Source organism: Nicotiana tomentosiformis, chromosome 3 (genome assembly GCF_000390325.3).
Source record: "Nicotiana tomentosiformis chromosome 3, ASM39032v3, whole genome shotgun sequence".
NCBI classification, from domain to species: Eukaryota; Viridiplantae; Streptophyta; class Magnoliopsida; order Solanales; family Solanaceae; genus Nicotiana; species Nicotiana tomentosiformis.
In genome coordinates, this window is record NC_090814.1 from 111,910,730 (window position 1) to 112,022,907 (window position 112,178).

Below are 112,178 nucleotides of genomic sequence, written 5' to 3' on the forward strand. Positions count from 1 at the left end.
TCTTTCATTATTCCTTCATGTATATGTTCTTGTCATTTCTTTACATTTTCCAGATCTCTTTCAGTGTTCCTTTTTTCCCTCGTAATTTCTTTTTCTCGTAAGGATTCGAGAGGAACATAACGAAACGAAGCCAAATCAACCTATTCTTTAGCTCTTGCCACTTCATTTGTCCGATCAATCCAAATAATTAAGGACTTGTGCTATCAGCAACTTGCGAGGTGTTTACTCAAGGGTTCTTGGAGCTCTTTCTCCTCTAAATTCCATCTTATGATGTTAACTTCTATTCCCATAAATCAGGATTGCAATTTGCAAAATCTCAAGTACTGCAGTAATTTTTAAATGGGCATTGTTAATTTATTATATCGTGCAAATGCATTTTATGATGGTAAATATAGCTAAAAGAAAGATTAAAAGATTCATAGACAAGCTAGCTTAAAGTAGCTTTAACAGTAACCGTTGGCAGAAGGGGCAAAGAATAGTGTCATATTAAGAGATCTGGTGAAATTTTCTGAACTAAGCTTCACATTGTCTTATTTGCGAAAAAACGAAAAATAGAAAACAAAATCTTGGCACTATTATTGGTAGAGGACAATCGGATCAGGCTTTTTCCCGGTGAAAGCATCTTGTTTTTTGTTGAATATAGTGGGTCCCAGTTATTTATGTATTAAGTATAATTAGTTGTAACCACTAAAATTTAGTTAGTTGTACAAATATAAATAGAGTAGTTTACTAGCTTTTGTACTACTATTTATTTTCTTCCTTGAAGGTCAATACGAGAATGATGTCACGGGCCCAAATCCTTACATTGGGTAGCGGCACCTGCTCGCCCGTGCGGCGCCCGCGGACTCCCCTTCGCCACGGGCCAGCCTTCTTCCTGTCCCAGGATTTCTCAAGTACGATCATGTGCCTGTCGGTGGGACTCGCCCGTAAGCTCGCCCCAACTTGTGCCGCCCGTAGGATGCCTAGGCCCTTGGCCCTAGACATGTCGTGGTGCTCCATCTTAGGATCACAATCCATGCGCGCCCTGGGGGATTGGCTTAGGACATGCCTTGTCCTTAGCCCAAGACTGAGCATCGCTCCCGCGTGCACAGCCCAATCCTCAAGCTTGACACTCGCCTAGTGCATCCGCAACTAGCTCGTGCCTCGCCCGAGTAAGGCAACCTTTAGCCCTTGGCCATTGTCATGCGCCTCTTTCGTGCCATGCCCATACATAGCCCTCTTGCAGCACGCTTCCATTCCGAAGTAGTGCAGTGTCGCCCACACCTGCACCTTTAGGCCAACGGACCCTTGCTTGCATGGCTGAACCAAAGCCATGCTCACAAGTCGACACATGATGCCCCTATGACAGGTGCGTCAAGTATCCAATCGGCGTGGAGGTCTCTTTCCAACACTCGGCAGCCCGCGGGGCTGGCCGTTCCACAATAGCAGCCTCCACTGCCCTTTTGATGCCCAACGCAGGCCCTAAGGCGTTGCGCAGCCCATACGAGTTCCCAAACTCGTATGGATACCTTTGATACTCCCTTGAGTCATCTAGGCAGGCCCTTGGGGTTCGCCCCCAAGGCAGCTCGTTCTATACGGCTCGGTGGCAGCGCGTATGGGGGAGGCAGGTCGGAGCTTTCATCACCTATACCCCCCTTATATATGCTTAAAATTAAAAAGCCCAAGTTACCCGAGTAGACTGCTCTACGTCAGACCATCAGAAGGCCTTTTCTCACCAGTTCTTGGCCGAAATTACAACCCTAAAATGCGGGTTGTAACATCCTCCCACACTCATAATGTCATCGTCCCCGATGACACATTATGGCTTAAGACATCCCGGAGTCTGCCCCCTCAGGTATGCCCATTCAAGCTCCCTTTGTCCTGTGGGTTGGACTTCCTGGAAGTCCTTTCTTAAAAGGAGTCGTGCCCCATGCACTTCTCCCCCAAGTATCTTCCAAGCGTGCCTCTGCACTTCACCTCCATTCGGTGTTCACTTGGAAAGTGCCTCCGCACTTGCACCCTCTGGTGTCTAACTTTGTGATTGACCCACAATAGTCAAATCACACGATGACCCTCACGGCCTTCATGTCCGTCTGAAGCTTTCCTTCATAGGTTAGCACATCATGTGCTCTTTTAACGTCGCTCCCGTAGCCTTTCGCTCACGTAGCCCTAAGATGCCCTTGGCATGGCTCCCGTAGCCTTTCACTCCCGTAGCATTAAGACGCCCTCTTTGGCACGGCCCTAGCAGCTCACTCGCTCACATGGCCTTCAAACGCCTCTGGCATAGCTCACGTAGCATTCTGCTCCCGTAGCTCTCTTTGCCTTCACTACCTTGAAGATGTGTTCGCTTCCAGACCCACGACTTCGCCCTTATGCCTCTTGCATAGGCAGGATCCTCCCACACTCAATGTGGAGGATACATCTTAGCACTGTCGTCCCACTTGGCATTCGGCCAGCACTTGGGACGACCTTTGGTGAGTACTACATTCCCAAAGTCATAGCATCGCCGCCTTTCCGATCAAGGTTCTTTGTTCTCCAGTCGTCACTTCCTCAGCAAGTAGCCAATGCTCCCGGTAGTACTTCAATACTCGCCCTATAAACAGGTACTCTCTTGGTCCTGCAAGCACGGCTTCCCGGTTCAGTGTGCCTCGCACTTGGACACTCTCGGTCCCCGATCATTCGACATACCCCTTTCCAGAATGATGACACCTTCTAACTTGGAAACTCGCCCCATTTCGAAGCTTCGCTATACCCTCGAATCCGTCTCCTCACCTTGGCAATGCCCTCAGGCAACCCAAAGTCTTTTCCCGAAGGAAAGACACTCAACATGATGCGTTGCACGCATCCTTGGCAAGATCTCCTCTATGACCATGCCCAAGTTTATAGTCCATGGCTCCCACTCTTTCGCAATATAGTTGCACGACCTTGCAAACATGGAATTCTCTTGGCCATCCGACTCATCGACATATCACCTCATTCAGTAGCACCTTAGACTCACGAAAGACAATGGAATCACCCATTTCCTTCGTCGACCATTAGTATCGGGTTCTCGATCTTTGGTGGCATATGAACATCAATCTCTGCTTTGATGTGATCTCGGCACTGATATCCAAAATGCACTCACCATATCCACCCTTTGCCTTGACGTTGTGCCATGGCATAGTATGGCCTTAATCGGCTCTAATACTAAGTGTCACGGGCCCAAATCCTTACATTGGGTAGCGGCACCTGCTCGCCCGTACGGCGCCCGCGGACTCCCCTTCGCCGCGGGCCAGCCTTCTTCCTGTCCCAGGATTTCTCAAGCACGATCCTGTGCCTGTCAGTGGGACTCGCCCGTAGGCTTACCCCAACTTGTGCTGCCCGTAAGATGCCTAGGCCCTTGGCCCTAGACATGTCGTGGCGCTCCATCTTAGGATCACAATCCATGCACGCCCTGGGGGATTGGCTTAGGACATGCCTTGTCCTTAGCCGAAGACTGAGCATCGCTCCCGCGTGCACAGCCCAATCCTCAAGCTTGACACTCGCCTAGTGCATCCGCGACTAGCTCGTGCCCCGCCCGAGTAAGGCAACCTTTAGCCCTTGGCCATTGTCATGCGCCTCTTTCGTGCCATGCCCATACATAGCCCTCTTGCAGCACGCTTCCATTCCGAAGTAGTGCAGTGTCGCCCATACCTGCACCTTTAGGCTAACGGAACCTTGCTTGCATGGCTGAACCAAGGCCATGCTCACAAGTCGACACATGATGCCCCTATGATAGGTGCGTCAAGTATCCAATCGGCGTGGAGGTCTCTTTCCAACACTCGGCAGCCCGCGGGGCTGGCCGTTCCACAATAGCAGCCTCCACTGCCCTTTTGATGCCCAACGCAGGCCCTAAGGCATTGCGCAGCCCATACGAGTTCCCAAACTCGTATGGATACCTTTGATACTCCCTTGAGTCATCTAGGCAGGCCCTTGGGGTTCGCCCCAGGCCTATGTTATGATAGTCAATGTGTAAAGCCAGAGAATTGGTGGAAAAGGTGTATATGCTGAAAGTAATGAAGCGGCAATGATGAGTAATAAGGTATATACTTGAGGTTATAATGGTGGAGAACAGTCTAATACCAATTCAAATAACTCAAATGGAGGCTACAAACTTAGAAACTCCTTTGGTAAAGCTGCAATTTGGTGTGATTACTGCAAATACAAGGGTTATACTAGAGAAAACTGCTTCAAGCTTCATGGTTACCCCTCTGACTTTAAGAACAAGAGAAGAGGAGGAGCTCTACATGCTCAAGCCAACAATGCTGTCAATTTTGGTATTCCAGCCTTAGAGCCACAAGGACAGGGACATCAGGTGGCAACTACTCCAGCTCACTTCTTTACTCAGGAACAGTATCAGCAAATTCTGCATATGTTGAACAAAGACAAGGAAGTTGAAATTGTAGCCAATGTTGTTACTGTAGGGCCAACAGGTACTATACATGCATTCATGACAAATTTAGTGCATAGTAACTGGATAATAGACACATGTGCTACAAACCATATGGTTCATAGTTTGAATCTGCTAGAGAAGTATGATGAAATACCAGAGAATGTCAGGAGTAAGGTTAATTTACCAACTGGAGAACATGTGTCTATCACTCATATTGGTATTTGTTCCTTTTTCAAGGATAAGAAAGTTCAGAACATTCTTCACATTCCAGAGTTTAAGTACAATCTCCTTTCAGTGTCTAAACTCACAAAGGAATTGAGATGTTTGATAGTATTTTACCCTGACTTCTATTTCTTTTAGGAACTCTCAAGTGGGAAGATATTGGAGATTGGTAAGGAAGATCTTGGCCTGTATATCCTCAAGGCAGATGGCAGACAAGTATCCAGCCAACAAGCTCCTTCTCAACTAATGTCTCTTTCTACTTCAATTGTAAATACCAGGTCATGTGACTCAATAAATGTTGTAATCTAGCAGATAATAAGTCATGTGCTATATCCTCCTTGTGGCATCAGAGGTTAGGTCATGCCCCTTTAAAGGTTTTGACATTTGTAAATGCTTTGCATAACATGCAGTTTAGGCAGCACTATTATACAGTGTGTCCTATAGCCAAGCAATCAAGAATACCATTCCATGTTAGCTCTTCTTACTCTAAATCTGTATTTGATATTGTGCATGGTGATATTTGGGGGCCCTATAGAGTTCCCACTCATGATGGAAAAAGATATTTTCTAACTCTAGTAGATGATTATTCAAAATATACTTGGCTTTTTCTATTGCACTCTAAGTCAGATACTATTGAAAAACTTTGTAGCACTGGGGGTCCACAAAGTTTGGCAGTAAGTTCAAATGCTTAAGAACAGATAATGGAACAGAGTTTCTCAATGATTAACTACAGGACTTATTGAAGAATCAAAGTATAGTACATCAGACCTCTTGCATATATACCCCTCAACAGAATGGGTTGTTGAGAGAAACAATAGGTCCATATTAGATATGGCTAGAGCTCTCAGATTTCAAGCTTACTTGTCTCTCTGATTCTGGGGAGAGTGTGTCTCTACTGCAGTATATCTCCTGAACATGTTGCCTACTATTTTACTACAAAGCAAATCTCCTTTGAGAAGCTCTTTCAAAGGAATCCATCTGTGCAACATCTGAGGGTATTTGGAAGTCTTTGTTATGCTACTCAGGTGAAGAAAGGAGATAAATTATGTCCCAGATGCAATTCCTATTGTGCACATGGGCTATTCCTCCTCCCAGAAGGGTTATGTTCTCTATAACTTGTGCTCCAAAAGAATTTTTGTCAGCAAGGACATTGTCTTCAAGGAAGAAGTATTCCCATTCAAACATATGTCTCCAAGTGCATCTCCTTTATTTCCTGTACTGGAGTTTGTAGAGCAACCAACTCAATCAGCTGTTATTCCTAGTGATGCTTCCTTACTAGCAATATATCCAAGTCTAAACAATGCTAATATTGTTGACACTACTTTAGCTTCTCACACTCCTGGTCACTCTCATCTGTCCACACCTGTATCTCTTCTTGCATCAGCCTGTGAACCATCTGCCTCCCATGTGACACTCAGGAAGTCTTCCAGACTTACTAAACCACATGTGTGTTTAGCAGACTATGTGGTTCCACCAAAGAAGTTAGCTTGCCCTTATCCTATTTCCAATTATGTGGCCTATGATTATCTGTCTCCTAGCTATAGATCCTCTCTGGTTGCATTCTCAGCCATTGTGGAACCTAGGTCCTTCTCAGAAGCCAGTCAAGATCCTAAGTGGGTTGAGTCTATGCAGGTTGAGATTACTCTTGAAGAAAACAACACTTGGTCCATTGTTTCCCTGCCTCCTAGGAAGGTTCCTTGTCACGACCCCAGCTGATGGGCCGCGACGGGCACCCGGTACCTTACTCAATCGAGTACCAACGTAACGTATCTTTCTTATTATATCATTATATACACGTGACATACGGGCCTAATAGGCCAATATCATCATTTGTAGACTCAAAATATAGGCCGACAAGGCCATACAATCTTTTACGTACACGACATATGTCTACAAGCCTCTAAGAGTATATAAATATCATAAAGGTCGGGATAGGGCCCCGCCATACTAATCAGTATATGTCCTAATCATACTGACCACATAAGTAACTCTGAAACAAATGGAGTGCACCAACATCTTCCGCTGAACTGATCGCCTACTTGGAGGACTCTCGACCTGTCTATCGAGACCTGCAGGCATGAAAGGCAGCGTCCCCAGGAAAAAGAGACGTCAGTACAAATAATGTACCGAGTATGTAAGGAATGAAAATCAGTAAATAATAGACATGAGAGAAATATGGAGTAAAAGACTCGACATGTACGTCTGCATAGCTCTGTGAATCATTTCATTTTTATAATATCATGCATATGCATATAAATGTCATACCATGCATTGGTATATGCGTTCATAACATCATCAAGCCTCTGAGGAAAACCCATCATATCATTTCGGCTACTGTGGGTAAATCATTAACGTATACCAGCTGATCAGGTGGTGGTGCGTATATAATGCCATAACCTTTTCTCATATCCCATATACATATAATATACGCGTATATAACGGCATCTGGTCATGGGTCAATGTACATATATAAATGCATGAAATGCATAAGAATTACGTTCATAAAATTTCTTGGATTGTCATAAAATCAATATACATTTCGGATAAACTTTATCAAATACATATTTTTCTGAGACCCATGAACAGAAGATAAAATAATAATTCACATGGGGAATCAATAACGTAGACACCCCTCATACTTCTCTGAATATAGTCATTTATAAAAATTGTGCGTTTACTCGTTTCGTTTGTATCGTATGGATCATGCCAAAAAGAAAGAAGGGGTAGCCTTAACATACCTGAGCCGATTCTCTTGACAATCTCTTTAACACCCGTTAATTGCGACAACACGTAACGGCGGATCGAAATAGGGGAAAATTCGTATGATGTTCTTGAGAAAGATTATACCGTGCTTCCTTAGAATTGCATCTTTTGCATTATCGAATCTTGTATGAATTTTTCGAAGCAATTTCACGTTTCCATCTCTTGCGTTCTTGGTCACTACTGGATTTGGTCTTGATTACAAGATATCATATTTTGGCTTGGAAGAATCATTAATCCTTGGAGTGTTTTTTGATGCATAACTCACGCATCCAATTCTCAAGATTGGAAAATATACTTACTCCCAATAGTTGGTCCAGCAAAATGAGTCCAATATTCAAGTTTGGTTCATTTTATGCCACCGCCTACTTAATCACTTGATTAAAGGGCAATTTGCTGCCAAGATTTTGACATCCCATGTGGAAGTGTTGTCCCCCTAAGATTTATCCAAATCTTTCTTAGATAATTGTCCACAAATTTAATTTACAAGTTAATCTCCCACTTAAAAATTCATAATTATCCACATAATTTCCTAATTAATTAGGTAATATCCTATTACCCAATAATTAAGAATTATCTCAACTTACTTAAATTACTACGCACTTTTAACATACCTTGTACACCTTACTATCATGGCCATGTGGTACCTTGTATTGTACTAGTCCATAAATACCGGATATTTTAGCTCGGGCCGTATTTTATCCCACACCAATAATCTTCAACGAAACTCATTTTCTTTGATTCGTTCACCCTTTAACCTTCACGACACTTTACTTATCGTGTGTTATAAGTAGCATAAATGCTTATAACCTCAAAAATAATCTCATCCCCGAGTCTACGTCGATTAACTTACGGCGAAGCTTTTACGTATGAAAATGCGGGATGTAATATCTCATTTTCGAGCTTTCATCAATTTACTTATGGTATATTTTTACGTACGAAAATATGGGGTGTAATATTCCTATAGGTTGCATGTGGGTATTTAGAGTCAAATACAAATCCTTTGGTGAGGTGGAAAGGTATAAAGCTAGGTTGGTGGCTAAAGGTTACAACCAACAAGAAGGATTAAATTATACAGAAACCTTTTCCCCAATAGCTAAAATGGTCATTGTCAGAGCTATAGTCGCCTTAGTTGCTGCTTCTTGTTGGTATGTGTTTCTGATGGATGTTCATAATGCTTTTCTTCAAGGAGATCTTCTAGAGGAAGTGTACATGCATACTCCTTATGGATTTTCAAGGTTGGGGAAGTGTCAGCAGGTGTGAAAACTACATAAGTCATTGTATGGATTGAAACAGGCTCCTAGGTAGTGGATTCTGAAGTTAACTGAAGCATCGGTAGATATGGGTTTTGTTCAATCTCGCTATGAGTATTCTCTTTTTACACAGAAAGTAGACTCAGAATTAGTTGTCATCCTAGTCTATGTGGATAATCTCCTAGTAACTGGAGTAGTCTAGCATTGATCAAACAAGTCAGGAAAAGTTTGCAAGAGAGATTTAAGATGAAAGATCTTGGTGAACTCAAATACTTCCTTAGTATTGAGTTTTCTAGGTCTCATGAAGGCATAGTAATGTGTCAAAGGAAATATACTCTAGAACTAGTGTCAGAGCTTGGCCTAGCAGGTAAAAAGCCAGCAGTTATACCTTTAGAATTCAATCATAAGCTTGCATCCATTGAATTTGACAAGAAGATACAGAATGATAATACCACAATGGATAAGGAACTTGAAGACAAAGGAAGCTATCAGAGGCTAGTTGGCAGGCTGCTCTACTTAACCATGACAAGGCCTGACATTATCTTTGTGGTTCAAGTATTCAGCCAATACATGCATGCACCTAAGTTGTCTCACATGGAGGCTGCTTTAAGAGTAGTAAGGTATATCAAGATCGCTCCTGGCCTTCGATTGTTCATGCTTGCTAAGGCATGCAAGCAGTTAGTTGCATATTGTGATTCTGATTGGGGTGCTTGTGTGAAGACCAAGAGATCAGTGACAGGCTATGCAGTAAAATTTTATGAAGCATTGATATCTTGGAAGTCCAAAAAATAAGAAAGTGTTTCTAAAAGCTTTGTTGAAGCAGAATTTTGAAGTATGGCTTCTACTGTAGCAAAGGTGGTGTGGCTAACAGGACTCTTCAAGGAATTGGGGACTGATCTAGTGCAGACTATACAGCTTCATTGTGACAGTAAAGTTGCTATACAAATTGTTGCTCGTCCTATCTTTCATGAAAGAACCAAACACATTGATATTGATTGCCATTTTATGAGAGAAAAAATTGTACAAGGCTTAATTTAAACATGACATATCGGAACAACAGAGCAACTGGCAGATTTGTCAACTAAGGGTCTTTGCACAAGCCACAACATGAGTACCTATTAAGCAAACTGGGTATGAAAGATGTATTTTATCCCTCAGTTTGAGGGGGAGTGTTGAGTATAGTGGGTCCCGGTTATTTATGTATTAAGTATAGTAAGTTGTAACCACTTACAGTTAGTTAGTTGTATAAATATAAATAGAGTAGTTTACTAGCTTTGTACTACTATTCATTTTCTTCCTTGGAGGTCAATAACAGAATGAGCTTCATTTCAGTCTTCCCCTCATTCTCTCACCTTCTAGAACTTACATTTCTTCTATAGCTAAAGCTTATCAATATTTTTTCAGCATGCTTATTATGCCTCGTTTACACTATGTTTAAGTACAGTATCCCCCTATTTCTGGTAAAATTATTTTGATTAATTAAATTCATAGTTCATCTTATTCCATCTTGAAAGGGTTACTAAAAGAAATTCCTAGAAAAGCCTTGTCTCCCAACTTCAATTGAACGGTTGCCTTATGGATAGTACGTTCATGGCAATAACAGGATAGGACATTCCTTCTTTTGTTTTCATTTTAGCAGGAAGGGTAAAATCTTTGCCCTTTCTTCATGAGATTGAAGATAAAATTGAAGCTTACATATAATTCAAAGAATTTTTTGATCGTCGCGACATCGTCATAAGTTATATAAAACTTTCTTATAATGAGTGTATATTTGTTAATTGAATAAGGAAAATAAGTTGTTTGTTACGATAGGTTAAACTGCATCGACCTGCGACAACTAATATAATTTTTCTTTTACTCTAGGTTATATAACTTAAATAAAAAAAAAGCTATTATAAAGTGAATAATTAAGATACGCATCAGGGAATCGGAGTTGTTCAATTGGTTGACTATTTAAACTTTTACTTTGTTGGTGAGGGATCGATTCTCTATCTTAACTCTCATTTTGTTAGTCAGTTTCTCCGGCCCCTACTCCTATATACTCCCTCCGTTTCAATTTATATCAACTTATTTCCTTTTTAGTCTGTGCAAAAAAGAATGACATATTTCCTTAATTGAAAACAATTTAGCTTTATACAATGATTTATAGCCACACAAAATATATGTGACTCGTTTTACACTACAAGTTTAAAAGTCTTCTCTCTTTTCTTAAACTCCGTGCTCAGTCAAATGGATTCACATAATTAAATTGAAGCGAGGGAGTATAATACATAATAAAATAAAAAAGATCAGCTGACCAATTTAACTGTATTGAAATGAGATTTTCAGGAAACAATGAAGTTCCTAATATAGGCCAAGAAAGAGTTTACTTCTCTGTTTATCATATCTAATAAATAGAGACATATTCAGCAAGCAACGAAGGATGATGTGAAACCACTTATAGTCATTAGCTATTTACCCATAATAATGAAGTTTGTTAACAGTGATTTTGACGGAATTGTTGCGTGCGTGAGTGATGTTGGAGTGTTAACGAACTAAGTTCGAATAAAGGGAAAGTAAGAAAACAGAGCTGGGGTTGACTCCGCTTCAAAATTTATACCTATAGAACTTATCTGGTAATCAACATGTTATTTAAAATGTAGGATATTTCCTTCTTTATAGTTTCCCTTGTTGTAAGAGAAAGAGAGTAGAAACTGTAGGACTAATAGATGGAAAGTTACAGCATCAGGATTTCTTTCAATTCTCAAAGGACCTTGCCTTTTCTTTTTATAAACCTTCTCATGTCGTCATTTTAAAAACAAATATAATTAGTAGGATTTACTTTAGATCTAAAATATGCTTCTTATTTTTGGGAAATCTCGACTCAATCAATGGAAGATATTGATATTGAAGAAAGACGACCAAGAAAGCAACGCAGGATAAATTGGTTTTTGAAGGCTCTATCAAAAGAGTGTGAAATTGAAGGTAATATGCAGTATTAAATTATCCACCAAAATTTCTTAGGTTTTATTCGACGGATGATATCAACAGGGTAAGCAACAATCTGCCCTATGGTTCAGTAACATCACCATATCTAAGCTTCGTTGTAACACTCAATTTAGTGTCCACATGCTAAATACAACTATTTCTTCAATGTAATAACTTTTTTGGCATCATCAATTACTATTACTCTAAACTCATTCTTATTCAATTTTATATACACTAAATCTAGTAAAATAAAAAAGATGAGCTGACCAATTTAACTTTATTGACCGCAATCTAGTACTTTTACACACATTGATTGAACATTTTCTTCAAATTGACTAAAGCTTTCATGATTGGTTTTGTTACTGCTTGATCTTATCTTTTTAGTTGATATACGGAAATTAGTTAGCTGGAAAATAGTACTTTGCCTAGGAAACCTGAGACAGACTTCACCTATTGCTATTCGAAACGTCATGCTACAAAACATAAGAATTTTTTTTTTCCTTATTCGCAATCATAAATCGCTTCGCACTTAATGAGTAATGATCTCACTTGATTAAAGTATATGTTTGACCACTTTGTTTTTCTTTATCAATAATTTTTCTTCTCTTTCTCTTAAAAAAAAAAAAAAAAACAGTAACGTAATCATTTACTGGATGAAATAGTCTCGAGGTTTATTTATTCCCGCGGCAATGGTTTCTACAGCACAAAAATACAGTGTCCAACTCTAAAAGTAGCTCTGCATAAACAGTACATATTACTTATCCTGACATATTTATAGGAACAGAATTATATATCTAGAGCAAGGTCTACAGCTAGCGTTGGCAATAGTCATCAAAACTATTTACAAGTGGAGCAATTAAGGAAGGAAAATGAAAATTGGTCCTGTGTGTGTCATTTTATATTTGGATTTAATTTACATACGTTGATTGTATACTTGAATTTTACGTCGTGGATGTTAACATGTCATAACGTATTAACGTATATGATCACTTTTTTTTTTTTTTGTATATGATCACTTTATTTTCTATATTACCAAATTAGGTTTATAATAGAAAGTTGCATGTTGTTGCAAGTCATCTCAGCATAATACTGTAAAAAGGTTATACGTTGTCGGTGCACAAGAATTAAACTTTATTTCAGTTTTGCCATTTTCTTGAGTAAGATAAAAAAAAATTATATTTTATAATTTTACGTATAGATCATATTGAGCGACTAATAGCCTGTTTGGCCAAACTTGTTTTCTGGTCAAAACTGTATTTTTGGGCCAAAAATATTTTTTCAAAGTTACGGTTTGGCCAAATTTTTAGAAGAAAAAAGTGTTTTTGAGTATAAGCAGAAATTATTTGAAAAGTATTTTTTAAAAAATATACTTAGAAGCACCTTTTAAAAGCTTGGTCAAGCACTAATTACTGTTCGAAAGTATTTTTAAATTAATTAACTAAACATAAACTGTTTTTATCAAATGTACTTTTTTTAAATATACTTTTCAAAATAAATTGATTTTAGAAGTTTAGCCAAATAGGCTATAACTGAGGTAATTCTAAGTTAGAACAGTATCTCATGTTCCAACTTCTGTGGTAGGCTTCTATTTGAACAGATTTACCATCTTGGCCCAAATTTATCAATAGGGTCCAAGATCACATTTACTGGCTAGAGACAAGGCCCAGGACCTAATTTTACAGTTATCTCTCTTCTTCATTTTTTTTTTTGGCTGCCACAAATAAACTACTGTAATAGGGAATACCAATATGATAATTAACAATAATTAATACTTCGAAGTATTTAAACGAGCAAAACATGGAAATGGAATGACCTTACTCACTATAACTTATGATCAATAGTTATCTGGTCAGTTTGGAGCTCTAACATAGTAAGTTGCACAAAATTTACTCTATCTCTCTCTGAAACTGTTTGTTGAACTAAATTTTTCTTCTTTGGGAATTATATATAAATAATGAGAATTTAAATTTTGAAATTGTATTTGACTAGCTCTATTCCAACTAACAATTTTTAGTTTTTGGAAGGAGAACTTGATATTATCATGAACATTTAATCAGAATAAATAACTATTGAGAACCACTAGATTTCTTTCTTCACACACACCTAACCACCACAAAAAGAATGAAAAGAAAGGATTTATTTAATGAACTTGTATGCGGTTTGTTTGGTCATGTGGGCACACTACACCGTCCTAATGTCAATTATTTATGGAACAATAATCACTTAGTCGCTATCCTTGACAATAAAGTAGTATTTAGGCCAGGTGTTATTAATTACTTCCACCATATGACCTAACTACTATTTTCTTCATCAATCTTTTAGGTATGCTACATTCTTTATTCCATAACTACTAAAAGAACGTAGTTAATTACTATATCTGATCACAACTTTTGGACGTTACCTAACCTCTTTTTTTAACTTTCTCAAAGTACTTTTAGAATGCAAGGTATCTTTTCTTTAGCCCAAAAAAAACGAAGTGCTGGCCATTATTGAAAAGTTTGCCGGAGGCAAATCTACAAATGTTGGCCATAAATTTTTAAATTTATTTTAAAAAATTTAATTTTGATGAAATTTAGTTTGACGATGAAATTCTGTTTGGACATAATTTTTCAAAACATATTTCACCCTTTTTTTTTTTGAAAAAACATGAAATGTGACTTATACTCATAAGTTTTTAAAACTATCAAAAATATCCAACAATCCTGAAGAAAATTCATACAAAACAAGCAAAACAAATCTGAAGAAAATTCATACAAAACAAGCATCTGGAGAAAATTTATACAAACATTAGCAGATTTTAACAAATTACCTTCAAAATTAGTCTTTGCGTTGCATTGCCACAGATAGACACAACAATTTTGGCGAAGGTTTTCTTCTGTTTATAGAGAAGGACAAAGCCGCGTGAGTTTAATGAGGAAAAAGTTAGTAGATATGGATTAGTTGGGTCATAATAACAGAAAATGGACTTTTTTATAAAATATAAAAGTTTTGAGGCAATTTTAAAAAAAAAATTAATGGAAATAATTTGGAAAAGAATTGGCAAAGTACTTCACTGTTAAGTACATCGTAATTCACTGGTTATACAAAATTTCTTCGGAAGTTACCATTTTGACGGCATGAAAGAAAATGTATTAACCAGATCTAACTCCAATAATTCCCAGTTCCGTTAACAGTGGGAATTTTGTCAGTGAAAATTTACCACTGAGATAGAGACACGTGTTGATAATATCATTTTAATTTATATAAGCTTATTTTTTTTTTAGCCTGTGTCAAAAAAGATTACTCATTTTCTTATTTGGAAATAATTTATCTTTATAGAATAATTTATAGCCACATAAAATTTATATGTCTTAATTTATACTATAAATTAAAAAAAAAATTTAAATTTTATGTTTAGTCAAATGAGTTAACATAAATTGTAACGGAAGTAGGAAGAGGGGGAGTAAGTAGTACTTAGCTTTTGTGTGTCAGAAAAGCTTTCCAAAATCTCTACCCCACCCACCTGTCTCTTTGTATATAAACTTTAAACTTTCCACCGATAAAATACAAAGTAGTACCACACAACATCCCATCATCTAAACATTTTAGTAGAAGCCACACTCCTTTTCCTTTCTTCTTAAATCTTTAGAACCATCTCTGTCTAAATACTTTCTTTGTTTCGGTTTAGGTACTAGGCAAGAATCTGAAAGTACTTTTATTTGCTTGGATTAGAAGAATAATAAGAAGGTGACTTATACTATCGTAATCCAAGAAAAAAGAGAGGAAAAATGGATATGGACTTTTGGGCTGCAAGAATAAATTCAGCTAGGCACCTCTCTGCTGTCCAAACAAACCATCTCAGGAATTCTGGTATCTGTCACATGTTTTTGTCTTAGGAACTGTTCTTGGACTTCTTGCCATAGTTTTTAAGTACAGAGCTAATGATCTTTTGAGTATTTTGGATTAAAGTACTCCATATGTTTATTTTCTATTGGCTTGTTCATTAATTGGTAATTTACACACTTTCATTCCCTTCCTTGCCTAATTTAGGAGTATCATATTGTATCCTACTAAACCTATTTGGATTTATCAGTTATATTTACTTTCTTCTTTAAGGAGGGTATTGTGTGGTGAATGAGGTTTTAGGACCAGAAAGATTCTTTAGAGACTTTATCATATTTGCAGATGCTTAACTCCTTGCTTTTACTCTTCTCTCCCAACTCACTTTTGGTAAGATTTCATGAGTAGCTAGGGGGATCATTTTAAATGAAAAAATGAGTCAGACTTCCAACATCTACCCTTTGGATGGATTCATTTGCCATTTCACCTTTTTGACTTGGAAAAGATTCAGACTTCCAACAAATAACATGACTTGCTATTCCACTTATTTATGCCAGAACTTTTTGCTATCGTAATTTAGTTCCTAAACTTTAAAGCTAATGATGGTTTCTCAAGCAGATAATCTCTCAAATGTGGATAATACAGAAGGAGAAGAGGATGTTCAGGCCTGGTTCCCTTGCCCTTTCTGTTATGTAGAAATTGAAGTCCAGATGCTTTGCAACCATTTGCAAGAAGAGCATTGCTTTGACTTTAGAAACGCGGTAATGCAGACATCTGATAATTGTTCTTATGTTACTTTCTTAAAGAACATATGTATTGGTCAATTGGAAAATGAACAATGAAAAATACTACAATCTGCTGATTTTGGAAAGTATTTCTTCTTGTTGTCTTGAACAGGTTTGTCCCATATGTGCTGGAAATTTAGGTAAAGATCCTCTGGGGCATTTTACAGTGCAGCATGCACAATCAGTAAAGGTAAGTACATTTCAATAAGAAACACATAAATATATGATTATTAGCACCTAATGAATAAGCAAACCTCCCTTTTCCCACCTTGTTTTGCAGAGGAGGAGAAAATACCAGAAGTCAGGCTTCTGGAACAATGCTTCAGCAATAAGTGGCAAGGACCCCCATGAAATAAATTCATTCTTGTGCACAAATTTAATGGTTGGCCGCTACAATGTACAAGAACCTGCTCCTGATCCCCTTCTGCTGCCATTTCTCTGCAGTACGGCTCATTCTGATTCTAAAGATGGTCTACAAGATGAGTCTCCTGGTAGTGTTGCTGCTGCTCCTGATGTAGAAAGGTACCAGTTAAGGAAATATGTTTTGATTTGCCTGCACATTTATTCATTTTCTGTCAGACTTCCTGCAAATCTAGCATAAAATAAACTGGAATTTCTATTGTTAAACGTGAAAGAATATGGAAGTAAACTTGCAATTCCTAGTAAAAGATGTACCTTTCTGTATTAGTTGTCGCTGGAATAAACAAAGAATCTATGTAGGTGGTGCTCCTTCCCTCTTTTGAGAAACCAAAGCAAGCCAACTTCTTGAGAAACCAATGCATGCTATTCAAAGTAGATTCAGCTTCAATTCTGGGGTGTATCTCCTTTAGTGGCCCATCAGGTTGAAGTTTGGACTTATCGTCTTTGGCATACAAGAAGATAACCAGAGCCCGAGGGTACTAGTAGCAAAGAATCCTTAAGTGAGTAAAAGATGATCAACTGTGGTGATGAAAGGGCAGTGATGGACACCTTAAACATGAAACAAAGGTACCATGATTTGAAATGTCTCATGCATTCTACACTCAGGTCTTACACTACATGCTGAGTGATACTAAAATGGACATTCTTGAGCTATCATAGTTATGAAAAATTATTGTTCTGTGATTTGCTTAATTTGAGCAGGCAGGAGACACTCTAGATTTCTCAACTGTTGATGTGCCGAGGTTGTGGGTGTATAATTATATAGATAGCTAAAGAATTTTTCTTTCTCCTCTCGAACCCCTCTGCCAACTACCCTGTAACATCCAAGAAAAGGGGAGTGTCAAGAGGGAACTGGTAGTGTAATTAATGATGGCTTTGACAGTAGGATGACATAAATCTATTTTCTTCTGCAGCAACAAGCTGCCCGTATGTGATCCAGATCTGGAAGAACAGTATGAAGCGAAAAGGCGAAGAGCGGCATTTATTCAAGAGCTTATTGCTTCAACTATCTTCTAAGACATGCATAACCAGAGGGAGGATTCAACCCAACGAAGAGAACAGCTTTAGACCTTATGTATGAGAATAATGCTTCACAGAAACATGTAGGTGCTATATGTATCCCATTACTAGCTAAAGTCTCGGAATATCTAATAGTAACATCATTTATGGCTAGAAGCTATTTACACGAAGACATATGCACTGCATATTATATGTCTTGGATCAATTTTAGTGCAAATTGAAATATTTTTGTGTCTTATCATTTTTACCTCAGGTGCATAACACACCCACATTTGCTACTTACATCCTTCTCGTCCTCTTTAGACATTTTCCTGATATAAAGATTACAGATTAATTTATATTCTTTCTCTTAAAATGTTCTTTTTCAGCAAACATTATAAATTGTCATTGACTGCCAGGCAACTTAACAGAAGTTGGCAAATTGGCTTTGACATATACGCATTGAACAATCTAACATTTCTCTAAGAGGTGCGGGTTATTAACTCCTATATCTGAGTGCAAATTGAACCATTTCCTCTACAGATAGTGGGGTATCCACCCCTATAGCTATGTTCTATTCCGAGGAATAAAATAAAAATAGTCTTTTAGAGAGATGACTGAGCAGCTCAGTTGATATGTTGTAATCTGTTGCACTGAGAGAACAATATTCTGGTTCAGTTGGGCAAACTGGATTGACAGCTTGAACCGCAGCCGAAAGAGTAGACTAAAACAAAATTCTCCTTTAACGTAGTCATCAACTTGTTTAGGAAAATATATACACAAGCACACATTTGTTTAGACATAATATTTTGCGATAAAAGAACTACCAATGAAAAGGGCACTTGTAAGTTGTTTGGACAAACTGTTTTAACAGAGAGAGACCAAGCAATCACTTCCTTTTCATTTTCCAATTTTCAGAGGTGCTTAAATTTCGCATACCATTAAAATTTGAGTTTCTAATTTTCGAATGAGGTACTAGTTTCATAGATCATAGTTTAGGAATAAGCTTGATTGTCTACCAAAAGACCACCTATATTTGCTACTGGTTCTCCTTTCTCCTGTTGCTCCAACATACGTTTCAGTTTTACTATACCTTTCTGACTTTCTCCTTCAAGTTGATACTAAGTCACAAGGAGAGCTGAATCCAGAGCATTTACCTGATTCCATAAGCATACTGATCACCTTTGCTGCAACCCAAAAGCAAAAACACCAGATAAGAAAAGCCCTTTCAACTCGTTAAAACAGCTACATTCTAATCTCATCGAATGAAACTTCTCCAAAGCAATGCTCTTTACCCTTTTATTCTCCAGAACAGCGCATCTTTATACTTTTATGACTTCTTGCAATGAGTCAACTACATTTAAGGAACATCACCTATCAAGATAACCCACTACTTGCTGGTTGTACATATGTTGGCAATCATAAAGGAAGCTGTGAAGGTTAACGGTTTACCAAGAGACCAATGTTTTAAAAAAAAGATACATATAATGATACCAAAATCCAGCTTGGTTAACTGAATTTCAAAAATGAGAAAAACCATTGACTCACCAATTCAGAAAAGATCATATCACTGGCATGGTAAACTGGCAAAGCACCAAACACTGGACAAGGATGGTCCATAGCAATATCACTGGCATGGTCCTTTGCAATACCTACGTGAACTCCATTCTCATTATTTTAAATCTTAATCACTGGAAAATTCAGTAGCATCCCAAATTAACTAGCTCGTTGACAGACCACCGTTCCCAACAGTGAAAAGTATCAAGATTAATGGTATTGGTAGCCCACGTGTATCGACCAATATCATTTGACTGAATACAGACAGAATGGTCCGTTCGGCCACCATTTGCATTATAAACTGAATACCATGCCAAGTAGGGAAATGAAAGATGATGAGCAAAGTGCAGATCCTTGACACTTATCCAAAGCAAGTTATTTTTGTAGCATTTTATGCGCAAAGACAAAGGCCCTGGAAGTAGTCCTATTCCTCTATATCATAGTTCAGCAATAATAGTTATGCTTGAGAAGGATAAAAGAAACTGAGTGCATCTCAGTGATAATAGTTGTGCTTGCATTAGAGACCCCAATTTCAATCAACCAGAGTACAGGCATATTAACTAGCCAAATAACCCTTGGAACAATGAATAACTCATGGATGACATACAAGGGGTGCAGCAGGGAGAAGGAAGAAATATATGGACTTAACGACACTTGCCATCGCAAATGACATCAAACCAAAAGTATTTGAAGAAATGTTGCTCCACCATTCGTGGCAACAGGAGCTGTGCTTGTTTGATTCAGAACAAAAGGACTGCAAAGCTGCAGTTGATAGGGGACCATAGGAAAAAGCTCGGTTAACAGCTTGACTTACACCACTTAAAACAGTAAACATCACATTATTCAAAAAGTTACATGCTATGCCGTTCATCTTCACCAGATGCTACAAAAATCAACTCCACATCAGAGGTTGAAGCCAGAGGCATCAAACACAGAGATATTCATTAGCTCAGCTTAGTAAAACATGCTTCCTAGTATAACAGCCAGCGAGAACATCTTTCAAGCATGCTTACAGAAACAAGTATGAATACAGCAATTGTGAGCATCATTACAGGAACAAGCATGAACAATGACACAATGGACCATCTAACGCCGAGGATAATGACAATTCTCATAATGTAATTCTAAGCAGCTCATGTAAATGAGTAAAGACCATTGTCTGATTTCCAAGACAGAACCAACCAACCATCTCAGATAGTTCTACCCAGGGATTAAAGCCAGAATTGAGAATAACAATTAAGCATCACTAAAACAAAGTCTTATGAGGTTCTATTCCAGAATTTTACTTACAGGGTCAGCTCATGTCCGTCAACTCTAGTTTTTAAACAACATATGCTGGTAAAAGAAATTATCTCAGTTTATCTTCTTTTTTTTGGGTGTTCCTAGCAGCATCAATTCGTCAAAACAAATATCAAATTCACCAAACTTCATTGACATGTTAAACTCGAGTTTCAAACAAAAGTATGAATTTGTTCTGGCAGAAAGTAAGGTGCACAAGAGACAAAATGTTCTCCTTCCTTGCAAACAAATGAAAAAACAAAGCACGAAACTGAAGCAAACTCGCAAATGTCCACTAGGATTGACTTATAACAAGATTTCTCCAACTGAACTAGGATTCTAAAAGATAAGAAAAAAGTAACCAAAAAGCTGCATATATGACAATGGATTAAGAATACTGTGTGACAGGGGCCAGACCATTGGAAGGGAAATTGCTCCGCTGCTGGTTGATCACTCGATAATTTTCTGAATGACACCAGCTCCAACAGTCTTTCCTCCTTCCCTGATGGCAAATCTCATCCCTTGTTCACAAGCGACCGGCATAATGAGCTCAACCACCAAGTTCACACGATCACCGGGCATGACCATCTTAGATTCCTCTCCTTTGTCAGTCGTAATGGAAGTAACCTTTCCAGTCACATCAGTAGTTCTCATGTAAAACTGAGGCCTGTACCCCGAAAAGAAGGGGGAATGCCTACCACCCTCCTCCTTCTTCAACACATACACAATAGCTTCGAACTTGGTGTGAGGGGTAATCGTTCCAGGTTTTGCCAACACCATTCCTCTCTGAATATCAATCTTTTGAATACCTCTCAACAACAACCCCACATTATCTCCAGCCATTGCTTCATCCAAAATCTTCTGAAACATCTCAACCCCGGTCACCGTAGTACTCCTAGTATCCTTCAAACCTACAATATCAACAGTGTCTCCAATCCTAACAGTCCCTCTCTCTACCCTCCCTGTCGCCACAGTACCTCTACCCGTAATGGAAAACACATCTTCAATGGCCATCAAGAAAGGCAATTCAGTTTGCCTTACTGGAATAGGAATATAACTATCAACAGAGTCCATCAACTCATAAATCTTATCAACCCATTGATTTTCACCTCTCTTAATACTAGGATTAGCCATCAAAGCCTCTAAAGCCAAAAGAGCAGAGCCAGAAATAATAGGAATATCATCACCAGGGAACTCATAACTTGACAATAACTCTCTTACCTCCAACTCAACAAGCTGAAGCAGCTCTTCATCATCGACCTGATCTTGTTTATTCAAGAACACAACCATGTTAGGGACACCCACCTGCTTAGCGAGCAAAATGTGTTCCTTAGTCTGTGGCATGGGACCATCAGCACCTGAACAAACAAGAATAGCACCGTCCATTTGGGCAGCACCAGTAATCATATTCTTGACATAATCAGCGTGACCAGGGCAGTCCACGTGGGCGTAGTGACGGTTCTCAGTCTCGTACTCAACAGTAGCAGTGTTAATAGTAATACCACGAGCACGCTCTTCTGGGGCGGCATCAATTTCGTCGTACTTCTTGGGGGCTGAGTTTCCCATAGAAGCAAGAGCCATGGTTAAAGCAGCGGTTAGAGTAGTCTTTCCATGGTCAACATGGCCAATAGTACCGATGTTGACATGGGGTTTTTTCCGCTCGAATTTTCCACGGGCAGCGCGGACAGTAAAACGGCGGTGGCGGTGGGTGGAAGTAGAAGAAGGGGTGGCGGGTGAGTGGAGGAAAAGGGTGGAAAAATTGGGGGTAAAGGAAGAGGATAGGATAAGCTTGGAGGGTTTAGTGGAGGAAGGAAGAAGAGGATTGGGGGTGTTGGAGGATACAAGCTTAGTAGAGGAGGTGGTGGTGGCTGCTGAAATTGAAGCCATGGCCGAGAAAGGGAGATTGAAGTTGGGAGAGAAAAGAGAGTTAAGGATAGAGTGACTGAGAAATGGGATTTGAAAGAAATGGGGGAGAAATGAGGAGAAGGTGATAATAGTGTTATATCCCTCGGAAGGAAAAAAAATAGGGCCGCTCATATACTATTTTTTGGGAATTTTTCTATCCATTTCTACCTATTTGGATAATATAACACTGCGCCAACAACTTTCCTCTTGGATAATATGAAAACCACCTCTTCAAAAGTCATTTATGGTATTATACTAGGTTTGTTATTGTTGTTGTGTCATGTGAAAATTCAAGATATATACTAGATTTTTTAATTATTTGGTGTACGTTAAATCATAAGAAGTCTATGTGTTTTATTAGTAAGTTTTACCATGGAAACAATTTATTCCTTGTTTAACCAATTAAATCTTAAAAAGTTTATTGGCACGTATTTGGTGTTACATATTGATTTGATGTTTATTATTTTGAAATAAACAATTTAAAACTAATCATTTTTACGGATATGAAGTTAATTTATTGTGATATGCGCAATAATCCACTAATAGCATATTTGAAATATATAAATAACTCGAGAATAAAGAAAGGAACACAGAAAAATTGTATATGCTAAATTCAATAAAGAACTAGTACTTTCGAGCAAATTAAACCCTCAAGTAAAGAAAGTAAACAAGATTATTGCATTTGGTTGTCACTGACCACAATAAATTTGGTGCAGACGCTATTTGAAGTTTTTATTATCGAAAGATTAGGCAATATAGTACACAATGACATCAACTTTATGGCGATTTTTGCACCAGTAATGTTATGAAGGAGAGCTCCAATTCTGTGGCTAAAACGAAAGAAAATGATTGAAAGTGATTCATTCATTAGAGTCTCTCTTTGGGCCACGTTTCTACTTCAGGTACTCTAGTTTCGAGTGTACAAATTTACAATATTGGTTCCAAGTCTTGGGCAAAAGATTGTCCTCGTTTTAAGCCGAAGCCACTCTGATCCTGCACCTATTGATCACCCCGTTTTTTTAATTTTTTTTCCCTTTTTTTACAAACCGAATATCTTTAAACCTGTGTCAAATATATAGTACTGTCCAATTTATTATGTGATTGACTGAGTCTAAAAACTGTGATTTAAAATAATACAGGAAAACGGGAAAGAAACAAAATGGCCATTCAATTTGGCATGCTATAAAGGTTGCAGGAGGTTGGTTTGAGTTCAATTCGCCCATTGCATACAGGCTACAGCCACACACACAGAGAGAGATTGCTTAACTTTGCACAACTCTCGAACTTCACTTGCAATAATTTCATATGGAAGAGAACCAGAACTCGGAATACAAACTGTCATCTCTTCAGTTACGTATCCAACAATTAGTCAGTCGCTGAGTTCTTCATCATCAGCCAAGCAACGATATATATCAATGAATTGTCATTGATTCGATGAATAACAAATTATTTGTTCGTCAATTATCATGGAAAAACAAAAATAGAAGGGGCAACAACAAACATTAGTCATCCGCTTAAGAGATCAAATTATCTCACAAACTAATGATAATCTCAAAACCAAAGTAACTCTTTACGGGTCTATAGAACATATCTTATAAAGTTAAAGAACCCTATGAAGGTAAATCTCAATAGGCATGATTTCAAACCAATTGACCTTTGCTAAATACAAATGTAAATATGTACAAGTATATACTTCACGAAAATGCAAGAACTCAGTGTAGCTGCAGCTTGAGGCATCCCATACGTGAATATGAGATTTCAAACTGTTTCAACGGGTCAACAAACCCTTCCGAAGGACTACGGAATCCACTTTTCGTGGGCGGCATAAGTTTGAATATGTCATCTAACAATAAACTCACCGGAGGCAATTTGAAGCACCACTCACTGACAGATCACTCTCCTGCCTCCTCTTTCAAAATTACGGCAATTCCCAATCCTGAACTGATGTTGCCCTTGACAGAGCTGAAACAGCGTCTAAATATAGGTCCATTCAAAACACTTCCAGCTACTGAATTTTGCTTGTAACCATTGCCAGCAACTCTAATATTTTTCAGCATTCTGGAATATCTTGAAACCTTTCAGGATAAGTAACATAATTCGCAGTAACAGTCAATCAAAAGTAACATGATTGGCACATTCAAAGAACAATTGGTAGTTATATCCACAGTTAAATAGCAAAAGAAAAGACAGCATCACTTACATCTGAAAAGAGGAGCTTGGGTCTGCAGAGTTTGTAATCGAGCAGCCTCTTTCATAGCGCAGCCTATGGGGAGACAATTTGTGACCACAAATAGCACTCACTCTGCTGTGTAACTCAGGAGGAAGTTTGTTCATAAAATCTGAGATAGCCAAGTCATGTTTCTCTCTAAGCTCATCTAGCTCCTTCTGCTGCTGTTCTAGTAGCTTCTCAAGTTTCTCCACAATTTCTCCAATGTCAGCCGAACAGTTCTTACTGAGATGATTGTTTCTTCCGTCTAACGAATGACACTCGGTCTCAGAAATTAAATCAGCAGACTGGTTCTTATCACCTGTGTTTGAATTGGGAATTACACCAGCCTCTTCATCCATATCATTTTCAGTTTCATTCTCTTCATGCTCAAAAGCATCATCACCTGAACTGCTTCCCTCTTTCTGGCTGACAGATGATTGTTCGTTTTCATCAGTCCAGCTACCTTCGGCAATTGGTGAATCTGCCTGTGACAGGTTTGAAGGCCCCGGTCTGAGCGGAGAGCTCGCACTACTGGTTGCTTTTGGTGAATCAGACCAGTACTTACGACCTGAAGGAAGTCTTTCCAACACAAGACCACCAGAAGGAGTGGAATCAATTGTTGAGGGGGAAACATCCTCACAAGCTCCAGAGATACTGCTCTCAGAAGGAGCAACTTCACGAGCTTCAGAGGTACCGCCCTCAGAAAGAGTAACTTCATCAGTAACGTGATTGCTAGAACATTCTTTTGGTTCCCAATCTGGGATATATGACCGGATCTCAGAATCAATCATATCAGCAATAGCAGAGACGTCTTGATCTGTCAGGTCCAACTCCTCAACCATTTCACTAGCAACAGCATTTGCTGTATCAACTTCAATATCAAAGGGGAAGTGAATATTCCTAATATGACCTGAGATGCAAGCAAATGTCAAACAACTAATGAAGTGATTCGTCTTAAATTGGTGGAGAAACAAGGGACGAGGCATAACCTGTTGAATCAGTTATTCGCAGTTTAAGAAAAATTGTGTTTAGGTCCTTTCTTTGGCCCTGCACTGTGAAATCTCTGCTTCCTTCAGCCACAGGATCCTTGGGACTTCTTCCACAGTCAGATTGGTCATCACTCTTATCTGCAAGATCCCAAAAGTGTCATTTTTTTCCAGACATATCAGCATAGGGTTAGCTGAAATCTTCTAGTTACCTGCATGTCTGGGGTGGGAACTCAAGGATCTAGATATGCTTCCAGAATCTTCGTCTGACTGAAGAAAGGGGTCCATCAATAGTTCATTAGCAGGCAGCCGCTCAGAAACTTTTGCAATACATTTTTCTATAAATGCTTTGACTCGAGGATCCTTCACTTTTGCCAATGATGCGGGCTTAACTCCCTTCAAACGTGGTATAACCAAGATCTTAGCATTGTAAATACAAATTAATGATACAAGAAATCAAGTGTTAACTAAACCAACGTTAGAACATATATACATCATTTGACCAATCCATAAAGTATCAAAACTACAGTCAATAGAAGAATTAATATTGTTAACTAACACTCAGGATCAAATCATCAAAGTTGGACCCCTCCCAGTAGCAACCCCGAAGAAAAAAAAATATCAAAGGGTGGATTGATTATGTTAGTTTATAGATATGTATAGTGTAGTCTTGTCCCACATTGGAAGAGGAGTAATATCTCCTTGTAGTGTATAGCTATAAATAGGAACCTCTTGTATTGTATTTATCATCCAATATCAATAACATATTTTCTCCCGTGCCTTCTCACATGGTATCAGAGCATTAGTGAGAAAAGATCGATGTGCGTCATTCCAGCGTTAACCGGGAAGAAAGAACTTAGTCATCGTGTAATTTTTCCGGTGACCTAAGGCTTGTCTAAGTGAAAGTCACTTTCTGTCGGTGTTGTGCTAAAACCAACACCACCACGAGGTAGATCACCCTCCGACTACCAACCCCTGAAATTTTATCCGGCAGAAAAGCCGCCACGCTCCTCCACGCGCTGGCAACAACTTTTCCGGCGAGGGTTCCGGCCATTTTTCCGCGAAGCTTCTTCAGGACAGTGTGCTCTCCTCAAAATTCCGAGCCTACTCATCTAATTCAAATCAAATTCCGGCCACTTATATATTTTTCCGGCGTGAACAGTGACCTTTCTGGCCATTTTTTGAAAATATTTCTTCAGGACAGCTTGCTCGCAAAGGAATTCCTAGTCTATCCATCCTGGTTACAACAAATTCCGAAAACTTTGGAATTTTCCGGCGAGCTACCGTGTTTCCGGCGTGAACAGTGTTTCCGGCACAGGACAGTGTTCTGTTTTCCTGCTGTAAACAGTGTTTTTCAAGCTATTTCTTCAGTTTTCTCACATGAGTTACTTATTTCCACTATTTCAAGTTAACCCTACTACTACAAATTGTAGCGACATGGGAACCGATGCTTTGAATAGTCGGATGGTTTCTTTAGCAGAGTATATTGAGTTCCTTCAGTATAAAGCATGCAAGCAGACATCTTCTGAGATAGCTTCTGTTGTTCAAACAGGTAATAGCGTGACTTGTTTCTCCCAATCTTCATCCTCTTCCTGCAGGTAAGTCTACTGTTGGTTGTCGTTGGGTTTATGCAGTCAAAGTCGGCCCGGATGGCCAGGTTGATTGGCTTAAGACTCGTCTTGTTGCAAAAGGATATACTCAGATTTTTGGAATTGATTATAGTGATACTTTCTCTCCCGTGGCTAAAGTAGCATCTGTTCGTCTCTTTTTGTCCATGGCTGTTGTACGTCATTGGCCTCTTTATCAGTTAGACATTAAGAATACTTTTCTCCACGGTGATCTTGAGGAAGAAGTTTATATGGAGCAACCACCTGATTTTGTTGCTCAGGGGGAGTTTAATGGTTGTGTGTGCAGATTACGCAAGTCACTATATGGTTTGAAACAGTCCCCTCAAGCAAGCTTGGTTTGGTAAGTTCAGCACAATTATTCAGGAGTTCGGCATGACTCGTACTGAGGCTGATCAAGTTTGTTCCTTCCAGGTGCACTAATCCGTGGATACTTGGGATTTCTATCCTTCTTCAATGTCTTGGGTCGATGAAATGTGACTTTTGTTCGTATCTTTGTTGACTTCTTCTTAAAGGTTGATCCTGATTTCACAGCCTTGGCAGCCTTGGCAGCCTTGACGGCTTGGGCTTTGGGATCACCTTTCTTTGCCACATCTTTAGTTGGAGCCATGGGAGACAGTTCTAAATACACAGATTAGGAGGCATAATGGTCGCTAACGTCAGGCGATTGAATCTCTACAAGAATCCATATTTTTGTTTTCATTATCTTTTCCTTTTTCTTCTGTTTTTCTTTCTATTACTTCTTTCTTCTCTTTTAGTTTTCTTTCTTTTTTCCTCTTAGTTTTCTTTCCAAGATTCCCTTTGTATTTTTCACCGATTTCTTTCTCCTTCTCTTTTTCCAATCATTTTCTTTGCCGAATATTCATCTTTGATCCCTCCCTCCCTCCCTCTCCCTCCCTCCCTTTTAGCCACCATGTGAACGAAGCTGCGGTGCCTTGTGACTGCCTAGCAAGGCATCTAGCACTACCATCCATCTCAATTCATCTTTACGTCATTTATTGGTCCCTCCACCATTTTCACTTATGTACCTCAAATGAAACCTAATTTAAACTTGTGGAAACCTACACAATAAAATTTTCATTCAGCAATCATCCACTGAATTTTACCACACATACGTGTTGAACCTAAGATTTGTGATTTTAGCACAATACTTAGTTAAGAAGATAACACGATGGAAGCAAAGATCCATATAGGCAATATCACCTAGTAGCAATTAAAGTGTCATATTGTTGTTACACTAACAGTCTAACACTAGTTCTGGGTATGGATAAGTGCAAGATTTAGATGACCTCTAGTTTTAGAAAATTTCTAAAGTGCCTTAAACAAAAGCTGCTTATACTGTTGGAATAACATGGACCTGAATAGAGCTGAATATAAAGATGACTCATTTCGTTGAGCCCAACTAGTATGGCGTTGAGGCGAAGTCGATTGACCGAACTTACTGAATTATCAAACCAATTTAGCTGAACCAAAATGAGTCAGAATCGAATTAAGCCTAACTGCTGTATGATTGGTCAGCCTTGGCTCTTCGGTCCCAGCAGTTTCAGAGCCAAATTTTGGAAACCAAAACAACCACTTGTGCAGTTCTAATTCTATTGATACACAAGCACACAAGACATGAAGGATAGAGTTATAATGTTTGAGGGACAACAAGGAAACAGAGAACATAACAGACGGCAAGAAAGATATGATCTTACTGCTGTCACTTTCTTATATATCTGAGCAGCATTTGCACACTCGACATAAGGATATTCAAAAGTCACCAGCTCCAGTAAGCACATGCCAAAAGCATAGATATCTACTAGCTCATTATATTCCTCCTCATAAAGTTCCGGTGCCATGAATTCCGGAGTGCCTGAGATTAAATATAGAATTGCACTCTTAAGATACCATCTAAACAACACAAACAATTGCAACCTTGGATAGACGCAGAAATTAGCAAATTGGACTAAGACCTCACCAATGACACTATGAGCTGAACGAGCCTTACGAAGAATTGCTGCGAGTCCCAAGTCACCGATTTTCACCTCTCCTTGGTTACCATTGACAAAAATGTTGTCGCACTTGAGATCCCGATGAATAACTGGAGGGTCGTGACGATGTAGATATGACAATCCCTCCAATATCTGCCTAGACCAATTCTTGAGTGCTCGCAAATCAACCTTCTTATGCTTTTTACGGTATCTACACATGCGTACACAATGAGTATATGCGATTCGGAACGTTTGTTGGGGAGCGGGTGAGCAAAGATGGAAAAAAAAATACATACTGTCTTAAAGTCCCAGAAGTGAATATTTCAGTAATGATGTTGATATTCTCATTCTTTGTGTCAACCCAGGAGTTGAAATATTTGATGATATTCTTGTGCTTGAGGGTTTTAAGTAAATGAACTTCTGAATAAAGACGCTCCAAGTCCACAGCATTCCTCAAGAGATCAGCCACTTTAACCTGGTTCCAAGCTACTTCTATTCCCTCCAGTTCATCAAAAGCTCGATATCTATTTTCCCGATAGTAAGTCAAGGGCTTGGCAGAATAGCACTTCACAACAAACATTATAGAAAACAAATAGTAGAATGGTAAGCAAATAATATGCATGTAAAGGTGTTTGATAAAGGATACACTTTCTTAAAAGCTCCTTTTCCCAGAACCTCCTTATACTGCACATAACAGGAAAATCAACTCCATAATTCAAATGCAGACAGTTTACAAAATTTACCAGTACAAGCAATAAAAGCAGTAAATGTAACAACACTATCACCAAATCAGTAAGAAGAAGAAAAAAGCAGGAAAAAACTAGTAAATTCAGCAAATAATGGAAGCACGGTCAGTGTGACAAATAGCCAAATTCTGTCAAAATACCAAATAAAGGTTAAAAAAAAGTTTGTAGAAGGTGAGAACTGACCCGACCGTAGCGACCAGTAGGATCGAGCTCCACGAAGTCGGGCTCCGATTCAGAATCGTCCGGTTCCTGCTCGGACGTCGAATCCTGGTGCATTCTCTTCCTCGAAGGAATTAAAATTCAACAAAATTCCGAACCCTAGCTCTTTAATTGATTCAGATCAGTCAAATATAGAAAACAACTACGCCCAATTCAACACTGTCAACCACAATTCAGCAAAATAAAAGTAACAATTCTAATTACTCTTTCCTTCAACTAGTAAAGCTATTTATATGTAGGTACTTTACGTACGTAGGTTTGGTGCAGAGGATCAGTGGTGAGAGAATAGTAGAGACGAAGCGTGTTAAGGAAAAATAAAGGTGGCGGGTGAAGGGGTTATGAGCGTATAAACGGAGGGAATCGGCTAACTGATTGCGACCGACGGGAGTCCCAATTTTTTTCAATTTCTTTATTATTCGGATTCGGATTTTGGATTAGTCAACACCGTAAGATTAAAGGAGTACTCTGGACGCTTATGGAAAGTCAATGGACTTGGATCCTCTCTTTTGCTTTTTTAAATTTTTAAGTAACCCTAGACGGTTACATTTGACAAATACTGCCAAGTTATTTTTTGTTTTGTTTTGTTTTTTATTTTTGTTTACTACCCCTAGCAGGGGCGAACTTTTGAGTATACGGGTAAATGATTTTTTCTTAAAAAAAATAACTTATTGAATTTTGAATACTAAATTATATTTGACCAAACTTTGACCAGCATTCTGCCGTACTCAAATAGAATTCTAGCTTCGCCTCTATTAAGTGTCGAAATTTTATAGTGCTTTCTTATTAAATGTGTTTTTGGATGAAAAACTAGTCGATAATTATAATTTTATTGGAATGTAGCAAATTTGTTTTAGTTAAAAGCAAAATAGCACAAATGAAGGAAAAACTAAAAATGTTGTTTAATTTGTAAAAATAAAATTGTATTGGAGTTGCAGCACAAAAAAAATTAACTATAATCCTATGCATCGATCAGACTATGTTATTTTTTATAACTAACTTGGTAATAAATTGAAGTAAAAATACATATAAATTGATCATGACTAACAAAAGAATATAAACAACTAAACTATGTTAATTTCATTACTTTGTTTAGTTGTGTAATGCATCAATGTTAATTTATTCCTTTTGTGGAGAGCACCAAGTAGGGTGTACAAATCGAACCGGAAAATCGCACCAAATCGAAAAGTCAAACCAAACCGATTAAAAAATCCGATGAGGTTTGGTTTGATTTGGTTTGGTATTGAGTAAAAACACCCGAACAAAACCGATATATAAATATATAATTTTTATATTTACTTTTAAGACTTTATATAGAATTTTCTTTAAAAATTGCCTAAAAATATTTGGGATTTTCTTATGGGATTTAATATTTAATAGAATATGAAGGGCTCCATTTTTATTAACTTTAAATAATATGTTATATAATCGTTCTTATCAAGTGTTATTAAAATGCGATAATCTCTTTGTTCTTTCATATTCGTATGTCAAGATCAATTAAATTCTTATATCTTTTTCGAATTTGAAGTGGTATTTCGATAATTGAAAATTAAAAGAACATATATCATTATTTAGGTATCATATTAATTTTTATATTATTAAATTAACCTTGAAAGTGTACATCAACGAAAAATTATTGTCAGCTAACTAAAAAAATAATTATCATGTGTTACTAAAAAAATTCTCTCATAAGAATATTTTAATAGATCATATGTTTGTCAATTTTTTTAATTTTTATTAAACATATATTTACTTATCAAAAATTTGACAAAGTAAGATTGCATAGTATTCATGTAACAAAAAAACCGAAAAACCCGAAAAAATCCGACAAAATCGAATCAATTCAAACCGATATAGTTGGTTTGATTCGATTTTAATAAAAAGCGAATCAGCTCAGTCCATGTACACCCTAGCACCAAGTATATTGGAACAAGAACTTTGAAAAGAATATTAGACAACTAAACAAATAACGAAAATTTCCACGAATCTACATGCATTACAGAAAAATCGAAAAATGAGTACGGTTTAGACATGAAAGCAATAGATGTGAGAAAAGCGTATAATCATCTATACGGCTCTACCAATATAATATTGTACATAGCTCTCAGAACTATCAGAGGGTACGAGACGTGTTCCGAAATAATTTAATCACTCCATCTAATCTTACATTTTTTCTTCTTGTCAACATATTTTGATTGATCTAATTGTTGAAGAAAAAATCTAAACTAGGTTGATTAGTAATGTACTCGAGCTTCCTTTTCTTCATAAAATTTTATAAAAAACTTGAAATACATATAAACTTAATCCAAAATTATACGGATTTTTTTTATACCTAGTGTTTATATCAAATTGATGAATGCATGGCATGTCTTACTGTCCAATTGAGCCATGCAAACAAGAATTAAATCTAATTTCTTAGAGAGGGAGAAAGAAGAAAGGAAAATTGACGGAGAGTTCTATTATTCATCACAAGAAGAAAATGAGCTGATACACTATTATATACAAGTCTGTTATGTTAGCTCACTTCTCACACTTATCAGACGTGCACATCCCGTGTTCTTAACTAACCGACTTTGCCTTCTTTGTAACTAACTTCTTGACAGCTCACTAACTTCAGCTCACGACCAGCTCACTAGCTTCTCTGCATCATCACTCTGCTACTCTGGCTTTCACTCTGCATCTTCCATTACTCGCCCTTGAGCTAGAGGGTGGAAGACATCGAGCACTCCTAGCTTGGACAGAAGGAGCTGATGCTGGCTGACTCCCAAACCTTAGTTAAGAGGTCAGCAATTTGAGACTGTGTAGCAAGGTACTTGGTTTCAATAAGGCCTTCCTTCACCTTTTCTCGGACAAAATGACAATCAATGTCTATATATTTGGTGCGCTCATGAAATGTGAGATTTGCTGCAATTTGGATAGCTGCTTTGCTATCACAATGAAGTTGGATTGGTCTGGAGATAGGTACAGCTAAGTCTTGTAACAAACCAACTAACCACACAATTTCTGCCACACTAGCTGCCATGCTGCGATATTCATCTTTTGCTGAGCTTCGACTAACTGTGTGTTGTTTCTTTGACTTCCATGAGATCAGGGAATCATCTAGCTTAATGACATATCATGTGACTGAGCGCCTAGTATTAGGACAAGCTGCCCAATCAGAGTCGCAATAGGCTGTTAATTGAGTAGCTGAGGTCTGACTTAGAAAAACCCCTAAATCAGGACAACCTTGATGTACCTTACCAGCCTCAATGTTGCTTCCCAGTGTGACCTCTTTGGTTGTTGCATGAACTGACTGAGTACCTGAACTGTAAAACAAATGTCCGGGCATGTGATGGTAAGATAAATCAGCTTCCCAACCAATTTTTGATAACTGCATATGTCTTCTAGCAAAGGATCTTCAATGTCACCTGTCAATTTGTCAAATTCAACAGTGGTTAGTCTGGTATTGGCTTCAAGTGGTGTTGTGGCCGGTGTCGCACCACTGAGTCCAACATCAGAAACTAGTTCTAAGGCATATTTTCTCTGATTGAGAAGTATCCCTTGCTTTGATCTCCATACTTTGATGCCCAAGAAATACTTGAGTTCTCCAAGATTTTTGACCTTAAAATTGTTGTGTAAGATCTGTTTAGCCTCATCAATGAGGTCTTTATCACTCCCAGTAATAAGTAGATCATCAACATAGATTAAAATGATCACAATACACCTTTCTCTCTGTTTAGTGAATAGAGAATGATCATGAGGACTTTGACAATACCATGCTTCTAATAGAACAGTAGTTAGCTTGATATTCCATTGCATCGATGCTTGTTTGAGTCCATACAAAGACTTCAAGAGTTTACATACCCTATACTCCCCCTGTATATGAAAACCCTGAGGCAAATCCATATAGACTTCTTCATATAAATCTCCTTAAAGAAAAGCATTGTTTACATCCATTTGGTATAAAAACCAGTTCTTTGAAGCTGCCACACAAATGATTGTTCTAACGGTGATCATTTTTGCAACGGGAGAGAAGATTTCATGATAGTCAAGTCCTTCCCTTTGTGTGTATCCCTTTGCCACCAAGGGAGCCTTGTACTTGTCTATCTCCCTATTGGCTTTATACTTGATTTTGTATACCCAGTTTGAGCCTATAGCCCTCTTTCTGGCAGGTAGTGGAACTAATTCCCAGGTTTTGTTCCCTTCTAATGCATCAATTTCTTGCTGTATTGCTTGAATCCAATTGTAATCTTTAGAAGCCTCCTTAAATGATTTAGGTTCTATTGGAACAAAGAAAGAACCCGGGTAGGCTAGGTGGGTGGGATTGAGATGAGTGTAGGTCACATATTGGGATATGGGATAGGAGCAATGTGCCTTTGGCTTGACAGTAGTGACATAGTCACTGAGCCAAATTGGAGGCCTGGTTGTTCTGCTTGGTCTCCTATGTGAGGCTGATTGAACAGGATCATGTTGCTCATAGTGTTGATCTCCTTCTACTGTCAACTTAACTGGTTGTGTCTCAACTTGATCAGGTTCTGCAACTGCAGGGGCTTCATGTGTTTGAGGTTGATCCACTGCTTCTTCTGTGTCAAGTGATGCATCAGGGAGATTTGGTGAATCAATGGCTGAACTTTCCATTCTTAGCATTGTTTCTCCTGGTTCAGGTATTAGTTCTTCCCCTGTAGGATGTTGAGCATGCGGATCTCCTGCATGTTCCTGGCTTATACCTGTATTCATTGTCTCTTTAAACAGAAAAATATCACCCAATTCCTCTTGAGTTTCAGTTTTAAAAGGAAATAGTGGTTCCTTGAACTGAACATCCCAGATAACAAAGATTTGATGATCTTCAAGATCATACAATTTGTAACATTTCTGTGTTTCTGAATACCCCACAAACACTGTCTTCCTAGCTCTTGTTGTGAATTTGTCACCTTTAGGCAGCCTACTTGCATAGTAAAGGCAGCCAAACACTTTAAGATGAGATAGTTGAAGTGGCTTACCATGCAATAACTCAAATGGTGTTTTCCCTTGCAGCACTGTTGATGGTAATCTGTTGATCAAGTATACAGCAGTTCTAACACAATCTCCCCAAAATTTTATAGGCATTGAACTCTGAAAAATTAATGCTCGTGCTACTTTTAGTATATGTCTATGCTCTGATACCATATTAAATTGAGCCATGCAAACGAGAATTAAACCTAATTTCTTAGAGAGGGAGAAAGAAGAGAAAGGGAAATTTACGGAGAGTTCTATTATTCATCATAAGAAGAAAATGAGTTGATACACTGTTATATACAAGTCTGTTATGTTAGCTCACTTCCCACACGTGCACATCACATGTTCTTAACTAACCGACTTTGCCTTCTTTGTAACTAACTTCTTGACAGCTCACTAACAACTCACTAACTTCAGCTCACGACCAGCTCACTAACTTCTCTGCATCATCACTCTGCTACTCTGCTTTTCACTCTGCATCTTCCATTACTTACTTACATGGACTTTTATCGCTTAATCATAATTAACTGTTACCATATATTTTAATCTTAATTTTTTATTCAATCATAACAAACTAACGTGATTTAATGTAAATATGAGTAGGTGTATCACAAGGTACGAGTGTAACAAAACAATGCTAGCCGAGGCACTGGTGGAATATTGGCATGTGCTAATCAAAATGGTGTGGGGGTTTATTCATTCAGTGGGTTGACGAACGATCGAGGAGGCTTTTCAATGGCGGAGCCAGGATTTTTATCAAGGAGAGTCAAAATATAAATAAATAAACTCATCAAGAAGTCAAGAGGTGTCACTATATAGTATATATACATATTTTTAAAAAAATTACCGAGTTAAACAATGTGATTTTTCGACGACACCCAAGGGTGCATGTGGCTCATGCTCCACCTTAAATTAAGTTGGTTCAACACCTCATTACAGTTTCTGATTTTTATACTCATAAAAAGAAGAATTTGGGTACGGAGTTAAATGCTGTAACAACTAATAAGAGCTGTTAGCCTCTTACCACATGGCTTTTCTCATACAGGAATTAATTCACCGACAACACATGCATTATTGCCAACTTCATGCCTATGCTATCTTATATATGTGAATGGGTTGATTCACTGTTCTTTCTTAAAAAACGAATTAAATGTAAATTACTGTAACATCTATGTTTACAAATTACTCATATAGTTAGAACTGATCCAGTGCTATGGCGTGAATTGGCGTGAATGCAATTAATCATGTCAGTGGGTTCCTGACACCGAATAATTAACTAGCTGGTTCGAGCGTAGACGTAGCCACAATATGTGATGTACATCCACTTCCAACTTGAATATAATGTTCATTCCGCAACAAAACATACAAAGAAAACAAGAATCACACGAACTCCTTTAAAATGATTGATGAACTGATTTATTTTAAGTAATGATCACTCGAACTCCTCTTCTATTATTATTATTTCTCCTTGTTGAAGAGCTTCATAGCCTTTCACGTAATGCAGGTGGTGGTTTGCGTGGGGAGAGAGCATTTTGATAAAAGGAAAAGGCAAATTAAAGAGATTAGAATTTTTAAAGAAATGAAATGGATGTCATTATCATAATGGAATAATTCGCCGCACAAAGTCATATCCTTGAAGTAGGTCATTTCTTGTAGCTGTTAGGAATAGGAGGAACTTGTTCTAACCCCTGTATTACGCAACACAACATGTGGCTGTTTGGTTTTGGATCTGCTGATAATGACCGCAACTTATATAATTCCCATTAAATATATTTCTTGAAAAAACTGAATTATTCTTCTATACATGATCTTTTCCTATATTTGACGCAGAATGAAGTGACAAGAATAATGATAATTCATATGGCCGTTAGCCCGCTCTAATTTGCATGTAGTTGTTGATATGTACATGATATATATCTCTCCTTATCATTCTGAAGCAAACGATGACAAAGTTGCCAACGACTACCACAATACTGTATTTCCCTATACTGAAACTCCTTAACTGTATTTTTGAATAAAAAGGGATTGAAATATAAGAGCAGAAGAAGGAAGCACTTCTCTGTTAGGCGTTAGCTCACGGCTCTCCTTTTCTTTCCAGTTTCCTTGTGCAAGATGATCAAATGATCTTTTTGGGTATGGACACTAAACATTAATGGGCTAAACTCAGTGAGATATTGGATAATGTTATTCAAAAGTTCAAATAACTTTCGACATGTTAAAGTATATTTTGAAATAGGAAAACTACCAGTTGTGTCCATTTATAAGTAGCTCATTATCAAAATTGGTCAATTCATAAAATATTACAAATATTAGCCAAATATTACTAATATTAGCCAATTAGCTATTTGTAGCAAAAAAAAAATTAAATTTTTACTTTCTTTTGAGTGGGTGTTATTAAAATAGACTAGGTACATCTTAAGAAGCTTGAATCTCAGTTTTGGGATGATTTGGTAAAGTTTTGAGATGGGTTGAATTGAAAATTCGAAGTAAAAACTGAACATGAAAAAAATGATATGTGTATCACACTGTGTATCATTTGTGTATCACATATGTATCATATTTGTATCAATTGTGTATCACATGTATACATGTGTGTGAGATACATGCGTGATACATGTTTGATACATGTGTCGCAGAAGCATTTTTTGAATTCGATTTAATTACGAATTTTAATGCAAAACTAATCCAAATCACCTCCAATCTTCCTCAAATTTTGTATATTAACTTATCTATATGTTTTCAATGAATTTCAACTATATCCATTGAAAAGGGGGAAATCTACGCGGTATACCTATTGAAAATACCAGTTAACTCCATATACATTTAAAATATTTGTTTTACGTTCTATACCTACTTTATAAAACTTTATTTACTTTTTATATCTTTAATATCATTATATGCCATTAAACAAATCCCACATTTTAAGGGATTAGATTATCTCTCACTCCAACTTGATAAATCCCTTAAAATACTCCATCATCCCAAGGAATTAGGATTATACATTTTCACCGAAACATCTGAACCCCAATGATTTCTTGTTCCAAATAAACAACCCTCTCTATTATTTCCTATGGCATGTGGGTGCAGAAGGAGGAAGAATATGAAAATGAAGTATTTGTTTTGTACAAGACAATACCTCTTTACCATTATTTGTTAGATGAAGTATTTCATCTTTTTTGTTTTTCTCATCTATGTAATCAAAAGAAAAGTTAAAATAAGGTAAACATATTTTAATTTGAGATACAATATATAAACTACAGAAATATTAGAATATACTATTCAAACCAATACACCACAATATTCTAATTAAAATTACAATATTCAAATCAAACATGCCACACTATTCTAATTTTAAATACAATATTCAAACCAAACATACCAAAATATTTTAGTGTGCGATACACTATCCAAACCAAACATACCAAATTACAATTGATTAATGAAGAATATAGTATCCAAACCAACACACTATAATATTCTAATAAAGAATACAATATTCAAAACCAAACATATCGCAATATTCTAATTGGGAATATAGTATTCAAATCAAATATACCATAATATTCTAATTTGGAATATAGTATTCAAACTAAACATAATATTCTAATTTGAAATACAATATTCAAATCAAATATACTTTTATTTATATTTATTGTGTATATATTATTTTATTTCGAATATTAACATTCTTTAATAGTATACAATGATTAGTTTATTGTATTTTTTTTTATTGTATAGAGGAAGATAAACTTCTATAACGGCAAAGGTTCCCACAGTAAAGAAAAAATTATTTAATGGATAATCTTTTTTTACTTTAATTTTGGTCCAAGTTTGAAAGGGATGGAATAAGATTTTGAGTAGATTTGCTCTGTGTATATAGCTTCCTTTAATTTAGGGGACATATTTATTAGGTAGTTATTGTCCTTTAAGTAAATAGGTATGCGGGGTAATTAATTGATGTGTACTACATGTAATTTTATAATTGAAGTATAGTATGTTAAGGGTTCTTTAAAGGGGTATACAGTGTAACTTTCTTCCTTTTTTGCTTAGATTTTTGGAATATATATTTTTTTTTATATTTTATCATCTTATTTGCTACCTCATCGATGAAATTTCCTTTCCGTCTTGCATGTAATGTTGCTAATCACGTTTAAAAATATGGAAGGAGTTTTGCATGTGATTCTTTGAGAGAAAGAACCTTATTTATTTGGTTTTTCAATTTTTATATGTGTTTGGCTAGTTTAGGTAAGTCTATAACTAATGGTTAGAGGTTGGTAAGTTGAGACTTATTTGGGACATTTGTGTAAGTTTCCCTTTGAAATACTGTATAAGACCTGAATTCTGATTGAAGAAATTGGGGGCAACAACTTTACTTTTTGTTGACATTATAATAGTACGTTATATGGGCTTACAGGATCTTCTTTGTGGGTTGGACCTTGTTATTAGGCCTAACTTTCAGATGTTGCTTCATACATGAATTATTTTTTGTAAAAGTTATTTAGTAAATGATCTTCTTTTTAATTCTCATGCGACTGATGGATCTTTTACACCATGATCTAAAGATCTTTTTTGAGCAAAATGAAAAGTTCAGAAAGTAAATAAATTTTTTATTATCCTTTTTGTATAATCAGAAATTCTTTGAACTTTCTGATAGTCTGGTATTTACACACATGGCAATGGTGATAATTTCAAACCAAAGTCCAGAAAGTGTATTTCTCTTGGTTATAATCGGGGACGAAGCTACATTTACTTAAGGTGGTCAATCGAGCACCCTTCGTCAAAAAATTACATTATATATATTGTTAAAATATTAAGTTTTAAAGGTAAATTACATATATTGGACACCCTTTGTCGGAAATTATTTTCACTTATTTCAAAGAAATTTTCGGTTTCGCCATTGGTTATAATTAAGTTTAGTGTTAAAGGACAAGATATGTCGACTAGAAGCTAGTAAAGTTATCGCTAGTGTAAATGTTATATTTGATGAAATTGCTTTCACGTGCTGCCTTGGAAGGTTCTGTTGGGTGTAAGCCTGTAACGACCTCTTTGTTTGGCCAATTTTTTGTGTACTACTTTGGTTTGAGTTGTTTTAACATTGTTTACACTTTTATCGTTATTGAGTGTTAATTATTATATATTTTTTTCACACGGAACAGTTTTGTTCTACTTTCTCTAGCCGTGGTCTTTTAGCTTGACTGGTGTTTTTAATGTTAATCTTAGTACAATATTGTTTTTCTTTTTGCTTATTACGTTCATTTCCTAATTATTAGAAGAAAAGAAAAGAAAAACTATTTTCGCATTTGGATGATAGCTCAATCAAATTTTAACTTAAGCTAATTAAGGGGACAATTGGGAAAAATAAAGATTATACCTTTTAACCTATGATTCATATTTTAATATTCCCTTAGAGTTTTTTTATACGTTTAAGGTTTTTACTAAACTACCTTTAATTCTTCCATAAATGATGAGCTAATGATTACTTCTTCCGTTCATTTTTAGTTATTTACTTTTGACATTGCACTCCCTTTAATAAAAAATAAATTAGGTATATATTTTATAATTATATCAATAATAATTATAGCATTTCGAAATGTCTTGAGAAATGATTTAGGAAATGAGTAGTTAATGATAAAGATAAAACATGAAGAAAAGATTATCTCTTAATTTGCTAAAATGAACAAGTAAAAGTGAAAATATATTTAGTATAGTAGACAAATGAAAGTGAACGGAGAGAGTATATGCCTTCTTGGAATAGTAAAGATGAAATTGAAAGAAAAAAAAGCAATTAATGTCTTCTTAATTTTAGATTTCTTAATTTTCTAAAATTACAAATATTTTTGGACCCATTTTTTTTTTTCTTTGATGACTAGAGGGAGTATACTACAATACTTTAGACTATCCAACCAAAAGCAGCTCTAAATTGCACTTACTGTTTCACATTAAATATACTAGGAGGTATCTCCTACTGTTTGATAAAAGGCAAACCGTGACAGTTCAGAGCCAAGTAATTTATTGGAACAATAATCACGTTCTATGGTGAAATATAATGATTAAATGATGTTTCCCCTCGCATTAATCTTTTCATTCATTTTAATTAATCCAAGTAATAGTCCAATGTATGCAAGTGTTACTACAAATCTTGGAACTTGAGCTTAAATCAAACAACAATAGCATACTCAATATTATCCCACCTCGTGAGATCCGGAGAGGGTAGTGTATACGTATATCTTACCCTTACTTTGTGAGGATAGAGAAGGGACAGAGAGACTGAGACAGCTTAAATCAAACTCCCTTCAAATCTTATTCATATTATACCTTTGCAATACAGATCCAACACATGATGAGCAGTTCTCTTTGTTATCTTGCTCCCATTTTCCTTTTGTCTTAAAGCCGAGGAACAAAAAAAGATTGAGTTGGACCAGATCTGAAAACACTTCACCTAATTATACTGGCTCATTCTGCTTTGTTTCAGTCCCCTAAGTTAGATTCCTCTCCTATTCCCTCTTTTATCTTCACAACTTTCTTCAAATTCAACTGTCAATTATATTATACATATCAAAAGAAGTGTAAAAGAATGTGAAGAACCATTCGTTGGAAACCCCATTTTGGATTTTGACTGGTCATAATTTTACCCTCGGTGTGCATAAAAATCTACTAACTTAAGATCTGGTGAAGAAGACTTCTCTGCTTTTTCACCGTTGCATGAAAATGAGTAATTTTAACTGTGACAGAATCAAGTCTACCATGGGTTCAAAAAAGTTGTCTTTTTGAAAAGCATTTAAAAAGGAAAATGGGGTATAACCAAGAAAGCTACTACTAATAAAGAAATCCAAATAGAAAAATGAAAAAAATGCCAGGAAAGATAAACATCAGATAATTGAATATAAAAGGGGTTGCTAGCTCTTTCACTCACTCTCATTCGTCTGCCATCTATTTGCCAGTTCAGATTACATATTTTTTATTATTGTATTTCATCAATGCTGCCAAGATCACCTCTGGCGGCATCTGTGTACTCTCTACATTTAATATCTAGGATTCTTTCTCTATGCCAATACTCACTGCAAAAAATAACTTATCCTCCTCAAACTATACTTCTTTCTTGCTTCTGATAAGGCTTTCAAGTTAAGAGCCAATCAAGATTCAACAACTAAATGATGCAAGATTCAATCCCTGCTTGCTTCTCAGCAGGTGATAAGTCAGCAGATGATCATACTGTAGTAACCAGGTCAGGGCAAAGCATTTTTATGTCCGTTTATCGGACTAAAATTGCTGATCAATGTCGGTTAATCACAGTTACTTGGTGCAAGAACTTGTTGCTCCATGGTTTGTCAGTGTCAGTAGAAGGCTCAAATAGTGGTGATAGCCAGTATACTTGCAAGGTGGAGCTAAAGCCCTGGTATTTTTGGAGGAAACAAGGTTCAAAACACTTTCTTGTGGACAATAAGCCAGTTGACATCTACTGGGATCTTAAAGCTGCTAAATTTAATGGTGAGACAGAGCCAAGCTCAGATTACTATGTAGCAGTGGTATGTGATGAAGAAGTTATTCTGTTGCTCGGCGATTTGAAGAAAGATGCTTATAGAAAGACAGGCTGCAGACCAGCACTGATTGAACCAACTTTAGTGTCAAGAAAAGAACATATTTTTGGCAAGAAGAAGTTCTCAACAAGAGTTAAATTCCATGACAAGGGCAGAATGCATGAGATTTCTATTGAGTGCAAGAACAGAATTAACAGTAGTGGAATTTCTATTGATGGGGTTGATCCAGAAATGGAGATAAGGATAGATGGAAAATTGTTCATTCATGTGAAGCATTTGCAGTGGAAATTCAGAGGGAATGAATCCATTCATCTCAACAAAGTGAGGATAGAAGTTTATTGGGATGTTCATGACTGGATTTTCAATCCTGGTTTAAGACATGCTTTGTTTATTTTCAGGCCAGTTTTATTATCCACATCTCCTTCATCAGTATCAGAATTATCATCACCACCATTCTCTTCGTCGACATCAACTCCGTTGTCATCCCAAACAGGGAGTTCTGGGTCCCTAGAGGGGTTAAATTCAAGTAACTCATCAGATTTTTGCCTGTTTCTTTATGCTTGGAAGGTAGAATGAGAAACTTACATTGGGTGAATATTGTGTTATTATATCTATCATTAAAAACATAATGGGGAAAGAGAAAACATGAGACTCATGTCATGGCCTAATTAGGTAGTAGGGAATGTGGGGGAAAAGGAAGGAGGATTGGATTGACAGCTGAGATAGGAAAAGAGCAAAAGCACATGGGAACTAATTGGGACCCTTGTGCATTGTGGTTGCAAGGTAGTAACAGCTGTTTGTGAAAAAGAAATGGGCATATAATTGGACAAAGACAGATTGGATAACATAACATGCCCAATTATTTTCCCAATCAAGAGGCATCTACATGTTCGTTTCTCCCACAGTTTTCTTTCTTTTTCTCAACTCTGGTTTGGATGAGTGAGCAATTATTTTGTGATACTTTTGTCTTATAAATTCTATATATACAGAAATATATTGTCAACATTTGCTTCACTGTATTTCTGCATTGTGCAAATGCTATCGTGGTGCGTATAGGTAGGAACTTGATGATGAAACAATAACTAACCACAATATATTCCATGGAAAATAAATAAATTAGTGGCTAGGAAAGCTATAATGTTACTCGCATTCTGTCTGAGATCGAATATGATTACAAGACTTTCAAAATATTTAAGGTAAAATTAACTCTGTAAGGTCCTATCTCAAAAAAACAAAAACAAGGCTGTTGAATACTTTGAACTACTAAGATGAGAAGATCATAATAAACTCTTTAGAGAAAAATAAATAACATCTTTTCTTCAGCATTAACTATGTTAAAGCAACTGCTATGTTTATTGCAAAATTTTGTACTCACTTCCTAGCTATTAGAGATAAAAAGGCCCCCTTTCAAAGGCGCTCCTGTAGTAAATACATATTTGACACTAGTGGAAATTCTAGATGAGGAGTAAAATATAGTCTTTTCTTCCGCTGTTTTAATTGTGCAATGATTTGACAATCAATATTTATCATCGTTTAAAAAGGGCGTGGGCAGAGGTCGAATTCAGAATGAGAGACCTCACAAGATAAGACAAAGAAATAATAGAGGGATGGGGGATTTTATATCCAGGAGTTCTAGTAGAAATGCATCGACTCGGGCTAATAAAACAAGTGAAATGTGGTGCTGGAGACTTCTTATAAAGAATTCTTACGTGATAATGTCCTCATAATATTGTTTTCATTAGAAAAGATCTTTTTTATTTTTACTTTAAAAAAAATAGACATCTTAATAAAAACATATTTTTTGTCATGTTAGGTACTCTCTTTCTCATTTCACATTATATCTCGTAACAATTATACATGAAGTCTACTATAAGAATGCAATTATTAGTTATACAAAATTTAATGCTGGAATCAAATGCTAGATTAGTAATGAAAAGTAGTATTAATAATGTAGAATCTTACAAAAGATGCATAGAAATTTCCCAAAAAAACAATCAACAAAACAATTCAAATGTAAAAACATCGTAGTTATCATAGATACTGAAATTGCTTTGGCAACAGCTTGGACTCAGTTTACACATAAAAAATTAATTAAATAAGACCAACGACCAAATAAAGCTCTCCAAACATTTAAAATCCATAATAAATACTTAAATTTGTAGGTTTTATAAAAAATTCCAAAATCCACTTTCCATGAGCCTGACAGTTCTCTGACTAAATATGAACATTGGATGATCGAAATATTTCATATTTTAGCAGATCTTATAACTCACTTCCCAAAGCCAAACCACTTTGCTAAGAAGAACGGCTTGTTCTTGCCACGAGAAGCATCGGCTGGTGATGCTGCAGGAGCCTGTACAGGTGATATTTTAGGTTTACCTAGTATGCAAACACAAAGGATTAGCCGATTGACCCGTATTGAAAAATGACACCTTATTATTCTTAGCACTATATATTATTCAATGATCAATCAGGTAGTCCAGAGGAGGAATGGTTTACTAATCTTATATTGAGACTCTGACAAGGTCCAAACTTTAGGATATTCAATTGGGCGAGTGAGGAAAGAACTTCCTTAAGAATAAAAAACAGCTGTCAAATAAATTGCTAAATCACCTAACTCCCAGATTTATCCTAGAACCGAGAGGAAAATTTATTTTTTTTCTTGGCACTCTTTTACTTGAGCTTTCTAAGTGAAAACATTGACCTGCATCCTGAATCAGAATCATTCCCTTTTTTTCATCTTTTTTTTTTTAAACTTTTGCAGAAAGATCAGTTGCTAAAATGGTTTCATGTATTAATGAGCAACTTTGAATAAGCACATGGATAACTCTCCATACAAAAGAATCGGAAATAACTTGTGTGATTGTGTGGGAGCATTGATGTGTTCCCTTGTAAGGTACTGTTGCAGAGTCATTAATATAGTTGTGCTACATTAGACTAAATATTGAAAAGAAATTATGCAGATATTATAGAAACTTTCCTAGTTATGTTAAGGACAAATTAATTCTGCATGAGCCTGATGAAAAATTCATTGACCGAAAGCCAATCAGCTCCAATATAATTTAATCAAGGCGAAAAATTGTTCTGATGCGTTCACGATTCTCTCAATTTCAATCATAATAATCAGACAGTCTGAAGTCAGAAATGAGAAGGCTCGATATGATCTTTGTGTATCAATAATTACTTCAACGGAAATTAACATGAAAATGCATAGATGGATAAATGAAGGGAAGTACCTGACTTTGGTGACACTCTATTTGTCTTCCCGTTCTTCACATCTTTAGAAATTTTATCTGAACTTGGTGTATTTTCTTGAAGAATGGAATTCCTCTCTGACACCTGTTGTGCTCTATAGTTATGGCCACCTGCAATCATCAGTGGTAATTTAATTTGGGGTTTGCAAAACAAAAGTGAGTTAGATCAAATCATGTTAAGTGAAAATAAAGCTGGACAAGTTCAATATTTGGATTGCAAGAGGCAAAAGAGTCAAACCAAGATTTGTCAACAGTGAGCTTACTATCAATGGGTGAATTTCCATAACTCTGCCTCATAGCTTCAAAGAAACTATTGTCCTTCGGATCTTGTATCACTGCAAGGAAAATCATAAACTTCAATCCGTATAATAAAAATGCTTTGAATCATTGATCATAATGTAGCTGCAAAGGAAAAACATACATTGGTCAAAAAAGGTATTTCTGTAATTAGGGGTGGAGCCAACTGAAAGCAGCTGAACTGCTTCTACATCTCTTGTCATCGACACCTTAGAAGATGCACTTAAGTTTTGTGTGTCTAAAAGTATGCCTGCAAACTAAGAAGTAGAATGTTAGCGTTCAAGATGTGCTTCTCATCTTCTTATATTTTTAATGTGAGGAATGGAGTAAAACTCATTTAGTACCAGAAGCTTTTTCAAGATAGGTGTCTTAAGTAGATCATAAGCATCCTCACAGTAATTGTCAGTAAGAATGGTGCACCCTGATACAGCCTACAAGTATAACAGATGACAGGAGAAAAGATTAGAAAGCTTCATCAATTACACTACAGTCTTTTTCTTTCCGTGTTGTAACTTAAAATCATTCATTTTGCAGGTATGGAACACACCATAAGTACCTCTCCATTAGTTTTGAGTATGTCTTCCCCAACTACAAGGACGCTTAGCTGCTTAGACAACAGTAGTGTTTCCAAATCAACCTTTTCAAAACCAAAAGAACAAAGATCAGCATTAGCTCATCAAAGCATCACAGTCCATACTTGTGGTATAACTTGCAACATCTTTTCTAACATTCTAGGGAAATTAAGTATTCTATGAATTACTAAATGATGTATAATTAGATCTGCAATTCTTGTCTTAAAAAGTAGGAACATACACATACTAATCTAGAAATCAATTTACAAACATGAAATATATGACTCGCTAAAGCATGTCTAATTGTGTCTCGTGCAGGTACATAGAAACCCCGAGTATAATGTTACAGTTCAGCTAGGTCTTGCTACTAGTATATTACCTCATCAGAGAAGAGCAGAGATTTGGCATCAATATCAACAAGGTGAAAAAGCCATGCAGCTTGCCTCTCCTTCAACATTTTTCTTCTCGTCATATTCATTACAGGAACCACCACCTCTATTGTATTTGCATCTGCTTCTCCTCCTCCTTGCTCATTAGCCCTCATCCTATTTTCCAATAACCAAGCATAGCAAATTGCTGCCACCATTGAGCTTGTACCTACAATACTCCAACTAACTCAGTGAAATAGCACAAACCTAAAGCGAAAAACAAGACATATCTATTTCAAATTGAAAAAATATCAGGTGGAACTCAACTGTTAGAAGGACCAGAGAGCACAATCTTGGCTTTCCCTTTCAACTCTCCATTAAAAATGCTGTTAATTTTGTCTCTTTGATCCTTTAAGAACCGATTCAACTCTTGACTCTTCAAATCTTCCTCCTTCACTTCATCTCTATCCACATTATTAATGTTCTTTCGCAAAACCTTGTCGAAAGAACAGGTCGACGCGGAAATGGTCCTCCGGTGAGCCGACTCTACCAAATTCCTTGGAGGCGAAAGTATTCTTTCGTCGGGGATCGAGCATGTCGTCGACGAAATCGACCTCCGATGAGAAGACTCGACGAGATTTTTGGGTGGAGAAAGTGGCTTGTCGTCTAAACAGTGTGATCCACTGTCCGTTGAGCCGGTGACGGGAATTTTGAAAGATCGTTTGGGAGAATGAATAGACTGTGGTTGAGGTGCATTGGAGTTTGTATGGAATCGCGTCCTGCGACTGTTTGATTGGCGGGGTGGGAGGGTGAGTGCGGGTTGCTGCTGCTTATTGTTGGGCTTGGGAGAAGTGGGCTCTGTTGTGCCGGCGGTGGGCCCATCATTTGGAGGTTTGAAGATGTTGGAGAACCAATCTTGAACGTTTGATGCAGGAGATGTGCCAGTTGAAGGAGGATTAAACGGCTCTGATTTGTTGCGGTTGTGTTTTGCTGTTTTTGAGAGGATTTCTTCGCTGAAGCCCACCACTGATCTATTCCTATTTTTCCAGCAAAGGAAATCTGTTAGTAAAATTTTGTATAATCAGAACTTTATGTTTAGAAATTAGAGGTGCCAAATAGACATATTGAATTACATTTAGACATTTGGGTAGACTGATTTACTTAAATATTGTTTCCTTCAGCCCTATTTACTTGCAACTTTTTGCTAAAATTTGTTGTTCCAAAATACTTTTTCTTTTAGAAAATTAACAAAAGATTAATTATTTCTATTCAATTTCACGGTTATTACTCTAATTATTCTAGAAAGAAGGAAAAAATTATAAAGGGTGTGTAAAAGCCTAAAGTGACAAATAAATAGGTTAGAAAGGAGTACATTTTGGAACCTAAGTGAAAAAAAACTTATTCAAATTTGATGTTTACACCAAATCACTAATTACAAGACACGTCTCTTCTGCATACACTTTTTAAATAATTAATCATGACGAATTAATAAGTATATGAACCTAGTTTTTAACTTACTCATAATAAGTTAATTTGGTTAGTGTAAACATCAAGTTTAGGTAAGGTTCTTTATCAAAACTAACCTGCATTGCATATTTATGGGTCAAAACTGATTCCCAGAGCCCGCTTATAAGAAAAAGTTAGTGAAGTAAATCATAAACTTGAACTGGCTGGGACAGATCAGGATACTCCTGATCTCTTTCCAGCTTGTAGTATGTAGCTTTGAGGTTCTAAACCGTTACACTTCAAATACGTGGGAACATAAATAGAAGAAAATCATGACTTCAAGATTGGTTATTAACGAAAATAAAGTATTAAGTTACTTTTCCATATTTTGGGTAAAGAATTATTAAATTTACTGTTAATATTTGGCTTTTCCTTTTTTTAATTGTATATTTTGATCATAATTGTACAGTTCCATTGCACTCGTAGCAAATAAATTGTAAATAACATGGATCGATACAAAATGCAAGAATGTTTACTTATACAAAAAAAGATGAGTTGTTACCTTCTAGCAGACCTAGAGAGGGGATCTCTCCCTTCTGTTGGAGAATCTGCAATTCTAGCATGAGATGTTGCAAACCTAGGGGAAACCACTAGCCTCCTTGGGGGCGACTCACTTCCACGACCAGGAGATGAAGCCACCATTTGCTTAGCCTCCTGCAGCCACTCCTGAGTTAATCTGCTGCTAACGCTCCTTGTGCTCGAGTCAAAATTATCTTCATCGTCCATTAAATTCGTGCTAATTCCCTTCAGATTATATGCTTTTTTATCAGGACTTGGTGTCCCGAAAAACATGTCATTCATAAAATCAGTTAAGTCAGGGACATGAGTACTAGGCCTCTTGCTCTCTGCAATTATCTTCTGTAAGCTCTTTGAGGATCCTCTGCTTTCGTTTGACAGGTTCCTGTTGAATCTCTTCTCCATCGTGTGCTTCTACTAGCGGAAGTAATCTCCGGTACGAATGGAAATGCAGAAAATTCTTAGCTGAACATACAGGGGGTGAGAAGGACAACATTGTAGAAACATTGCTAAAATAAATGAATAGAAAAATGTTGTAACATTTGGCCGGCATGAACGTTGTCTTTTCTTTGTGTGGTCTTGTGAAAATCCGCCTATTCTATTATTATTATTTCTCCTTGTTGAAGAGCTTCATAGCCCTTTAACGTAATGCAGGTGGTGGTTTGCGTGGGGAGAGAGCATTTTGATAAAAGGAAAAGGCAAATTAAAGAGATTAGAATTTTTAAAGAAATGAATGGATGTCATTATCATAATGGAATAATTCGCCGCACAAAGTCATATCCTTGAAGTAGGTCATTTCTTGTAGCTGTTAGGAATAGGAGGAACTTGTTCTAACCCCTGTATTACGCAACACAACATGTGGCTGTTTGGTTTTGGATCTGCTGATAATGACCGCAACTTATATAATCCCCATTAAATATATTTCTTGAAAAAACTTAATTATTCTTCTATACATGATCTTTTTCTATATTTGACGCAGAATGAAGTGACAAGAATAATGAGAATTCATATGGCCGTTAGTTGTTGATATATATATACATGATATATATCTCTCCTTATCATTCTGAAACAAACGATGACAAAGTTGCCAACGACTGCCACAATACTGTATTTCCCTATACTGAAACTCCTTAACTGTATTTTTGAATAAAAAGGGATTGAAATATAAGAGCAGAAGAAGGAAGCACTTCTCTGTTGGGCGTTAGCTCACGGCTCTCCTTTTCTTTCCAGTTTCCTTGTGCAAGATGATCAAATGATTTATTGGGTATGGACACTAAATATTAATGGACTAAACTCAGTGAGATATTGGGCCGATGTTATTCCAAAGTTAAATAACTTTCGACATGTTAAAGTATATTTTGAAATACTGTATAAGACCTGAATTCTGATTGAAAGAAATTGGGGGCAACAACTTTACTTTTGTTGACACTATAATAGTAGGTGATATGGGCTTACAGGATCTTCTTTGTGGGTTGGACCTTGTTATTAGGCCTAACTTTCAGATGTTGCTTCATTAGTGAATTATTTTTGGAAATTTTACCTCCTATAGCAAGTAGAAATAGCGCGGGATAACCACTTTTTATTAAGGTATTTAGTTTTTATCCAGTATTTTTAATGTTGAGCAAAAATAGCCACTACTTTATTAAAATTAATACGAAAAAATATTTTTACCCTTTCTTCATGAGTGTTGTGTAAATATTAAGGACATGGTATCCTTAACATTTATACTGCACACATGAAGTGAAGGACGTCATGTCCTTAACATTTACACTGCACATATGAAGTTAAGGACATGATATCCTAAAGTTTAACAACGAAAGGTGCAAATACAGAACACTTTGTTCTTAATATTTACACAGCATTCATGAAGTTAAGGACACTATGTTCTTAATATTTACACAATACTCATAAAGTTAAGGACTATGTACTTAACATTTACACTGCACACATGAAGTTAAGGATACCATGTCCTTAATATTTACACTGCACATATGAAGTTAAGGACATGCGGTCCTAAAGTTTAACAACAGAATGTACAAATACAAGTTAAGTACATTATGTCCTTAATATTTACACTGCACATATAAAGTTAAGGACGCCATGTCCTTAATATTTACACTGCACATATGAAGTTAAAGACATGATGTCCTAAAGTTTAACAATGGCAGGATACTTTATCCTTAATATTTACACAACATTCATAAAGTTAAAGACACCATGTCCTTAATATTTACACAATACCCATGTCTAGCATAGGGGTATTTTCGTCCAGACAGATAAAAATTTATTAAGCACTGGCTAAAAAGTAAATACATTTTAAACAGTGGCTAAAGAGTAAAGATATCTTTAATTAGTGGATAATTGTGCACTTCAGTATACACCCTATTTATTATAAACTAAAATCATTTTAAAAATATTATTTTCTATAGTTACCTTTTATATTTTTTAGTAAAATAAGTATTTTATGGTATATACTACCATTGAGGCATGACATAAGGCATGAAATACTCTATTTATATTTTTCCTCTTTCTTAGACAGTTGGACATGCCTGTTTTTAAGAGATTGTCGTTACTGTATTCATGAATACATGGCGCGAATACATGTGAATATATGCGCGTACAACTGGATTGCCCTGATTTTAAGCATTGTTTGCTGCTGTATTCATGAATACATGGCACGAATACATCTGAATACATGCGCGTATAGCCGGACTGCCCTGATTTAGGCATTTTTTACCGTTGTATTCATGAATACAACAACGCGAATGAATACATGCGCGTACAACTAGATTGCCCTAATTTTAGGCACTTTTACTGTTGTATTCATGAATACATGGCGCGAATACATGTGAATACATACACGTACAACTGGACTGCCCTGATTTTAGACGTTTTTTGCTGCTATATTCATGAATACAACACCGCGAATATATGTGAATACACTACCGTAACAACGGAATAGTAGCTATACGAAGTAATTATGTATATGATAGTTATAGGAAGTTAATAACCACTAAACAATAGTGATTTCTAAAAATTAATGATCTTTTTAATTCTTGTGCGACTGATGGATCTTTTACACCACGATCTAAAGATCTTTTTTGAGCAAAATGAAAAGTTTAGAAAGTATATAAAATTTTTATTATCCTTTTTATTATCCTTTTTGCATAATCAGAAATTCTTTTAACTTTCTGATAGTTCGGTATATACACACATGTCAATGGTGATAATTTGGAACCAAAGTCCAGAAAGAATATTTCTCTCGGTTATAATCAGGGGCGAAGCTACATTTACTTAAGGGTGGTCAATTGAGCATCATTCGTCGAAAAATTACTTTATATATATTGTTAAAATATTATGTTTCAGAGGTAAATTACATATATTTAATACCCTTTATCGAGAATTATTTTAATTTCTTTCAAATTTGAACATCCTTAGAGAAATTTCCGGTTTCGCCGTTGGTTATAATTAAGTTCAGTGTTAAAGGACAAGATATGGAGACTAGAAGCTAGTAAAGTTATCGCTAGTATAAATGTTATATTTGATGAAATTGCTTTCACGTGCTACCTTGGAAGGTTCTGTACTTCAGTTGGCTGTAACGACCTCTTTGTTTCGCCAATTTTTTGTGTACTACATTGGTTTGAGTTGTTTTAACATTGCTTACACTTTTATCGTTATTGAGTGTTAATTATTGTATAATTTTTTCACGCGGAACAGTTTTGTTCTACCTTCTCTAGCCGTGGTCTTTTAGCTTGACTGGTGTTTCTAATGTTAATCTTAGTACAATATTATTTTTCTTTTTGCTTATTACGTTCATTTCCTAATTGTTAGAAGAAGAGAAAAGGAAAACTATTTTCGCATTTGGATGATAGCTCAATCAAATTTTAATTTAAGCTACTTAAGGGGACAATTGGGAAAAGTAAAGATTATACCTTTTAACCTATGATTCATATTTTAATATTCCCTTAGAGTTTTTTTTATACGTTTAAGGATTTGACTAAATTACCTTTAATTTTTCCATAAATGATGAGCTAATGATTACTTCTTCCGTTCATTTTTAGTTGTCTACTTTTGACATTGCACTCCCTTTAAAATAAATAAATTATGTATATATTTTATAATTATATCAATAATAATTATAGCATTTCAAAATGTATTGAAAAATGATTTAGGGAATGAGTAGTTAATGATAAGGGTAAAATATGAAGAAAAGATATTCTCTTGATTTGTTAAAATGGACAAGTAAAAACAAAAATATATTTTTAGTATATTAGATAAGTGAAAGTGAACGGATGGAGTATATGCCTTATTGGAATAGTAAAGAAGAAATTGAAAGAAAAAAAAGCAATTAATGTCTTCTTAATTTTAGATTTCTTAATTTTCTAAAATTACAAATATTTTTGGACCAATTTGTTTTTCTTTGATGACTAGAGGGAGTATACTTTAGACTATCCAACCAAAAGCAGCTCTAAATTGCACTTACTGTTTCACATTAAATATATTAGGAGGTATCTCCTACTGTTTGATAAAATATAATGATTAAATGATGTTTCCCCTAGCATTAATCTTTTCATTCGTTTTAATTAATCCAAGTATGCATAGTCCAATATATGCAAGTGTTAATACAAATCTTGGAAGTTGAGCTTTAATCAAACAACAATAACATACTCAATATTATTCTACATCGTGAGTTTTAAGGAAGATAGTGTATACGCAGACGTTACCCTACTTTATGAGGACGGAGAGACGGTTAATCTTATTAATATGATACCTTTGCAATACAGATCCAACACATGATGATGTCCTCTTTGTTATCTTGCTCCCATTTTCCTTTTGTCTTAAAGCCAAGGAACAAAAAAAGATTGAGTTGGACCAGATCTGAAAACACTTCACCTAATTATACTGACTCATTCTGCTTTGTTTCAGTCCCCTAAGTTAGATTCCTCTCCTATTCCCTCTTTTATCTTCACAACTTTCTTCAAATTCAACTGTCAATTATATTATACATAAATAAAGAACACAAAAATTTTTACGTGAAAAACACCTGGCTCAAAAGGTGAAAAAACCACGACCTACTTTCCAGTAAGGTTTTTCCAAAACTCTTTACTAAATCAGTGAGCCAAAACAACATTTACAAAAACTCTTTTGTAAATCTAGAATTACCTCTAACCCTTTATAGCAAACTAGCCTCTAGCTATTTGCGACAAACTTCATGTTAACTCTAACTTGAAACACAACGTACCTATTACAGACGCTTCTAGATAAAGCTAAAAAGGTACAAGTTAAAACCATTTACTACAAATAACTAGACTAAAAGACAATAGTTGGAACCGGTTCTTCTAGCTGGTTCAAGTAGCGTCAGATTCGCACACTCAAATATTACTCGAACTGCTTGCAAAATTGTCTCGCTATTTTGCTCTTAATTATTGCTTAACTTCTGCTTTTGTATGTAACTGTACAATAAGAACATTCTGCAATATATAGGAGTTAGTAGATAGAGAATTAACAAGAATCCTAATGCTACTCTTCCTTGGTGGAAGAGTTCTAGTTAAACTCAACTCCTAAATCCTTCCTTATCTTAGATACTGTTCTTACTGAATAAGGAGTCCTTCTCCGTATTGTTTTTTATGTACAAGCTGAACTGGTTCACTTAGGTGATCTTAATTATCCCTAATTCTAACCTGTTCCTTTCAAAGTACTCTCTATTTAGTGCTTTGGTAAAGATGTCAGCAATCTGTTTATCAGTAGCACACAACTCTATATTGATCAATCCCTTCTCATAATTGTCCCTTAAAAAGTGATGTTTAACATCTATGTGCTTTGTTCTTTTATGATGAACGGGGTTCTTTGTCATACTAATAGCACTAGTGTTAGCACAAAAGATAGGGATACATCCAACATTGATTCCAAAATCCCTCAATTGCTGTTTAATCCACAATAGTTGAGCACAACATGAGGCTGCAGCCATATACTCAGCCTCAGCAGTAGATAATACCACTTAATTTTGCTTTTTGGTGGCCTAAGACACAAGACATGAGCCAAGAAAGTGTTCCATACCTGAGGTGCTCTTTCTATCCACAAGAAAACCTGCATTATCAGCATCAGCATATCCCACAATATTGAAATTATTACCTTTTGGATACCAAAGATAAAGATCAGTGGTGCCTTTTAGATATCTCAAAATTCTTTTGACAACAGTCAAGTGAGACTCCTTCGGATTTGTCTGAAATCTTGCACAAAGGTCTACACTGAAAATAATGTCAGGTCTACTAGCAGTGAGATGCAACAATGAGCCAATTATTCCCCTATACAACTTCTGATCGACAGATGAACCAGGTTCATCCATATCCAACTTTGTAGCTGTTGCAATAGGAGTGTCAATTTCTTTGGAATCTTCCATTTTAAACCTTTTAAGCAACTCTTTTACATACTTCTACTAATGGATCATAGTTCCATTTAAATTGTGTTTAATTTGTAAGCCTAAAAAGAAATTAAGCTCACCCATCATGCTCATTTCAAATTCATTCCCCATTAGTTTAGCAAAATCTTTACTTAACTTATCAGTAGTTGCTCCAAAGATTATATCATCAACATATATCTGAACTCCCAAGAGATCTTTGCCTTTTTATTTCAAGAACAAAGTATTGTCAATTTTACCTCTCTTGTAGTCATGCTCAAGCAAAAACTTTGATAATCTTTCATACCATGCTCTTGGCGCCTGCTTGAGCCCATAACGTGCTTTGTCAAGCTTGTACACATGATTAGGACTCACCTTGCTTTCAAACCCCAGAGGTTGCTTGACAAACACTTCTTCCTTTAGATAGATATTGAGGAAGGCACTCTTGACATCCATCTGGTGGAGGGTGAATTCCATATAAGCAGCAAAGGCTATGAGGAGTCTTATTGCTTCCAACCTTGTAACTGGAGAAAAGGTTTCATCATAGTCTATGCCCTCCTCTTGGCTATATCCTTGAACCACCAATCTTGCCTTGTTCCTTGTAACAGTTCTACAAGTTTGTTTCTGAAGACCCATTTTGTGCCAATTACTGATCTGTCTAAGGGTCTTGGCACCAGATGCCAAACTTGACTCCTTTCAAATTGGTTGAGTTCATCTTGCATTGCATTTACCCAGTCTGTATCCTGCAAAGCCTCAGCAACAATTTTAGGTTCAATAAGAGATAAGAAAGCATCAAAAGCACAAATATTTTTTAATGAAGATCTGGTTTTGATTCCAGAGGTTGGATCAATAATTATGTTCTCAATGGGATGAGAACTTTGATACTTGTAAGGTTTCACAACCAACTGGTTTCCCCTTGATGTTCTTTCAATGCTTTGTTGCTGTGGAACAGGTTCATGGACAGGTTCCATTGAGGTTTGAGAATCATTTCCTCTTTGTTCTATTCCCTCTGTCAGGTTGCCCTGTGTAGAAGGACTTGCTCCATCACCTATTCCTTCTTCAGTGCAGCTTCAGTCTGGACTGTGGTTTCATTTAAGTTTCTTACCAGCCCAATTACTTCATCATCATGTTCCTGTCTCTCAGAGAGAATGTTAGTTTCATCAAAAATCACATAAATACTTTTTTCAACACACATAATTCTTTTGTTATATATATTATATGCTTTACTATGTGAAGAATATCCCAAGAATACTCCCTCGTCACTTCTGGGATCAAACTTGCCTAGGGAGTCTTTACCATTGTTGTGCACAAAGCACTTGCATCCAAATGCCCTAAGATGGGATATATTTGGTTTTCTCCCTTTAAGTAACTCATAGGGAGTCTTCTCTACTAGAAGTCTTGTCATGCACCTATTTATGATATAGCATGCAGTATTTACAGCTTCTGCCCAGAAGCTATGAGGCAGCTTACTAGAAAGAAGCATAGTCCTAGCCATATATTCAAGAGTCCTATTTTTTCTTTCAACTACTCCATTTTGTTGTGGAGTTCTAGGGGCAGAAAAATTATGATCTATATCATGCATATCACAAAATTCAACAAATTTAGCATTTTCAAATTCAGTACCATGATCAGACCTAATTGATGCAAGTTGATTTCCTAATTATTTCTGAGTTTTTCTAACAAAGGAAGTGAACATGTCAAATGCTTCATCTTTAGATGTTAACAACAGTGTCCAGGTAAACCTAGAATAATCATCAACAATCACCATCACATATCTCTTACCACCTCTACTTAATGTTCTCATTGGACCACAGAGATCCATATGAACCAGTTCCATCGTTCTGGTGGTACTAACCACTTTTTTGCATTTAACAGAGGATCTTACCTGCTTCCCACTTGCACAAGCCTCACAAACTTTGTCTTCCTTGAACTTAATATTAGGTAGTCCTATCACCAAGTCCTTGGAGACTAATTTGTTGAGTTGACTTAGACTTGCATGTCCAAGCCTCTTATGCCAAAGGAGGGGATCACTATCCATCACACTTAAGCAAGTTAGTTCATTCTCTGAGAGTGTGGACAGATTTATAATATATATATTATTCACTCTTTTACCCTGCAAAACAATCTTGTCACTGACAAGATTTATCACAAAATATTTAGTAGAGGTGAATGCCAACAAGTTACCTCTATCACACAATTGTGACACACTGATTAGACTATACTTCAAGTCGTCTATCAAGTAGACATTCTCAATGGAATGAGAGTCATCCTTACCTACCTTACCAACCCCAATGATTTCACCTTTCTTTCCATTTCCAAAGGAGACATTTCCTCCTTTGACGTCCTCAAGTGAAAGGAACTGGTCCTTGCTTCTTGTTATATGCTTTGAGCAGCCACTGTCCATGTACCATATTTGGCTGCTCCCCTTCACTTGAACCTATAAAAAGAAATCAGGGGTTAGTCTTAGGAATCCAAACTAGTTTGGGTCCCTTTCTATAAGCAAAAGGATGAATTAAATTCCTTTTAGCCCAACTTGGTAACCAATTCTTCCCCTGAACAAAATTTTTGTTCTTTTGACTGGCCCTTTCTTTTGCGTTACATTCACTTTTATAGTGATCAGTTTTACCACAGTGAGTACAAATCTTGTTCTTAGGAAGAGTGAGGTACTTGTTTTTAGGATCCCACTTAGGTAGCTGATTCCCAAAGCCAAGTCCTCTTCTATTGCTACTGTGATGTTCCTGTAGCCATGACAAAGCATCAGAGGACCAGTTTCATTTACTAGTTCTGTCTAGTTCATGCTTGACCTTGCCTAGATCCTCCTTTAGCACTCTTATCTACTCATCCTTCATATATAACTCATCTTTCAGTTTACCTACATTTTCTTCTAAAGTGAGTTGTGTGCAATCAGTTGTCTTCTTACTGGTTCCTAGTTTTAGTTTTAGATATTCAGATTTTAATTCAAGAACATTTGCTTCAAATGTATGAACCTGGTTCTTCAGAGTAGTATTTTCACTCACAGTCTCACTAACTCTGAGCTCCTGGTTCTTACACTTTGCTTTTAAAATCACACAATCCTTAGACAACTGTTTATTACCTCAGATTCATCAATGAAATCTAGCAATAATTCAGAGAGTTTTTCTTTAGACAAAAACTTAATCTTGTCTTTGAGATGAATTATACTTACCTCAGATTCCTCATCTGATTCTCCAATTGCCATAAGTGCTTTTTCATCTCCATCTTCCTCATCTGATTCCTCATCTGAACTTTCTCCCCAAGTAGCAACCATAGCCTTTGTTGATCCTTTGTTCTTCTTGGGATGAACCTGTTCCTTCTTCCTGTTCCTTCGTTCAGATCTTTCCTTCTTCCATTTAATTTCCCATTGAGGGCAGTTCTTGATGTGATGATCCGTTTTCCCACACTTGTAGCAGCCCTTATTGGTCGTTTTTTCAGGAACCCTTGCTTTGTTGTAATTTCCACCTCTTGAAGAACCTTTTCCTCTCATAAGGTATTTCTTGAAGTCCTTGGTGATCATAGCTATTTCATCTTCCTCCAAATCAACACCTTCAGTAATTCTGAGTGCCAGACTCCTTTCCTTCTTGGGCACATCCATCTTCAGGGTCTGCCTTCTAAGTTCATAAGCAGTGAGATTTCCAATTAGCACATCCAACCTAAGAGTTGCAATGTTCTTAGATTCCTAAATTGCAGTGATTTTGCTTTCCCAAGAAACTGGTAGAACCCTAGTCAGAATCTTCTCAACTTTATCTTCTTCAAGAAGAGTCCTTCCAAGAGACTTCAGTTTATTAGTCAGTGTGGTGAACCTTGTATACATCTCTTGGATAGTCTCTCCTTTCTTCATAGAGAAATTCTCATATTAAAAATATAGTAAAGTACCTTTGGACCTCTATACCTGAGCAGTTCCTTCATAAGCCACTTGCAAGGTGTCCCAAATTTCCTTAGCAGTAGTACAACTTTGAATTCTGTTGTACTCATCTGGACTAAGTCCACACATAAGCCATTTCTTGTCCTTAACATTCTTCTCCCATTTCTTCAAGTCGTCAACAGTGCAGTCAGCTCTTGTTTTTGGCACCTCTTCTCCTTCGTCATTTATCTTCATGGTAGCCAATGGACCATATGTGACAATGTTCCATAGTACATAGTCTTCTCCTATGATGTGGTCTCTCATTCTGTTTTTCCACCAGGAGTAGTACTGGCCACTGAAGAGTGGTAGCCTAGTAGTGGATTGCCCTTCCCAGTTTCCAGGTGGTGCACTCATCTTGATCTTCTCCTAAGGTGTTAGCCTCTTCAAGGATAACCTACTCTGATACCAATTGTTCATAGTACATCTTCCCCCCCTTTGGCATCATCCAAAAGTTGCAAAAAGATGTGTGAGTCCTAGATTTTATAAAAATTACTCATGGCCACTAGGGCAACTGCAAATGCATTCATGGATCAATCATCAGTAATCAACTAAGAATTCAAACTATCAAAGAAATAGAGACAGTGCATAAGAACAAGAGCAGCAAATTTCATTGATAGAAAGTACGGTTCTTCCACAATCCACAAAATGAAACAAAAACATTTAAAGCATGAGCAACAAAAAAGAAAAAGTCCCGAATCTGGGTCACTGAATTTTTAGGCAAGCTAGGCAACTAAGGCTTGGAAGAACTAGGGGCTTGGGTTTTGGGTTGGAGAAGATTCAACATATCGTAAAGAATTCCCTCATTCTTCTCCCTTTCCTTTGTAAGCTCAACTCTGAGAACATCCCTCTCAGATTCAACCTCAGCCAAACGAGTCTTCAGCCTTGCTATCTCAGCATCATTTGCCCCACTCTCATGCACTAGGGCTCTGGCCTTGCTGTTTACATATGTTCTTTTATATGAACCAAGTTCATTAGGGACAACATGGATCTCATAATCACAAGCAAGAAGAGTATTGATCCCAAAATGGTCTTTGCTTGTGGCCATCTCCGCTTTCTTCAATGGCACCTTATAATGAGCAAGAACAAAAGTGAGGATGAAACCATAAGACATGGGCTTTGGAGCCATTGACAACTCTGTCCAAAAGCTGAATGATGAACCTATGCCAGTTTATCTACCTCCCGCTGTCCATACACTCCATCAAGACCAAGTCCATGTAATTTGCAATATGCCTCCTTTCCTGCCTTGGTAACACGCACTTGTTGATGAATTCAAAGATCACCTTGTGGGGTGGCTTCATTTCACTCTTATAGACTACCTTGGGCTCACTCTCTTCTTCATTATCACAAAATTTCCTTGTGATAGCCAGGGCAGTTGGAAGAGAATCTAGGCTGGGCCATTTCTGCCTAGTATAGTCATCATAGCCTTCAGAAGGTATGCCAAGGATTTCACCCCGTTCTTTAGTATCAAAAGAGAACTGGACCCCTTTTACTAGGCTGGTGACTCTGCTTCCCTTGACCTCAGCATTGGCCATGAATTCCATAATCTCATTCCTAGCCAGTCTCTCATCCAACTGAAGGATCATGTCCTTCCACCCCTGTATCTCAAGCTTCTCCAGCAGCAAAATCATTCCTTCTTCTTCCAAGTCCTTCAACAATCTCCCCTTCAGAATTGTTCTTTTGCCAAACTTTGTCAGCCTGTCTTTCTCACCATCAGAACCATCCTCCTCTTCACCACTCCAATTATCTTTTTCAGTAATTTTCACTTGCTTAACTTTTACTGCAGACCTGGTTCGCTTAGCCAAGATAGATAGTTCAGCAGACTTAGAAACATATGAAGACTTCTTTGAGGAAGTCTTGGCTTTCTTTGGCTTAGGGGTCTGAACCTTTACCTATGCCACTTTTTCACTTTGATGGACTAGGTCCATCTCATCCAACTCAACAGCCTCAACAGGCTCAACCACCTTTTCTTTCCCATTATCCATTCTTTTCTTCTTACTCTCCTCTAAAGCTCTCTGCAACTCCTCTTCACTCTGCTTTAGCTTGCTCGTTGTAGTTCTTCCTCTTGGAAGAGGAATATCAGAGGTCTCAAAAGGAGCAGCTTTCCGTTTCTTGTTGGCTCTTGCTGTCCCAGAGGTTGTAGCTTTATGAGTTCCTTTCTTCTTGGGTTGGTAATTGTCACTTAACTTTTTCAAGAGATCAGCCAGGGTTTCCTCAACAGATGAACCAGGTTCGTCTGCTTGCTCTCCAAGATTTACTAGCCCTTCAGCGGCTTCTCCTGATCCACTTCCCCCTGTGTGCCTGCCACCTTTTTCCTCCTTCTCTGGCTCAGCTCCACAAATAACCGTTCTAATAGATTCAGATGTGGGTTAAGAATCAACCACTTCTTTCCATTTTCCCCTCTCTTCACTCCGTACTCCCCCCTCTCTCTTTTTCTTTTCAATTTTATTTTTACCACCTCTCCTTCTTACCTCAGGCATTTCCACATCTATCACAGACCCAACCAGGATGAACCTAGTTTCTAAATTTTTAGCAATCTCAGAAATAAACTCTGATGAAGGTTTTGGGATAGAAGATACCTGTTTAGAATCAGAAAACCCAGTTTCTTCCCCCTCAGTCGCTGATTTAAAGGAATCACTCGAATATTTTGTGAGTTTTAGGCTTGGCTTTCTTGAAGCTGGGCATTTAATTTTTGAGATAAAGCACCGCTGGCCACTGTTTTTCTAGCAAGTATTTTGACTCTCCTTTTTCTAGGTTGGGGGTTAGAACTAGGTTAAGGGTTTGTAGAGGAAGAGGAAGGAGTAAGGGTGGAGGAGTACCAGGGTTATTCCTGGGGTTAGAGATTTTAGTTATGGTTTTGTGATGAAGGAAAAGGCTTGGATTGAATTCGAAGGCAAGGAGAGAAGAAAGAGTTTTGACGATTTTTTCAGAAATAATGAAGAATTTGCAGAGTTGATGATGAGGGATTTAAAGGAGAAGTGTAATGAATACACAACAACAGCTTTTTATAGTCAATTAGAAGTCTAATCACCCTGCAATTTTCAATTTGGAGTGACAGCTACAGCTCCCCTAGAATCTAGGTGTTTTAATTCGGTGAGGATTCTTTAGTTGAAACGTAACTGGTTCAAATCTTTATTGGATAGACTTTGGAAGATTTTGGATTGGGGTAGAGTTCTGCTCATGATTTAAATATTAGTATTTCAAAATGTGTAGAGTGTAGAACACATACCTCATTTTTCAGATGAACCAGCACTGATGAACCGGGTTCTTCACGAAGAAACCTCTCATCCATGTCTCAATTTGCATAAATAGAGAAAATTTCATTAGAGACCGGTGATTCATATTAAAACATGGCATATGAGTATACTATTTACAGTATGATACTGAGCAATAATTAATCTGGTTATTTACACAAATTCCAGATTTTCTAACATTCTTTATGATAAGTGCTTAATACTCTAATATGTGTCAATGTTGGATTAAGTTGAAACAGGCCTAAGCTTATGGACGCACAAAGTTTGTCATCATCAAAAAGGGGGAATTTGTTGGCCCAAGAAAGAGAATAGTTTTGAAGATTGACAAAGGAACTCCAATATGAACCAGGTCCATCACTGACAGACATAGACACCGGCAGAGTCAAGGCACGTGAGGTGCACATGCAGGAGATAAGCGTATTCTGGTAGAATGGGATATCTCCTGATCGAAAAGATTATAAAACAACACTAACAAACCTTTTTGCGGAACCTGATTATTTTTGTACCTTGTCAACGAGGCATGTGCATAGAATGTGAACACAAAGAGTATATATGATTATCATTTATACTTCACTCATTCTATATATTTTCTTTGTACAGAGAGTATAGTATGAAAAAAAAATATACTTCGTAGTAATGTGAGACAATCGGAATCACATAACGAGGAACAAGGAGGATTAAAGTAACTGACTGTGAATAAAGGATGTGATTATATCAGAACTTTTAAAATTTTATTATATATAATACAGGATATCTATAATTAAACATGGTATATGGAGAGAAAAAATTACATCAAGCTAAAAATATAATTTTTGGGCATATAGCTTGAAAATAAGCGACGCAAATTGGTAAATCATGTCACACCCCTTTTTCTACCCGCAAAATAATATTGTGTGGATTAAAGGGTTTTTCCAATTAAAGTGACAAAATTGAGTAGGAATTATTTTATTTACAGAGTCGCCACTTGAAATTGATTTTTATTGGTGTTCCAAGTCACCTTTTATTTGAATCCCTAATCAAAGGAAGATTTGACTCTATTATTATTGGTCTGCGAAAATAAAGTCCGGGTAAGGAATTCTGTTAACCGGGGAGAAGGTGTAAAGCATTCCCCGAATCCATGGTTCTAGCACGGTCGCTTTTATTAACTAAAATTTGGCTTGAATTATTTTTGGATAAAGTGTGTATTGTTTGCCTTAAATTACTATTGTCTAGTACCGCTTAATAATTAATAATTTTGGCCTAGGAGCGTGCAAGCACACAAGGTCCTTATTTGATTATATGTATTAAAACAAAGAACGTGTCGGTACACATGATTTAAATACAATTAATATTGAAGAGTCAAGGAGCGGGAATGCACACATGACTACTTTATTAAAAAATAATAATAATAATAATAACGACCAAGGACCGTGTATGAACACATGGTCTACATCTCAAACGTGCCTAAAATTGCCTATCGCTTAAATTAATTAAAAAGCGCTTCTTTTTTATATTTATTACTTGTTCGACTGAAAAAAATAATATTATTATTAAAAATAATTTTCACTAATGCAAGATTTTAAACCCGGGTAAACTTATGTTAAACTTTTATGGTATTAGGCCACATATTTTATTTAACAAAAGACAATTTATTGGTTTTAAAGAAAATGCCCATCTTACTTTTTATTGTCATTGGGCCTACAAATTTTAGCTTATTTGACCCATGTTGCTTAAGAGCCTCGATGACCGAGACAACACAAAATAACAAGTATTCTTCTAAGCCCAAATTGCTTCTTACATTGATGTGCAAACTAAAAATTATTTTTTTTTTCATAAAAGAAACTTACATGCTAATTATTATCTTTTATCTTCTTAACCAACTTATTTCTTAAAGACTAACATAATATTTCTACTCATCTACACCAACATGGCACTAATCAAACTACACTCATTAACGACATAAAAATCATGACTAAATATAAAAACTACAAAAACGGTAATACTTCAATGCTAAAGAGAAGAACTATATTAAGTATAACATTATGTTGACTATAATTTAAAGCATCAAAATATTTGAAGTTAGAAGTCTTTCTTAGATAATTATACATGAACCATGAAAGTAACTCACGAAAAAGAGCCCAAACTAAACAAACATGGTTAAAAGTGGGGTCTTTATCTTTTCCTTAAACTAAGTAATCTTAACAGAATGCAATTTCAATCACATATATAAAGAAGAAAACGATAATTTAACTAATCTTTAACAGATTTACATAATGATAATACTAATATAACATTCATCTTGAAACAAAAATCAGATCCAATATGTTCCATCAACCAAACGGGATCAAATCCTTCTTATTATCATCAAGAATCTGCAATATAAGAATTTGAAAGTTACCTGGTTTGTAGAATAATAAAATACAGCAGTGCAGCAACAAAAAAAATTCAGCAGCAAATACAGTAAAAACAGCAGCAACTCAAGTGTTAAGACAACCCAGAAAACTCAACAAAAATGCTTGAAACTGGTAGCTATCAACTTCACAAATTGCCTAAGGGATCTTTCTATTTTTTTCAAGGTTTTTTGCACTCAAATAAACCTCACAAAATACTGAAATTTCAGCTTCTTATGTATTAAGCTGCTGATTTTTCTCAAAGATATATGTCTTTTTTGCAACTCTCCAAGATGTGTTTAAGTATAAGATAGAGTGTCCCCCTTTTCAGTGAGTAAGAAACTCTTCCATTCTAAGTGTAAGACAGTCCCTTTTATAGGAGAAAAACATCCCTTTCAATAGGCAAATAAAGATAGATTTTTTTAAAAGATTTTGGTTCACCAAAAATCTGTCCAAAAGACTGACTTTGTGTGCTAAACACTGTTCAAGGTCTGTCCCAAAGGTGAAAGGACAACCTAAAACTCTGCTGTGTCAGAAGCAAGGAGAAAAAAATGTCCTTTCAGCCATCCTACTAGTAAAAGTAAGCTACTATTACCCTATTTTGTGATAAAATAAACTAAACTTCAGATTTTAAGCATCAACAACAAACTACTTGCTAAACAAATCAAACTTGGATAACTATGAACTGACAAAGCATAGACGAGACTAAAAACGTAATTGAACTAAGTATTAAAACCAACTTGATGGGAATGAATTGGATTTGTGCAAACTAATTACTAAACAAACAACTAAATTCACAAACTAATTCTCAAAACAGAACGAGCATCGTTAATAATCGAACAACGACTAACAACAACTAAATAATCGACTAACTAAGTGAACGAATTAACTAATATACTAAAGATTATGTTTAAATCAATAACGAATCTAATAAACCACTAAACTAAATAGAGATAGCTAATTAAATAAACCTAACTTGAAACTCTAATTAATAAGAAATAACCAAAACAGAAAAAATAAAAAAAAATAAAAATAAAAAATAAAAAGAATCAGAAACTAATCTACTAAATAAAATAAAAAATCAAAAATTAATTAAAGAGATGATGATTATACCTAACAAGTATGCTTGAAGCCGAAAAATAGCTAAAATGGGGGTTCGGGGTGGTCGCCGGAATTTGACCGGATTTTTAGTTGCCGGATTTTTGGGATGGAATTGACATCAATAGGTAGGTCTTGATGAGCTCTATCCGTTGATGTAGGTATTGTGGGGTGGTAGTGGCCGGAATTTCAAGATTTTGGGCAAAAAAGTGGCGGCTAAAGTTTCTTAGATCTAAAATTCAAGGAGTTTGAAATTTTTTTAAAGGAATTGATTTGGAGATATGGGAAGAGGAGGTTGTGGAGATTATATGGTGTTAATTTGGAGGTGTTTGGAGGTGGTCCGCCGCCGGTGGGTGATTTCCGGCGGCGGCGGCGGCGGTGGAGAGAAGAGAGAGAAGAGAGAAAGAGTTATGGGTGAAATGAGGAAAATTTTCAGATTTTTGAGGCTTTAAATACCTCTTGAGAGATCAAATACGGACCATTAGATCAATGGGTGATCAATGGGTGAGATTTGATCTTGGGTCACTTAATGAAACGACGTAGTTTTGAGGCAAAACTACGTCGTTCCGGACCCTTTCAAAGGCAACCCCCTTATCTTGCACTTTTGGCCACTTTCTCTTTCAAATTTGGCCCAATTTCTTTCTTAATCCTACTTATTAAACTAAATTTATACAAACAAATAAATTAATTAAGTAACTTATTCAAATGATCAATTAACTAGATTAATTCACCAATTGAATAGTTAGTTAATTCTTAAAATGCACAAATAAAGAAAGAACTATTTTTTGGTATTTTTATGATAGGAAATATGCAATCAAAGACACAAAAATTGGGAAATATAATTAAAGCAACAAAACACTAATGACTTTAGGAGGTGTTAAAATAGTACAAAAATTAGGTATTCACAGCTGCCCTCTTTGCTCGAGAACATGAAGAGTTTTCGTGCAAAGAAAAGTGAATGCCATGGCTAATTTTTGCTCACATATTACTCCAATGAAAGCATTTTTTTTTTAAAATGGTGACCGAACCCTGCTTCCGAAGTAGCATACATATCCTTATTTAGAGGAATCAGGTCAGTGTAGTTCTGGAAAAATTTGGTAGCTGGGACTACCAGACACTAGATTTAAGACTGTTGTTGCTGCTGTTACTGTTACTTGCTGCTTGCATCAAAAGGAAAAGAGAAAGAACTACATATGTCTGGAAACTAAGAGTTACAAAATTCCTAATCTATGTGTCTTGTGGAGTCAAATCTTGATTCTTGACCTGCTCGCTTGTGTTGACCTTAGATAGGATCTTGATGCTCTTTGAGGAAAGGATCATGGCCCATTCTCGATTGCTTGCTTTCCGGATCAGAGTTCGGGAAAATGAACTCGAGAAGCTGGGCTGCTGACACATTATCCAAGCTAACTCTAACTATCTTGTGAGCGGAAACTTCTTTATTATGATGAGAAAGCTGAAACTGCAAGCTTTAATCGTCACAACATGTGCTCTGCGGCAGGGCCTGCAAAGCCATCAAAGACAAACAAAACGAACAAAATTTTCTGCCCCAGTTTGGCACTGAGAAAATCTTGCGAGTTATTGGGTAAAACTGCAGGTCAGCTTATTTTATTTGAAAGATCCAAAAATGAAACTAAAGGCTCCGAAAAGGATGTTCTTATCTTAGGTATAAAATTGATATAACTTGGACTTAGGAGGTGCGTGTCCCATGGGTATCATTGGAATGGCTGTGAGATTGAAGGACTCGAACTAGGAATTGCATCTCCTTGGAATAATGACTCATATTAGGGAGTGCATCTCCTATTAAAATGAATACGGTTGACTCAAGCTAGGAAGTGTGTCTCCTAAGAGTGAGGTTGAAAGACTTGGAGGGAATGTAACCAGGGGTTGACGCCCTGTATCACTGAGAACGAATATAACCAGGGGTTGGCGCCCTGTATCACTAACAAAGAATGTAACCAGGGGTTGGCGCCCTGTATCACTAAAGGGGAATATAATCAAGGGTTGGCGCCCAAACTAGGAAGTGCGTCTCCTACGAGTGAGGTTGAAAGACTTAGAGGGAATGTAACCAGGGGTTGGCGCCCTGTATCACTGAGAACGAATGTAACCAGGGGTTGGCGCCCTGTATCACTAACAAAGAATGTAACCAGGGGTTGGCGCCCTGTATCACTAAAGGGGAATATATCAAGGTTTGGCGCCCAAACTAGGAAGTGTGTCTCCTACGAGTGATGTTGAAAGACTTGGAGGGAATGTAACCAGGGGTTGGCGCCCTGTATCACTAACAAAGAATGTAACCAGGGGTTGGCGCCCTGTATAACTAAGGGGGAATATAATCAAGGGTTGGCACCCTGTATCAGTGAGAAAGAATGTAACCAGGGGTTGGCACCCTGTATTACTAAGAAGGAATGTAACCAGAGGTTAGTACCTTGTATTATTGAAATGATTGTAATCAGGGGTTGGCACCCGATATTACCGAAAGGAATGTAACCAGGGGTTGGCACCCTATATTACTGAATGGAGCGTAACCAGGGGTTGAAAGAGTTCTACCTAGGTTAAACTACGAAAAACAAGCCTGGGCGAAGAGTACTTCTACCCGGAACTATGAGCTGGATCCCCCTAGGCGAAAAGGTTCTACCTCGGTTAAGCTACGAAAAGCAACCTGAGCGAAGAGTACTTCTACCCGGAACTATGAGATGGATCCCCCTAGGCGACAAGGTTTTACCTTGGTTAAGCTACGAAAAACAAGCCTAGGCGAAGAGTACTTCTACCCGGAACTATGAGCTGGATCCCCCTAGGCGAAAAGGTTCTACCTGGGTTAAGCTACGAAAAGCAACCTGAGCGAAGAGTACTTCTACCCGGAACTATGAGCTGGATCCCCCTAGGCGAAAAGGTTCTACCTGGGTTAAGCTACAAAAAAAAAAATCTGGGCGAAGAGTACTTCTACCCGGAACTGTGAGCTGGATCCCCCTAGGCGAAAATGTTCTACCTGGTTTAAGCTATGGAATTGGGAGGTGTGGACAGTAATGATGCATGCTACGAATAAAGGAAAGTGGAGATTTTGTGGAAACTTACCTTTGGTGACATTCGCCCTTTGAGAATCGCCATTCTGCACTGCTTTGATCGTGCTTCAAACAAAGAAAAATTTGTGAGCTTTTAAAGTGGTGGTCGGTTTGTGGCCTTGATGCCCTTAGTAGTTTGAATTCACCCCTCCGATGTCGAAGAACTGATTTTGTCAGTGTAATACCGAGGTTCCCGAATACTTTGTATCGCTTTCTAGAGACATTGTCTTTCTGATGTTGCCCCTGGCTGTTTCATACCCGGATGTCCATGGTACCGCTAATCCTTGTCCCTAAGGCAAGGCAATTTTCCTTTAAAATCAAACCTAGTTGTCTTTCACCTAGAACCAATTTCTGACTGTAGTGCTTATCAACTTTTCCCATGAAGCAAGTCTTGCTTAGGCGACCTTTTCAGTTTCTTTGAGACACTTTGTCCGCCTTATCAAAAGATATCACATATGGATTCCTGCCTTCGTCAATGCCATATATGCTCCAAATTATGCTCGGTATTACGGGGAAACTATAGCCAGTTTTGCAGCCATTTATTTTTGCTTTGCTTTTGATGCAAGATTAGACCGAAAGGGAATCTAAGAAAAATTATGGAAAAGAATAGAAGAGCAATTGGAAATGAAAAGGAATTGTGTCTAAATAAAAGGTGTCCCTTTCGGGGAGAGAAATAAGGAGACTTATCTGGAGATATGTGCCGACTTCAATGAATCATGACATGCATTTTGGACTGGACGCCTGATCTGTCTGAGCTGTCTAATTCTCAAAATACGTCGCAAATGTTCATCTTGAAACTGTCTTAGTTGTGCTCATGCCGGAGCATCGAAGACCCTCATTCGGCTAGTAGCGCCCTTTGCGGGTTTTCGCTAACTGACCTCTCTCATTTCTCTAATCACTGGCGCCTTACAGTGCCCATACGGGTTTTCACCGATAAGACTCTCTCATTTCTTCTTCTTATTATTTTTTTTAACTAAGATACAACACGCAGAAGGTTGGCCAATGCCCCTGGCATGAGGACTTCAAGTATTCTCAGAGATCGATCAGAAGTTCTTAACAGGAAAAGGCGAAAGGAACCTTGAACTGAATTACAACTTTGGGAATATGGATTTTTGTTGCGATGGGACCGAACCCAGGGTAAGGCTGCCTACGTATCCTTTCCGAATCAGGTCGAACGTAGTTCAATGACTTAGAAAATTTGTTGTTTGACTTTTTTTTTTTTTGGGTAAGTACACATATTCCAAAAGGTGGAAAACAAGGAAGAAGAAACATACAACTTAAAAGGGGTAACAAAAGGGTGACACTTGCTTGGAATAGCGAGCAATGGTAGCCTTCGTCATCTCGATCTAAGAAAATCATGCGTGAAAGTTCCACAGTGGGTATATATCAGAGATAATATCTTTTGACTGCATTTGCATTAATAGTCATGTCTGGTACTCGTCCTTCTTCATCTACCAAGTGCAAGGCCCCTTTTGGTAACACTTTCTTGATGATGTAGGGTCCTTTCCAGTTTGGGGCGAACTTTCCTTTAGCTTCTACTTGGTGTGAAAGAACGCGTTTCAAAACGAGTTGGCCTACCTCGAAGTGCCTTGGACGCACTTTCTTGTTGTAAGCGCGTGCCATTCTTTGTTGGTATAACTGGCCAAAGCACACTGCTGCTAGCCGTTTTTCATCAATCAACATTAATTGTTCTAATCGGGTCTTTACCCATTCTGCATCTTCAATCTCCGACTCCACAATGATCCGAAGAGAGGGAATTACGACTTCAGCCAGTATTACAGCTTTCGTCTTATATACCAACAGATAAGGAGTTGCACCAACAGATATGCGAGCAGTCGTGCGGTATCCCAAAAGAGCAAAAGGCAACTTTTCATGCAATTGTCTCGAACCTTGGATCATTTTCCTAAGAATCTTCTTGATGTTCTTGTTCGCCGCTTCAACGGCTCCATTGGCTTTTGGCCGGTAAGGGGTAGAATGGTGATGCATAATTTTAAATTGCTCACATACCTCCTTCATCAAATGACAATTGAGATTGGCTGCATTGTCAGTGATAATAGTATTTGGGATACCAAAGCGGCAGATGATGTTGGAATGAACAAAGTCTACCACTGCTTTCTTGGTGACTGCCTTGAAAGTGACGGCCTCCACCCACTTGGTGAAGTAATCAATTGCAACCAAAATGAATCTATGCCCATTAGAAGCCTTTGGCTCAATTGGACCAATAACATCCATTCCCCAAGCAACGAAAGGCCAAGGAGAGGACATGGGATGCAACTCCGAAGGTGGCGAGTGAATCAGGTCACCATGAATCTGGCATTGGTGACACTTGCGAACAAAACTGAAGCAATCTCGCTCCATTGTAAGCCAATAATACCCTGCCCGCAGAATCTTCTTCGCCAAAACATATCCATTCATGTGAGGTCCGCATACCCCCGAATGCACTTCACTCATGATCCGCTCAGCTTCTGTGGCATCTACGCATCTCAACAAGTTCAAATCTGGGGTCCTTTTGTACAAAATTTCCCCATTCAGGAAGAAACCGTTGGCGAGCCGCCTAATAGTTCTTTTTTGATCTCCCTTGGCTTGCTCTGGGTATTCTCTCATTTTCAGGAATCATTTTATGTCATGATACCATGGTTCACCATCTGGTTCTGTCTCAATTGTATTGCAGTAACCGTGGCGATTCCGAACTTGGATTTCTAGTGGATCGATATGGGTGTTTCCCGGATAAGGGAGCATCGAGGCTAAAGTAGCCAAAGCATCGGCTAGCTCATTGTGAAACCTGGGAATGTACCTAAACTCGATGGTTTTGAATCTTTTGCTCAAATCTTGTACACATTGTCTGTATGGAATAAGCTTGATGTCTCGAGTCTCCCATTTGCCTTGGGCTTGCCGGATAAGCAAGTCAGAATCTCCCATAACCAATAGTTCATGCACATCCAGATCGAGGGCCATTTTCAAACCCATGATACAGGCTTCGTATTCTGCCGTATTATTGGTATATAAGAATCGAAGTCGGGCTGTTGCAGGGTAATACTGTCCAATAGGTGAGATGAGGATTGCCCCGATCCCAACTCCTTTGATATTGACAGCTCCATCAAAATACATTTTCCATATGGGGTTGTCGTCTGGAACTACTTCCTCTATTGAGTTGACCTCTTCGTCTGGGAAGTATGTGGTAAGTGGCTTGTACTCATCATCAACTGGATTCTCTGCCAAATGATCGGCCAAAGCCTGTGCTTTCATCGCGGTGCGAGTGACATAGACGATGTCGAACTCTGTGAGCAGGATTTGCCATTTTGCGAGCCTGCCAGTGGGCATTGGCTTTTGGAAGATATACTTCAGAGGATCCATTCTGGATATGAGGTAAGTAGTATAGGCCAAAAGATAATGTCTCAACTTCTGAGCGACCCAAGTCAAGGCACAACATGTCCTTTCTAAAAGGGTGTACTTAACCTCATAATTGGTGAACTTCTTGCTCAAATAATATATTGCTTGTTCCTTTTTTGCTATTGCATCATGTTGCCCCAGAACGCATCCAAAGGAATTATCCATCACCGATAGATATAAAAACAAAGGCCTACCAAGTTCAGGTGGGACCAGTATAGGGGGTTTTGATAGATAATCTTTGATCCTGTTAAAAGCATTTTGGCAATCGTCTGTCCACTTGATTGCAGCATCTTTTTTCAGCAACTTAAAGATGGGCTCGCACGTGGTTGTTAGCTGAGCAATGAACCTACTGATGTAGTTCAACCTTCCGAGCAAACTCATGACCTCCTTTTTGTTCTTCGGGGATGGCAGATCTCGAATGGACTTTATCTTAGATGGATCCAATTCGATGCCTCTCCGACTGACTATAAAACCAAGGAGTTTCCCAGATGGAACCCCAAACGCACATTTGGCTGGATTGAGCTTAAGGTCATACCTTCGAAGCCGTTCGAAGAACTTTTTCAAATCATTCACGTGATCAACCTGTGTCTTTGATTTTATGATGACATCGTCGACATATACTTCAATCTCTTTGTGCATCATGTCGTGAAAAATGGTGGTCATGGCCCTCATGTAAGTTGCCCCTGCATTCTTTAAACCGAATGGCATGACCCTGTAACAATAGGTACCCCACGGAGTGGTGAAAGCGGTTTTTTCTGCATCACCCTCATCCATTAGAATTTGGTGGTACCCAGCATAGCAATCCACGAACGACTGTATCTCATGCTTTGCGCAATTATCTACAAGAATATGGATGTTCGGCAAAGGAAAATTATCCTTCGGACTTGCTTTGTTCAGGTCTCTGTAGTCAACACAGACTCTAGTTTTTCCATCTTTCTTTGGCACGGGCACAACATTTGCCACCCAGGTGGTGTATCATACGGCTCTTACAACATTGGCGCTCAATTGCTTCATTATTTCCTCTTTGATTTTATCACTCATGTCTGTTTTAAATTTACATTGCTTCTGTTGGACTGGTGGAAAATCAGGATACGTAGGAAGCTTATGAACAACTAAATCGGCGCTTAAACCCGGCATATCATCATAAGACCAAGCAAACACATCTCTATACTCAAATAAAAGTTGAATCAAGGCATCTCTAGTTTTTTGTTCAGTGTGAATGCTTATCTTTGTTTCTCTGACTTCTTCATGACCTCCGATATTAATTGGCTCAGTTTCATTGAGGTTGGGCCTAGGCTTGTTTTCAAACTGTTCCAACTCTCTTTTTTTTTCATCAAAAACCTTATCTTCATCATATTCGACCTCTTGATGCATTATTTCGAAATTAGACAGCTTTTTGAGATCTGGGCATGAATTCCGTATGCATGTCATGCTATTAAAGCTGGCATTAACAAAACTGAAATGGAAATAAAATGGCAGGAATTAGGAAAAGGAAAAGATACAAAATTTAATACGAAAATGAACTGCATTTCATTGAATTTGAAAGGATATAAGGGTTAATGTCAAAATAAAACAATCATACTAAGATATTTGGATTATAACCCTGAAAGTAAACCAAAGTACAAAAGAAAGAAGCTGCAAGAGTCAACTACCAAGACTCCTTCCTTGTGGGGAGAGGAGTTGCTTCCCAGTTATTGAGCATGGTTTCTGGGCCAATTAGTTGCATATCGGCATGACTAGTGCCTTCACCAGCCTGGATCATATTCACTTCAGAAAACATCTACCTGAGGCCATGGCAAATTTCATCAATGTTTTCATGCGCCGAGGAATTTTGACCATGTTTGAATCGTGGCTCGACAAAAGTGTAGAAAATGTGAGGGATAGGTTGCTGCAAGACCCACCCATGCTTTTTGCGGTGCTTGGCTTTGTCTTCGTCTGCTTGTGTTGGCCTGAAGCCTAAACCAAAAGTACCCCTATTACTGAACGGAGAAATGGGTTCTGAAATTCCTTGCAATGATGCCCCCAAACCTTTTCCTGGCTCATAACCTTGTCTCATCATAAGTGCAGCCACCATTACGGATATGGCGGAGAGACGCGGATGTAGAATGGGTTTTCCTTCCTCAACATGGTCCACAACAACTACTTTGAAAGCCTGATAGACAATAGACTCGCATCCTTCCTTGGCCTCAATATATGGGATTAACGGGTCTTTATAAATGGATGACTCGTCTTCTCCGTGAACAATAATTTCTTGCATGTCGTGCTCGAATTTGAGCATCTGATGCAAGGTGGATGGCACAGCTCGGGCCGTATAGATCCATGGCCTTCCAAGAAGAAAGTTATAATAAGTTTCCATGTCCACTACTTGGAAGACAATTTCAAAATCAACAGGCCCAATCGTCATGGTGAGGTTGATCTCCCCAATGGTATCTCTCGCTGAGTCATCAAAAGCCCGGATGCGAACATTGCTGGGTCGGATCCTGTGTGTATTGATCTTCATGCTTTGCAAGGTAGAGAGAGGGCATACATCTACACTCGAGCCTCCATCAACCATGACTCGCTTCACATAATGCCCCTCACATTTGACAATCAGGTGCAAAGCCCTATTATGACCGGCTCCCTCCTCAGGAAGTTCATCATCAGTAAAGGAAATTCTGTTAACCTCAAAAAATCTATTGGCCATCTTCTCTAACTGATTCACGGTGGTATTCTCTGAGACATGTGCCTCGTTCAGGATTTTGATTAGTACACGGGCATGCTCTCCTGAGTGTATAAGCAGAGATAATAGAGAGATTTGGGCAGGAGTCTTTCTCAGCTGGTCAATGATTGAGTAATCCTGAACTTTCATCTTTTTCAAAAACTCCTCCGCCTCTTCTTCAGTGACCGGTTTCTTTATTGGCATTTGGCCTTCTCTGATTTGCTTAGCCTTCCTCAGCTCTTCTGGAGAGTAACACCTCCCTGATCGAGTCAAACCTCCAGTTTCCCCCACTTCTTCTATGATTTCCTTACCTTTGTAGGTTACTACAGTTTTGTCGTAGTTCCAAGGGATGGTTTTCGTATTTGTTATACGGGGTTGTGTGGCAGGCTTGATTATGATCGGCTCTATTATACCCGTCGTACCGCCCTGATTCTCCTTTGTGATGGGGTGACCTCCAAGGACGTATAACTTTGGGCTTGGAGCATTGGAGCGAACCTCCAACCTCGAGATTTTTGGAACAAATAAAGTTTCCCTCTCTGAGCTCTGGGCACCTTTCACAATCAACGGTGCATCTAGGCTTGGACTTACTTCCAGTTTGGTTCCCTCTTGAATTGTTACCACTATAATTTTTACTCGACCAACTGGCTTGTATACATGATCTCGTCCAATCATTTCCACAAAATGAACATCATTGTGTACCGGCAATGGGTTATTGGTCACATTAGGAGGGTCCTCGTCATTCGTGACTACAATCAATTTTTCAACAATGAGTCTTTCTATGGCTCTTTTCAGGGTCCAACAGTCATCCGTGCTATGCCCCGGAGCACCTGAATGGTACTCACACCTAGCATTTGCTTGAAATCCGTGCGAATCAGGATGCATATGGTGGGGAGCGATGGGTCCAATCACGCACATCTGCTTCAACTTCTGGAACAGACTAGAGTATGATTCAGCCAATGGAGTAAATTTTTCCACCGGCCTCTGCTCTCGACCATAATCTTGCCTAGGACGAGCATTGTAGGGTGCCCAAAAATTTTGCTGCTGAGGTCGGGGGAATCTTGGAGCTGGTGCCCATACCTGTTGATTGGGAGGACGAGAATATGATTGAGCATTAAACACTGTATATTGTGGCGGTCCCACGGAGTACTGAGGAATTGGCGGGGGATAGTAATGTTGAGGGTAGCTGGATTGCCCCTGCTGAACTTGCACATAAGGGTGCGATGCCCCTCTTTGAACTTCCCTAGATCGCGAAGTCATCATGGACCCTTCATCTCTCTTCTTTCTATTTGCCAAACTTCCCAACCCATTTTGGATAGCTTGGGTGGTGGCTTTGAGAGCAGCTTGACTTACAATTCTGCCAGTCTTGAGGCCATTTTCGACCATTTCTCCTATTTTGATCGCTTCCGCAAAAGGTCTACCCATTGCGGACATCATGTTCTGAAAGTAATCAGGCTCTTGGGCCTCCAAAAAAACAGTGATCAACTTGTGGTTATCCATGGGTGGCTTAACTCTAGCTGCTTGCTCCCTCCACTTGATTGCATACTCCCTAAAGCTTTTAGTCGGCTTTTTCTTCATATTGGACAGGGAATTGCGATCCGGCGCAATATCTATGTTATATTGAAATTGTTTAATGAAGGCTTGGGCCATGTCGTCCCAGACATGCCAGTGAGAGATATCTTGGTCAATGAACCATTCGGAGGCTACCCCCACAAGACTTTCCCCAAAATAAGCCATCAGTAATTCTTCTTTTCCACCTGCACCCCTCAGCTGGTTGCAGTACCTTTTCAAATGGGCGATAGGGTCGCCGTGTCCATCATACTTCTCGAATTTTGGGGTCTTAAACCCTGGTGGCAGATGGATGTGAGGGAACATGTATAGATCACTGAACGAAACACTTTTGTGACCCCCTAGTCCCTGTATGTTCTTTATGTTTTGTTCAAGACTTTTCATTTTCCTGGCCATCTCATCCGGCTCAACCGTCTTGACAAGCTTTTCATTTTCCACTGGTGACTCGTACTGAGGAGTCTGATTATATGGAGCCGAGACCCCGAAAGCCATATTTGGAGAGTAGTATTGGCCATAGTAAGCATGAGATGGTGGCTCGTTGATTGGCCTCGTCACAGGAGGTGGAGGCGGGATTGTGTATGCCGGTGCGCCAGACATGACTGGAGGAGTGTTCCTGACCGGTGCGACTGGAGGTCGCACATTAGAGGTACCCGGAGCAACGTGGAGGCTGTAATTTGGCACATACCCTGGAGGTAGGATGTGGTCTCTCGTTGTATGGAGCGGTGGTTGGGTAGCCAGGTGTATGGTGGAAGTTCCCTCTGAGGGACCACGGGGTGGAGGCTGACCAGACACCCAAGCTTGATATACATCAGACAATTGCTGTCTCAATTTTCTTATTTCCTCCGACTCTTGTTCAACTGATTGACCCTGGGGGTCGTCAGTGATCAGCTCGATCTCATCATCGTTGGTCATTACTACTGCTCCCTTAGATCTAGTGAAGTAATGGTGTGTTGCCAGTTTCACCACAAACCAATGACCTTAAGCTTACTACGTAAGACACAGCAAACGTGTTAGGGTTAAGCATTTTATAGATAAGAATCACACATAATGTGCCATGCTCCAATCATTGTCACTATTTCTAGCATGCTTTTGGTGGCTTCATGTTTCATTCCGGCTTATGAGGTTGCTTCTTATTGACGCTCTTATTTTCTTCTCTTTTTTTTCCCTTTTTTTTAACTCACACCTCATTTTGATCCCTCATCTTAGAATCATTGAAAAATATTTTGATCGAACCTTTTTTGGGTTGCCTACGTATCATGTCGCCGCATGAATCAGATCATTACGTAGTTCAGGGGAAATAATAACAATTTTTTTTAATATTATTATTATTATTGAAATTGACTCTAAAGACATAAGTATGACTGAAAATGCGACAAATATAAAATTAAAAATGCGACAAATGAAAAATGAAACTACAAACTAATTGACTGCACTAAAACTTTAATCTTCAATGGTATTCTTGCTTAAACTGATATCATCAAAGGTCTGTATCCCTTAGCCTCCACTCTCCCCCCAAATTCTCGTACAAATTCTGAAACACTGCCGGCAACTGTGGAACGAGGGTACGTGCTTGTTGACCAACTTTCTCATTATTTAGATGACGATGATCGTTGTGAATATATGCTGCTTTCTCTGCCAATTGAAGTACTTGCTCTCTGGCTTGCCCCATATTCACGTGACAATTCTGCAACCATATCTGGGTAGTATTGAGGGCATTCCCCATTTGTGTCTCGCGTCCCTCGTATTCTTCAATACGGCGGTTTAGCATAGCTCTCTCAATCATCCACTAACGCCGCTCTGCCTCAAAATCTGCATGTTGATGACCTCTCTTATGCCTTTTTATTTCTTCCAATTGTGCATGAAACTGACCCTTTGAGTGTATCCAATAGGCCCTTTCTCTTTCAAACTTCTCTCTCTGCTGATCAAACTCCAATTGTTGTTGGTGCGCATCCTCTTCAACGATACTCAAGTCTTCTTGTAGCTTATGTATTTCAGCATTTTTATTTGCCTCAGCTCTTCTAACTAAACCAATAGTGCTTGACAGTTCTTCTTCTAAGCGGGCCGCCTCATTTTTAGCATCCTTTAGATCTTTATCCATGACCCGTAAGGTAGATTGATAATCTTTCTCAATATTTAAATGAATTTGAGCGACTACGACTTGTAGTTGGGCTTGTTGTTTGGATATAGTCATCCGGGCATGCTCCAATTCCTCTTTTAACCTTTCTATAGCTCTTTGATCATTTCTCCTCCTATTGGACCCTTCAGGCCCATCTCTAAGCGACGAAGGGTCATGAAACCAGGTAATATATTCAAGGATCACCTCTCCATGATCTCGGTCTTCTACCATATCATTCAACTCCGAGACTTTACTTGCATACCAAATTTTCATAATTTCTTCTTCGTCATGAGGTTGATCTTTACCAAAATCATAACAGAACTTGCTCATATCTCGTGTTGGTGGCACCTCCTGTAGTCGTGCAAATTGGCGCATTACCCGAAGTGGAGCATAAGACTGAACACCATCCAATCCTATGAGTACCAAATAAGAATGGTATGCAGACTCACAAATGACCTCTTTAGAGAAGAACCAATCGTAGTTCCAAGTGATCCGTTTGGTAGATAGAGTAAGAAGTAGTTCTTTCCAGGTGCCAATCCCCTCTGGTAAGTCACATTCGTCAATTCTTTTCTGGTAATCATAAGTATGATTGGGCCATAGCTCACTAAAATTAGTGATCGTAGGATGACGATAGAAATGCTCCAAAAACCATATCTGTAACAAAATGTTGCAACCATCAAAGTTTCGTGCGCCCATTTTACATCTAGTTAAAGCACGAAAAATGCAAGAAAGAATCATAGGGACCAAAGTATGATCACCCCCTTCTGAGGTCAGAGCCTCAACTACACCTGCCAAGCGGATGTCAATGCGTCCCTCTCTTTCCGGAAAAACTACACGCCCCAAAAAGGTGACCATAAATGCAAACCTTCTATGTACCTTCCATGTTTCCTTATCTTCCTTTGATTTCAATTTTCTCACATTCCTTTCGAAATTGCATTCTAGGCCATACAACTGAAACAAAAAGCCCAACTTAACCCATTTGCCTCCTAGACCTTCATATTGTCCGTAATTTATGTTCAAAAGCTTCAGAAACCTACCCTCGTTCACATTTTTTGGTAAAACGGGCGATTTCCTCTTAGGTCGGAGTCATTTCACAGTCAGTAAAACGGAACACATTGTTTTCAGGATCCCAGTGCGGAATCAAAGCTTCAATCACATCCCTCCTCGGCTTTATCGTAATCATGTGAACCAAATGTCCCAAGTATTTCTTTATCTGGTTTCGCTCATATTCCTTAAAGTCTCTCCACCAATCCCACAACAACTGTGGTATCTGATCGACAATCAGAAAATCTGGTATCCCTTCTGATCTGGGCCTCTTTTCAGACTTACCTCTTTCTCCACTCATGGTATACCTGTCTACCCAGACACGGGGTTAGACTTTGATCAAACATATTATTGACACACAAAAATTCCGATTTCTCGGGTTTTGACTCTTATAAAAGAAAAAGAAAAAAAATAAATAAATAAAAAAATAAAAATAAAAGCTAAACTGTGGGACTAAAAAAAAATTAGATTTTTTTTTTTGAATTTTCTAAGGAAATAATTGTAAATAGGGAATTAAGGAAAAGGAAAATATTTTTGAATTTTTTTTGAAAATTGGGCCGGAACCGATGAGGTTTGCCTACGTATCTCACATCCGGTGAGAATCAGACCCGCGTAGTTCAGTGATAAAACTTCCAATGAAACTAACTATATTTTCTCTCTTTATGAAAAATTAATCATGGACACCAAACGCACCAAATCACTTCGGTTTTTTTTTTATTTTAAAAGAACGAACATTTGTATAGAAATCGGGAGCATGTTTTTATTTTTTATTTTTTTTCTCTGCTTGTTCAACTAATCCACCCTAAAGCCGGTCGACATGCAAGCCTCCCAAATAAAGTAACATGTAGCACATAACATGACATAATGGTCGAAATAAGGTACCTGTCCTAAAATAAAGCTCGGCCCCTGCGTCGAGCGATGCTAAGTCAAATGCACATGATGCAAATAAAGCGTTGCCTACTAGGGATATTCATTGCTTGTGGCTTGTTCTTCTAAGTTTGTAAATCCTCAAGGATATGGTATCTAGACCTGGCTTACCCGGGCGGACAACCCGAGCCGAGGAGCGTCAAGCGTCACCAGTAGTAGAACAACACTGGCTAGCTAACGGCTCTCCCGCCTAAACACGTGTGACTAAATCCTTCACCAGAAGCTGGTAGGCTAACTGGCTTTACCTTAAGACAGAAATTTTGTGATACTGGTAGGCAAACACAACATAACTAATTATCAGAAGACTCAGAGGGATGCGAGAGAAGATACAATTTATATGTACAGTTCAACAATATCGAAAAGAAAAAAAAACTTGACAAGTAGCATATTAGGCCCAAATAAATCACAATATATACAAAATTTAATAAAGCCAAATAAAGTCAATGTACAAGCTCGAATTCTTGAAGTCCCCAGCAGAGTCGCCAGAGCTGTCACACCCCTTTTTCTACCCGCAAAATAATATTGTGTGGATTAAAGGGTTTTTTCAATTAAAGTGACAAAATTGAGTAGGGATTATTTTATTTACAGAGTCGCCACTTGAAATTGATTTTTATTGGTGTTCCAAGTCACCTTTTATTTGAATCCCTAATCAAAGGAAGATTTGACTCTATTATTATTGGTCTGCGAAAATAAAGTCCGGGTAAGGAATTCTGTTAACCGGGGAGAAGGTGTAAGGCATTCCCCGAATCCCGTGGTTCTAGCACGGTCGCTTTTATTGACTAAAATTTAGCTTGAATTATTGGATAAAGTGTGTATTGTTTGCCTTAAATTACTATTGTCTAGTACCGCTTAATAATTAATAATTTTGGCATAGGAGCGTGCAAGCACACAAGGTCCTTATTTGATTATATGTATTAAAACAAAGAACGTGTCGGTACACATGATTTAAATACAATTAATATTGAAGAGTCAAGGAGCGGGAATGCACACATGACTACTTTATTAAAATAATAATAATAATAATAACGACCAAGGACCGTGTATGAACACATGGTCTACATCTCAAACGTGCCTAAAATTGCCTATCGCTTAAATTAATTAAAAAGCGCTTCTTTTTTATATTTATTACTTGTTCGACTGAAAAAAATAATATTATTATTAAAAATAATTTTCACTAATGCAAGACTTTAAACCCGGGTAAACTTATGTTAAACTTTTATGGTATTAGGCCACTTATTTTATTTAACAAAAGATAATTTATTGGTTTTAAAGAAAATGCCCATCTTACTTTCTATTGTCATTGGGCCTACAAATTTTAGCTTATTTGGCCCATGTTGCTTAAGAGCCTCGATGACCGAGACAACACAAAATAACAAGTATTCTTCTAAGCCCAAATTGCTTCTTACATTGATGTCCAAACTAAAAATTATTATTTTTTTCATAAAAGAAACTTACATGCTAATTATTATCTTTTATCTTCTAAAACAACTTATTTCTTAAAGACTAACATAATATTTCTACTCATCTACACCAACATGGCACTAATTAAACTACACTCATTAACAACATAAAAATCATGACTAAATATAAAAACTACAAAAACGGTAATACTTCAATGCTAAAGAGAAGAACTATATTAAGTATAACATTATGTTGACTATAATTTAAAGCATCAAAATATTTGAAGTTAGAAGTCTTTCTTAGATAATTATACATGAACCATGAAAGTAACTCACGAAAAAGAGCCCAAACTAAACAAACATGGTTAAAAGTGGGGTCTTTATCTTTTCCTTAAACTAAGTAATCTTAACAGAATGCAATTTCAATCACATATATAAAGAAGAAAACGATAATTTAACTAATCTTTAACAGATTTACATAATGATAATACTAATATAACATTCATCTTGAAACAAAAATCAGATCCAATATGTTCCATCAACCAAACCGGGATCAAATCCTTCTTATTATCATCAAGAATCTGCAATATAAGAATTTGAAAGTTACCTGGTTTGTAGAATAATAAAATACAGCAGTGCAGCAACAAAAAAACTCAGCAGCAAATACAGTAGAAACAGCAGCAACTCAAGTGTTAAGACAACCCAGAAAACTCAACAAAAATGCTTGAAATTGGTAGCTATCAACTTCACAAATTGCCTAAGGGATCTTTCTATTTTTTTCAAGGTTTTTTGCACTCAAATAAACCTCACAAAATACTGAAATTTCAGCTTGTTATATGTATTAAGCTGCTGATTTTTCTCAAAGATATATGTCTTTTTGCAACTCTCCAAGATGTGTTTAAGTATAAGATAGAGTGTCCCCCTTTTCAGTGAGTAAGAAACTCTTCCATTCTAAGTGTAAGACAGTCCCTTTTATAGGAGAAAAACAGCCCTTTCAATAGGCAAATAAAGTTAGATTTTTTAAAAAGATTTTGGTTCACCAAAAATCTGTCCAAAAGACTGACTTTGTGTGCTAAACACTGTTCAAGGTCTGTCCCAAAGGTGAAAGGACAACCTAAAAATCTGCTGTGTCAGAAGCAAGGAGAAAAAATATCCTTTCAGCCACCCTACTAGTAAAAGTAAGCTACTATTACCCTATTTTGTGATAAAATAAACTAAACTTCAGATTTTAAATATCAACAACAAACTACTTGCTAAACAAATCAAACTTGGACAACTATGAACTGACAAAGCATAGACGAGACTAAAAACGTAATTGAACTAAGTATTAAAACCAACTTGATGGGAATGAATTGGATTTGTGCAAACTAATTACTAAACAAACAACTAAATTCACAAACTAATTCTCAAAACAGAACGAGCATCGTTAATAATCGAACAACGACTAACAACAACTAAATAATCGACTAACTAAGTGAACGAATTAACTAATACACTAAAGATCATGTTTAAATCAATAACGAATCTAATAAACCACTAAACTAAATAGAGATAGCTAATTAAATAAACCTAACTTGAAACTCTAATTAATAAGAAATAATCAAAACAGAAAAAATAAAAAATAAAAAGAATCAGAAACTAATCTACTAAATAAAATAAAAAATCAGAAATTAATTAAAGAGATGACGATTATACCTAACAAGTATGCTTGAAACCGAAAAATAGCTAAAATGGGGGTTCGGGGTGGTCGCCGGAATTTGACCGGATTTTTAGTTGCCGGATTTTTGGGATGGAATTGACATCAATAGGTAGGTCTTGATGAGCTCTATCCGTTGATGTAGGTATTGTGGGGTGGTAATGGCCGGAACTTCAAGATTTTGGGCAAAAAAGTGGCGGCTAAAGTTTCTTAGATCTAAAATTCAAGGAGTTTGAGGTTTTTTTAAAGGAATTGGTTTGGAGATATGGGAAGAGGAGGTTGTGGAGATTATATGGTGTTAATTTGGATGTGTTTGGAGGTAGAGAGAAGAGAGAGAGAGAGAAGAGAGAAAGAGTTATGGGTGAAATGAGGAAAATTTTTAGATTTTTGAGGCTTTAAATACCTCTTGAGAGATCAAATACGGACCATTAGATCAATGGGTGATCAATGGGTGAGATTTGATCTTGGGTCACTTAATGAAACGACGTAGTTTTGAGGCAAAACTACGTCGTTCCGGACCCTTTCAAAGGCAACCCCCTTATCTTGCACTTTTGGCCACTTTCTCTTTCAAATTTGGCCCAATTTCTTTCTTAATCCTACTTATTAAACTAAATTTACACAAATAAATAAATTAATTAAGTAACTTATTCAAATGATCAATTAACTAGATTAATTCACCAATTGAATAGTTAGTTAATTCCTAAAATGCACAAATAAAAAAAGAACTATTTTTTGGTATTTTTATGATAGGAAATATGCAATCAAAGACACAAAAAATTGGGAAATATAATTAAAGCAACAAAATACTAATGACTTTAGGAGGTGTTAAAATAGTACAAAAATTAGGTATTCACAATTCATACCATGAGTGAAGTATAAATACTAAATCATGTATAGTGCGCGACTTTAATACTCATGGTAAACCAAACATATGCAATCTTGGGATTATAACCTAGATAATCAATCCAGGGATAAGTTATATTAAGATTTTGGTATAAACATAATACTTGTTTTAAAAAATATTTCTAATCAAATACGGGATAAATTTAATTCCAAATATATACCGAAATATTCCACCTATTCCGTTAAACCAAACGCCCCTATAATGTATTAGAGGACCTACTCCGCAGGCGTAGCAGTTTATATAGCATGAGAATTTAGGAGAACCTATAGCAATCCAAATTCTTCATCTCAATGATGACTGACTTTGAACAAATTTGGCAAGAAAAATCAAAACGAGTCTAATCTATGTATGGGCCTTCCAGCCAGCATTTTGTGTTGTTTGAGCTAATTATGGGCTAAGCCAGGGAAATCAGAATTTAAAAAGAAAAGCCCAATTCACCCACATATGTTTTCACCTCAGTATTATTTGAGGTTTAATTCACGACAAGAGACTACAGCTTTTGGATATCATATTCTCGTTCTTTTTCCCTTCGCACTGATGTCATATAAAATAATAAATCCTATATATAAGTATTTCTATCCAAGAGTTGACCTTCTCCTAATAAAAAAAGTAGGCACAAACGTCAGTCGTAAGCTGTTGTTTTGCTGGTTCATACTCAGCTATTAATCTAGATATATCTCAGTTTTTCTAACCAAATAAAAAAAAACAATCAGAAAAAGATGCACTTTACCTTTTACCAGAAATTGCATTTGGGAGTCTGTATATATAGTAAAAAATCTAGGTAATGAAAAGTTAACGAGAAACCGATAATCTTCAAAAGCCGCTGATGATGAGTTCCAACACAAGAAAATAAATAAAATAATCTTGAGTATCGTAACTTATAAGTAAAAAGTCTCTAGTCAGTATCAAATTCACCTTGAGGACCCTTTTACTCATGGTATGGTAAAAAATAAATTTGAGGATAGATCAATATCATCAGCTGATGTGTAACTGCTGGAGGTTCTGTCATTTTATTAAATTTATATAAACTTACTTCATAATTGTTGCCATATTTAGCGCTGAGTAACCCGACTTTCTAGCCTAGGTAACTGTGAAAATATTAAGACTAATATCGATACAAGGAGTACACCTCGTTAGCCGATCGAATAAGAAGATCAGAAGACTAAGATAAAAGTAAGTAAATTTAGGATCATGCTTCAAACTTCTTTCATTCTAAGGAAAGTTAAACTTAAAACAAAAAATATTAGGCGTATACTGTTTGTTTAATTTAAATTACGTATAGGTGATAAGGCCAACTAGTAGATGCCATAAATAATGATGAGACCATAATGTAACTCAATTATATATGGTCTCTACATACGATTAGCGATTTCGCATATAACTATACCCCACCTTCTGCATCATCTCAAGCACTTGATATTTATTGATTTGGGTCTTTACAAAGCATTAGGGGACAAACCTCTTAAGGCAAATAATACGTTTTAATATATTCATATAGAATGTGTCGCAAGATCGCAGTTGGATATTATTTCGAACAAACTAGAAATTCCAAACTGCACACAAAAATATCCATCTAAACAAAGGTCAACTTTTAATTATTAAGCTCTTGTCCAAACAAGTACTTCCCAAAATTACAATTTTATTAGTCTGTAAATTAAACCGTCACAAACTTACCCTTTGAACATGGCTTAGAGCCAATTCACTCATCTAATTGTTACTATTTTATTATAAAACTTATGTTAGAAAATGATACTATCTTATTGTTCCCATCCCTTGTGGAACTTTGAGAGCTAGCTGCCAGTTGGGTTTGTGTTTGACTTCTTCTTTTAAACTTTATTTGAGAAATAGCCTCTTTTTGAGTGCAATACCAAGAAATCTATATAAAGCAACCTATCTTCCTCTAAACACCATCAGTGGGATATTTCATTAGTCTTTACATTCCAGTTTTCTTTCTCTACCTTGTTTACAAAGAAGTTAAGAGACAGTGAGAATGGCAAGTACTCGTGCTATTTTTGTGGTTTCAGTTGTGATATCTTGCTTTCTAGCTTCTTGTCACGCTGAAATATTGTTCTCTTCCCTCAAAAAGAGTCTGGATATTTCTGCTTCACACAGAGAAGGAGGTATGATTAACAGTTAACCCCTCCCTCTCCATTTTTTTCCCCTGTTAATTAAACAAAGAAAGAAAATTTAAAAGACTATAATCTAGGGACTTAGATTTTGATTGGAGTCTAATGATAACTGGGGTGTGATTTTATCTTTTCTTTCACACCCAACTTTTAAGATTTGAGAAATTAATTAGTTTCGCATGTAGCTGCATCTTAAATCTCTATCACTATTTCCCTAGAATGAGAATCCAAGGCTAGCCTCTATGAAAATTAATAGAATATGTTCATGATTCTTACAAGTTACAGGAGGCCTTTTTTCAATTCATTAAGATCTTGTTTCTTTTGGAACATCTTTCATATTAGCAGTAACCTTTGGGTATTGTTTTGGAAATTGGAACATGTCAAATAAAAACAACTCCTACTATTGATCATCTCTAAGGAATGAGGGGAATATTCCATTTGTTGTCTTGTAATTATCGTTTTCTCTTCCTTTTCTTTCCTCGTGTAAGTAAATAATAAATGAACGTCGTGATAGAGCTAATTGTTTGATTAGGAAATTAGATACATATACTAGCAAAGTCATCATAGAAATGAAAATAATCTTCTTTTTCTCTCTTTTCTTTTGCATTTTTGACAAAATAAAGTCTTAATTAAATTAGAAGAATAAGATAAATATATAATTAGAGTTTAAGTTCTATGCAATAATAATATATACACAATCAAATCACTTAAAAAGTAATTACATGTAATTTTATTTAATAAGCATTCATTGGTAACCCATATACACTAGTGGCGAAACTAGAAATTTTGCAAAAGGTGTTCAAGGTTTAATAATTTTAACCAATATACATAATATAATTTTCTATATATTTAGTATAATTTGGTATTCGATCAATAGCTCTGTATGGCTACGCCACTGCCCATTTAGTACATAGTAAATAACCAACTATTACATGTTAAAACGCACTAGCGGTGTAAAGATTCATATATTTCATATATTTTTCAGTACTGATGGCTGGGGAAGACCAAATCATATTGGAATGGTCCTTCAACAAGACTTTCCCAGCAGGGGCAGACTCAAGCTACAAGAAAGTAAAGGTGCATCTGTGTTATGCACCCATTAGCCAAAAAGATCGTCTATGGAGGAAAACTGAGGACCATCTCAAGAAAGACAAGACATGTCAATTCAACATTGTAACCATGCCCTACAAATCCTCTGGAAACAGTTTCAACTGGACAATTGAAAGGGATGTCCCAACTGGTACTTACTTTATTAGGGCTTATGTCTTGGATTCCGATGGTCATGAAACTGGATTTGGACAAAACACCGATGAAAAGAAGATAGACAACCTTTTCGATATTCAGGCCATTAGTGGTCGCCATTCCACTTTGGATATCTGTTCCATTGTCTTCTCTGTTTTCTCTGTGGTGTCCCTCTTTGGATTCTTTTACATGGAGAAGAGAAAGGCTAAGGCAAGTCAACAGAAGTGATCATATTGATCCACATGATGATCAAATGGTGTGGAAAGAAATTAAAATAATCTTCTTTATTTTCTACTATATCGTAGACTTTAAGATTATTGTATTAAGTTTGATGACTCATGCATGACATGATATCGTTTACTTTCTTGTTTAATTTACTGTATTTTTCTTGGTGATTAAAGTAATTTGTTTATCAGTTTTTTGGCCAAGTGTGTATTTGCATCTGTTTTTTTCACCGTTGATCACGAAACAGACATTAGTTGTTTTATTTCTGATGGTTCGATGACTTTTTTTCTTCTTCTTTAAATTTTCCCAACTTTCTATAATTTTGTCAATTTTACTAGTCGAAAAGAGACACATTATAAAAGTCGTCCGAAGATGAGGGGTGCCTTATTTAAAGATCTTGGATTTTTGAATAAAGTAGAAGTAACCTTTAGTGTTAAGAAAGATTATAGAACTTTTTCTGCGTACTGATCTTTTTCTCTTAATCCAAAAGCCTTCATATAGGCCAAGGCTTTATTTGACTTTAGATACTTATTCCAAAGAACCAACAACTAATTAGAAGTTTGATACTGCAAAGGAAATTAAATAAACTGGTTTTCGACCACGCCTTATCCTTTTAGGTGGGAGTCTGTTTAGATTTCTACAATTTTCTACTGTCACGATACTAGCTAAGACTTGCTAAAATTCTTCTAATGCATAGAGCTATTTTCATGCAAGAACAAATGACTAAAGAGTAGATTGAAAGTCCATTTTATGCAATTATTATTGGTTGAGTACAAATATCATCTGTGTTTTTTTTGGGGGGCAATTCCATACACAGTAAATTGGCCCAAAAATAGTCGAGATATGGCTATTGGAGTAAGTTTAATACTTAGGAATGAAAATGTTAGGCCTGTTTCGGTAGAATATGGAAATCATACGGATTAAACATGCGCCTTTCAATTTTTATATGCTTAAATTAACTATGACAAAGCAGAAATACTTGATGTCTAAAGTCGCAGATGAAATGAAAGTTGTTCCTCGTAAGGTAATATCAGCCTATTAAAGAAAACAATATTGGCCGCAAAAAGATATAACCAAGTGAAACTTCTTGCCCTTAACCTGCACCGATTTTTTATATTTTTAATTTCAATCAGGGAAACTTTTCCTGATATATATTCTCTTTTATTTAAGGCTCTACTTATATTTCTATCTATAAGCCTAAGTAGAATTAACAAGAATAGGAGCTAGGTTTGGAAGTTTGAAATTTTTTCTTATTTCCTTAATAAGAAAAAAAAATTAGGAAGATGAAGTTAGGTCATTTGAGTATTGTAAACTTGCTGGGTTACTGTGAGCTTTTGAAAAAATAATTAAAATTACATTCATCTCTAGGGAAAGAGCAAGTAACTATTAGTATTGTCAACTATAATGGATAATTTCATTTGGAGACGTGACGGCAACTTGTTCATAACGATCTTTCCATCTGAATTTATCGATTAGTTTTCCCTCTCCTTAATCTCAAATTCGTATTAGATTCTTTTAAGCAGACATAATTAAAATATATAGTTGATACACGGAGTCGAAGTTGAAGATTCATTTAATCTTCCCACAATCATCATCAGATAGTGAAAGATTCCAACCCTTCCAAATTTTCTAGGAATATCTATCCAGTGGAACCGTGAGGCGCCCAAATCAATTGTGGGATTCAAATGGCACAACTTAAAGAATTTAATAATCATTCATGGTAGGAGTAAAAAAGTGAGTTAGATGTGTATAGACCAAAATCCGTCCCTAAAAAATTTAGTTTAATATGGTATTGAGGAAACAATCGGTCGAACTCGCCCAAGATGTAGCAAAGTCATTGAACGAGGTGCTGGCATGAATCATAATCGAAATGTCGACAGGAGTCGTAGTCGAGATGGTCAACAAGGGTCGAGGTCGAAATTAATTATTGACGATAAGACTTGTAACGACTAATTTGTCAGGATAGGATATTAAGAGAGAATATTCTATGGGATATTCCCTTCATTTGTACTATTAGGTTTTTCTAGGAAAAGGTCCCATATATATAAAAAAAAAAAAAAAAAGACAATGACAGGGGCATGTAATATTCATTTTGATAAAAACACTTTTGAGAATAAGATTCTTCCTCTCTTACAAAAATACAAAGATTACCTTTTGATAAAGATTCTTGTTCATATTATTCCCCACTTTTCCACCAGATCCGAGGATTGTTCATACGAATCTTGGACCTTTCTGTCACTCATTATTGTCAAGAGAAATATTCGTCTAATCCTTACATTATTGGGTGAATCATTCTCCTTATTTATTTAAATGCCATCTATTACCATTTATTGTTAATTATATCCCCATTAATGTTCATGCATCAAGAGTATTTTGCATTTATTGTTATCAATTATTTACGGGATCTATCCCCATCTCCTGTACGTTTCAGAGATTAGTATCTAGAGTTATTATCCTTAACTAGATCTAACCTCTTATTATATAAATTAAATAGTTTTACCGGAAATTATATTTTTTGGTCAAATAATTTGGCGCCGTCTGTGGGGATCTTCTAGCTAAGTCTTTTAGTTTCTTCTAGATCTATAACCAACACTGGTTACCGGAAAAAAAAAAAGAGCCTTCTTCTTTTTACATGCATAGATCTAACATGGCAGATAACAGAAAAGAAAGAACGAGAATAATGAGTGACCTAGGGGTGCTTAACGGGCGGATCGAGCGGATAATTATGCTAGTTATCGGATTATAAATGTAGTAATCCGATAGTCATCCAATAAGAGAATGGGCGGATTGATATCGTATTAACAATTATCGGGCGGCTTATCGGCTAAACCAAATAGAATTTTTTTGATCAATCATTCAATCAATATCAAACAGTTTCTAATCAATACCAATTTTTTAATACCATCTAATATATAACCAAATGGTATTTTTCAATTGAAAAGTCTTCAAGACTATTCATACTGTCATACACGTATTAACCAAATTTTTAATACCATCAAGACTACTCATACAGACATATACGTATTAATCATTGAGATTTTGATTTTTCGACTTCTCAGTTTTCAGTTCAAGAGAGAGACGAGACTGATGACTTTTCTGCCTCTGGTGGCTGCAGAGAATTAGAAAATAAAAATTAGGGATTTAGCCATTTAGGGTTTCAATAGCACTTTATATACAAAGGGGTAAAAGTGTAAATATAAAAATTCTTAACGGGTTAACGGTTTACCCAATAAGAAAATTAAGTAATCCGTCCCCAAACCGTTAAGCCGTTAATTATAGAATCTCAATCCGTTCACCATCCATTATTCTGATAATCCGATACCAATAAGCCAATAAGTTATCGGTTTGGATCGGTTAACGGTTTCGGTTCGGTTTTGAACAGCCCTAGAGTGACCTCCTAACCAACCTTATGGACATTTTCCACGAAAGCTCTAAATCAGTGGACGAGGACACAACGCCACATGCCTCTCCTAGGCAAGGTGGATCACCCCCTCCCCACTGTAACATCACAAAATCCCTTGGCAAGACATCCTCCACATCCTTGGGATAGGAGACACCACCAGCGATAAAGAAGCTCATTGAGGCCTGGCTAACTAATACACTGACCAACGTCCTCCATAAGCTCGTTCAGGATGCGGCCGTAGCAAAGGCGAGAACCTATGCTGCATCACCAGTAGACGAGCAACATGGTCAACCTTCTCTCTACCCACGACGACATGTATTACTCACAATGTTGTTAACAATGCAGGCGATGACTCACAGCCATTCTGAAAAGGATGGAGGAAATAGAAAACTAGAACAAGACACTTCGGGATCAAATGAGAGAATACCAAGAAAGGGTCGATGAAATACCGGGCGCTCCTAAGTTATTGCCGAAGTGAGATGTCGGTTGGTTCGTCGAGCAGCCGTACAATGATAGCGTTGCCCCGCATGCCATACCAAAGACCTTTAAAATACCACCTTATCTAAAAATATACGGTGGCACGACTGACCTAGAGGATCATATGACCCATTGCGTCACCGCAACTGCCATCACGTTCCATCGAAACCTTTGAGGAAATGGTCGATAAGTTCGTGACGGCCTACGCCGGGGCCAAGAAGATCGAGGCAAGAGTGAATGACATCTTTGCTATCATATAGTCCCTGGGAGAAGGACTGAGGGACTTCCCTGCCCATTTCAACCGGGTAAGAATGACCTTACCCAATATATCAGAAGGAATGGCAGTAGATGCTTTTCAAAACGGGCTGAACAGAAATGGTTTAAGGGCAACAAGAAAGTTATTAAGCCGGCTTATGAAATATCCCCCAATGACCTGGGATGAAATACATAATGCGTAGTGTGCCGAAGTTCGAGCAGACGAAGACGGACTCAATGGGCCGACTGATCAACTGACCTCAGTACAAGCGGAATCCAAAAAAGATCGGAGAAGTGATATCAGAAGAGATCCAGCGGCCTCACGACTAAACCAAGAATGGCATCTCCCATATGTCAGAACTATCGATGTATCCTCATCTCGCCACGAAGAAGGCCCAACTCGATCAAGAACAGGGACTCACAGGAATGAGAGAGGTATGTCCCTTTACTATCCACTCATAATTGTAATGACCCGGCCGGTCGTTTTGAGTGTTACAACCCCATTCCTTCATTTACTACTCAATTTGTGCTTTACAATGGTTATATGACTTGGCGGGGTAATCGGTTCGGGTCCGGTGAGGTTTTGAAATGAATTGAGATACTTAGTCTTAAAGATGAAAACTTAAGTAGAAAATGTTGACCGGATATTGACTTATATGTAAACGACCCTGGAATAGAGTTTTGATGATTCCAATAGCTCTGTATGGTGATTTTGGACTTAGAAGCATGTCCGAAAAATTATTTGAAAGCCCGTAGCTAAATTAGGCTTGAAATGGCGAAAATATAAAGTTTAAGTTCGAAAGTTTGACTGGGGAGTTGACTCTTTGATATCGGGGTCAAAATCTAGTGTTGAAACTTTTTATAGGTCAGTTATGTTATTTATGACTTGTGTGCAAAATTTGAGGTCAATCGGACTTGATTTGATAGGTTTCGGCATCAAATGTAGAAGTTGGAATTTTTTAGTTTTATTAAGCATGAATTGGGATATGATTCATGTTATGTGATTTAGAAGTTCGACTAAGTTTGTATGATATTTTAGGACTTGTTGGTGTATTTGGTTGAGGTCCCGGGGGCCTCGGGTGAGTTTAGGATGGTTAACAGATTGAATTTTGGACTTTAACTTTGCTGGAATTTGCTGATGCTCTGTCTGGTTTTCTCCTTCGCATTCGCGATGGGGTTCCCGCATTCGTGAAGGGAAACTGGTGCCAGGCTAAAAGCGATAAGGCATCGCGTTCGCGTTCACAGGGATGCGTTCGCGAAGGTCTAGCCTTGTAAGGCACCGCATTCGTGAGGGTGCCTTCGCGTTCGCGAAGGAGGAACTTTCGGTAGCACAATTTTGTGCTTCGCGAACGTGAAGAAGTGGCCGCGTTCGCGAAGAAGAGGAGCTTGAACAGAAAGTGTAAGTTTTGTTCATCCCATTTTCCATCTTTTCCTATTTGGAGCTCGGAGATAGGCGATGTTCGGGAAATTTTCAAGGAAAATAATGGTGTAAGTATTCTTAACTCAATTTTGGTCAAATTACCCTCTTGGATTAATTTGAGGATTTTAGGGCCGAATGTTTATCGGAATTTAGTAATTTTGGTATGGTTAGGCTCGTGGCTGAATGGGCGTTCATATTTTATAACTTTTGTCGGGTTCCGAGATGTGGGCCCCACAAGCGATTTTTGAGTTAAATTTCGGATTTTGTTGGAAAATTAGTATTTTCATATGGAATTAATTCCTATAATTTGTATTTACTGAATCGAATTAATTGTGACTAAATACGAGGCTTTCGGAGACCAATTCGCGAGGCAAAGGCATATTGGAGTGAAGAATTTCACGATTTAAGGTAAGTAACAGTTCTAAATTTGGTTCTGAGAGTATAAAACCCAGTATTACGTGTCATGTATTTGGTTTTATGGTGATGCACGTACTAGGTGACAGACGTGTTGTGCGTGCACCATAGGAATTGTGACTTGGTCAAATTCTGTGGAACCGTGTAGTTGAATAAGCTGTTGTTATTTGTACATTCTCCATGTAGTATAGAAATTGAACCATAAATCATGTTTAGACTATGTGTTGACACTGTAGGGACCCACAGAGGTCATGTACCTATTGAATTATTTGCTAAATTGATATTTTGTATTCAGTCACAGTATTACTTGTTATTATATCTCAATTTCTATTATTCCTTGTTGATACGTTATATCATTTCTGCTGGGGCTGACTTTCATGATTACTAAAGCCCGTGAGACTGGAGAGATTTATGACTGAGTGAGGCCGAGGGCCCGATTGTGAGATATTGATACTATAGCACGCGAATTGTTTGTGCAACACGTGAGTTGTCCGTGTGGATTCAGATATTATACTATAGCACGTGAGTTGTTCGTGCAGCACGTGAGTTATCTGTGCTGATCCAGATATTATACTTTAGCACGTGAGTTGTCTGTGCAGACGTGAGTTGTCCATGCGGATTATAGCGCTTGGGCTGAAGGAGCCCCTCCGGAGTCTGTACACACCCCTAGTGAGCACAGGTACCTACTGAGTGTGAGTGCCGAGTGCTGAGTGTGGGAGGAATGAGTGACTGTTGCTCTGAGAGGATGCATTGATTTCATTATTGTTACACTTCAGTTGTCATATATCATTATTTTGGAAATTTTTGGGAGATATTATCTTCTATTTTAGTTGAACTTGATATGGAATTAATGTTTGGGCCTTAATTGTTATACTTGCAAGCCTGCCTACTGTAATTGGACTTAGTTGTGAAGCTCGTCACTACTTTCAGTTCTTTATTTAGTCTTATTACTTACTGAGTTGGTTGTACTCAGACTACACCCTATACTTCGTGTGCATATCCAGGTGTTCCTGGAAACAATGGGTATTGATTTCTTCGTGCAGTTGATCTTCTGGAGATTTCGAGGTAGCTGTTGGTGTTCTCAGACCTTGTCTATCCTTCCCTTCAGTTATTATACTGTTCTATATTTTCAGACAGTGTTTTTATCAGTCAGGCTATGTTATCATTTAGATGCTTATGTATTCAGTGACACCGGGTTTTAGGAGTAAAATTGTATCAAAAAATTTTTGGGATTTTCTGTTACATCTACATATTATGTTTTCAAACGTAAGAGATTATAGTATTTTATTGAGGTTATCGGCTTGCCTAGGGTTAAGATAGGCGCCATCACGACATGTGAAATTTTGGATCGTGACAAATTGGTATCAAAGCCTAGGTTACATAGGTCTCAGAAGTCATGAGCAGGTTTAGTAGAGTCTTGCGGATCGGTACGGAGACGTCTGTACTTATCTTCGAGAGGTTGCCGAACCCTTAGGAAAATTCACTTTCTTGTATTCTATCGTGTGAATTTGTGATTCCGGAAACTAAATTTTTGTTATTCTATTCTCTCACAAATGGTGAGGACACGTACTACCAGATCGGATGGTTAACCACCAGTTAGGGTCGCGAGAGGTCGGGGCCGTAGTAGAGGACGGGGCCGAGGTTGAGGTCGAGGTGTAGCTCGTATAGTAGTTGGAGCAGCACCCATAGCACCACCAGTTTCTCCAACTCAGGAGCAAATTCCAGATATAGTTGAGCCGGCGAGACCAGCTCAGGCACCAGCTGTACCTATTGTGATTTTAGGCCTTCAGGAGGCTCTAGCACAGATATTGACTGTTTGCACTTGCCTTGCTCAGGTGGTTTCGGCTCAGGCCGCACCAGCCACTTCTCAGGCCGGGGGAGGTACTCATTCCCCTATTTCCCGTACCCCAGAGCAAGTAGTGTAGGGACTTCAGATACCGGGAGCACTACCAGCCCAGCCGGTTGCAGCTGCTCAGGCCTCGGTAGTTTCCGTTATGGCTAATGATAAGCATAGGAGACTTGAGAGATTTGGGAGGCTTCTACCTCCATCATTTAGCGGTGCTGAGTCAGAGGATGCTCAGAGTTTCCTGTATAAGTGCCAACGGATGCTTCAGACAACGAGTATTCTAGAGACCAGTGGGATCTCATTCACTACTTTTCAGTTTTCTTGGGCTACCTTCAGATGGTGGGAGGCTTATGAGAGGCGCAAGTCGGTCGGTGCAGTACCAATTACATGACATGAGTTCTCCGTTCTCTTCTTAGAGAAGTTCGTGCCGCAGTCTTGCAGGGAGGAGCTGCGCAGACAGTTTGAGCAGCTTCACCAGGATGGCATGTCTGTGACCTAGTACAAGATGAGGTTTTCTGAGTTGGATCGTCACGCAGTTTGGTTGGTTCCCATTGATAGGGAGAGGATTAGGAGGTTCATTGATGGCCTCACATTTCAGCTGCAGTTACTTATGACTCGGGGGAGGGTATCTGGTGCTACTTTTGACGAGGTGGTTGACATTGCGCGGAAGATAGAGATGGTCTGTAGCTATGAGCATGGAGAGAAGGAGGCCAAGAGGCCTTGTGAATCGGGTGGTTTTAGCGGTGTTCCTTCTGGGGGTCAGTCCTACCATAATAGGGGTCACCCTTATAGGCCCGCTCAGACGACTCGTCCAGCTTATCATGGTGCATCAGCTAGCCACGGTTCTTACAGTGCTCACTAAGGACAGTCTTCATTAAGTGCACTACCAGCGCAGAGTTCTCACTATGCCTCGTCTACTCAGGTTTTTATAGGCAGTGCCTCAGGTTATCAGGACCAGCAGTTCTGTCAGAGGAGGGGTTGTTTTGAGTGCGGTGACTTTGGTTATATCAAGAGAGATTGCCCTAGTTGTTAAGTGGGGATCCAAAATAGAGTTCTTGGCCGATGGCACCAGCACCAGCAGTTACACCACCCGCCCAGCCAGCTCGGGTGGGGCTCAATCAGCTAGGGGTCTCCCAAGAGGGGGTGGCCGATCAGGTGGCAGTCAGGTCCGATTCTATGCTTTTCCTGCTAGGCCAGATGCCGTTGCTTCAGATGCAGTGATCATAGGTATTGTCTCAATGTACCGCATGGAAGCTTATATATTATTTGACCCTGGTTCCACTTATTCGTATGCATCATCGTACTTTACTCATTATCTAGATATGCCCCATGAGTCCTTAGTTTCACTTGTTCATGTATCTACGCCGGTGGGCGATACTATTATAGTGGACCATGTATATCGGTCGTGTGTGGTAACTATTGGGGGACTGGAGACTAGAGTTGATCTCTTATTGCTTAGTATGGTTGATTTCGATGTAATCTTGGGTATGTATTGGTTGTCTCCATGTCATGCTACTTTGGACTGTCATGCAAAGACCGTGACGTTGGCGATGTCGGGGTTACCGAAGGTCGAATGGATAGGTTCTCTAGATTATGTTCCCAGCAGGGTAATCTCTTATTTGAAGGCCCAACGTATGGTTGGGAAGGGTTTTTTGTCCTATTTGGCTATGTGAGAGATGTTGATAGAGACACTCCTACTATTGATTCTGTACCAGTAGTGCGAGACTTTTCGGATGTATTTCCTGCAGGCCTACCAGGTATGCCACCCGACATGGATATTGATTCCGGTATTGACTTGGTGTTGGGCACTTAGCCCATTTCTATTCCTCCGTATCATATGGCACCAGCTGAATTGAAAGAATTAAAAGAGCAACTTCAGGAACTTCTTGACAAAGGGTTTATTAGGCCTAGTGTGTCACCTTAGGGTGCACCAGTTCTATTTGTGAAAAAGAAAGACGGTACTATGCAGATGTGTATCGACTACAGGCAGTTGAACAAAGTTACAATCAAGAACAAGTATCCTTTGCTGCGTATTAATGATTTATTTGACCAACATTAGGGAGCGAGAGTGTTCTCCAAAATTGATTTGAGATCCAGTATCACCAGTTGAAAATTCGGGATTCGGATATTCTAAAGACGGCATTCAGGACTCGTTATAGTCACTATGAATTTCTCATGATGTATTTTGGGCTGATCAATGCCCCAGCAATATTTGTGCACTTGATGAATAGTGTATTCCATCTATATCTTAATTCATTTCTCGTAGTATTTATTGATGATATCCTAGTGTACTCACGTAGCCAGAAGGATCATGCACAACCGTTGGGTATTGTATTACAGAGGCTGAGAGAGGAGAGACTTTATGCCAAATTCTCTAAGTATGAGTTCTGGCTCAGTTCGGTAGCATTCTTAGGACACATAGTGTCCAGTGAAGGAATTAAGGTGGATCCAAAGAAGATAGAGGCAGTTCAGAGTTGGTTGAGGCCATCTTCAGCTACTGAGATTCAAAGTCTTTTTGGCTTGGCGGGGTATTATCATCGCTTTGAGGAAGGATTCTCGTCTATTGTGGCACCTGTGACTAAATTGACCCAGAAAGGAGCTCCATTCAGGTGGTCAAATGAGTGTGAAGAGAGCTTTCAGAAGCTCAAGACTGCCTTGACCACAACTCATGTTCTCGTTTTGCCTTCAGCTTCAGGCTCCTATACAGTGTATTGTAATGCTTCTCGGATTGGTATTGAGTGTGTCTTGCTGCAGAAGGGTAGAGTGATTGCTTATGTTTCACGTCAGTTAAAGCCCCATGAAAATAACTACCCTATTCATGATTTGGAGTTGGCAGCTATTATTCATCCATTGAAGATTTGGAGGCACTATCTTTACGGTGTGTCTTGCGAGGTATTTACAGATCATCAGAGTCTTCAACACTTATTCAAACATAATGATCTAAATTTGAGGCAGCAGAGATGGTTGGAACTGCTAAAGGATTATGATATTACTATTCTGTATCATCCTGGGAAGGCCAATGTGGTGGCTGATGCCTTGAGTAGAAATGCGGTGAGTATGGGTAGCCTTGTATTCATTCATGTTGGTGAAAGGCCTCTTGCAGTTGATGTTCAGACCTTGGCCAACCAGTTTGTGAGATTAGATATTTCGGAGCCCAGTCGGGGTCTTGCTTGTGTGGTTTCTCAGTCTTCTTTATATGATCGTATCAGAGAGCGCCAGTATGATGATCCCCATTTGCGTGTCCTGAATGACACAGTTCAGCACGGTTATGTCAAAGATGTTACTATTGGAGATGATGGGATGTTGAGGATGCAGGGTCGTATTTGTATGCCAAATGTAGATGGGCTGCATGAATTGATTCTTGAAGAAGCCCACAGTTCACAGTATTTCATTCATTCGGGTGCTGCTAGAATGTACCAGGATTTGAGGCAGCACTATTGGTGGAGAAAAATGAATAAAGATATAGTTGGATATGTACCTTGGTGTTTAAATTGTCAACAGTGAAGTACGAACATCAGAGACCGGGCAGATTTCTTCAGAGACTTGAAATTCCGAAATAAAAATGGGAGCGTATTACCATGGACTTCGTTTTTGGACTCCAATGGACTTTAAGGAAGTTTGATGTTGTTTGGGTGATCGTAGATCAGTTGACCAAGTCCACACATTTTATTTCAGTCAGTACTACTTATTCTTTGGAGCGATTGGCTGAGATTTATATCCGTGAGATTGTTCGCCTTCATGATGTGCAAGTGTCCATCATTTTAGATCGGGGCACGCAGTTTACATCACAGGTTTAGAGAGTAATGCAGCGAGAATTAGGCACACAGGTTCAATTGAGTACAACATTTCACCCGCAGACGGACGAACAGTCCGAGTGCACTATTCAAATATTGGAAGATATGTTATGCGCTTGTGTTATAGATTTTAGGGGTTCTTGGGATCAGTTTATACCACTCGTGGAGTTTGCCTACAACAACAGTTACCTGTCGAGCATTCAGATGGCTCCGTATGAGGATTTATATGGGAGACATTATCGGTCTCCGGTGGGTTAGTTTGAGCCGGGTGAGGCTAGGATATTGGGTACTGATTTGGTTCAGGATGCGTTGGAGAAGGTTAAATTGATTAAGGAACGGCTCCGCACGACGCAGTCTAGACAGAAGAGTTATGCAGATCGGAAGGTCCATGATGTTGCTTATATGGTAAGAGAGAAGGTACTACTCAGAGTTTCGCCTATGAAAGGTGTTATGATGTTCGTGAAGAAGGGCAAGTTGAGTCCTAGGTATATTGGGCCTTTTGAAATACTTAAGAAGATTGGGGATGTGGCTTATGAACTTGCATTGCCACCTAATCTATCGGGTGTTCATCTAATATTTTATGTATCTATGCTCCAGAAGTATGTCGGAGATCCGTCTCATATTTTGGATTTCAATACAGTTCAGTTGGATGGTAATTTGACTTATGATGAGGAGTCGGTGACCATTTTAGACCGGCAGGTTTAAAAGTTCAGATCAAAGAATATAGCTTCAGTGAAAGTATAGTGGAGAGGCCAGCCGGTCGGAGAAGCTACTTGGGAGACTGAGCGTGAGATGCAAAGCAAATATTCACACCTATTTGAGACTCTAGGTATGATTCTAAACCCGTTCGAGGACAAACGTTTGTTTAAGAGGGGAAGAATATAACGACCCGGCCGGTCGTTTTGAGTATTACAGCAATGTTCCCCCATTTACTGCTCAATTTTTGCTTTACAATGGTTATATGACTTGTCGGGGTAATCGGTTCGAGTCCGGTGAAATTTCAAAATGAATTGAGACACTTAGTCTCAAAGATGAAAACTTAAGTTGAAAAGGTTGATCGAATGTTGACTTATGTGTAAACGATCCTGGAATAGAGTTTTAATGATTCCAATAGTTCCGTATGGTGATTTTGGACTTAGGAGAGTATCCAAAAAATTATTTGGAAGCCCGTAGCTAAATTAGGCTTGAAATAACGAAAATAGGGTGTTTAAGTTTGAAAGTTTGACCGGGGAGTTGACTTTTTGATATCGGGGTCGGAATCCAGTTCTGAAAATTTTCATAGGTCCATTATGTCATTTATGACTTTTTTGCAAAATTTGAGGTCAATCGGACTTGATTTGATAGGTTTCGGCATCAAATGTAGAAGTTGGAATTTGTTGGAATTTTTTAGTTTCATTAAGCTTGAATTGGGGTATGATTCATGTTTCTATCATTATTTGATGTGATTTATAGGTTCGACTAAGTTCGTATGATATTTTAGGACTAGTTGGTGTATTTGGTTGAGGTCCCGGGGGCCTCGGGTGAGTTTCGGATGGTTAACGGATTGAATTTTGGACTTTGAACTTTGCTGGAAATTTCTAATGCACTGTCTGGTTTTCTTCTTCGCGTTCGTGATGGGGTTATCACATTCCCAAAGGGCAACTGGAGGCATGCGAGAATTTGTTCTTCATGTTCACGAAGAGGGGATCGCGTTCGCGAAGAGTGATGGCCAGTGTTCATCGCGGACGCGGAGGGTGTTCGCGTTAACGTAGAATAGCGAGGCCAGGTTGGGCACCAGGCGATAAGGCATCGCATTCGCGGTCATGGGGACGTGTTCACGAAGGTCAAGCCTTGTAAGGCACCGCGTTCGTGAGGGTGACTTCGCGATCGCGAAGGAGGAACTTTTGGCAACAGAATTTTGTGCTTCGCGAACGCGAGGAAGTGGCCGCGTTCACGAAGAAGTGGAGCTCGGGGAGAGGTGATTTTCGGAATATTTTCAAGAAAAACAGTAGGGTAAGTGTTCTTAACTCAATTTTGGTCAAATTACCCGAATCTATTGCCATTTTTAGCATTTAATTAGTGATTAAAGTTGAAATATTTTGAAAACCCTCTTGGATTAATTTGAGGATTTGAGGGCCGAATTGTTATTAGAGTTTAGTAATTTTGGTATGGTTGGACTCGCGGTTGAGTGGGCGCTCATATTTTGTAAACTTTTATCGGGTTCCGAGACATGAGTCCCACAGGATATTTTTGAGTTAAATTTCAAATTTTGTTGGAAAATTAGTATTTTCATGTGGAATTAGTTCCTATAATTTGTATTAACTGAATCGAATTAATTGTGACTAGATACGAGGCTTTCGGAGGCCAATTCGGAAGGCCAATGCATATTGGAGTGAAGAAATTCACGGATTAAGGTAAGTAACAGTTCTAAATTTGGTTCTGAAAGTATGAAACCCAACATTACGTGTCATGTATTTAGTTTTAAGGTGACGCACATGATAGGTGACAGGCGTGTGGTGCATGCACCGTAGGAATTGTGACTTGGTCAAATTTTGTGGAATCGTGTAGTTGAATAATCTGTTGTTATTTGTACATTCTCCATGTAGTAGAAAAATTGAACCATAAATCATGTTTAGACTATGTGGTAATATTGTTGGGACCCACAGAGTTCATGTACGTGTTGAATTATTTGCTAAATTGTTATTTTGTACTCAGTCACAGTTTTACTTGTTATTATATCTCAGTCTTTATTATTCCTTGTTGATACGTTATATCATTTCTGTTGGGGATGACTTTCATGATTACTGAGAGCCCGTGAGACTGGAGAGATTTATGACTGAGTGAGGCCGAGGGCCTGATGTGAGATATTGATATTATAGCACGTGAGTTATCCGTGCAGCACATAAGTTATCCGTGCAACACGTGATTTATCCGTGCGGATTCAGATATTATACTATAGCACGTGAGTTGTCCGTGCAGCACGTGAGTTGTCCGTGCAGCACGTGAGTTGTCCGTGCGGATCCAGATATTATACTTTAGCACGTGAGTTGTCCGCGCAGCACGTGAGTTGTCCGCGCAGATTATAGCGCTTGGGCTGAAGAAGCCCCTCTGGAATATGTACGCACCCCTAGTGAGCGCATGTACCTACTGAGTGCGAGTGTCGAGTGCTGAGTGAATGGGAGGAATGAGTGACTGTTGCTCTGAGAGGATGCACTGATTTCATTATTGTTGCACTTCAGTTGTCATATATCACTGTTTTGGAAATTTCTGGGAGATATTATCTTCTATTTCAGTTGAACTTGATATGAAATTACTGTTTGGGCCTTAATTATTGTACTTGCAAGCATGCCTACTTTCTTATGTTTTAAATTACTAAAATTGGCCTTAGCTGTGAAGCTCGTCACTACTTTCAGTTCTTTATTTAGTATTGTTACTTACTGAGTTGGTTGTACTCATATTACACCCTGCACTTCGTGTGCAGATCCATGTGTTCCCGGATACAGTGGGTGTTGATTTCTTCGCGTAGTTGATCTTCCGGAGATTTTGAGGTAATTGTCGGTGTTTGCATACCTTGTCTCTCCTTCCCTTCAGTTATTGTACTGTTCTATATTTTCAGACAGTGTTTTTATCAGTCAGACTATGTTATCATTTAGATGCTCATGTACTCAGTGACACCGGATTTTTGGAGTGTAATTGTATCAAAAAACAATTTGTGGGATTTTCTGTTACATCTACATATTATGTTTTCAAACTTAAGAGATTATAGTGTTTTATTGAGGTTATCGGCTTGCCTGGTGTTAAGATAGGCGCCATCACGACATGTGAAATTTTGGGTCGTGACAATAATTTTTGCGTGTGTCCCACAGAGATCGTCTACGCCTTGGAGAAGCTTGGACCAAAGGTAAAGTGGCCACAAAAGAAGAGGTCGGACCCGAATACCAGAAAATAAGACGCCCTCTGCGAGTCCCACCAAGAGCGAGGACATAAAACCTAAGATTGCATCGCCTTAAGATAGGAGGTCATAAACATATTGCGACAGGGACACCTCAAAGAATTGTTGAGCGATCAGGGAAGGACAAACTTTGCCAGGGGACGCGAACAACATCAAGGGCCGCCGAAGCCACCCTCGCCAGCCCGTACCATCCACATGATCATCGGTGGTGGGGATGACGCTTCCATCAAAAACGTGAAGTTCACCACAACCCACAAGCTCAAACGGTTGATCACCCACGAACGGTATGATGAACTCGAAGAAAGTATCATCGTCGATAAGTCAGGTACTAACGGTTTGGCATCCCTCACTATGGCACTCTCGTTATTACTTTATGAATTTTAGATACTGACTAAGACAAATTATGGTTAATGATGGGAGCGGCGCGTGTATTATCCATCCTCGAGTTCTCACACAAGTGAAACTCGAGGACAAGATAGTACCACGCTGCATCACACTAACAAGCTTTAACAATACAGTTGAGTGAACATCCGGTGAGATCACACTCCCCATCCTGGCAGGTGGCGTCACTCTGGAAACCCCATTCCACATCATGGACTAGGACACAACATACAATGCCATAATAGGGTGACCATGGATACACACCATGAGAGTTATCCCCTACAGCTTGTACTAAGCCATCAAATTCCCAACTCCATGGGTCATATTCAGCATATGCGAGGAGCAACACACATCCCAAGAGTGCTACCGCATCGCCCTAGACTGCACGGCCACCCAATAAATGAGAGACAGAAAGAAAGAGCCATAGCAATCAACAGGGTCGAGGTCGGTAAGCGATGACAGCGAAGACTTCATCAAAACCCCTATTCTGTCAAGGCCGCAGGATCGACCATAGAAGACCTCGACCCCGTCCTATTATACGACAACGACCACAATAAGAAAGTTTACATAGGCTGCAAAATTGAAGAACCGGGTAAGTTTCATGAATTTTTAACTGCTAACGCGAACTTGTTTGCTTTTAGCCATGCATATATGCCAGGTATCCCAAAGGAGATCGCCACACACAAATTAAACGTCGATCCACTCTACCACCCAGTAAGGCAGGTTCGACAAAAGTTCAACGCTGTAATCGATGATGCAGTGAACGAAGAATTGGAAAAATTATTGGAAAATGGTTTCGTCGGGGAATCGAAGTACCCCCAATGGGTCACCAACGTGATCATGGTGAAAAAGAAGAATGGCAAGTGGCGGATGTGTGTATATTTCATCGACCTGAACAAAGCTTGCCCCAAGGATTCATTCCCATTACCTCATATCGACCAGCTTATCGACGCAATAGCCGGTCATGATTTACTAAGTTTCTTGGATGCCTACTCGGGCTACAACCAGATCCTTATGGAGGAATAAGACCAGGAAAAGACCACCTTCATCACCCACCAGGGGACGTACTGCTATAGGGTCATGCCTTTTGGATTGAAAAATGTGGGAGCAACTTACCAAAGGCTGGTGACGAAGATGTTAAAAGAACAACTCGGACAAATGATGGAGGTATACATAGACGACATACTGGTCAAATCCAAAAGGAAAGAAGATCACATCGAACACTTAAGAGAAGACTTTGGCATACTCAGGCAATACAGCATGAAATTGAACGCAGAAAAATGTGCATTCGGCATGGCCTCTGGGAAATTCTTGGGTTTCCTAGTGTCGCAGCGGGGTATCGTGGTCAATTCCGACTAAATCAAGGCCATCGGCGGGATACCAGAGCACTTGACCACCAAAAAGCAGGTCCATAATCTGACTGGCTGTATCGTCGCCCTTTCGAGGTTCATCTCACAATCCTCCGATAGGTGCCACAAGTTCTTCGGCATACTAAAAAAGGAAAACGTCCTCCAAAGGACCCCTGAGTGCATCCAAGCCCTGAAGGAGTTAAATGTGTACTTGTCCTCACCACCGTTACTCTCAAAACCGAAACCAGTACATCCTCTCCTCTTCTATCTCATCGTGTCCAGAGTAGCTGTGAGCGCGGTCTTAGTCCAAGAAGATAAAGGTACGCAATCTCCCATCTATTACATTAACAAGACACTAGTCAATGCCGAGACCAGGTACCCCCATCTTGATAAACTGGCTCTGGCCTTAGTCGTAGCTTCACGAAAACTTAGGTCGTATTTCCAATGCCATCCCATCTCGGTCATCATGACTTTCCCCTTAAGAAGTATTTTACACAAACTCGAACCATCGGGCAGATTGGCCAAATGGGCAATCGAACTAAGCGAGCACGATATTACCTATCGACCGCGAATGACGATAAAGTCATAGGTCCTCGCCGACTTCGTCGCCAACTTCAGTGCACAAATAATGCCCGAAGTCGAAAAGGAAGCCGTCCACACTTCTTCCCAAACACGAGACCTCTGGGTCCTGTATACCGACGGCGTATCTAATGCGTCGGGGTCCGAGCTGGGGCTCGTCCTCGAAGTTCCAATAGGCGAAGTGATTTTCCAGTACATAAGATGCCCGGACATGACTAACAACGAGGCCGAGTATGAGGCTATAATTGCAGGATTAAGACTAGCACTCAAATACGGGGTAAAGCGGATGAGGTTGCCATGTGATTATCAGCTCGTGGTCAACCAAGTCAGAGAGACTTTCCAAATCAAGGAGCAGAGGTTACATAAATACCATACCAAAATCTACAAACTACTACCCGAGTTCGACGAATATCAGCTCGACCAGATCCCCCGAGCACAGAATATCGAGGTGGACGGCCTCGCCAAATTAGCAGCAGCCACCAAAAACATTACAACTGGAGACAAAAATGTGGTCCGCCTCCTCAACTCGTCGATAGACAAAATCAAGGTAAAAACCATAAACCTGAATTTTAAAGTAACTACCAAATAATTGGAACATTACACACCACAAGTACTTCAACTTTTAAAGGACGAGGTCCCCAAAGTCGCACTCTTTTTCCCTCACTCGAATTTTGTCCCAATTGGGTTTTCTCGAAGAGGTTTTTATGAGGCGATGACGGGGATACTTCAAGATTGAAGTGCGCACAGACGAAGACACTGGGCGACTAGTTCATTGCTCGATCTCTCACTATTTTTCCAGTTTAACCAATGAATGGATTAGATAGATCGGGATTGGGACTGAACACCAGCCAGCACCCAGAAAATATGTAAATCTCTTCAAGAATATGAACAAGGCACAAGTACATGAAGTTTATTTTTGTTCTCCCCAAGAAAAGGTTACATTTGATCTCGTTCGAATTAATACCTAATCGGCCCACGACCTCAACTAATTAAAGGTTATATTCGACCGCATTCGAATTAATACCTAATCGGCCCACAACCTCAACTAAATGAAGGTTACATTCGACCTCGTTCGAAATAACACCTAATCGGCCCACGGTCTCAACTAAGTAAAGGTTACATTCGACCTCGTTTAAATAATATCTAATCGGCCCCCGGCCTCAACTAAATGAAGGTTACATTTGACCTCGTTTGAATTAACACTTAATCGGTTCCGGCCTCAACTAATTAAAGGTTACCTTCGACCTCATTCAAATTAATACCTAGTCAGCCCACGGCCTTAACTAAATATGTGACATGTTCGACCTCTAACCAACACCTACTGGCCCTCGGCCACAATCAAACCTAGGCTTCGTTTCAACCTCGTTCAACCTACTCCAACAAATCTATGACAAAGTCAACCAAGCAACAAAAATCAAAAAGCATACAAACCCGAACAAGGAAAAACAAATCAGGTACGAACAACAAAACTAACATCCCATACTTAGAATATTTTTCTTTACATAGGCTCGAATACACGCCTACAAAATACATACGTATAAGGCTAGAGAGAAAAAGAAGAAGAACTAATCACCGCCTAACCCAGTAACACCTCTAGCTTGATCGCCCAGACCATATCCACCTACCCCATCGCCATCGCTAGCAGGATACTCACCTTCGTACAGGCGTCCTTTTCAATCCGATCCATGCCCGTATCCTCCTCATCGTCATCGGCTTCCGGTGTGGCGGGATCATAGCCACAAGCAAACCGAGTTTTACGCGTCTTAGCATGAGCATCCTCGAAGTCGGTTTCTGAGATAGCTTCTGCCCCTATCAGATCCCTAAATATATCCAGTTGGGCCTCGGTGTGAATCCATTCCTCGTACAAGTCCCGCAGAACATCAGGAAAAGCAGAAGCATGAGAAGAGGATGGCTGAGCCAATAACTGCGCCTTCTCAACCTCGAGAGCAGCGACTCGATCGCTAAGGCTCAAAACCTCCTTTTCCAACTCCTATATACGATCATCAAGTCACTACTCTCTAAGACTATCTGTCTCCAGAGCACTCTCCCGCTCAGGACGAAGAATACGGATCACGATCTCTAAAGCCTCCGCTTTCCTCGCAGTCAACAATCGGGCCAACTCTGTCTTCTCTAAACATGATCCCTTCTCAGCGACCTCGCCAGTCAGAGCCTCCGCTCTTAGCCAACACTCCTCGAGCTCGGCATGCAACGAATCCACCTGGGCCTGAAGATCGGTGCATTGGGCCTCGACCCCCTTGCTCACCTCAAATTATTCTTCTTTGTCCCTCAACGCCCCTTCGAGAACGCTGCATTTTCCGATGACCCTCATCAACTCGTCATCTTTCTCCTTCAGTTCACCTCGGAGAGCCTGGAAATTGCCGCTCCCACTGAACCGCCTGTAGATCTCGCGGTTCTTACCACGGTATTTGCGATATTTCCGCTCCAAATTCTGGAAAATGGCCTTACACCTCTCCTCTCGCCGGGCTCTCTCGATCTCCAAAATCACGATCTGAAAGAAAGACATAAAATGAGGAGTCAGAACCAAACTTTAAACTCGACATAAAAAACAGAGAGAAAATGGAAAGCTTACCCTAAGAGCGAGGCCGGCTATGCTCCTCGATAAAGTGGCATCCTTAAGCTTCTCAAGGGTCTTATTTTCCACTTCGGAACAGAGGGGACCAAGAGAAGGGACCACGCCCTCTGTGTCAACCAGCAAATCCCGATCCAAGGGGATCATAATAGTCTACGTGATCCCCTCCAATCTAACCTCAAGTCAGGTAAGTACTTCCCTCATCATCCTCACTTCCTCGGTATCCATATCGGAGCCCGTCTCGTAACCTTCTTTGGCGTTGCTTTTTCCTCTTGTCTCGACCCGAGAAGAAGGATCCTCGGCCGGTAACGAGGCCGATGTCTCATTTCGCCATAAGTCATCAGAGCCTCTCACCGACGGCACTTCAAAATCCATCATAGTCTCCGGGAGAGACGTACCCTCCTCGGCTCCCGACGATGGCGGAATCACGGGCAGTAATTCGTTGTCACCTCCAAGTTCTATGGTGTCATTTCTCACACTACAAAATCCCCCATCACCGAACTCGCCTCCCGGGCAGCCCCTTCGCCAACATCCATAGATCGCCTCTTACGGGGAACCAAGTTATCACCATTCGATGACGATTCCTCCTCATCGTCCTCGTATACTAGATGATGCAAAGGGGAAGTTGAAAGACGTGCTGCAGGAATGGTCAACGACCGAGAAGACCTCACCACAACAGAAGGAACAGAAACAACCTTCCTCTTACAAAACGCTGGAGCATGAGTCTTCTTCCTTCTCAAAGGTCCTCGGGCTGAAAAATAAAAAAAAATCAGAAGATTGTCACTTCCTGTACAAAACTGCAACGAGCAGGTGACCATAAGTTCAAAACGGTATAAACAAAAGGTAATAATTATATAGCATAAGTAAATACATATAGACGAACTCACCAGTCACGAAAGGTGCAGGCCCGAATTTCTTGAAAAAGGTCATCCATTCACGAATCCCCACTGTGTGAGGCAAGACCTAGCTGATCCAGTCATGAATGTCCCCGACCATGGGAGGAGGCGAAGTCTCAGCTGCACGAAGAGGGGACGGAATGTTAGACTACGACTAAAATAATCAAAATAAATGCTCGGCAAAAGATACTTACGGGCATAATTCCAAGCCACAGGGAACCCGCTCGCGTTGGCCACCACGTCCTCGGTCTTGACAAAGAAATAGTTGAGCCAGAACTGACGGTTTTCCTTATTGTCCATCTTCACCACAAAATTTTTACTTCCTCGGTGGCGAAGGTGCAACATCATCCCCTATAGAAACTAGGGGCGAAGAGATGCACCAGATGGCGAAGTGAGACCCCACGTCCAGCCAATTCCGTATATTTCGTCAACATACAGATAAGCTTGTAGATATAAGGGGAGCGTTGGGTCGGGCAGACACCGTAGTAGCAGCAAAATTCCTTCGCCAATGGAAGAAGAGGAAAAGAATAGCCTACATAGAACGGATACGCATAGAACGCACAATATCTTGGGCGATGTATCTGTACCAATTCGCTCCCCGCCGAAATCAGATCGATGTGATTCGGAATTTTGAACTTTGTCCTAAACTCAGCGAGGTCGACCTCATTCATCATCGACTTCGAGGCCTCAGGATCATCTTCACGCAACTTCAAAAATCAGATCTAATCTTTTCACTGAAAGGAATTATTTCTTCCACTGTAGGAAACCTCTCATCTTCAAGGGCAACAGAAACACCATCGCCGTGAAGAGGCATACGTATCACCAAGGGGGTAGGGTCAGCCACCATATCAGAACCAGAAGTTATGTTAACCATATTTGTGAGAAAATATGTTTTAAGCACATAAATATAGAAAGTAGTAAAAATCCCTAAAACCACTAAGGAATTTCAAACAATGGAGGAAGAGGAAGATGTTGAGTTTGCTGGGTACAAGAAGTTTCGTAAATATTAGAACGTTACCCACACACCTCTATTTATAGAGATGCAGGCATCAAAACCAAGAAATTGACCATCATTATGTAAGAGGTAGGCTCTATCAGGAGGTGCATGCGAAACGAAGCAGTGTCTCGGGAAATTGTGCCATAATGACGTCAACCACCATGACGTTACCTTGATTCGCGGAATTTGCGACCCTAGAACTTACGATTTACAATGGGACACGCCGCTTATTCGCCTCTAATCACTACAGCCCATCCATCTTATCTAAACACTTCGGTCACTGACTTAAATTGTGCTCGCTAGTCAAAGATAGCATAGTATAACTATCGTCTCCACAAGGATTAGATTTAAATAGTATTCTCATAGTTCGTAGCTCGATTTCTATCCAGGAGGATCAACAATGGAGATTTATACAATTAAGAATTGAAACTAAATAAGAACCTAAACTATTGACTAATGGCAATCTCAATAAAGGTAAGCAAGGAAGTTATCAATGGGAGAAAATATGGGTTGATAGGATAAGTGCAAGATAATTGTTCGGAATCTAACTCTAGATAATTCACTTCTAATGTTCAAGTGAGTGTCTCGAATTCACTTAATTATCAGTACAAATGTTTAGTAGAAACTCCTCTCTCGATTAAGTTTCAATCTCACAATATGAACCAATTTAAGCTCGGTGAAGATATGCAAGAATTCGTAATGGATGAATCTTTAGGAGAACCTCTTTCGATTATCCTCCTAACTAGGTTTAATTAAGGATTCAACTAGGCTCTTTCGATTACTTAGAAGAATCTATGAACTCAACCAATAATATAGTGTAAATATATCACAAGTTATGTCTCTATCGATTACAAGAACAAGTGAACATAGATGCAACAATTAAATCTTCCAAAAATGATTCAAATATATAAAAATAGAGTTATAATCCACAAACAACCATCAATACACCAAATCCATCAAAACCCAAAAGGTTCTACTCCATAGACATGGACGAGTTCTTCACAAATGAAACAAAAATAGAAAAAAATATAAATACAATCCAAACCCGGATTTGAGTGAGGAAGGATGGATGAATTCCTTGTGCTCTTGCTTCTCATTCTTCTCCTAAGCCTCCCTAGGTCTAAGGTATGTTAAAAGTGTGTCACAAATGGTGTGTTAGGGTATTTAATCTGCCCCCAAAGCAAATTCCAAACAAAACTACCCTTTCTTAGAGAAATAGGGCTTTTCCCGGACATGACATGCGTGACCGCACACTTGGTCGCGTACTTTGCACACCATTCTGCCCCA

The 112,178-nt window shown here is 38.2% G+C and overlaps 8 protein-coding genes and 3 long non-coding RNA genes across 16 annotated transcripts; 4 read left to right on the plus strand and 7 right to left on the minus strand.

The window, feature by feature from the left end:
• Window positions 1–8,871: 8,871 nt before the first annotated feature.
• Window positions 8,872–9,417, plus strand: LOC108948953 (uncharacterized mitochondrial protein AtMg00810-like). Its single transcript, XM_018778440.2, has one exon. It carries the CDS (start codon window positions 8,872–8,874, stop codon window positions 9,415–9,417), a length of 546 nt encoding a protein of 181 aa, XP_018633956.2.
• Window positions 9,418–15,140: 5,723 nt separating this feature from the next.
• Window positions 15,141–17,874, plus strand: LOC104118715 (protein DEHYDRATION-INDUCED 19 homolog 5-like). Of its 2 annotated transcripts, XR_691304.4 has the most exons (6): window positions 15,213–15,441; window positions 16,030–16,172; window positions 16,309–16,386; window positions 16,477–16,718; window positions 16,917–17,183; window positions 17,531–17,874. XR_691304.4 is itself a non-coding variant. In XM_009630031.4 (5 exons), exons 1-5 carry the CDS (start codon window positions 15,360–15,362, stop codon window positions 17,631–17,633), a joined length of 648 nt encoding a protein of 215 aa, XP_009628326.1. In that variant the 5' UTR covers window positions 15,141–15,359; the 3' UTR covers window positions 17,634–17,874. The 2 variants fall into 2 exon arrangements, 1 of the variants encoding a protein (XP_009628326.1); XM_009630031.4 differs by lacking the exon at window positions 16,917–17,183 and having other exon boundaries at window positions 15,141–15,441.
• Window positions 16,371–17,007, minus strand: LOC117273070 (uncharacterized). Its single transcript, XR_004503031.2, has 2 exons — window positions 16,872–17,007; window positions 16,371–16,749 (listed from the first exon to the last, which is right to left on the minus strand). It is a non-coding gene; the product is annotated as an uncharacterized lncRNA (long non-coding RNA).
• Window positions 17,875–20,662: 2,788 nt separating the features above from the next.
• On the minus strand, window positions 20,663–22,468 carry LOC104118716 (elongation factor Tu, chloroplastic). Its single transcript, XM_009630032.4, has one exon. It carries the CDS (start codon window positions 22,335–22,337, stop codon window positions 20,901–20,903), a length of 1,437 nt encoding a protein of 478 aa, XP_009628327.1. The 5' UTR covers window positions 22,338–22,468; the 3' UTR covers window positions 20,663–20,900.
• A 1,389-nt stretch (window positions 22,469–23,857) lies between these two features.
• On the minus strand, window positions 23,858–30,419 carry LOC104118718 (probable serine/threonine-protein kinase WNK3). Of its 2 annotated transcripts, XM_009630036.4 has the most exons (9): window positions 30,078–30,419; window positions 29,795–29,832; window positions 29,445–29,672; window positions 29,136–29,359; window positions 28,873–29,030; window positions 25,763–25,946; window positions 25,554–25,691; window positions 24,556–25,474; window positions 23,858–24,422 (listed from the first exon to the last, which is right to left on the minus strand). In XM_009630036.4, exons 1-9 carry the CDS (start codon window positions 30,168–30,170, stop codon window positions 24,248–24,250), a joined length of 2,157 nt encoding a protein of 718 aa, XP_009628331.1. In that variant the 5' UTR covers window positions 30,171–30,419; the 3' UTR covers window positions 23,858–24,247. The 2 variants fall into 2 exon arrangements, with proteins under 2 accessions (XP_009628331.1, XP_009628329.1); XM_009630034.4 differs by having other exon boundaries at window positions 28,873–29,359; window positions 30,078–30,321.
• An 11,819-nt stretch (window positions 30,420–42,238) lies between these two features.
• On the plus strand, window positions 42,239–43,198 carry LOC138908337 (uncharacterized). The gene has a single exon (XM_070198997.1). It carries the CDS (start codon window positions 42,239–42,241, stop codon window positions 43,196–43,198), a length of 960 nt encoding a protein of 319 aa, XP_070055098.1.
• A 1,343-nt stretch (window positions 43,199–44,541) lies between these two features.
• On the minus strand, window positions 44,542–49,856 carry LOC104118719 (uncharacterized). 4 transcript variants are annotated; one of them, XM_009630039.4, is made up of 9 exons: window positions 49,122–49,856; window positions 47,441–48,144; window positions 47,125–47,342; window positions 46,721–46,810; window positions 46,518–46,604; window positions 46,298–46,430; window positions 46,140–46,211; window positions 45,859–45,987; window positions 44,542–45,001 (listed from the first exon to the last, which is right to left on the minus strand). In XM_009630039.4, the coding sequence occupies exons 1-9, from the start codon at window positions 49,538–49,540 to the stop codon at window positions 44,892–44,894; spliced, it is 1,962 nt and encodes a 653-aa protein (XP_009628334.1). In that variant the 5' UTR covers window positions 49,541–49,856; the 3' UTR covers window positions 44,542–44,891. The 4 variants fall into 4 exon arrangements, with proteins under 4 accessions (XP_009628334.1, XP_009628333.1, XP_009628335.1 ...); XM_009630038.4 differs by having other exon boundaries at window positions 47,441–48,150; window positions 49,122–49,854; XM_009630040.4 differs by having other exon boundaries at window positions 46,730–46,810; window positions 47,441–48,150; window positions 49,122–49,851.
• A 6,403-nt stretch (window positions 49,857–56,259) lies between these two features.
• LOC138908338 (uncharacterized) lies at window positions 56,260–59,805 on the minus strand. Its single transcript, XM_070198998.1, has 9 exons — window positions 59,440–59,805; window positions 59,269–59,382; window positions 58,717–59,226; window positions 58,409–58,615; window positions 58,115–58,270; window positions 57,637–57,969; window positions 56,638–56,664; window positions 56,418–56,554; window positions 56,260–56,275 (listed from the first exon to the last, which is right to left on the minus strand). The coding sequence occupies exons 1-9, from the start codon at window positions 59,803–59,805 to the stop codon at window positions 56,260–56,262; spliced, it is 1,866 nt and encodes a 621-aa protein (XP_070055099.1).
• Window positions 59,806–64,709: 4,904 nt separating this feature from the next.
• LOC138907155 (uncharacterized) lies at window positions 64,710–66,593 on the minus strand. The gene is made up of 2 exons (XR_011414915.1): window positions 66,185–66,593; window positions 64,710–65,053 (listed from the first exon to the last, which is right to left on the minus strand). It is a non-coding gene; the product is annotated as an uncharacterized lncRNA (long non-coding RNA).
• A 15,984-nt stretch (window positions 66,594–82,577) lies between these two features.
• Window positions 82,578–84,411, minus strand: LOC138908802 (uncharacterized). Its single transcript, XR_011415212.1, has 2 exons — window positions 84,062–84,411; window positions 82,578–82,947 (listed from the first exon to the last, which is right to left on the minus strand). It is a non-coding gene; the product is annotated as an uncharacterized lncRNA (long non-coding RNA).
• A 2,445-nt stretch (window positions 84,412–86,856) lies between these two features.
• On the plus strand, window positions 86,857–88,762 carry LOC104104497 (high-affinity nitrate transporter 3.2-like). The gene is made up of 2 exons (XM_009612602.4): window positions 86,857–87,086; window positions 88,078–88,762. The coding sequence occupies exons 1-2, from the start codon at window positions 86,957–86,959 to the stop codon at window positions 88,560–88,562; spliced, it is 615 nt and encodes a 204-aa protein (XP_009610897.1). The 5' UTR covers window positions 86,857–86,956; the 3' UTR covers window positions 88,563–88,762.
• The last annotated feature ends 23,416 nt before the right edge of the window (window positions 88,763–112,178 follow it).

Coding starts and splice junctions, on each gene's coding strand:
- LOC108948953 (XM_018778440.2), top strand. CDS start 8,872: ATGAAAGATCTTGGTGAACTCAAATACTTCCTTAGTATTGAGTTTTCT.
- LOC104118715 (XM_009630031.4), top strand. CDS start 15,360: ATGGATATGGACTTTTGGGCTGCAAGAATAAATTCAGCTAGGCACCTC. Junction 15,442..16,029: donor AAACCATCTCAGGAATTCTG/GTATCTGTCACA, acceptor TTTCTCAAGCAG/ATAATCTCTCAAATGTGGAT. Junction 16,719..17,530: donor GCTGCTCCTGATGTAGAAAG/GTACCAGTTAAG, acceptor TTTCTTCTGCAG/CAACAAGCTGCCCGTATGTG.
- LOC104118716 (XM_009630032.4), bottom strand. CDS start 22,337: ATGGCTTCAATTTCAGCAGCCACCACCACCTCCTCTACTAAGCTTGTA.
- LOC104118718 (XM_009630034.4), bottom strand. CDS start 30,170: ATGCACCAGGATTCGACGTCCGAGCAGGAACCGGACGATTCTGAATCG. Junction 29,833..30,077: donor CTACTGGTCGCTACGGTCGG/GTCAGTTCTCAC, acceptor TGTTATGTGCAG/TATAAGGAGGTTCTGGGAAA. Junction 25,475..25,553: donor GCGAATAACTGATTCAACAG/GTTATGCCTCGT, acceptor CTTGCATCTCAG/GTCATATTAGGAATATTCAC.
- LOC138908337 (XM_070198997.1), top strand. CDS start 42,239: ATGCAAGATTCAATCCCTGCTTGCTTCTCAGCAGGTGATAAGTCAGCA.
- LOC104118719 (XM_009630038.4), bottom strand. CDS start 49,540: ATGGAGAAGAGATTCAACAGGAACCTGTCAAACGAAAGCAGAGGATCC. Junction 48,151..49,121: donor CTCTCTAGGTCTGCTAGAAG/GTAACAACTCAT, acceptor CTGGAAAAATAG/GAATAGATCAGTGGTGGGCT. Junction 47,343..47,440: donor GCTCTCTGGTCCTTCTAACA/GTTGAGTTCCAC, acceptor GGAGTATTGTAG/GTACAAGCTCAATGGTGGCA.
- LOC138908338 (XM_070198998.1), bottom strand. CDS start 59,805: ATGAGTGCACCACCTGGAAACTGGGAAGGGCAATCCACTACTAGGCTA. Junction 59,227..59,268: donor TTGAGAAGATTCTGACTAGG/GTTCTACCAGTT, acceptor ACTGCAATTTAG/GAATCTAAGAACATTGCAAC. Junction 58,271..58,408: donor AACTCACTTTAGAAGAAAAT/GTAGGTAAACTG, acceptor TCATGGCTACAG/GAACATCACAGTAGCAATAG.
- LOC104104497 (XM_009612602.4), top strand. CDS start 86,957: ATGGCAAGTACTCGTGCTATTTTTGTGGTTTCAGTTGTGATATCTTGC. Junction 87,087..88,077: donor TGCTTCACACAGAGAAGGAG/GTATGATTAACA, acceptor TATATTTTTCAG/TACTGATGGCTGGGGAAGAC.